The 140,902-nt window shown below is 49.1% G+C and overlaps 4 protein-coding genes, 2 long non-coding RNA genes and 1 pseudogene across 25 annotated transcripts; 3 read left to right on the forward strand and 4 right to left on the reverse strand.

Annotated features, from left to right (window-relative positions):
• Positions 1-2,440: 2,440 nt before the first annotated feature.
• On the reverse strand, positions 2,441-100,999 carry LOC114018225 (zinc finger protein 227-like). 14 transcript variants are annotated; one of them, XM_043549431.1, is made up of 6 exons: positions 100,699-100,847; positions 100,255-100,354; positions 98,889-99,018; positions 90,135-90,251; positions 3,312-4,686; positions 2,441-2,752 (listed from the first exon to the last, which is right to left on the reverse strand). In XM_043549431.1, the coding sequence occupies exons 2-5, from the start codon at positions 100,282-100,284 to the stop codon at positions 3,320-3,322; spliced, it is 1,644 nt and encodes a 547-aa protein (XP_043405366.1). In that variant the 5' UTR covers positions 100,285-100,354; positions 100,699-100,847; the 3' UTR covers positions 2,441-2,752; positions 3,312-3,319. The 14 variants fall into 14 exon arrangements, with proteins under 14 accessions (XP_043405366.1, XP_043405368.1, XP_043405367.1 ...); XM_043549433.1 differs by lacking the exon at positions 90,135-90,251 and adding an exon at positions 12,852-12,968 and having other exon boundaries at positions 2,441-4,683; XM_043549432.1 differs by lacking the exon at positions 90,135-90,251 and adding an exon at positions 12,852-12,968 and having other exon boundaries at positions 2,441-4,686.
• LOC102944361 (zinc finger protein 135-like) lies at positions 20,780-30,917 on the reverse strand. 4 transcript variants are annotated; one of them, XM_043549429.1, is made up of 4 exons: positions 30,761-30,917; positions 30,109-30,235; positions 29,061-29,177; positions 20,780-24,994 (listed from the first exon to the last, which is right to left on the reverse strand). In XM_043549429.1, exons 1-4 carry the CDS (start codon positions 30,782-30,784, stop codon positions 23,505-23,507), a joined length of 1,758 nt encoding a protein of 585 aa, XP_043405364.1. In that variant the 5' UTR covers positions 30,785-30,917; the 3' UTR covers positions 20,780-23,504. The 4 variants fall into 4 exon arrangements, with proteins under 4 accessions (XP_043405364.1, XP_037755117.1, XP_037755119.1 ...); XM_037899189.2 differs by having other exon boundaries at positions 20,780-24,997; XM_037899191.2 differs by having other exon boundaries at positions 30,109-30,238; positions 30,761-30,906.
• On the forward strand, positions 32,115-45,281 carry LOC122466325. Its single transcript, XR_006291742.1, has 2 exons — positions 32,115-32,558; positions 44,718-45,281. It is a non-coding gene; the product is annotated as an uncharacterized LOC122466325 (long non-coding RNA).
• Positions 50,742-55,866, reverse strand: LOC119566268 (annotated as a pseudogene).
• LOC122466318 (zinc finger protein 239-like) lies at positions 58,279-67,401 on the reverse strand. 4 transcript variants are annotated; one of them, XM_043549443.1, is made up of 4 exons: positions 67,161-67,401; positions 66,509-66,635; positions 64,884-65,000; positions 58,279-60,879 (listed from the first exon to the last, which is right to left on the reverse strand). In XM_043549443.1, the coding sequence occupies exons 1-4, from the start codon at positions 67,182-67,184 to the stop codon at positions 59,708-59,710; spliced, it is 1,440 nt and encodes a 479-aa protein (XP_043405378.1). In that variant the 5' UTR covers positions 67,185-67,401; the 3' UTR covers positions 58,279-59,707. The 4 variants fall into 4 exon arrangements, with proteins under 4 accessions (XP_043405378.1, XP_043405377.1, XP_043405380.1 ...); XM_043549442.1 differs by having other exon boundaries at positions 58,279-60,882; positions 67,161-67,400; XM_043549445.1 differs by lacking the exon at positions 67,161-67,401 and adding an exon at positions 62,642-63,166 and having other exon boundaries at positions 58,824-60,882; positions 66,509-66,527.
• A 42-nt stretch (positions 101,000-101,041) lies between the features above and the next one.
• On the forward strand, positions 101,042-115,622 carry LOC119566375. Its single transcript, XR_005225377.2, has 4 exons — positions 101,042-101,179; positions 101,576-101,618; positions 111,824-111,943; positions 112,779-115,622. It is a non-coding gene; the product is annotated as an uncharacterized LOC119566375 (long non-coding RNA).
• Positions 115,623-120,426: 4,804 nt separating this feature from the next.
• On the forward strand, positions 120,427-129,025 carry LOC114021944. The gene is made up of 6 exons (XM_027832276.3): positions 120,427-120,993; positions 122,337-122,408; positions 122,864-122,938; positions 123,579-123,932; positions 125,233-125,475; positions 127,115-129,025. The coding sequence occupies exons 1-6, from the start codon at positions 120,738-120,740 to the stop codon at positions 127,369-127,371; spliced, it is 1,257 nt and encodes a 418-aa protein (XP_027688077.2). The 5' UTR covers positions 120,427-120,737; the 3' UTR covers positions 127,372-129,025.
• Positions 129,026-140,902: the final 11,877 nt, after the last annotated feature.

Here is a 140,902-nt window from a genome sequence, read left to right on the forward strand (position 1 = left end):
TGCCTTCTGGTACGCCTGCCTCAGCTCCTTTCTCTTCGCTCAGCACTGCTGCCTCCTCCCGCCCCGTAACCGGACTTTTGGTTCGGGCACCATTTAGGGTTGCCAGATCCCAAAAACCAGACACCCAGAAACCCTAAATGGCACCCGGACACAAAAGCCAAAACCTGGACAGGTGGCAACCCTACCAGTCATACAATAAGTACACACTGTGGAACAGGCCCCTCCTTTCATCTCATTAAAAGCTGGGGCATTCCTGGGGGGTCAGATCACTCCTTGCCCAGTTTGGCAGTGTGAAGCCCAGTGTTTTCATTTAAAGGCACAGCAAGACATTACACACTGAAGAGCTGTTTTTAAAGGCAGTGTGGTTCAGTGGGCTGAGCTATGGGCTGGGATCCAGGAGACCAGAGTTCCATTCCCAGCTCTGCTGCTGGCCTGTTGACTGACCTTGGGTGAGGCTCTCTGTGCCTTGGTTTCCCCATTTGTATAATGGGGATTGAGGCACTAAGTGGCTTTGTGGCACTAAGTGGCTGTACATCGCAAAGCTGGCCCCCATCTTCAAGTATTTCAATAGAATAATATATTTCAAGTACAACCAAATTAAACAACCCTCCTACCCCAAGTGTTGTGAGGGATTTTTTCCTTCTCCAGCCCCAAAGCACAGGTCAGAGTGGGCTGTGTCAATCCAATCAAGGTGCTATTGTGTAAGCGGTGGGACGATCAAAGCATCAGACAGACTTTCATGGAAGGGAGAAAGCAGCCACTGCCCAAAGGAAATGAAGCCCACACTGTGCAGCCGGCTACTGCTGCCTTCAGCCCACCTTTGCACATCTGGTGCAATGGCTGCTGCCCTGCAAGAGGCATTGTGCTGTTTGACTCTCCTCTGAGAACATCCACAACCATTTCGCCGTGTGCATAAGCTGTTTTTACAACAGAGAATTCATCTCTTCACTGCAGTGTGAGCTGTCGGGGGGAGGGGAGGGGAGGGGAAGAGATGGCAACTTAAAGCTCTTCTTCACAGACACATGGTAAAATAAAAACAAACTTCCTTCCCTACTTTTAACCATGCATGCACAATTCATAACTTCTGAAGCATCCTGGTGGATTCTTCATCTCTGGCAATTTTAAAATCAAGACTGGGTTTTTTAAAAAAAAAGGAAAGTTCTGCTGTAGTTCAAACAGGCATTAACTCAGGGAACTTCTTTGGCCTGTGTTATACAGGAGCTCAGGCTGAATGTGGTCTCCTGTATAGACCTGGGGAAATTGTGCACCACTGCACAGGCGCAGAATTCATGTCCCCAGCAGACTTTTTTTTCCCTTGGCAGAAAATACATTTTGCCAGCGAGGCGCTGCAGTTACACCTTTCTCCCACCAGGAGCTGTTATGGTGCCAGAACAGAGGGCAGCTAGCTCAGAGCTGTAGCAGAAGTGGCATTCCTCACAGCAAACTGCCCAAAAGGGCCAGGTGAGGAAGCAGGCAATATGGGGGGGGGGGCAGACAGAGCAGGGCACATAGGGCTGCTGCGGGGATCACATAGGCTGGGGTTCAGAAGGGCTGGTGGGGGGGGAAGACTGGGGTGAGGGTCTAAGTGGGAGTGGGGGTGCAGGACCACACAGGGACAGGGGCTACACAGGGGCAGGTGTGGCTGAGTGGGAGTGCAGGGATAGGGGAAGGAAGGTGCAGGGACACACAGGAATGGGGCAGATGTGCCTAACTGAATGGGAGAGGCTAGGGAGTCAGCCAGGGAAGTATGGGGGAGGCTCCCCAACTCTCTAACAATCCCCGCCCCCCCAAATCTGTTACATACTTCTCCCACCCACACCCAACAACCCTCCTGCTTCACTCCCAGGCTACTTCCAGCAATTACTTCCCTCTCTCTCAGCTCCTCTGTTACTCCTGACTCCCCCAAGCCTTTGTACTACTGCTGAGGGGTGCAGGAAATAGGTTTCTGTATTATAGTTTACATGAATTCTTACTCAGAGTTCTGTGTTACTATGCCTCGTAAAGAATCTATTTGTCAAAAAACACTTTCTGAATCTTTTTTTTTGTTCCCTCCATTGCTACAGACATACTTGCTGACAGGAATTTTGAAATTAATTACCAAAATAACTGAAACTAGGGTTCATGCATCTGATGAAGTGAGCTGTAGCTCACGAAAGCTTATGCTCAAATAAATGTGTTAGTCTCTAAGGTGCCACAAGTCCTCCTTTTCTTTTTGCAGATACAGACTAACATGGCTGCTACTCTGAAACCAGTGTGATTACATTGTGTTATTTTGACAAATTAAATATGCAAAATTTTAAAATATTGTTTGCAGAATTTTTAGGCGCAGAATTCCCCCAGGAGCAATGGGAAACTCTCTCTGTGCACCTGCCAGTCACACAGTTCATCAGGCCTCATGGTCAGTTAGGGCCTGGAACACTTTGATTGGTTGCACTTTACATTGGCTTTTCCACCTGCCGTGTGAATGCATCAGCTTTTTTAATAGCAAAGAAACACCTGGTTAGACAGACCTTTGTTACACATTAGGGACGTAGTTCTTCTTCATCACATTTCTATTTAAAGTAGACAGCATGTGCAGTTCCTGAGTCTTCTTTCAATCACACACACTGAGCTGTCCTGCCCGGCCCCGCCCCTCAGCCCAATTCATGCTGAAGGAGGACTGCAAATCCCACCTCTAGATGTCACCCAAGAGTCACCCGCTGGCTGGAACAGAGCTAGGTGTGGGGGGGGGAAGTTCCTGGCTGGGTCCCATGTAGACGGGAGGAGAGAGAGAGAGAGAAGGGGTTATCCTGGCTACATCCCAGTGAAATGAGTGAGTGAGTGTAGGACAGAAAGAGAGACATGGCTGGATCCCACCTACATGAGGGGGAGGGCTCCCTAATGCAGTAGGCTGTGATCATCTGCTCTAAACTCCCTCCACCTGTCTGCTCTTCCCCACACTTGTTCAGCCAAATCCCCTCCCCTGCCCCCCAGTCTCTCTGCTGGGCATCATGGGGACAGGACCACTCCCTGGTCTGCATCTGCTGGCGCTGTGTCAGGCCCACGGGCTGCCAGAAGCCCCTCAGGCCCTGGTGGTGGCAGAGGGGCACCGGTGTGCATGACCGGGTGCCGGGTGAGGTTGGCCAATCTAGCAAAGTGCTTGCCCCAGTCAGCACAGCTGTACTGCTGCTCTCGGCTGTGAAAGAACCGATGTGATAGCAAGGAGGCGGCCCGTGCAAAGCTCTTGCTGCAGCCAGCGCGTCGGAATATCCTCCCCTCAGTGTGCGTGCACTGGTGCTGGGTGGGTGGATTGGTTTTTTTCATGTTCTTACCAGAATCATCACAGTGGTTCGGCTGCTCCCCGATGTGTGCGCTGGTGTGTTCTCAGGGTTGAACTCTGTGCAAAATCCTTGCCACAGTCAGTGCAGCGATATGGCCGCTCCCCGGTGTGTGTGCGCTGGTGTATTCTCAGGGTTGATGTCTCCGCAAAGCTCCTCCCGCAGTCAGCACAGCGATGCGGCCGCTCCCCAGTGTGCATGCGCTGGTGTCTGTTCAGCTCTGAGCGCCGTGCAAAGCCCTTGTCGCAGTCAACACAGCAGTACGGCCACTCCCCGGTGTGCGTGCGCTGGTGCAGTGTCAGTGTGGTGGCACTGCAGAATCCCTTACCACAGTGGGCACAACGGTGCGGCCGCTCCCCGGAGTGCGTGCGCTGGTGTGTTCTCAGGCTTGAGCCGTCTGCAAAGCCCTTGCCGCAGTCAGTGCAGTGGTACGGCCGCTCCCCAGTGTGTGCGCGCTGGTGTATTCTCATGGCTGAGCTCTGTGCAAAGCCCTTGCCGCAGTGAGCACAGTGGTATGGCCGCTCCCCGGTGTGCGTGCGCTGATGTATTCTCAGCTTTGAGCTCTCTGCAAAGCCCTTGCCGCAGTCAGCACAGCGATGCGGCCGCTCCCCGGTGTGCGCGCGCTGGTGACTTCTCAGGTGTGAGCTCCGTGCAAAGGCCTTGCCGCAGTCAGCACAGCGATGTGGCCGCTCCCCAGTGTGCGTGCGCTGGTGTATTCTTAGGGTTGAGCTCTGTGCAAAGCCCTTGCCGCAGTCAGCACAGTGGTATGGCCGCTCCCCGGTGTGCGTGCGCTGATGTATTCTCAGCTTTGAGCTCTCTGCAAAGCCTTTCCCGCAGTCAGCACAGCGATGCGGCTGCTCCCCGGTGTGCGTGCGCCGGTGCAGTGTCAGTGTGGAGGCACTGCAGAATCCCTTACCACAGTGCGCACAACGGTGCGGCCGCTCCCCAGAGTGCGTGCGCTGGTGTATTCTCAGCTTTGAGCTCTCTGCAAAGGCTTTGCCGCAGTCAGCACAGCGATGCGGCCGCTCCCCGGTGTGTGCGCGCTGGTGTCTTCTCAGGTGTGAGCGCCATGCAAAGGCCTTGCCGCAGTCAGAGCAGCGGTGCAGCCGCTCCCTGGTGTGCGTGCACTGGTGCTGGTTCAGCGCGGATGGGTTGCTGAACCTCTTGGCGCAGTCGATGCAGTGGTGGGGACGCTGGCCCATGGGGAGTCTCTGGTGTGTAGCAAGGTCTGGTCTCTGGCTGAGTTTACCCCGGGGATGGACTGCGTCCTGTGCATGGATCCCTCTGTGGGATGTGGAATCCTGCTTCCCTGCCGCGCTTTCCCCACATTCAGACTGTGTCCACGTCCCCACCAGGATCCCGAGCCCTGCTGGAGAGAGCTCACGGTTAAGGCTACAGGTTTGTCAAGGATGGAAAATGTCACAGATGGAGCGATTTCACCATTTGTCTGTGACTGTTTTTTGGATGGGTGCCTCACCCTGCAATGGCGGCTTCTGTCTCACAGAACGCCTCTCTCTGGGTACTGAGACCTGGTCTGCAGGGTTACAGCACCACTCAGATTTGCCCCCGCCCCCCAGTGATAATGATAGGGGAGGCAAGCCAAACTACAGTGAATGGCCTTGCCACCCAGATCCTCTCTAGCCCGCACCAACCCCTCTGCACCAGGCTGCGGTCAGGTTTGCAGCACTGGGGGAGGTGCTGGGTGGGTGCCCCATGGCGAGGAGGAGGGCAGGTTTTGTTAAAAATCAAGGAGCAGTCACAGGAAGTTTAGTGACTTGTGACTTTTACTAAATTTTCTGTAATTTTTTATACAAAATGCCATGACAAATCTGCAGCCTGACTCAGGGTGGTTCTACCCTATGTTGTTTGCAGCGCCTAGCGCCTGCTCCCTCGTGTGCCATGCACCTCTTGGGTTTTCTTTGATGATTAAACTGTAGCTTGCCCAGGATACAGACACTGCCTGGCACAACAGGGCCCTTATCCAGAACTAGGTGCTCTAAGTGCTAACAAATAGGGTCCAGGGTTTGTTTCAAATTGATTTTGGTTATATTTCAATCAGAGGTGTCTATTTACATGTGGCTGGTTCTTCACATTCTCCTGTTTTATACCATGAGGCCTGTTCCACAGTGTTTGCGCTGTTTTAACCATATTGGTTCAAAACTAGCTCATGTGGATGCAGTGAGACCGGTCTAAAGCTGCTTAGAACTACGCAGTTTATTCCTGCGGGGGAGCGAGTCCTTTTCAAGGAATTCCTTCGAAAGCAGTCATTGACTCTCTGCCTGACGTTTCACTCTTTGTGCAAAACTAAAACTAAACTAAAACCCTCAAAAGGGTAGGGGTTTTTTTGGGGGTGGGAAGTGGGTTGAGGGGATGACAAGTCACTCAGGGTTTGTGTGATGCAATCAGAAAACCATGTCTTGTTTTACAACCCAATCAGTGACACTGCTGAGCTGGAAGGAGTGAATGGCTGCTACCTGGCAGGCCTTTGAGCTACAGACAGCCACAGACTGCATTCAAGCTGAGGGCTGGGCTAAGCATGGACACTGAAGCAATGTAAGTAAGAATGATTTCGTGCCACTTAGAGAGCAGGAAGAGAGGGGATGTGACAATGGCCATTCCACCCCCACTCCCTCACACCCAGCCTATACACCAGGGTACTCCAAGCTGTGGCCTGAAGGACGATTTCATCTGGCTACCAAACATGCCCAGCAGCAGCTGCCTGGAACGTGGGGCAGTTTTAGAGCGTTACAGTGAAGCGCTGGAAGTGCCGGAGACCTGCTCTACAAAATGGCATCCTCCGCGTGGTGTTACCTCACACTCATCACACGTGACTGATCCTGCCCTGCCCTGAGTCACGCCCATCTTTCTCCTTGTTCGCTGGGGCAGGTTTCTCCAGCCTGAGAGGTCATGTGTGAAGTGAAGCAGCAGAGAGGGGGTGAGGTGGAAACCTCGAGAGGACAGCGCCTTCTCTGCCAAGGGCCAGTGACTCTGGGATGCTCTCCCAGGCTGCAAGGAGGTTTTTGTCCCCATCTGAAGTATTTCTGGATCCAGGTGCCAAGGGCCTTAGGGCACCAGCACGTACAGCCTGAGTCAGGAGGGGCAGGCATGAAGCCCATTTGAAAAATCTCTTGGGCACCCCGGCTTGGTATGATTTTCTGAGATGTGGGAAGCCTAGAAGGTGGTGTTGCGGTCTATGGACCGGCAGGCGTGTCTTTCTAGCCAGGTGCTTGTCTGACCCCCAGTGCCAGACCCACTGACACACACAGATGGATTTTATCCTCATAGCCCCAGTGCCCTTTCCATTACACAGCTGGGGAACCTGAGGCATGCTGGAGCTGTAGTGACTCGCTTCTAGAACTGAACCAAGATCTTCTGAATCCTACTGCAACGTCCTACCCACTAGGTAAATGCGGCTCCCATATGCTCCCCCACCACAGAGACCTCTCTCTTTCCCTCAGCATCCCTCAAATCTTCCCCCTCCACACATTGTCCCATATCACTATCCCACCCTCTTCCAACTTCATCACCTCCCCATCTCCGATCCACTTCTCCTTCACAGCTTTGAGGTCCCATCATTTTTAGGTCCCATCCTAGGTCACAGATATCCAATGAGTAGGAAAGAGAGGAAGTATGATAATAAGACTCCCTGGCTTAACCAGGAGATCTTCAATGACCTGAAACTCAAAAAAAAAGAGTTTCTACTTCTGTCATAAATATAAAGGGAGGGGTAAACACCTTTAAAATCCCTCCTGGCCAGAGGAAAAAACATTTCACCTGTAAAGGGTTAAGAAGCTAGGATAATCTCGCTGGCACCTGACCAAAATGACCAATGAGGAGACAAGATACTTTCAAAGCTGGAGGGGGGGAGAAACAAAGGTTCTCGTGGTCTGTGTGATGCTTTTGCCGGGAACAGAACAGGAATGGAGTCTTAGAACTTAGTAAGTAATCTAACTAGATATGCGTTAGATTCTGTTTTGTTTAAATGGCTGATAAAATAAGCTCTGCTGAATGGAATGGATATTCCTGTTTTTGTGTCTTTTTGTAACTTAAGGTTTTGCCTAGAGGGATTCTCTATGTTTGGAATCTGATTACCCTGTAAGGTATTTACTATCCTGATTTTACAGAGATGATTCTTTTAGTTTTTCTTCTATTAAAATTCTTCTTTTAAGAATCTGATTGCTTTTTCATTGTTCTTAAGATCCAAGGGCTTGGGTCTGTGTTCACCTATGCAAATTGGTGACGATTTTTATCAAGCCTTCCCCAGGAAACGGGGGGGGGAAAGACGTTTCCAGGCGGGCTCTTTCCCTGTTATATATATTTGTTAGACGCTTGGTGGTGGCAGCAATAAAGTCCAAGGGCAAAAGGTAAAATAATTGGTACCTTGGGGAAGTTTTAACCTAAGCTGGTAAAAATAAGCTTAGGGGGTTTTCATGCAGGTCCCCACATCTGTACCCTAGAGTTCAGAGTGGGGAAGGAACTTTGACAACTTCTTGTATGACTAAGTCAAGTTACAAAGGATGAATATTTAAAAACAAACAAACAAAAAAGCACCGCAAGCATGTAGGGACAAAATTAGAAAAGCCAAGGCAAAACAAAAAGCTAAACTAGCTAGGGATATAAAGAGGAACAAGAAAGCATTTTATAAATACAAGGGAAACAAGAGGAAGACGAAGGGCAGGCTAGGCCCATAACTAAATGAAGAGGGAGAGACAATAAGAGAAAAAGCAGCAATGGCCAAACTGTTAAATGCCTCTTTTGTTTCATTTTCACCAAAAAAAGTTAGCAGTAATCAGTCAACTAACATAGTGAACACCAGTGTCAATGGGGTAGGATCTGAGCCTAAAATAGGAAAGGAAAATAGTTATGAATTACTTGGGCCTGGTCCACAGTACATGATTATGTTGAATTTAAACGCGTTAGGTTGAATTAAAACGAAATCCATCCACACAACGAACCCCGGTTTGTCGACTTAAAGGGCTCTTAAAATCAATTTCTGTACTCCTCCCTGGCAAGGGGAGTAGTGGTAAAATCAACATCACTGGTTCAAATTTGGGGTACTGTGGACACAATTCCACAGTATTGGCCTCCAAGAGCTATCCCAGAATGCTCCACTGTGACCGCTCTGGACAACAGTTTCAACTCAGATGCACTAGCCAGGTAGTCAGGAAAAGCCCCGGGAACTTTTGAATTTCATTTCCTGTTTGAGCAGCATGGTGAGCTCATCAGTGACCATGCACAGCTCACCAGCACAAACAGGTGACCATGCAGTCCCAGATGCGCAAATGAGCTCCAGCTCCGGGAGGTACTGGACTGGATCTCATCGCAGTATGGGGAGAAGAATCTGTGCAGGCAGACCTCTGTTCAAAAATCAGAACGCCAACATATATGAGAAAATCTCCCAGGGCATGACGGACAGAGGCTACTCCACGGATACACAGCACTGCCCTGTGAAAATTACGGAGCTCAGGCAAGCCTACCATAGGACAAAAGAGGCGAACGGTCACTTGAGGTCACAGCCCCATACATGCCGCAACTATGATGAGATGCACGCAAATCTGGGGAGGGGATGCTATCACTACCCCACCACTGTCCGTGGACACCTGCAAGGGGGGTCTCACAGAGCAGGGAGGATGATTTTGTGGAGGAGGAAGAGGGCAGTGCACAGGCAGCAAGCGGTGAATCCATTCCCCCCGGCAGCCAGGAACTGTTCATCACCCTGGAGCCAATACCCTCCACCCCCTCCCAAGGCGGGCTCCGGCACTATGATGCCAGAGAAGGCACTTCTGGTGTACCTTTGTAAATATGAGACAGGGTTTAAAAGAAAGTGTGTTTAATGATTCCTTTGCCCTGAAGAATTGGGATGCATTCGTGGCCAGTAATGCTACTGGAAAAGTCCGCTCACGCTGGGCTGTTCGCGTTTGGCTTAAAGGGCTCAGCCCTGATCAGAGCCACGTGGTGGTGGTGGTGGAGGGGGGTCGTGTTGCGCATCGGCACAGAAACCGCAGGCTCTCCTTTTAAATGTACCATGAATTGCATGTTTCACTGAGAAAGAGTCTCCCCTTTGGTATCTTTTAAAATTCTACTCTCCCTTTTTCTCCTCCCGCAGGTGCAAATGTTTCCATGCTCCCCCTATCATCTCCGTCCCAGAGGCTGTCCCAGATTAGAAAGCGAAAAAAGATGCATTCAGGACAACATGTGTTCAGAGCTTAGGCAGTCCTCCCGCACTGACAGAGCCCAGCTGAATGCACGGAAACAAACAATGGCAGAGTCCCGGAAAGCGTTCAATGAATGCGATGAGAGGAGGGAGGCGCGCGATGAGAGCAGGCAGGACGCCATGCTCAAGCTAATGAGGGAGCAAACTGCTCCGCTGTCTGGGGGATCTGATGCGGGAAAGGCAGCAAGAGCACGCCCAGCTGTGCTCTTCTAATCGCCCTGGTGTCTGGCTGCGTGAAACTGGCCACCAGGCGATTTGCCTCGACCTCCCACCCCGCCATAAACGTATCCCCCTTACTCTCACAGATAATGTGGAGCACACGGCAAGAAGCAATAACAATGGGAATACTGGTTTCGCCAAGGTCTAACCGAGTCAGTAAACTGCGCCAGCGAGTTTTTAAACGTCCAAATGCACATTCTACCACCATTCTGCACTTGCTCAGCCTATAGTTGAACGGCTCCTGACTACTGTCCGGGGTGCCTGTGTATGGCTTCATGAGCCATGGCATTAAGGGGTAGGCTGGGTCCCCGAGGATAACGATAGGCATTTCAACATCCCCAACAGTAATTTTCTGGGCTGGGAAGTAAGTTCCTTCCTGCAGCTGTTCAAACAGACCAGAGTTCCTGAAGACACAAACGTCATGCATCTTTCCCAGCCATCCCATGTCGATGTCGGTGAAACGTCCTTTGTGATCCACCAGTGCTTGCAGTACCATTGAGAAGTACCCCTTGCGATTTACGTAGTGGCTGCCCTGGTGGTCTGGTGCCAAGATAGTGTTATGCGTTCTGTCTATTTTCCCACCATAGTTAGGGAACCCCATCGCAGCAAAGCCATCCACAATGACCTGCATGTTTCCCAGAGTCACTACCCTTGATAGCAGCAGGTCAGTGATTGCACTGGCTACTTGCATCACAGCAGCCCCCACAGTAGATTTGCCCACTCCAAATTGATTCCCGACTGACGGGTAGCTGTCAGGCGTTGCAAGCTTCCACAGGGCTATCGCCACTCGTTTCTCAACTGTGAGGGCTGCTCTCATTTTGGTATCTTTGCACTTCAGGGCAGGGGATAGCAAGTCACAAAGTTCAAGGAAAGTGGCATTACACATGCAAAAATTTCACAGCCACTGGGAATCATCCCATACCTGCAACACTATACAGTCCCACCAGTCTGCTTGTTTCCCAGGCCCAGAATCAGCGTTCCACGGCATGAACCTGGCCCAACAGCACCATGATCTCCCAATTGCCACATCCTGTGCTTCCAGGAACATCTGAGTCCATGTCCTCATCACTATCGTCATTGCACTGTCATTGCTTCCTCGCCCGGTTTTGCAGATTCTGCACATACTGCAGGATAATGTGCGAGGTGTTTACAATGGTCACAACTGCAGCGGTGAACTGAACAGGCTCCATGCTTGCCGTGCTATGGCGTCTGCCCAGGTAATCCAGGAAAAAAGGCGCAAAACAATTGTTTGCTGTTGCTTTCACGGAGGGAGGGGAGAATGATGACATGTACCCAAAACCACCTTGCTCAGCCTATAGCTGAAATGCTCCTTACTACTGTCCAGGCTTCATGAGCCACGGGAGCAAGGGGTAGGCGCGATCGCGTTGTGCTGCCGTCTGGGAGAGCAGCCTGAGGCAGAAGCCTCCAGCTCACAGGAGAGCAGAGTTGCAGGAGAAGTGGTGGAGCCGTACACCATTTACGAGGACAGCTATCAATCCTATTGCACCGTCTGCTGCAGAAAAAAGGCGCGAAACAATTGTCTGCCATTGCTTTCACGGAGGGAGGGGCGACTGACGACATGCACCCAAAACCACCCGCAACAATGTTTTTGCCCCATCAGGCATTGGGAGCTTAACCCAGAATTCTAATGGGCGGCAGAGACTGCGGGAACTGTGGGATAGCTAGCCAAAGTGCACCGCTCCAAGAGTCAATGCTAGCCATGGTACTGTGGATGCCCTCCACCAACTTAACGTGCTTAGTGGGGGCTGGCAGATGCGTGGAGTGAGCAGGCAGACACCGCTCAGCTCTGCTGCACTGCCGGGGCCCCGGGCCATTGTAAGTTGCCGGGGGGGGATGGAGGGGGGGGGGAACACACCCGGTGGGGGTGGCAGGTGGGGCCTAGGGAGAGACCCGGCCCCAAAACTGCTGGAGCCCCACAGGCCACATAGTTTGAGACCCCCTGACCTAGAAGGAAATAAAGTAATAAGTAACAGTCTGCATGGATTTGTCAAGAACAAATTATGTCTAACCAACTTAATATTCTTATGAACAATTTAAAGTTGGGTGGGGTTGCAAGCACATTAAAGGACAGGATTAGAATTTAAAGTGATCTTGACAAACTGGAGAAATGGTCAGAATTGAAATGACAGCTTAGGAAGGAGTACTGCAGAAATCCATCTGGGGTTACAGTGGATCACAAATTAAATATGAGTCAATGTAATACTGTTGAAAAGAAAAAAAGCAAATATCATTCTGGGATGTATTAGCAGGAGTGTTGCAAGCAAGATGTGAGAAGTAATTCTTCTACTCCTCTCAGCACGGGTAAGGTCTCAACTGGACTACTGTGTCCAGTTCTGGGCCCCACACTTCAGAAAGGATGTAGACAAACTGGACGGGGTCAGAGGAGAGCAATGAGAATGATTAAAGATCTAGAAAACATGACCTACGAGGAAAGATTGAAAAAATTGGATTTGTTTAGCCTGGCAAAGGAAAGACTGAGGGGGGCTTAACAAGATTCTTTAAGTACATAAAAGGTTGTTACAAAGTAGAGGGTGATAAATTGTTCTCCTTATTCACTGAGGCCAGGACAAGAAGTAATGGGCTTAAATTGCAGCAGGGTAGATTTAGGGTAGATATTAGGAAAAACTTCCAAACTCTAAGTGTAGTTAAGCACTGGAACAAATTACCTGGGATGGTTGTGGAATCTCCATCATGGGAGGCTTTTAAGAACAGATTAGACAAACACCTGGACTAGATAATACGTAGTCCTGTCTCTAGTAGAGAGGACTGGACTAGATGACCTACTGAGGTCCCTTCTAGTCCTACATTTCTATAATTTCTAGGATTCATAGATATCAATCATTGTGCCCATCCAGCCTGGCTTCCTGCCTATCCCAGCCAGGGAAACTCCCCCAGTGATTCCTGCCTCCAGCCCAGTAACTCCTTCCCCTCCAAAATAAATACTGGCCCCTAATTCCCAGCCTCCATTTGTCCCCTTCAGTTCCCAGGCAGTGGATTTCACTCTGCCTTTGCCTTCTACATTAAGGAGCCGTGCACTAGCAGGTGCGTAAATCAGAAGGGATTGGATTATTACGACTCACCTCGGAATGGGCTCTCTGGCCTGGAGCTTTCCCTGGAGTCCTCAGCATCCCGAATCCAGAGCTCTGCCTCCCCAACCTCTATCTGGTGGATTAAGTCTGGTGTGGAACCTGAATAGCCTGTTTGGGGGGAATTAATCAGTTTTATTACTAAAGTTTTGCGGGTAGGGACTCATTTATATGTCGGTGCAGCCCAGCACAGTAGGGCTCCGATCTCGGTCGGTGTTTGTCTGTGCAGCACTCGGTGCGATGAGGCCCCAATCTCAGACACTGCTTGAGAGGAAAGCGCAAGAGATCTCAAGCAGGAGAATAAAGAAATTAAACTTCCTTAGAGGAGATTTCGTCCCGTCTCCCGCCAGGCAAGTTGAGTTCGTACTCTGAAGCAGCAACGTCTATGATCCTTCTCAATTTGCTTTGGGACTGAGTCCTGGCAGGTGTCACTGTTATACAGACCTACCATTTTTTTGCTTAGCATGCAAGAATTGTTCAAATGTACAGTTAAGATTATGATGTTCATTCTTTCTGGGGAGGTGGGGAGCTGTTTTCTTCCTGCCTTATTAGTCTTATTTGCTCATATGCTGTTTGCAACCACCCCTGTGCCAGGACTGAGGTAGGTAAACAAGTTACACTAAGACTAGCCCCAGGCTCTGTAGCCCTGAGTTCTTCAACAGGAAGCCGGACTGAAAGAGGCTGTCATTTGACACTACTCAGCCATCAGGTGGCACATGCCAGGGGTGGCATCAAGGGAACACAGACATTTGACAGCTATGAGTAGAGATAAATTGGTCCTTACCCAAGGAAACGAGGGCCCGGTAATTCCTCAGCATCTGGTCCCGGTACAGCTGCTTCTCTGGCCGGGACAAGAGCTCCCACTCCTCCCGGCTGAAATACAGAGCCACGTCCTCAAACGCCACCCGCAGCTGCTGGCACAAGCGTTACACACTCAGCACCCTCCGCTCCAGCCCCAGCCCGGGGCCTCGCCAGGGGAAGGGGCCGCGCCCGGCTCCGCGTGTCCGCCCGGCCCGGGGCCCCCAGCGCTCCGGCTGCGGCAGCCCCCAGCCCCGGGGTCACTAGCGCGGGAGGGACCCGGCCCCGGCCCCCCTCGGCCCCAGCCGGGACCAGCCAGTGCCCGGCCGGGGAGTCCCCGCCCCGCGTCCTACCTGCGCCGGCCCCGCTGCAGCCATCGCCGGGCTCGGCTCCGGCTCCGGCTCCAGCCCCGGCCGCTTCCTCCGCCCGGGCAGCGACCTCCTGCCCCGCGGCTGGTGCCTCCCCGGGGCCGCCTCCCGCCCGCTCCCCGGCCGGCCCCGCGCCTGCGCCGCCAGCTCCAGCAGCCGGGGGGGGGCCCCAGCGCAGCGACCTTCCTGCCCAGCCCCCGGACGCCTGGGTCCCGAGTCCGGCCGCTGGGGGCGCTCGCGGCACCTGGTCCCAGGGCGATAGGAGCCCGTAACGGGGCAGCCCGGTCCCCGCCCCTGACATGTGCGTGGGGCCCCCTTGTGCTGTGGGGACCTGGGAGCACGGACTCCCTCGGCTCTGGGAGGGGAGCGGGGACTAGTGGGTACAAGAGGGCCTCGGCCAGGCTGTGCAGCGTGGGAGTGTCACAGTAACACACGGGTCGGGCTCTGGTTGCTGCTTGGCTGCCTGAGGTTGGTGTGTGCATTTGAGGAGATCAACCCCCAGGCTGTGTGTGGGTCTGAGTGGTACAGGAAGGCTGTGTAACGTGAGTGTTTTACAGATCACAACGTGACTGTGGAGTGTGTGTGTGTCACAGTAAGACAAAAAGAAAAGGAGGACTTGTGGCACCTTAGAGACTAACCAATTTATTTGAGCATAAGCTTTCGTGAGCTACAGCTCACTTCATCGGATGCTGTAGCTCATGAAAGCTTATGCTCAAATAAATTGGTTAGTCTCTAAGGTGCCACAAGTCCTCCTTTTCTTTTTAAGAACGTCTGAGGAACAGTTGGGGGGCGGCGGGGGGTGGGGGGGAGAATAATCAAGGGGAAATAGTTTCACTTAGTATAATGACTCAACCACTCCCAGTCTCTATTCAGACCTAAGTTAATTGTATCCAATTTGCAAATTAATTCCAATTCAGCAGTCTCTGGTTGGAGTCAAAAAAAAATTTTTTCCTAGGGTGCCACAAGTACTCCTTTTCTTTTTGCGTATACAGACTAACACGGCTGCTACTCTGAAACAATAAGACAAGGCTCTGGATGTGTGGTGTGTTTGTTGTTAGGCTGTGTGATGTTGGTGTGTGTGTTACTTACAGGGGATGACAGCCTGGGGTGTGATCCCCTGTAATGTGTGTGTTAAACGACAACTGTGTGTGAGTTAGAGGAGGGCAGTGTGTTCATGAGCGTTACAGGAGCTCACACGTGGCTGTAGTGTGTATGTGTGTTTCAGGAGTTCACACCCATATCACTGCCCAGTGCCATGGGGAGGGCAGGTGCCCCATACAGATGGCGTGTTCTGGCCTCGGTGCTGGTGCTGAAGCAGCTGCCCCTGCCCCCCGCTCATTGTGCCGGGCCCTGCACACCTCAGGTGCCACCCCTGCTGGTCACAACAAATGGTCCAAGGTGAAGCACATCAAGGGCCCGCGGGAAGCCAAGCACAACCCGCTCTTCCAGAAGCTTGTCATGCTCCTGCACTTTGCCCACAAAGTTATGGGGAGGAAGGGATGGATCCTGTGTCTGTGTGACACAACCCCAGCCAGAGGGAGTGATGAAGAGCCCTGCCAGCTTCCCAGATAACAGCTAACCACGGCTGAAGAGGGGAAGGGCCCTGGAACAGGTAGTTTGGGGCAGGGAGGGTCACCAGGGGCCTCAGGACTCCGGGGTCCCATCTCCGCTCTGCAAGGGGATGGTGGGTTATAGCAGAGGGCTCAGAGTCAGGACACCTTGATTCTATCCCAGGCTCAGGGAGGGGAGTGGATCGTGGTGGGTTGAAGCAGAGGGGGCTCGGAGTCAGCATTGCCCTCGAGTGGGGTCCCAGCTGTATCTTCCTTGTGACGCTCCATCTCTGTGCACTGCAGCAGGGGGACCCAACCTTGATTTCAACACCAACCTGGCAAACATCACTGAGCAATGCCAGAGCATGGTCTTGACGAAAGCATCCACTGAGGTGGCCATCAAGGGAAGGGTTCGTAGCTGCGTCCTGTCAGCCGGGCTCATGGGCTGCAGCCTTTTTGAATTCTCTAGGTCAGGCCCGACCTTGCCGAGGTGTTACAGGTGTCACCCTGGATGCGGCAGGTACGTGGATGGGATGGATGAGGATGCGCTGTCTTTCAGGATTTGCTGACTCGTGATCTGAGGACCGTGCTAACGCCACTGCGATCGGCTGCCTCTGTGGTGGACAGCATTGTGGTGACGTCACGCAGTTCCTTTTAACGGTTCTGTGACGGGAAGACCTGAGGTAAACTGTCAGTTACAGAACCAGTTCAGAGTGGCCTGTTAGCTGCCCTTTCCCGCCAAAGTTCAAAAAGGTGCAAAACCACCACCACCCAGCTGAAACAAGATGGAGTCTTGTTGCTTGTGGCAAAGAGATGCCATATTAAATGTCTGACTCCATATTGGATAATCACCATTTTAGTGATTATGAGGGGATAACATTATAAAACCTCATTAAAAACACTATAAAATTACAAGATACAAATATATTAAAACTCTTAACAGGGGGCGTTCGCAGCCTTGAATGAAGGCGAGAGGCTGGGGTTGTAGTTATGGTGCTGGGCTGGACTACAGGACTCGTGGTTTCTATTCCTAGTTCTGCCACTTGGTCCCTCTCTGACCTTGAGCAAATCACTCAGATCAATGGTTCTCAACCAGGGGTACAGATACCCCTGGGGGTATGCTGAGGGGGTACACCAGGCAGTACACCATCTCATCTAGAGAGTGGCCTAGTTTTACAACAGGATACAAAAAGCACTCGCAAAGTCAGTACAAACTAAACTTTCATACTGACAATGACTTGTTTATACCACTCTATATACTATACACTGAAATACAAGTACAATATTTATATTGCAGTTGATTCATAATTACATGATAAAAATGAGGAAGTAAGCATTTTGTCAGTACTAGTGTGCTGGGAAACTTTTGTATTTTTATGTCTGATTTCGTAAGCAAGTGGTTTTTAAGTGAGGTGAAACTTTGGCATACGCAAAAGAAATCACACTGCTGAAAGGGGTACAGTAGTCCGGAAAGGTTGAGAGCCACTGGCTATTCCCTATGACTTAAGTCAGACTGGATCAGAGCGGAGGCCTCATTTGTTTGGTCAGTAATCTAATCTAACATAGTTCAAGTAGGCACTAGACAGCATTTTATTTTTATTATTCTTGTAACCATTTCTGACTGTTATGCCTCATTGCTGTACTCACTTAAAATCTCTCTTTGTCATTAATAAACTTCATTCATGGTTTCATCAATTCTGAAGCACTTAAAGAAGAGGAAAGTGATCAGGAACAGTCAGCATGGATTCACCAAGGGCAAGTTATGCCTGACTAACCTAATTGCCTTCTGTGACAAGATAACTGGCTCTGTGGATCAGGGGAAAGCAGTGGACATGTTATTCCTTGACTTTAGCAAAACTTTTGATACAGTCTCCCACAGTATTCTTGCCAGCAAGTTAAAGAAGTATGGGCTGGATGAATGGACTATAAGGTGGCTAGAAAGCTGACTAGATTGTCAGGCTCAACGGGTAGTGATCAATGGCTCCATGTCTAGTTGGCAGCCGATATCGAGCGGAGTGCCCCAAGGGTCGGTCCTGGGGCCGGTTTTGTTCAATATCTTCATTAATGATCTGGAGGAGGGCGTGGATTGCACCCTCAGCAAGTCTGCAGATGACACTAAACTGGGAGGGGTGGTGGATACCCTGGAGGGTAGGGATGGGATACAGAGGGCCCTAGACAAATTAGAGGATTGGGCCAAAAGAAATCTGATGAGGTTCAACAAGGATAAGTGCAGAGTCCTGCATTTAGGACGGAAGAATCCCATGCGCTGCTACAGAAGAGGGACCGAATAGTTAGGCAGCAGTTCTGCAGAAAAGGACCTGGGGGTTACAATGGACGAGAAGCTGGATACAGGTCAACAGTGTGCCCTTGTTGCTAAGAAGGCTAACGGCATTTGGGGTTGTATAAGTAGGAGCATTTCCAGCAGATCGAGGAACTTGATCATTCCCCTCTATTCGGCATTGGTGAGGTCTCATCTGGAGTACTTTGTCCAGTTTTGGGCTCCACACCGCAAGAAGGATGTGGATAAATTGGAAAGAGTCCAGCGGAGGGCAACAAAAATGATTAGGGGGCTGGAGGAGAGGCTGAGGGAACTGGGATTGTTTAGTCTGCAGAAGAGAAGAATGAGTCAGGATTTGATAGCTGCTTTTAACTAGCTGAAAGGGGGTTCCAAAGAGGATGGATCTAGACTGTTCTCAGTGGTAGCAGATGAGAGTACAAGGAGTAACGGTCTCAAGTTGCAGTGCGGGAGGTTAGGCTGGATATTAGGAAAAACTTTTTCACTAGGAGGGTGATGAAGCACTGGAATGGGTTACCTAGGGAGGTGGTGGGATCTCCTTCCTTAGAGGTTTTTAAGGTCAGGCTTGACAAAGCCCTGGCTGGGATGATTTAGTTGGGGATTGGTCCTGCTTTGAGCAGGAGGTTGGACTAGATGACCTCCTGAGGTCTCTTCCAACCCTGATATTCTATAATTCTATGGACGGACTCCTAGGAAAACCAATAGGTCTTTTAAGATTCTAATGTTCCCCCCTGACTTCCAAGCCAGCTGTCCCCCCACATCATGGAGACCTGGGTCCCCACACATCCCGCCCTGTGAGGGGGCTGCATAGAGCGCCAGAATAGCTAGGGACAGCCCTGCCAGTCACCTCTGCACCTCATACATTTTAGTGGCCCAGAGGATGTTAACTCACATACGAAGCAGTTAGCTTAACACAACCATGTTGTCAGTTTATTATCCAGTATGTGAATATGGTTCATTAACCGATATGTAAATATGCAAAATGATTTTTTTCTACATATCCATTGGAGCTGGCATGGAGGTGACTTCTCTAGCTCAGCTTCACCGTTGCAGTGACTGGTTCTAGAGACGCAGAGGGAGTTCATTCAGGTTTTTCACTGAAGGTGCTGTGACAGCCAGACACCTGTTCTCTGCATGGATTTCTCAGTGGTTGCCCAAGACCGGACTAGAACAGACAGAGTTAATAGGGTGCTTGTCAGCAACCAACTCAAGTTGTTACCCAGCAGGTGGTGTTCTCCCTGATGCTGGTGCACTCACATCTCCTTCATGCAGACATTTTGACTTGAGGAAGCGACGTACTGAACAACATGGGACATTTTATACCATTTCTGTTAGACGGCGCTGCCGCTTAAATGGTTAACCCTTTAAATGACATATTTTACTTGTTTAAACAGTTAACTTTTAAAACTGTATTTACATCCCTAGCAGAAATTTCCATCTAGAAGTTCGAACAATCTCTATGGAAAGTCTCTTTCCACTCCTGGATGGCTCCGTCCTTGGAGAGTAGTTCATCCCAGAGACATATACAGGGATTTGACTCATTTGCGTAGTCTGTGGGCATGGCTAACAGGAGAGAACAGTTGAGGAAAGAACACGAACAGCTCTACGCACCTCTGTGCCAGGGCTTGATTTTGCCGTACCCGTCAATGATTACATGAGTGATGTCACTTCATATGCGAGACTCACAGAGGAATTCTGCACCACCTGCGCAAGCACAAAATTCATGTGCTCCACATATTATTTTTCACTCCAAAATAATTGATTTTATTCTGCAATTACACCTTTTTCCTACTAGGGACTGCTGTGGCACCAGAAGAGAGGGCAGCTGGCTTACGGCTGGAGCAGCCAGCCCCTGAGGGGGAGGGGGTCAGAGGATCCTTCACAGTGGGGTCTGGTGTGGAGGCAAGGAGTATGGGGGAGATGGACAGAACGGAGCATACAGGGCTCTTGGGGTCTCACTGGAGCTAGTGAGGTAACAGTGATCCAGGGGTGGAATGCAAGTGGGGATGCAGAGACACATAGGAGTGGAAGGGGGGGGGCAGGGACATACAAGGATGGGGGGGATGTAGGGACACATGAGGAGAGAGGGCAGATGTGCCTTACTCAATGGGAGAGGCGAAGGGTGAGCCACAGTTCCATACGGGAGGTTCTGCAACTCTCTATCAATCACTCTTCCCCTCTCCCCCCAAATTCCCCTCTTCCATACTTCTCCCACCCACACCCAACAACTCTCAAAGTTCACTCCAGGCTCCTTCCCAGTAATGACTTCCCTCTCCCTCAGCTCCTTCATTACCCCTGGCTCTCCCAAGCCTTTGCACTGCTTCTGAGGGGTGCGGGAAATACATTTCTATATTGTAGTTTACATGAATTATTACTCAAAGTTCTCTGTTAAAAGGTCTAGTAATGAATCTCTTTGTGAAAAATCACTTTCTCAATCTTTTTTTGTTTGTATTGTTACGAACATAGATGCTGATAGGTGGCTTGAAATAAATTATCAAAATAATTTAAACTACTGTGATTATTGTGAGGGGTTGGTATCACAGAACCCACTTTGGGGCTGCCACCTGATGTGCCAAGACTACTTCTGCCCCTGCTTTCTCCGCCAGCTCAGGATGTCAGCATCCTGTCTTACTGAGCCACACACGCCAGTCTGCGCCAACACAGACCCAGGGCCTGAAACACGTGCCTCAAAGCTGCAGGCTTAAATGAAAGCCAGTTGAGAAGTGTTCCTGCCTTTGACACTCAGATACCCAACTCCCAATGGGGTCCAAACCCCAAATGAATCCATTTTACCCTGTATAAAGCTTAAATAGGGTAAACTCATAGATTGTTCGCCCTCTATAACACTGATAGAGAGCTATGCACAGCTGTTTGCCCCCTCTTCCCCCAGGTACTAAGACGTACTCCAGGTTAATTAAGAAGTAAAAAGTGATTTTAATAAGTACAGAAAGTAGGATTTAAGTGGTTCCAAGTAGTAACCGACAGAACAAAGTGAATTACCAAATAAAATAAAATAAAACATGCAAATCCATCTCTAATACAGTGATAAAAACTGAATATAGATAAAAACCCTACCTGTAAGCTTCCTTGTACAGACTGGACTCCTTCTAGCTTGGGTCTGGCAGTCACTCACACCCCCTATAGTTATTGTCCCTTGTTCCAGTTTCTTTCAGGTATCCTTGGGGGTGGAGAGGCTCTCTCTTTAGCCAGCTGAACACAAAATGGAGGGGTCTCCCAGGGGTTTAAATAGACTTTCTCTTGTGGGTGGACATCCTCCCTCCCTCCCCCTGTGTAGAATCCAGCTCCAAGATGGAGTTTTGGAGTCACATGGGCAATGTTAGAGATCTTATTTCTTCACTCTCCCACTTCCCTGGTTCTTCTCGCATGAACAGAGAGCAACAATACCCGAAGTCCGAAGGTGCAAACAATTAGATGTTTATTGGGGTGAACTTCCAGCAAGCTTAAATCTAAGTTCCTTTTTCCTTATTTTCGAATCCCAACTTACTTCCTGTTTGCCCCTAATTTATATAGTAATATTCTTAGCTATACCTCAACCAATCATTCTACTGAAATTTAACTAACCAATCCTAACACATTGTAACATGATTAGCTAACCAATTATATCCCACCACCTTAATTAGTTTACACCCAGCAAAATTAATTATACAGCAGACAGAAACAATCACAGAACCAGACAGAGACCATGCCAATAAACAATAGCAAAGTGGGAACTATAATGACAAAACAATACAGAAGTGAGGATTTCACAACTACATCTATAAAGACATAAGAATTTCCCAGCTGTGTCTATTGGGAAGTGAGTTCTTACCAGACAGAAAACTAAAAACCTAAATTTCCTTTTACATCTTCTAGGCACTTTCCTTTCTCTGATAGACACTATCAAGACAGGATTGTATTCCTAACAGCCCAATAGCACCTTATTTCAATGTGACTAGTTTGGAATGTGAGGATGTGACCAGTCGCTTCCCAGCTTATGGCTGCCTCTGTCACTTAGCCAAAGGCCTTCGCCTAAGAACAGGGCCTCAGACTGTCACAGTAAGAGAAGGACCTTACACTGCCAGACAGTGATTTTGATTCTTTCTTTCTTTTATGCCTCTAGAACTAGCCAAGTGATAAGAATACACCTAAATTCTTAAAGTACAGGCCTTTGCAGACAGGCCTGAATATCTATATCCTAACAGGCAAGTCACATGTCCCTGCAAGACTGAGTTCCTTAGCAGTCACACCACATTCCTGGGAAAGCTCAGAAGTGGATTGGCGTCTCCCAAATCACTGTTGGCTTAAGTGGTTCTTGATTGGGCACTTACTGGGATTAAACTTCTCTCAGAAAACTGACAAAATACTTTTACCAAGGCTACCCGGAAATCAAGCATGTACACAGCCAATATTCATAACTTCAACTACAAAAATGACACATGCATATAAATAGGAGGAATAGATTCAATAGATCATAACCTTTACAGAGATATGATACATGGCACATGTACCATAAAACACATTCCAGTTATGTCATATAGACATTTACAAGCATATCCCCATAAAGCCTTATGGGGTGCCCTGTCACAATTATATTGTGTTATTTTGACAAATAAAATATGCAGAATTTTAAAATATGGGGTGCAGAATTTTTTTTTGACATAGAATTCCCCAAGGAGTAATGCAAAACTCTCTGTGTGCACCCGCCAGTCACACAGTTCATCAGGCCTCACGGTCAGTCAAGCCTTAGTACATTTGGGCTGGTTTATCTTAAAGATTTACACTTCACATTGGCTTCTGAATGCAGCAGCTTCTTTAATAGCAAAGAAACACCAGGTTAGACAGACCTTTGTTACACATTAGGTACATAGTTCTGTATCGCATTTCTATTTAAAGTAGACGGCATGAGCAGTTCCTGAGTCTTCTTTCAATCTCACGCACTGAGCTGTCCTGCCCCTCAGCTCAATCCATGCTGAGACAGGACTGCAAATCCCTCCCTGTATATGTCACCCAAGAGTCACCCGCTGGCTGAAACGGAGGTAGCTGTGGGGGAAAGTCCCTGACTCAGTCCCATCTAGATGGAGGAGGGGTAGGGAAGGATTGTCCTGGCTGCCGCACAGCTATATGTGTTGGGGGGAGTTTGATAGAGATAGACCTGGCTGGATCCCTCCTAGACGGATCTCCTTTCCTAATGGAGAAGGCTGTGACCATCTACTCTAAAATCCCCCCACCTGGCTGTTCTTCCCCACACTGCTAGTTAAGTCCCATTCCCTGCCCCACACAGTCTCTGCTGGGCATGATGGGGACAGGACCACCCCCTGGTCTGATTCTGCTGGCACTGTGCCAGGCCTGCCAGCAGCCCGTCGGGCCCTGGTGGTGGCAGAGGGGTATTAGGGAGTCAACTGGGGACAGGTGAGCAAAGCATTTGCCACAGTCAGCACACCTGTAGAGCCGCTCCCCACTGTGAATGCGCTGGTGTATTCTCAGGTATTAGCTCTGTACAAAGCTCTTTCTACAGACAGTGCACTGGAATGGCCATTCCCCGGTGTGTGCACTGATGTATTCAGAGATCTGAGCTGTGTGCAAAGCCCTTTCCGCAGTCAGTCCAGCATTACAGCTGCTCCCCGGTGCGTGTGGGTCAGCTTGTTGGCACTGCTGAACTTCTTACCTCAGTTGGCACAGCGGTAGAGCTGCTCCCCGGTGTGTGTGTGCGAAGATGTTTGGTCAGCGTACTGGCATTGCTGAAGCTTTTCTTGCAAACATCACAGTGGTAGGGCCGCTCCCCTGTGTGTGTGCGCTGGTGTGTTTTCAGGGTCGAGCTCTTTGCAAAACTCTTGCCGCAGTCGTTGCAGCAGTACGGCCGCTCCCTTGTGTGTGTGCGCTGGTGTGTTCTCAGGTTTGAGCTGTGGGCAAAGCCCTTGCCGCAGTCGGTGCAGTGGAGCGGCCACTCCCCGGTGTGCGTGCGCTGGTGTCTTCTCAGGTTTGCGCTCTCTGCAAAGCTCTTGCCACAGTCAGCGCAGTGGTGTGGCCGCTCCCCGGTGTGCCTGCGCTGGTGTATTCTCAGGTGTGAGCTCTGTGCAAAACACTTACCGCAGTCGGTGCAGCGGTGCAGCCACTTCCGGGTATCTATGCCCTGGTGCCTTCTCAGGGTTGAGATCCGATGAAAGCCCTTGCCGCAGTCAGCACAGTGGTGCGGCCGCTCCCCAGTGTGCGTGCGCTGGTGTGCTCTCAGGTGTGAGCTCTCCGCAAAGCTCTTGCCGCAGTCGGTGCAGCGATATGGCCGCTCCCCAGTGTGTGTGCGCTGGTGTCTTCTCAGCTTTGAGCTCGTTGAAAAGCCCTTGCCACAGTCGGTGCAGCGATACAGCCGCTCCCCGGTGTGCGTGCGCTGGTGACTTCTCAAGCTTGAGCTCGCTGCAAAGCTCTTGCCGCAGTCAGTGCAGCAGTGCAGCCGCTCCCCGGTGTGTGTGAGCTGGTGCATTCTCAAGCTTGAGTTCTGGGCAAAACCCTTGCCGCAGTCAGTACAGCTGTATGGCAGTTCCCCAGTGTGCGTGCGCCGGTGTCTTTTCAGGTGCGAAAATTGTGCAAAGCCCTTTCCGCAGTCAGCACAGTGGTGCGGCCGCTCTCGAGTGTGTGCACGCTGGTGTGTTCTCAGGTGTGAGCTCTCTGCAAAGCTCTTGCCGCAGTCAGTGCAGCGATATGGCCGCTCCCCAGTGTGTGTGCGCTGGTGTGTTCTCAGGGCTGAGCTCTTTGCAAAACTCTTGCCACAGTCAGCACAACAATACGGCCGCTCTCCGGTGTGTGCGCGCTGGTGTATTTTCAGGATCGAGGACCATCTGAATCTTCTGCCGCAGTCAGCACAGCAATACGGCTGCTCCCCGGTGGGCACGCACCGGTGCTGCGTCAGTGCGGAGGGGTTGCTGAACCTCTTGCCGCAGTCGATACAGCGATGGGGACACCGGCCCATGGGGAGTCTCTGGTGCGTAGCCAGGTCCGGTCTCTGCCTGAGTCTGCCCCGGGGATGGACTGTGTCCTGTGCATGGATCCCTCTGTGGGCTGTGGGATTCTGCGTTCCTGCCGTGCTCTCTCCACATTCAGACTGTGTCCTCGTTCCTCCCAGGATCCTGAGCCCTGCTGGAGAGAGCAGAGGGAATTCCAGTGTTAGCTCACGGTTAGGGCTGCAGGTATGTCAAGGACAGGAAAATGTCACGGATGGAGCAATTTCCCCATTTCTGACTGTTTTTGGGACGGGTTCCTCACCCTGCAATGACCACTCCTGTCCCACAGGGCTGGACTCAACATCTCACACCGGGCACTGAGACCTGGCCTGCGGAGTTACAGCGCTACTCAGACTTGCCCCCACCCCTTTGTCACGATGGTCGGGGAGGCAGGTGAAATTTCAGTGACTGGCCTTGGCATCCATATGTTCTCTACCCCACACCAACCCCTCTGCACCAGGCTGGGGTTAAGGTTGCAGTGCTAGAAGAAGGGTGCTTCTTTGGGCAGCAAGTTCCCCCTGGGCAGGGCGAGGAGGAGGGTAGGTGCTGTAAATTGGAGGGGGAGGGGGTAGTACACCCAGCCAGTCAGTTACCTATAAAAATCCTTAGTAGCTGTTCTCTTTGCTTTACCTGTAAAGGGTTAAGGAGTCTCACTGCAATGCTTAGGTAAGAGGAAACGAGAGTGGACCTGGCCAAAAGAGTCAATGGGAAGGCTAGAACTTTTTAAAATAGAGAAAAAACTTCCCCTTTGTCTCTCTGTTGTTCTCTTGGCTGGAGAGACAGGGCAGCAGCTATGCTGTAAGAAGCTTGGGGCCCATAGGCACCAACTTCTGCTGGCCCCGGTGGGTCCTTGACCCACTTTTGGCCCTGCCCTGACTCCACCCCTGCCCTGCCCACCCCCATTCCAACCCCTTCCCACAAAGTCCCCGCCCCGGCCCCACCTCTTCCCCTGAGTGCGACATATTCCCGCTCCTCCCCACTCCATCCCAGAGCTCGTTACCCACCAAAACAGCTGTTTTGCAGTGGCAAACAGTGGGAGGAGAAGCGGGGACACGGTGAGCTCAGGGGAGGGGAGCTTGGCTGCCAGTGGGTGCAGAGCACCCCCCAATTTTTCCCCGCAGGTGCTCCAGCCCCAGAGCACCCACAGAATCAACGCCTATGTTGGGGCCAGGTGTGAAAATCATCAATAGCCATACCGAAACTTTCTCATTTGGAACTACAGCTACATAAGTAGAACAGGAATGTTTAGACAGACGTGATCAGGTTTCTCTCTTTACTTTGGGCTTGTGGATTCGACTGCTAACACAGGTGCTTTCGTTTTGTTTTTGTAACCGCTAAGCTGGATCCCAAGAAAGCCATTCCTGGTGTTTAACCCTTGCAGTAGCTTTTTTTTCATATCTATATCTAACAGCAGCCTAAGTTTCCAAACGTTGTCTTGCCTTTTTTTTTTCCCCAATAAAATGTACCTTTTTTTAAAAAGAACAGGATGGGATTTCTGTGTCTTAAGAGGTCCGTACACACGTTTTTCTATTACCTGGTGGCAACAGCCGATTTCTTTTTCTTTTCCTTTTCTCAGCTCTTCCCCATAGGGAGGCTGAAACAGTCTGGGGGTGCCCCACAGGAAGGAATTCCCAAGTGCGCCGTCCTGGGCTCTCAGAGGGGTTCTGCACTTGGGGGGTGGCAGCATTTACCAACCCAAGACCAGGGGAATCGCTAACCTTGGGAGTTTAATACAAGCCTGGAGTGGCAAGTATTAAGGTTTAAAGTCCTTCCAGGCCCCCACCTTCTGCACTCAAAGTGCCAGAGCAGGGAATGAGCCTTGACAGCAGGGTTTATTAAAAATCCTGGAGCAGTCACAGTAAATTTACAGACCTGTGATTTTACTAAATTTACTGTAACTGCTCCATAATTTCTGATACAAAACGCTCTAACAAATCTGCAGCCTGACTCAGGGTGGTTCTACCCTATAGTGTTTGTGCAGCACCTAGCGCCTGCTCCCACAGGGGCTATGCATGTCTTGGGTCTTGGTTTAAGCTTCAATTGTAGCCTGCCCAGGATACAGGCAGCGCCTGGCACAATAGGACCCTGGTTTTGTTTTCAAACTGATTTTGTCTTTATTTCAATCAGAGGGGTTTATTTATGTGGTATTGGTTCTTCACTTTCTCCTGTTTTGTAGGATGAGGCCTGTTCCTCAGTATTTTTGCTGTTATAATTATATTGGTTTGAAAATAGTTTAGTTGAGGGGCTACAATCCCTTCATGTGGGTGCAGTGAGACCAGTTTAAAGCTGCTTAGAAAAATGTAGCTTATTCCTGTGGGGGAGCAAGTCCTTTTCTAGGAATTCCTTTTGAAGAAATCATTTACTCTCGGCCTGAGGTTTCAGTCTTTGTGCAAAACTAAAACTAAACTAAAATCCTCAAGAAGATGAGGGTTTTGGGGGGTGTCTGTGTGTGAAGGATTTGAGGGGATGACCAGTCACTCAGGGTTTGTGTGATGTAACCTGGAAAACATGTCCGTATTGTGTCACAACCCGCTCCCTGGCACTGCTGAGCTGGAAGGGGTGAATGGCTGCCACCCAGCCTTTGGTCTACAGACAGTCACAGACACGTTAGGGCTGAGGGGTGTGCTAAGCACTGACACTGAAGCAATGTAAGTGACAAAGGTTTCATGCCACAAAGAGCAAGAGGAGAAGGGATGGGCCAAAGGCCATACCACCACCCTCTCTCTCACAGCCAGCCCATACACCAGGGTACTCCAAGTCATGGCCCGCAGGACAATTTAATTTGGCCCCTAAATGTGTCCACTCCCCCCACAGCAGCTGCCTGGCCCGCGGGGCAGTTTTAGAGCATTACAGCAAAGCACTGCAAGTGCTAGAGATCTGTTCTACACAATGGCGCCTCTGCATGGCGTCACCTTACACTAGTCGTATGTGACTGACCCTGCCCGGCGTCATTCCCAGCTTTCTCCTTGCTCGCTGGGGCAGGTTTCTCCAGTCTGAGAGGTCACATGCGAAGTGAAGTGGCAGAGAAGGGGTGGGGTGGGAACCTGGAGAGGACAGCGTTTTCTCGGCCAAGGGCCAGTGACTCTGGGATGCTCTTGCAGGGGGCAGAGCCATGAAAAGCCATTTGAAAAATCTCTAGGGCGCCCCTTACCTTGGTATGATTTTCTGAGGCGTGGGAAGCCTAGAAGGTGTTGTGGTCTATGGCTGGACAGGTTTGTCTTTCTACCCAGGTGCTTGTTTACTCCCCAGCAGCCTGCTCACACAGTCTCTATTTTTCTTTCCCCTCCTCCTCCCCACCAGTCTACGTACCCCATCTCCTCAGAATGAGGGCAGGGAGACAGGGCTCAGGAGAGCTTTCAGTGAATGTCTGACTATAGACTGATTACACACACACACACACACTCACTCACTCACTGGCTCTTTCACACTCACCTCCGAACACATAGTTGTAATACTGTTGTTACTTCTTGCTACTTCCTATAATGCACATATATTCTCTGAAATTTTATTCTTCCTAAATGTGTTACTTTAGTGTTTTGACTGGTCTACGCATTTCATGATTTTTATTTCTCTTGCACTTAAATTTAATTAAATTTAATTAGCAAGTTCCAAAATACCTAAGGTCTCCTGGCTGGGGTAAATATCCCTATGGTAACTTTTAAAAAAAGTATATGTAGATTTTTTTGTGTCTACTGGTGGTACACATAACTCGATGTACATAACAAAATTTATTCTGCAGATGGATGGAAAAAATGAGAGGGAGCATTGCTCACAGCCCCAGTGTCCTTTCTATTAAATAGCTGGGGTAGCCGAGACATGGTGGAACTGCAGCGACTCTTCAAAAAAGAGTCGTACAAGAAATGGAAAGCAGGTTAAATTTCAAAAATGAGTATTAAAAAACACCACAAGCCTCTAGGGAGAAAATGAGAAAGGCCAAGGCAAAAAACAAAACTAAACTAGCAATATAAAGGAAAAAAACAAAGCGTTTTATAAATACACGGTGAGGGAGAATCCATCGCGGGAGCTCTCCCAATGGTTTATTCCCCCTCCCAGATAAACACTGGCCCCTAATTCCCAGCTTCAATTTGTCTCTCTTCAGCTCCCAGCCAGTGAATCTCGCTCTGCCTTTGCCTTCTACATCAAGGAGACCTTCGCTAGCAGGTGTGTAAATCAGAAGGGACTGGATTATTATGACTCACCTGAGGAGGGGCTCTCAGGCCCAGAGTTTACCCTGGAGCCCTCAGCATCCCGGATCCAGAGCTCTGCCTCCCCTACCTCGATCCGGTGGATTAAGTCCGGTTTGGAACCTGAAGAACCTGTTTTGGAGGAAAGTTTTATTACTAAAGTTTTGGGGGCAGGGTCTCGTATATGTTTGTGTAGCACCTGGCATGACATCTTGCATGCTGCTTCATGGGAAAGCACAAGAGTTTCCAAGCAGGAGAATAAAGAAATAAACCTTCCTTAGAGGAGATTCCTTCCCATCTTCCGCCAGGCAAGTTCAGTTCATACTGAATCAGCAACGCCTAGAACCCTTCTCACTTTGCAGTGGGGGCTGAGTTTAAATCCTTGCTGAAGTAACTCTAGATGTTCCACAGAAATATCCCTTTCTGCTAATACCTTGCCTCTACGCGATCTTGTGGCCACTACGTTCCATAGGACAACTGTGTGACATGGATTTTCTTTTAACCCACACTTTGGAATAAGGCAACTTTGCTCCTTGCCGACTTACAGCTGTTGAAACCTTTCAGGCGTGTCATTAAGGCAAAGCGGCCACAATGTGTCGTGGCAGGTGTGACCCGGTGTCACCGTTACACAGACATTCCAGTTCTTTTGCATTGTTCAGTTGTACAGTTGTTGAATTTACTATGTTCATTCTTTTGGGGAAGGTGGGGAGCTGTTGCAGAAGCAGTGTTTTCCCCCTGCCTTATTTGTCTGACTAGAATGAGTTCCTGAGGCAGAGTTGCTGCCCTTAACCTCTGGCTGGGATTCCGGGAAGAGATGGTTGCTCATCGGCTCTTTCCTACTATCAGGGATGTGCCACGACTGAGGCAGGTAATTCAAATAAACCAGTTACACCAAGATTAGCCCCAGGCTCTGTAGCCCTGAGTTCTCCTCCAACAGCGAGCTGACCTGAAAGGGGCTGGCATTTGCCACCACTCAGTGACAGGGTGCCACATGGCAGCCAAAGGCTCGAGGGAACCCAAATGTTTTACAGATGTGAATAAATGAAGGGAAATCGGTCCTTACCCAAGGAAACGAGGGCCTGGTAATTCCTCAGCATCTGGTTCCGGTACAGCTGCTTCTCTGGCTGGGACAAGAGCTCCCACTCCTCCCGGCTGAAATACAGAGCCACGTCCTCAAACGCCACCCGCAGCTGCTGGCACAAGCGTTACACACTCAGCACCCTCCGCTCCAGCCCCAGCCCGGGCTCTCAGCAGGGGACGCGGGTTCTAGGGCAGCGGCCCCCGGGGAACCCCCAGCCCAGCAGCTGTGACCCAGGGACACCCCCCCGCACAGCCCCCCGGGGACTCGGGCCCTGCTGGCCGGGGACAGGAGTCGCCCTCGGCTCCCCACGGGGCTCTGGGGCGGGGCGCTGGGAAGGGCCCGAATCCCAGGGCAGGGACCAGGCTCCTTCCCCGGCCGGAGTCCCCGCCTCCGCCCCAGGCCTGTGCTCGGCCCCGCTCCCGGCCCCGGCTCGGCCGCCTCGGGGCTCCTCGGCCCGGCTCCGCGTGTCCGCCCGGCCCGGGGCCCCCAGCGCCGCTCCCCGGCCCCAGCGCTCCGGCTGCGGCAGCCCCCAGCCCCGGGGTCACTAGCGCGGGAGGGACCCGGCCCCGGCCCCCCTCGGCCCCAGCCGGGACCAGCCAGTGCCCGGCCGGGGAGTCCCCGCCCCGCGTCCTACCTGCGCCGGCCCCGCTGCAGCCATCGCCGGGCTCGGCTCCGGCCCCGGCCGCTTCCTCCGCCCGGGGAGCGACCTCCCGCCCCGGGGCTGGTGCCTCCCCGGCGCCGCCTCCCGCCCGGCCCCGCGCCTGCGCCGCCAGCTCCAGCAGCCGGGGGAGGCCCCAGCGCAGCGACCCTCCGGCCCAGCCCCCCGCCCCCGGACGCCTGGGTCCCGAGTCCGGCCGCTGGGGGCGCCCGCGGCACGTGGTCCCCGGGCGGCAGGAGCCCGTAACGGGGCAGATCGGTCCCCGCCCCTGGGCTGTGCGCGGGGCCCCGCTGTGCCGTGCAGAGCTGGGAGCCCGGAGCCCGGACTCCTGGGTTCTCTCCCGGCTCTGGGAGGGGAGCGGGGACTAGTGGGTACAAGAGGGCCTCGGCCAGGCTGTGCAGCGTGGGAGTGTCACAGTAACACACGGGTCGGGCTCTGGTTGTTGCTTGGCTGCCTGAGGTTGGTGTGTGCATTTGAGGAGATCAACCCCCAGGCTGTGTGTGGGTCTGAGTGGTACAGGAAGGCTGTGTAACCTGAGTTTTTTATAGATCACAACGTGACTGTGGAGTGTGTGTATGTCACAGTAAGACAAGGCTCTGGATGTGTGCTGTGTTTGTTGCTAGGCTGTGTGATGTTGGTGTGTGTGTTACTTACAGGGGATGACAGCCTGGGGTGTGATCCCCTGTAATGTGTGTGTTAGACGACAACTGTGTGTGAGTTAGAGGAGGGCGGTGTGTTCATGAGCGTTACAGGAGCTCACACGTGGCTGTAGTGTGTATGTGTGTTTCAGGAGTTCACACCCATATCACTGCCCAGTGCCATGGGGAGGGCAGGTGCCCCATACAGATGGCGTGTTCTGGCCTCGGTGCTGGCGCTGAAGCAGCTGCCCCTGCCCCCCGCTCATTGTGCCGGGCCCTGCACACCTCAGGTGCCACCCCCGCCGGTGACAACATCAAGGGCCCACGGGACGCCAAGCACAACCCGCTCTTCCAGAAGGTTGTCATGCTCCTGCACTTTGCCTGCAAAGTTATGGGGAGGAAGGGATGGATCCTGTGTCTGTGTGACACAACCCCAGCCAGAGGGAGTGATGCAGAGCCCTGCCAGCTTCCCAGATAACAGCTAACCATGGCTGAAGAGGGGAAGGGCCCTGGAACAGGTAGTTTGGGGCAGGGAGGGTCACCAGGGGCCTCCGGACTCCGGGGTCCCATCTCCGCTCTGCAAGGGGATGGTGGGTTATAGCAGAGGGCTCAGTGTCAGGACACCTTGATTCTATCCCAGGCACAGGGAGGGGAGTGGATCGTGGTGGGTTGAAGCAGAGGGGGCTCGGAGTCAGCATTGCCCTCGAGTGGGGTCCCAGCTGTATCTCCCTTGTGACGCTCCATCTCTGCATTGCAGCAGGGGGACCCAACCCTGATTTCAACACCAACCTGCAAACATCACTGAGCTATGCCAGAGCATGGTCTTGACGAAAGCATCCACTGAGGTGGCCATCAAGGGAAGGGTTCATAGCTGCGTCCTGTCAGCCGGGCTCATGGGCTGCAGCCTTTTTGAATTCTCTAGGTCAGGCCCGACCTTGCCGAGGTGTTACAGGTGTCACCCTGGATGCGGCAGGTACGTGGATGGGATGGATGAGGATGCGCTGTCTTTCAGGATTTGCTGACTCGTGATCTGAGGACCGTGCTAACGCCACTGCGATCGGCTGCCTCTGTGACGGACAGCATTGTGGTGATGTCACGCAGTTCCTTTCACCGGTTCTGTGACAGGAAGACCTGAGGTAAACTGTCAGTTACAGAACCAGTTCAGAGTGGCCTGTTAGCTGCCCTTTCCCGCCAAAGTTCAAAAAGGGTGCAAAACCACCACCCCCCAGCTGAAACAAGATGGAGTCTTGTTGCTTGTGGCAAAGAGATGCCATATTAAATGTCTGACTCCATCTTGGATAATCACCATTTTAGTGATTATGAGGGGATAAAATCAGAACACCTCATTAAAAACACTATAAAATTACAAGATACAAATATATTAAAACTCTTAACAGGGGGCGTTCGCAGCCTTGAATGAAGGAGAGAGGCTGGGCTTGTAGTTATGGTGCTGGGCTGGACTACAGGACTCGTGGTTTCTATTCCTAGTTCTGCCACTTGGTCCTTTTCTGACCTTGAGCAAATCACTCAGGTCAATGGTTCTCAACCAGGGGTACAGATACCCCTGGGGGTATGCTGAGGGGGTACACCAGGCAGTACACCATCTCATCTAGAGAGTGGCCTAGTTTTACAACAGGATACAAAAAGCACTCGCAAAGTCAGTACAAACTAAACTTTCATACTGACAATGACTTGTTTATACCACTCTATATACTATACACTGAAATATAAGTACAATATTTATATTGCAGTTGATTCATAATTATATGATAAAAATGACGAAGTAAGCATTTTGTCAGTACTAGTGTGCTGGGAGACTTTTGTATTTTTATGTCTGATTTCGTAAGCAAGTGGTTTTTAAGTGAGGTGAAACTTTGGCATACGCAAAAGAAATCACACTGCTGAAACGGGTACAGTAGTCCGGAAAGGTTGAGAGCCACTGGCTATTCCCTGTGACTTAAGTCAGACTGGATCAGAGCAGAGGCCTCATTTGTTTGGTCAGTAATCTAATCTAACATAGGTTTCAGAGTAAGAGCCGTGTTAGTCTGTATTTGCAAAAAGAAAAGGAGTACTTGTGGCACCTTAGAGACTAACCAATTTATTTGAGCATAAGTTTCGTGAGCTACAGCTCTCTTCATTGGATGCATACTGTGGAAAGTGTAGAAGATCTTTTTATACACACAAAGCATGAAAAAATACCTCCCCCCACCCCACTCTCCTGCTGGTAATAGCTTATCTAAAGTGATCACTCTCCTTACAATGTGTATGATAATCAAGGTGGGCCATTTCCAGCACAAATCCAGGGTTTAACAAGAACGTCTGGAGGGGGTGCGGGGGTAGGAAAAAACAAGGGGAAATAGGTTACCTTGCATAATGACTTAGCCACTCCCAGTCTCTATTCAAGCCTAAGTTAATTGTATCCAATTTGGAAATGAATTCCAATTCAGCAGTCTCTCGCTGGAGTCTGGTTTTGAAGTTTTTTTGTTGTAATATCGCAACTTTCATGTCTGTAATCGCGTGACCAGAGAGATTGAAGTGTTCTCCGACTGGTTTATGAATGTTATAATTCTTGACATCTGATTTGTGTCCACTTATTCTTTTACGTAGAGACTGTCCAGTTTTACCAATGTACATGGCAGAGGGGCATTGCTGGCAGATGATGGCATATATCACATTGGTGGATGTGCAGGTGAACGAGCCTCTGATAGTGTGGCTGATGTTATTAGGCCCTATGATGGTGTCCCCTGAATAGATATGTGGGCACAGTTGGCAACGGGCTTTGTTGCAAGGATAGGTTCCTGGGTTAGTGGTTCTGTTGTGTGGTATGTGGTTGCTGGTGAGTATTTGCTTCAGGGTGGGGGGCTGTCTGTAGGCAAGGACTGGCCTGTCTCCCAAGATTTGTGAGAGTGTTGGGTTATCCTTCAGGATAGGTTGTAGTAGATCCTTAATAATGCGTTGGAGGGGTTTTAGTTGGGGGCTGAAGGTGACGGCTAGCGGCGTTCTGTTATTTTCTTTGTTAGGCCTGTCCTGTAGTAGGTGACTTCTGGGAACTCTTCTGGCTCTATCAATCTGTTTCTTCACTTCCGCAGGTGGGTATTGTAGTTGTAAGAATGCTTGATAGAGATCTTGTAGGTGTTTGTCTCTGTCTGAGAGGTTGGAGCAAATGCGGTTGTATCGCAGAGCTTGGCTGTAGACAATGGATCGTGTGGTGTGGCCAGGGTGAAAGCTGGAGGCATGTAGGTAGGAATAGCGGTCAGTAGGTTTCCAGTATAGGGTGGTGTTTATGTGACCATCGTTTATTAGCACTGTAGTGTCCAGGAAGTGGATCTCTTGTGTGGACTGGACCAGGCTGAGGTTGATGGTGGGATGGAAATGGTTGAAATCATGGTGGAATTCCTCAAGGGCTTCTTTTCCATGGGTCCAGATAGAGACTGGGAGTGGCTAAGTCATTATGCAAGGTAACCTAATTCCCCTTGTTTTTTCCTACCCCCCCGCCCCCCAGACGTTCTTCTTACACCCTGGATTTGTGCTAGAAATGGCCCACCTTGATTATCATACACATTGTAAGGAGAGTGGTCACTTTAGGTAAGCTATTACCAGCAGGAGAGTGGGGTGGGGGGAGGTATTTTTTCATGCTTTGTGTGTATAAAAAGATCTTCTACACTTTCCGCAGTATGCATCCGATGAAGTGAGCTGTAGCTCACGAAAGCTTATGCTCAAATAAATTGGTTAGTCTCTAAGGTGCCACAAGTACTCCTTTTCTTTTTAATGTAACATAGTTCAAATAGGCACTAGACAGCATTTTATTTTTATTGTAACCATTTCTGACTGTTATGCCTCATTGCTGTACTCACTTAAAATCTCTCTTTGTCACTAATAAACTTCATTCATGGTTTCATCAATTCTGAAGCACTTAAAGGAGAGGAAAGTGATCAGGAAAGGTCAGCATGGATTCACCAAGGGCAAGTTATGCCTGACTAACCTAATTGCCTTCTGTGACAAGATAACTGGCTCTGTGGATCAGGGGAAAGCAGTGGACCTGTTATTCCTTGACTTTAGCAAAGCTTTTGATACAGTCTCCCAAAGTATTCTTGCCAGCAAGTTAAAGAAGTATGGGCTGGATGAATGGACTATAAGGTGGCTAGAAAGCTGACTAGATTGTCAGGCTCAACGGGTAGTGATCAATGGCTCCATGTCTAGTTGGCAGCCGATATCGAGCGGAGTGCCCCAAGGGTCGGTCCTGGGGCCGGTTTTGTTCAATATCTTCATTAATGATCTGGAGGAGGGCGTGGATTGCACCCTCAGCAAGTTTGCAGATGAGACTAAACTGGGAGGGGTGGTGGATACCCTGGAGGGTAGGGATGGGATACAGAGGGCCCTAGACAAATTAGAGGATTGGGCCAAAAGAAATCTGATGAGGTTCAACAAGGATAAGTGCAGAGTCCTGCACTTAGGACGGAAGAATCCCATGCGCTGCTACAGACGAGGGACCGAATAGTTAGGCAGCAGTTCTGCAGAAAAGGACCTAAGGGTTACAATGGACGAGAAGCTGGATACGAGTCAACAGTGTGCCCTTGTTGCTAAGAAGGCTAAAGGCATTTGGGGTTGTATAAATAGGGGCATTTCCAGCAGATCGATGGATGTGATCATTCCCCTCTATTCGGCATTGGTGAGGTCTCCTCTGGAGTACTTTGTCCAGTTTTGGGCCCCGCACCGCAAGAAGGATGTGGATAAATTGGAGAGAGTCCAGCGAAGGGCAACAAAAATGATTAGGGGTCTGGAACACATGACTTATGAGGAAAGGCTGAGGGAACTGGGATTGTTTAGTCTGCAGAAGAGAAGAATGAGTCGGGATTTGATAGCTGCTTTTAACTAGCTGAAAGGGGGTTCCAAAGAGGATGGATCTAGACTGTTCTCAGTGGTAGCAGATGAGAGTACAAGGAGTAACGGTCTCAAGTTGCAGAGCAGGAGGTTAGGTTGGATATTAGGAAAAACTTTTTCACTGGGAGGGTGATGAAGCACTAGAATGGGTTACCTAGGGAGGTGATGGGATCTCCTTCCTTAGAGGTTTTTAAGGTCAGGCTTGACAAAGTCGTGGCTGGGATGAGTTAGTTGGGGATTGGTCCTGCTTTGAGCAGGAGGTTGGACTAGATGACCTCCTGAGGTCTCTTCCAACCCTGATATTCTATAATTCTATGGATGGACTCCTAGGAAAACCAATAGGTCTTTTAAGATTCTAATGTTCCCCCCCTGACTTCCAAGCCAGCTGTCCCCCCACATCATGGAGACCTGGGTCCCCACACACCCCGCCCTGTGAGCGGGCTGCATAGGGCCCCAGAATAGCTAGGGACGGCCCTGCCAGTCGCCTCTGCACCTCATACATTTTAGTCGCCCAAAGGATGTTAACTCACATACGAAGCAGTTAGCTTAACACAACCATGTTGTCAGTTTATTATCCAGTATGTAAATATGGTTCATTAACCAATATGTAAATATGCAAAATGATTTTTTTTCTACATATCCATTGGAGCTGGCATGGAGGTGACTTCTCTAGCTCAGCTTCACCGTTGCAGTGACTGGTTCTAGAGACGGAGAGGGAGTTCATTCAGGTTTTTCACTCAAGGTGCTGGGACAGCCAGACACCTGTTCTCTGCATGGATTTCTCAGTGGTTGCCCAAGACCGGACTAGAACAGACAGAGTTAATAGGGTGCTTGTCAGCAACCAACTCAAGTTATTACCCAGCAGGTGGTGTTCTCCCTGATGCTGTCCACTCACATCTCCTTCATGCAGACATTTTGACTTGAGGAAGCGACATACTGAACAACATGGTACATTTTATACCATTTCTGTTAAATGGCGCTGCCGCTTAAATGGTTAATCGTTTAAATGACATAGAATCATAGAATATCAGGGTAGGAAGGGACCTCAGGAGGTCATCTAGTCCAACCCCCTGCTCACAGCAGGACCAATCCCCAATCAAATCATCCCAGCCAAGGCTTTGTCAAGCCTGACCTTAAAAACTTCCAAGGAAGGAGATTCTACCACCTCCCTAGGTAACGCATTCCAGTGTTTCACCACCCTCCTAGTGAAAAAGTTTTTCCTAATATCCAACCTAAACCTCCCCCACTGCAACTTGAGACCATTACTCCTTGTCTTGTCCTCTTCTACCACTGAGAATAGTCTAGAACCATCCTCTCTGGAACCACCTCTCAGGTAGTTGAAAGTAGCTACCAAATCCCCCCTCATTCTTCTCTTCTGCAGACTAAACAATCCCAGTTCCCTCAGGCTTTCCTCATAAGTCATGTGTTCCAGACCCCTAATCATTTTTGTTGCCCTTCGCTGGACTCTCTCCAATTTATCCACATCCTTCTTGTAGTGTGGGGCCCAAAACTGGACACAGTACTCCAGATGAGGCCTCACCAATGTCGAATAGAGGGGAACGATCACGTCCCTCGATCTGCTCACTATGCCCCTACTTATACATCCCAAAATGCCATTGGCCTTCTTGGCAACAAGGCCCAAAATGCCATTGGCCTTCTTGGCAACAAGGGCACACTGCTGACTCATATCCAGCTTCCCGTCCACTGTCACCCCTAGGTCCTTTTCTGCAGAACTGCTGCCTAGCCATTCGGTCCCTAGTCTGTAGCGGTGCATTGGGTTCTTCCGTCCTAAGTGCAGGACCCTGCACTTATCCTTATTGAACCTCATCAGGTTTCTTTTGGCCCAATCCTCCAATTTGTCTAGGTCCCTCTGTATCCTATCTCTGCCCTCCAGCGTATCTACCACTCCTCCCCGTTTAGTATCATCCGCAAATTTGCTGAGAGTGCAATCCACACCATCCTCCAGATCATTTATGAAGATATTGAATAAAACCGGCCCCAGGACCGACCCCTGGGGCACTCCACTTGACACCGGCTGCCAACTAGACATGGAGCCATTGATCACTACCCGTTGAGCCCGACAATCTAGCCAACTTTCTACCCACCTTATAGTGCATTCATCCAGCCCATACTTCTTTAACTTGCTGACAAGAATACTGTGGGAGACCGTGTCAAAAGCTTTGCTAAAGTCAAGAAACAATACATCCACTGCTTTCCCTTCATCCACAGAATCAGTAATCTCATCATAGAAGGCTATTAGATTAGTCAGGCATGACCTACCCTTGGTGAATCCATGCTGACTGTTCCTGATCGCTTTCCTCTCCTCTAAGTGCTTCAGGATTGATTCCTTAAGGACCTGCTCCATGATTTTTCCGGGGACTGAGGTGAGGCTGACTGGCCTGTAGTTCCCAGGATCCTCCTCCTTCCCTTTTTTAAAGATTGGCACTACATTAGCCTTTTTCCAGTCGTCCGGGACTTCCCCCGTTCGCCACGAGTTTTCAAAGATAATGGCCAATGGCTCTGCAATCACATCCGCCAATTCCTTTAGCACTCTTGGATGCAACTCGTCCGGCCCCATGGACTTGTGCACGTCCAGCTTTTCTAAATAGTCCCTAACCACCTCTTCCTCCACAGAGGGCTGGCCATCTACTCCCCATGTTGCGATGCCCAGCGCAGCAGTCTGGGAGCTGTCCTTGTTAGTGAAGACAGAGGCAAAAAAAGCATTGAGTACATCAGCTTTTTCCACATCCTCTGTCACTAGGTTGCCTCCCTCATTCAGTAAGGGGCCCACACTTTCCTTGGCTTTCTTCTTGTTGCCAACATACCTGAAGAAACCCTTCTTGTTACTCTTGACATCTCTTGCTAGCTGCAGCTCCAGGTGCGATTTGGCCCTCCTGATTTCATTCCTACATGACCGAGCAATATTTTTATACTCTTCCCTGGTCATATGTCCAACCTTCCACTTCTTGTAAGCTTCTTTTTTATGTTTAAGATCCGCTAGGATTTCACCGTTAAGCCAAGCTGGTCGCCTGCCATATTTACTATTCTTTCGACTCATCGGGAGGGTTTGTCCCTGTAACCTCAACAGGGATTCCTTGAAATACAGCCAGCTCTTCTGGACTCATTTCCCCTTCATGTTAGTCCCCCAGGGGATCCTACCCATCCGCTCCCTGAGGGAGTCGAAGTCTGCTTTCCTGAAGTCCAGGGTCCGTATCCTGCTGCTTACTTTTCTTCCCTGCGTCAGGATCCTGAACTCAACCAACTCATGGTCACTGCCTCCCAGATTCCCGTCCACTTTTGCTTCCCCTACTAATTTTTCCCTGTTTGTGAGCAGCAGGTCAAGAAAAGCTCCCCCCCAGTTGGCTCATCTAGCACTTGCACCAGGAAATTGTCCCCTACGCTTTCCAAAAACTTCCTGGATTGTCTATGCACCGCTGTATTGCTCTCCCAGCAAATATCAGGAAAATTAAAGTCACCCATGAGAACCAGGGCGTGCGATCTAGTAGCTTCTGCGAGTTGCCAGAAGAAAGCCTCATCCACCTCATCCCCCTGGTCCGGTGGTCTATAGCAGACTCCCACCACTACATCACTCTTGTTACTCACGCTTCTAAACTTAATCCATAGACACTCAGGTTTTTCTGCAGTTTCGTATCGGAGCTCTGAGCAGTCATACTGCTCCCTTACATACAGTGCTACTCCCCCACATTTTCTGCCCTACCTGTCTTTCCTGAACAGTTTATAACCATCCATGACAGTACTCCAGTCATGTGAGTTATCCCACCAAGTCTCTGTTATTCCAATCACGTCATAATTCCCTGACATCACCAGGACCTCCAGTTCTCCCTGCTTGTTTCCAAGGCTTTGTGCATTCGTATATAAGCACTTGAGATAACCTGCTGATCGCCCCTCATTCTCAGTATGAGGCAGGAGCCCTCCCCTCACAGACGTTCCTGCCTGTGCTTCCTCCCGGTATCCCGTTTTCCCACTTACCTCAGGGCTTTGGTCTCCTTCCCCCGGTGAACCTAGTTTAAAGCCCTCCTCACTAGGTTAGCCAGCCTGCTCGCAAAGATGCTCTTCCCTCTCTTCGTAAGATGGAGCCCGTCTCTGCCTAGCACTCCTCCTTCATGGAACACCATCCCATGGTCAAAGAATCCAAAGCCTTCTCTCCGACACCACCTGCGTAGCCATTCGTTGACTTCCACGATTCGACGGTCCCTGCCCCGACCTTTTCCTTCCACGGGGAGGATGGACGAGAACACCACTTGCGCCTCAAACTCCTTTATCCTTCTTCGCAGAGCCACGTAGTCCGCAGTGATCCGCTCAAGGTCATTCTTGGCAGTATCATTGGTGCCCACGTGGAGAAGCAGGAAGGGGTAGCGATCCGAGGGCTTGATGAGTCTCGGCAGTCTCTCCGTCACATTGCGAATCTTAGCCCCTGGCAAGCAGCAGACTTCTCGGTTTTCCCGGTCAGGGCGGCAGATAGATGACTCAGTCCCCCGGAGGAAAGAGTCCCCGACCACCACCACCCGCCTCCTTCTCTTGGGAGTGGTGGTCGTGGAACCCTCCATCTCAGGACAGTGCATCTCATGCCTTCCAACCAGCAGAGTCTCTTTCTGCTCCCTTCCCTCATACGTATCATCTGGGCCACTCTCCGCATTAGCACCTGTGGAGAGAACATGAAAGCGGTTAGTTACCTGTGTCCGCGTTGCTGAAACCCGGACATTCCCCCTTCTTCTTCTGGAGGTCACATGTTGCCAAGCTTCTTCACTGGCCTCTTGGCTCCGCTGTGCAACCTGCTCTAAATCTTTAGAGCTTTGTGCCCGTAGAAGCATATCCTGACTTTTGTCCAGGAAATCCTCAGATTCTCATATGCAACGCAGGGTCGCTATCTGTTCCTCCAGACCTTCAATCTTCTCTTCCAATATGGAGACCAGCTTGCACTTTGTACAGACAAAGTCGCTTCTATCCTGTGGAAGAAAGACAAACATGGCACATCCAGTGCAGGTCACAACAGCTGAACCCCCCCCTTCCATATCACCTTCCTACTATGAGCTTCCTCAGAGAAGTTGGCAAGATGTAAGCCTCACTGGGCTCACTCCAGGCGAACTCCCAGGCAAACTCCTGCTGTGTGCTGCTCTGCTGTCCCCCGCTGCTCAGCTGGTTCGCCGCCACTTATTTTACTTGTTTAAACGGTTAACTTTTAAAACAGTATTTACATCCTGTAGGGAGCCAGGGTGGCTCCCCTCCGAACCAGAGGGTAAAGAGCCACCCTCTGGGCCTGAGTGGGCGGGGCCAGGCCAAGCTTCCGCCAATCCCCGGAAGGGGAGGGGTGGGACAGGAAGTACAAAGGGCGGGGCCCTCTGCCCAGTGAAGAGAGCACCGGGGAGGGAGACAGACACAGGTGGCCGGCTGCTCCCTCGCGATCCTGCTGCTGACCCAGGCGAAGCCCTGGGCAAGGAGGAGCCTGACCGGGGGGAAGGCCTGTGGCAACCAGGGCTGCCGGCCGCTGAATGCCTGGAGGAACCGGGGCTGCCGGCCACTGAATACCCGGAGGAACCGGGGCTGCCCGCAGCGGATTACCCGGAGGAGATGGAGGGACTGGAGATGCCCGCAGTGGAATACCCGGAGGAGATGGAGGGACCGGAGCGACCCGCCTGAGAGAGACCGGGTAGGAAGTAGCCCAGGGGCCCAACTACACCTTGGGGTGGGTGTGTTTGGTCAGCGGAGGCGGATTGCCCGCTGACCCAGCGGCGGGACCTTCGCCTCCCGCCACTGTCAGGGCCCTGGGCTGGAACGCAGTGGAGTTGGGTGGGCCTGCGTTCCCCTACCCCGGCGCTCCCCTGCCCGAGGGGCGTGCTATTGACTCCGGCCGGCGCACCTTCCCGCTAATTCCCCAACGCCCGGGAGGTGGGGCCAAGGCCTGCTACAAAGACCATTGCTCTCCATCACCCCTTGGGGCTCGGAGGACCGACCGACACCCGTCACACATCCCTAGCAGAAATTTCCATCTAGAAGTTTGAACAATCTCTATGGAAAGTCTCTTTCCACTCCTGGATGGCTCCGTCCTTGGAGAGTAGTTCATCCCAGAGACATATACAGGGATTTGACTCATTTGCGTAGTCTGTGGGCGTGGCTAACAGGAGAGAACAGTTGAGGAAAGAACACGAACAGCTCTACGCACCTCTGTGCCAGGGCTTGATTTTGCCGTACCCATCAATGATTACATGAGTGATGTCACTTCATATGCGATACTCACGGAGGAATTCTGCACCACTACGCAAGCACAAAATTCATGTGCTCCACATATTATTTTTCACTCCAAAATAATTGCTTTTATTCTGCAATTACACCTTTTTCCTACTAGGGACTGCTGTGGCACCAGAAGAGAGGGCAGCTGGCTTACAGCTGGAGCAGTCAGCCCCTGAGGGGGAGGGGGTCAGAGGATCCTTCACAGTGGGGTCAGGTGTGGAGGCAAGGAGTATGGGGGAGATGGACAGAATGGAGCATACAGGGCTCCTGGGGTCTCACTGGAGCTAGTGAGGTAACAGTGATCCAGGAGTGGAATGCAAGTGGGGATGCAGGGACACATAGGAGTGGAAGGGGGGGCAGGGACACACGAGGACGGGGGGATGCAGGGACACATGGGGAGAGAGGGCAGATGTGCCTTACTCAATGGGAGAGGCCAAGGGTGAGCCAGGGTTCCATACGGGAGGCTCTGCAACTCTCTATCAATCACTCTTCCCCCTCCCCCCAAATCCCCCTCTTCCATACTTCTCCCACCCACACCCAACAACTCTCAAAGTTCACTCCAGGCTCCTTCCCAGTAATTACTTCCCTCTCCCTCCGCTCCTTCATTACCCCTGGCTCTCCCAAGCCTTTGCACTGCTTCTGAGGGGTGCGGGAAATACATTTCTATATTGTAGTTTACATGAATTATTACTCAAAGTTCTGTGTTAAAAGGTCTAGTAACGAATCTCTTTGTGAAAAATCACTTTCTCAATCTTTTTTTGTTTGTATTGTTACGAACATAGATGCTGATAGGTGGCTTGAAATAAATTATCAAAATAATTGAAACTACTGTGATTATTGTGTGGGGTTGGTATCACAGAACCCCCTTTGGGGCTGCCACCTGATGTGCCAAGACTACTTCTGCCCCTGCTTTCTCCGCCAGCTTAGGATGTCAGCATCCTGTCTTACTGAGCCACACATGCCAGTCTGCGCCAGCACAGACCCAGGGCCTGAAACACATGCCTCAAAGCTGCAGGCTTAAATGAAAGCCAGTTGAGAAGTGTTCCTGCCTTTGACACTCAGATACCCAAGTCCCAATGGGGTCCAAACCCTAAATAAATCCGTTTTACCTTGTATAAAGCGTAAACAGGGAAAACTCATAGATTGTTCGCCCTCTATAACACTGATAGAGAGATATGCACAGCTGTTTGCCTCCCGGTACTAAGATGACTCCAGGTTAATTAAGAAGTAAAAAGTGATTTTAATAAGTACAGAAAGTAGGATTTAAGTGGTTCCAAGTAGTAACCGACAGAACAAAGTGAATTACCAAATAAAATAAAACAAAACATGCAAATCTATTTCTAATACAGTGATAAAAACTGAATACAGATAAAAACCTTGCCAGTAAGCTTCCTTGTACAGACTAGACTCCTTCTAGCATGCGTCTAGCAGTCACTCACACCCCCTATAGTTATTGTCCCTTGTTCCAGTTTCTTTCAGGTATCCTTGGGGGTGGAGAGGCTATCCCTTAAGCCAGCTGAAGACAAAATGGAGGGGTCTCCCAGGGGTTTAAATAGACTTTCTCCTGTGGGTGGACACCCCTCCCTCCCCCATCATAGAATGATAGAATATCAGGGTTGGAAGGGACCTCAGGAGGTCATCTAGTCCAACCCCCTGCTCAAAGCAGGACCGATGTAGAATCCAGTTGCAAAATGGAGTTTTGGAGTCACATGTCCCTGCAAGACTGAGTTCCTTACCAGCCAAGCCACATTCCTGGGAAAGCTCAGATGTGGATTGGTGTCTCCAAGTTCATTGTTGGCTTAATTGGTTCTTGATTGGTCACTTACTGAGAATAGTCTTTGCTTAGGCAGCTGACCAACTGCTTCACTGAGGCTATTTAAAATTAATTAAGTACATAGCCAGTATTCATAACTTTGAACACAAAAATGACACATGCATACAAATAGGATGAATATATTCAGTAGATCAGAACCTTTACAGAGATATGTTACATGGCATATGTAGCATAAAACATATTCCACTTATGTCATAAATCCATTTATAATCATATCCCCTTAAAGCCTCTCGGGGTGCACCCATCACAACCACATAGTTGCTGCAGTCCAAATTGATCCCACAGCTGCCCCTAGGTTTTTACCATTCTGCTTTTCATACTCGGTTTATAGGTGCAACGAATCCTGCCAAGAATGCTCACTTCTCTGAAGCTCCATCATGGAACCCCAGGGATTGTATCCCACCTTGGTGAGAGCCCTCTCCAGCCGGGAGAGGTCCTCACCTCCCCTTGGAAAGAGGCAGAAGGGTCCCGTCCCTCTTTGCTGCCTCCCCCATGGCTCTGGTATTGGGGTTACTAGCCTCCCGTGATGCCAGCTGACCAGGCAGCTGGACTACCGTGTCCGTGCTTCCTAATGCCCGTACGTCCGGTCTAGAACCCACCACGGATGCCAGCGCCCACGACTGCGGGACTCCCAAGTCTGCAGCTGCACCCTTCTGTTTCCTGAATATGTTGTTACACTCCTGCACAGTCTATTAGTACAGTATGCTGAGGGGGTACACCAGGGGTACACCATCTCATCTAGACAGTGGTCTAGTTTTACAACAGGCTACATAAAAAGCACTCGCAAAGTCAGTACAAACTAAACTTTCATACTGACAATGACTAGTTTATACCGCTCTATAATACACTGAAATATAAGTACAATATGTATATTGAAGTTGATTTATTTTATCATTATGTGGTAAAAATGAGAAAATAAGCATTGTTAGGATAAAGATATTCAGGCCTGTCTGCAAAGGCCTGTACTTTAAGAATTTAGGTGTATTCTTATCACTTGGCTAGTTCTAGAGGTATAAAAGAAAGAATCAAAATCACTGTCTGCTGGTGTAAGGGCCTTCTCTTACTGTGGCAGTTTGAGGCCCTGTTCTTAGGCTAAGGCCTTTGGCTAAGCAGCAGAGGCAGCCATAAGCTACGAAGTGAACAGTCACATCCTCACATTCCAAACCAGTCACATTGAAATAAGGTGCTATTGGGCTGTTAGGCACTATCAGGACAGGATTGTATTCCTATCACCTCCAGAGAAAGGGAAGTGCCTAGAAAATGTAAAAGGAAACTTAGTTTGATAGCATCCTGTCCGGCAAGAACTCACTTATCAATAGCTGGGATGTGAAATCCTCACTTCTGTATTGTTTTGTCATTATAGTTCCCACTTTGCTATTGTTTGTCTGTATAATCTCTCTGGTTCTGTGATTGTTCCTGTCTGCTGTATAATGAATTTTGCTGGGTGTAAACTAATTAAGGTGGTGGGATATAATTGGTTACATAATCATGTTACAATATGTTAGGATTGGTTAGTTAAATTTCAGGAAAATGATTGGTTAAGGTATAGCTAAGCAGAACTCAAGTTTTACTATATAATCTGTAGTCAATGAGGAAGTGAGTGGGTGGGTGTGGGTGATGGGAACAGGGAATGGGGGTAAGGAAATTGGAATCATGTTTGGCTAAGGGCAGGAATGGGAACAAGGACACAGGTGTAAGGCGCTGTGGTGTCAGAGCTGGGAAGGAGGATGCTAAGGAAGGAAACTGGAATCATGCTTGCTGGAAGTTCACCCCAATAAACATCGAATTGTTTGCACCTTTGGACTTCGGGTATTGTTGCTCTCTGTTCATGCGAGAAGGACCAGGGAAGTAAGTGGGTGAAGGAATAAGCCCCCTAACAAGCATTTTCTCAGTACTAGTGTGATGGGACACTTTTGTATTTTTATGTCTGATTTTTCTAAGGGTATCGTTTTAAAGTGAGGTAAAACTTGGGCATATTCACGTTTTTAAGTGAGGTGAAACTTGTGCTATTAACGTTACAAAGTTTAAGAGGGTCACTTTCTAGTGACAAATCAGACTGCTGAAAGGGGTACAGTAGTCTGGAAAGGTTGAGAACCACTGATGGGTCATTACCTGTCAAGCAGCCATTCTTTGGCAAGAAAAGGAGGGCAGGGACAAATAGATCTTCATTTTAGCAAAGAAATACCATGAAGTCTCCTTCCTTAACCAGTCCACCTGTCTCTTGGTCTTACCTGCAAATGCTTTCCAAAGAGGAACAGAAAGTATAAAAAGGAGGGGCAAACACCCCAAGACACCACTCTTCCCTCCCCCTGCCCATCTCATTCTCTGCATCTGAGAAGACAAAGGAAACAGCGATTGGACTCTAGAGGAGGGGTCCTGACCTAAATTGATTGGTCAGTAATCTAATCTAATATAGCTCAAGTAGGCACAAGACAGTGTTTTATTTTTATTATTCTTGTAACCATTTCTGACTGTTATGCCTCATTGCTTGTACTCACTTAAAATCTCTCTTTGTCATTAAGAAACTTGATTCATGGTTTCATCTAACCCAGTGTGTTTAAATAAAGTGTCAGAGTAACTTTGTTTATGGAAATAAGCTGGTGTATGTTATTCCCTTTAAAGGAATAACAAGTTTAGCATTTCTCGACTGCCTGGGAGAGGGTTGGACATGACAGAACATACATTTCTGAGGGGAAATCTGGGATTGGGGGTGTGTTGGGGTCACACTGCGATAATCCAGGCTGGTGAGAACAGTGGTGGTGTGGCTGGCTGACTGCAGAAGGAAGCTTGAGCAAATCTGGGGGTGGGGGGAGCCCGCAGGAAGCTGGACGGGCCAGGGGTAATGTGGGGATGGCTGGGGAGCCTGCGGGAGGCATCATGGGCCAGAATGGATAGCTGGGGAGATGGGAGGATGCAGCAGGGAACCAGGATGATGGGGATGTGTATGGGGAAGACAGAAGGGGTAAGAGGGGATTGCCAGAGCCTGGGGGCGGGGGAGGGGAAGGAGTGGGACCAAGGCAATGGGGAGGTGGGTGAGGAGGCAGTGGGGGCCAGGGCAATGGGAAGATGAGGGGAATACAAGTGTAGTTCCCCTGAAACTGACAATATTTTATTTCATTTTTTCTTAAGGCCCTCACCCGGCAGAGTACATGAATGTACTTAAATCCAAGCACTTGAGCGGTTCCATTGATTTCAGTGGGACTGCTCACATGCTTATAATTGACCATATGCTTAAGAGCTTGCTGGATTAGGGCCTTAATGCTAGAATATATTATAAGGAGTAATAATTAAGAACTGGAAAGTCACACAATTCAACTTTGTAACATTAATAGCACAAGTGGATCAGTTGTGAAGCTTTGATCCAAATTCAAGCTCCTAATCTTCAGATCCAAACCCAAGTCACTTCACAAGAGTGTTGGGATTTGAGTTCTGAAATGGGCCACCATAAAAAGAAACCTGAGCTGTGAAGTTGAAATCTGCACATACATCTGATTTTCCTCATGTTTCTGAGTGGTCTGGATTCTGTGTCCTAGTTTGGGGTCCATCTCTAGTTAAAAGTGAACTGTAAAGAGAAAATGGAATTGTAGGCAAGCTCAGACAGGTGACTGGAACGTCCCTGCTCACTGGACTGGGCACAGGAGATTGAGCACAGAAATCTGTTTTAATTAACGTTCCAAAAATTCTTTCAAACCCCTCCCCTGCTGCCATGATACCTGTGTTTCCAGCTTTGCTACTGACGCCCCATATTCAGCATTCTGTGATACTATAGATACCAGGAGAGAGACGTCATAGTCCCCAGAAGGGTTAGCATGAGATTTCTGATACTTGTGATGCCCAGGAGAGCCAAGCTTTCCTTGTAAATCCAGCAGAGAGAGCAGATTCAAATGCAGAGGGGAAATAATTGTATATGGTTAAATTAGAACTGATTCCTGACATAATTATTGGGTGCTGATATTATCACAAGAGCTCCAGAAGACCATATCAAAGGTTTAGTTTGCAAATATCTCTGTTCTTCAAATTGATACACTATATCAGTGCAACCCAGAGCTGCTTCATGTGTAGCTCTCTTTTCGAACAGTCTCTGTCTGCTATTACATAGTTTCGTAAAACATGATGGTGACACTATGCCCCATATTCTTCATAGCAATATTGTTATTACATGATTATAGCATAACTGAGATGTATTTTATGCAAGATGGGTTATGTGAGGTCTCACTGGAAAGGTTATGATTACTGGATATGATTATCCTATTTGTAATCATGTCTCATTTTGGTATCTGAAGTTAGGAATACTGATTATGAATCAATTACAAGTGGGTTTTCACCTGGGGAATGCCCACCAGACAATGCAATCAGTCTGGATGGGCTACGAGGAAAAACAATAGGTCTTTTAAGATTCCAATATCCCACCTTCTTGGAAAGCCTTCCAGTGGACCCAGCAAACAGACTTTGAGTTGTGGCTGCAGGGTCATGTGATCACGTCGCCAGATACCGAACTCCATGATAAAATTAGTACTTTTCCACTGACTGGGGATGGACTCATACTGGAAATCAAGGGATTCCGGCCACATGTGAAACCTATTTAAGGCAGGGGAGCGACCTAATCAGTGTTTGTTTTTCACTGAATCCCTGCCCAAGATGCTGTGAGAAATTGATGCTGATAACTAGTTTCTTTAGCGTATTGAGTTTATCTTGCATGTTTGTTTTAGTTGATAGGTAATCTGTTTTGATCTGTTTGCTCTCTCTTATAATCACTAAAATCGATCTTTTGTAGTTAATAAACTTGGTTTTGTTTTTGCTAAAACCAGTTTCTGAAATTTATAACTGATGGGCAAAAGCTGTACGTATCTTCCTCCACACTGAGGAAGGAGGCGAATTTCATGAGCTTATGCCGTAGAGTTCTCTATGCAGTGCACGACGATGTAAGTTTGGGTTTACACTCCAGAGGAGTTGTGCTCTTGAGTGCTGAGCAATTCCTTAGTTGAAGCCTTCCCACGCAGTGCTGGTTTCAGTGTCGGTGTCTCTCTGCAGCTGGGTGTGGCCGTACCTGTGTGTGCTGAAGGAGGCTGGAGGGCCTGGCTCAGCAGGACAGGGTAAGGGAGCCCAGGCTGGTGGAGCAGGCAGGCTCAGTGGTACCCAAAGTATATCAGGTGGCACCCTGAAGGGTGGGGGCGGCAACCAGACACAATGACATCAAAAGTAGGTCTAGAAATGAAAACTCCTTTGTCGCTTGAGTACCTGCCCTGAACCTGCAGCACACCACCAGAGACTTTACATTGTCCTCCCCGCACTGCCAGCCGTTACCAGTCACCTCTGCACATCAGACGTTTTAGTCGCCCAGAGGGTGTTAACTCAGGTATGAAGCAGTTCGATTAACACAACCACGCTGTCAATTCATTAACCAGTGTGTAAATATGGTTCATTAACCAATATACAGCAAAATGACTTTTTTTTTTTTTACATATCTGTTGGAGCTGGCATGGAGGTGACTTCTCTAGCTCAGCTTCACCGTTGCAGTGGCTGGTTCTAGAGACGGAGAGGGAGTTCATTCCGGCGATTCACTCAATGTGCTGTGCCAGCCAGACGCCTGTTCTCTGGGTGGATTTCTCAGCGGTTGTCCAAGATCAGACTTTACAGGAGGGAGTTAGTAGGGTGCTTGTCAGCAACCAGACTAAAGGTGTTACCCAGCAGACGGTGTCCTCTATGGCCAGGCGATGCTGGTCCCACTCACGTTTCCTTCGTACAGACATTTTGACTTGAGGAAGCGACGTGCTGAACAACATGGGACACTTTATACCATTTCTGTTGGATGGTGCAGCCTGGTCATGCTGCTGGGCAAAGCTGGCCTGGGCCAATCAGGAAATGACCCATACTCATGGCAGAATCCTGGAACATCCAACCAGGATATGAGTTGTGTCCATTCTCACTATCCAAGGAGACAATGAGGCTATCACAATCCAGGGTGTAACCCAAACTAGTGAGGAGAGGTGGGGGGGCATGTCACTGCCTGCCCTGTAACCTGGGGTGCCCAGTAATGATTTGCTGCTGTAGCTCCCAACCTGGACCACTCACAAACAGCCTCCAGCATCCGGTCGTACCCCGAGTGTCTGTGTGTAGCTGCTGCCTGCCAGCCATGCTCAGCTCACACTCTGGCTTTCACGGCCTTGGTTATTACTGCAGGGTGATCCCAACACACACCGTCCCAGATTTCCCCCAGAAATGTGTGGCCTGTATTGTCCAGCCTTCTCCTGGACAGTCCTGATAGAATAGGTCCATTGCCCCTCTAAGGGGGATCAATATACAGTCATTTTTCCCACCCCAAATGGAGCTGCCCACACAGTTCACTTCATTTCAATTAAAGAAGAAAACAAATTTATTTAATCACAAAGGTAGATTTCAAGTGAGTACAAGTGATGTGGCATCAAAGTCAGAAATGGTTTCAAGAAAAATAAAAATAAAAACACTTTCTAGTACTAAACCGAACAAACTAGACGTGGTGCAAAGTGAAGTCCCTTGCCACAGGTTTCCAGTAGCACTGCTGACCAAGTTTCCAGTTCAGGATCAGTTCCTGAGGTCCAAGGGCTGCTTTTTTTTTTTTTTTTTCCTTTTTGTCCTTTTAGGTGATAAGGAGAGATGAACAGGGAGAAATAACAAGAGGTGTTTCTGCCCCTCTCTTTTATAGTTCAATCACCCTTTGAAATGCAGACTTTTCTCAAAGCAACCCCTAAATAAAGTTCTCAGCTGAGCGGGAAGACGTGAACATGGTGGGAAAGAGGTTTCATGCTCGGCTAGAGGTGTTAACTTCTCCTTTGTTTTTGAGAAACACTTTTACCCACTCCCGAGACGTGTCTGGTCAACACACTTCAGTTGCAATTTCAGCTTCTGTTCCTAATTTTTTAATACAAAGTTGCTGCATACATTTCACTATGATAATACTGGCTAGTAAGTTCTAAGTTTTCAAATGATACCTATCATGTAAGGCATAATTTGTACAAAGATTATTATAGCAGTGTGTAGGGTTTGAATACAGGGGTATATTCCATCCCAGAGGCCTCTTGAGACTTTGGAAAACTCCAGTATCCCCGTGTAAAACACTTTGTGCCATCCCAGTTGGTGTCAGACCTGTGGGGTCATGGAGTGAACCTCAGCTCCAGTCAGTAACCTACCTCCACAAGCTACTTTCCATGGGCTCCCTGCCCTGTGCTCCTTTGGCCAGCTTTGCATGACTCCATGCTCCTTCCATCAGCACTCTGAGCTGTGTGCAGAAATTAGGGATGTAAAAGGTAAAGTGGTTAACCGGTAAGCATAGTCTTACCAGTTAGCCGCCTTAACCGTTAAGCGAGCCGGAGCGAGCCGGAGCGAGCCCAGCCGGAACGGCACCAGCCAGCCAGAGCAGGCCCATAAATGCCATATTTTAATTGTTTAAACCAGCAGTGTCCAATACGTTCACCACTAGCCGCATGTGGCAAATTAGCCACAATTCAATAGGCTATGCATGAGCAATGCGTTGGTGTATTGAAGACAGCAGCACTGGAAGACAGGTTGCGGGCTTCGATATACAGCTTAACGTGGCTAGGCTACAGTAATTTTGTGTTAGTAGTACCTGTTAATGATTTGAAAGGTCGTCTGTAACATGTTTTTAAATCCTTTTTTATAATGTGGTGAGTAAGAAACATTCAAAACCAAAAGTGTGGCTAGCATCGAATTTCAAACCACAAGTGCGGCTAGCATCGAATTGCTATTGGACACCGCTGGTTTAAACAGTTAACTTTTAAAATTGTATTTACATCCCTAGCAGAAATTTCCATCTCGAAGTTCGAACAGTCTCTATGGAAAGTCTCTTTCCACTCCTGGGTGGCTCCGTCCTTGGAGAGTAGTTCATCCCAGAGACATATACAGGGATTTGACTCATTTGTGTAGTCTGTGGGCATGGCTAACAGGAGAGAACAGTTGAGGAAAGAACACAAACAGCTCTATGCACCTCTGTGCCAGGGCTTGATTTTTCCCTACCCGTCAATGATTACATGTGTGATGTCACTTCATATGCGAGACTCACGGAGGAATTCTGCACCACCTGCGCAAGCACAAACTTCATGTGCCCCACAAGTTATTTGTCACCCCAGAATAATTGATTTGGATGGAGCAGCGCTGCAATTACACCTTTCCCCCCTGGGGACTGTTATGGCACCAGAAGAGAGGGCAACTGGCTTACAGCGGGAGCAGCCAGCCACAGAGAGGGAGGGGGTCAGAGGTGCATCACAGTGCTCTGCCCGTGGGATCAGGTGTGGAGACAAGGAGTATGGGGGAGATGGACAGAATGGGACACACAGGGTTCCTGGGAAAGGCTGTGACCACCTACTCTAAGATCGCCCCACCTGGCTGCTCTTCCCCACACTGCTCAGTTAAGTCCCATTCCCAAACTCCACACAGTCTCTGCTGGGCATCCTGGGGACAGGACCACCCCCTGGTCTGATTCTGCTGGCACTGTGCCAGGCCCGCCAGCAGCCCCTCGGGATCTGGTGGTGGCAGAGCGGTGTTAGTGAGTCAACTGGGGCCAGGTGAGGTTGCCCAAGTGAGCAAAGCATTTGCCACAGTCAGCACACCTGTACAGCCGCTCCCCGCCATGAATGCACTGGTGTATTCCCAGGTATTAGCTTGTTGCCACGACTGAACTTCTTACCCCAGTCAGCACAGCGGTACAGCTGCTTCCCGGTGTGTGTGCGCGAAGATGTCTGGTCAGCGTACTGGCATTGCCGAAGCTTTTCTTGCAGTCGTCACAGTGGTAGGGCCGCTCCCCTGTGTGCGTGCGCTGGTGTGTTTTCAGGGTTGAGCTCTGGGAAAAGCCCTTGCTGCAGTCAGTGCAGTGGTGAGGCCGTTCCCCGGTGTGTGCGCTGGTGTCTTCTCAGCTTTGAGCTCTGTGAAAAACTCTTGCCACAGTCGGTGCAGCGGTGCAGCCACTTCCTCGTATGCGTGCGCTGGTGCATTCCTAGGTGTGTGACCCGTGCAAAGCCCTTGCCGCAGTCAGCACAGCAATACGGCCGCTCCCCAGTGTGTGCGTGCTGGTGTATTCTCAGGCTTGAGCTCTCTGCAAAACTCTTGCCACAGATGGTACAGTTGTATGGCAGTTCCCCAGTGTGTGTGAGCTGGTGTCTTTTCAGGTGTGCCAACTGTGCAAAGCCCTTCCTGCAGTCAGCACAGCGGTGTGGCCGCTCCCCAGTGTGCGTGCTGGTGTGTTGAAGAACAGGCTGACCCAGGGGCGGATTTGAGTAGATGGGCTTCTTTATTGCGGTACTTGTTCCCCTGGACCCAATTGTCCAGTAAGCACTGGATTAGTTACATCATACTCTTTTTATTTACATTAGCATGTAAATTCCTACATTTATTACAACACCCCCAAAACCCTTATGGAGTAATATGAACGCCCACACAATCCTAGAATCATAGAATATCAGGGTTGGAAGGGACCTCAGGAGGTCACCTAAAGGGGTGTCTGTGTGTGTGTGCGTGTGTGTGTGTATTATCCCAGAGAGATCGCAGGCCTTCCTTTTAAATGGCCAACCCACCAGGCATTGCTTGGCATGGGAAAGGGGGGCACCGCAGTTCAAAAGCATTGTAATGAATTCAGAAGAAGCAGAACCCCGCATTCCCCTAGGGCTTACCATGGCTGCCTGCAAGCTGAATGCTGTTGCCCAGCTGCGTGTGATGCAGTCACACCAACCTGACAGGCACTCAGTATAAAAGGCAAAATGAGACTTTGTACAGAAAGAACATGTGCTAGGTACCTTCTCTGATGTGCAGTGCACCCTGCTGTGCTCTTCTAATCGCACTGGTGTCTGGCTGCGCAAAATTGGCGGCCAGGCGATTTGGCTCGACCTCCCACCCCACCATAAACATCTCCCCCTTACTCTCACAGATATTGTGGAGCACACAGCAAGCAGCAATTACAATTGGAATATTGGTTTCGCTGAGATCTAACCTAGTCAGTAAACTGCGCCAGCGTGCTTTTAAACGGCCAAATGCACATCATGAGCTCCCACAGTGAACGGGAATCAGAGCTGCCTGACCTGCTGTGTGCAAATGAAAAGAAACAACACGAGATTACTTATGGCTTTCACGGAGCAGTTACACAGTGGACAGTCACATTTAGGCTCTGGAAACAAGCAGTGAGTGGTGGGATCGCATTGTTATGTAGGTCTGGGATAATGAGGTGTGGCTGCAGAACTTTTGTATGCAGAAAACCACCGTCATGGACTCATGTGCAGAGCTCACCCCAGACTTGTGGCACAAGGACACCAAAATGCGAGCTGCCCGCTCGGTGGAGAAGCATGTGGTGATCGCAGTGTGGAAGCTGGTGACTCCAGCCTGCTACCGCTCAGTTGCGAATCAGTTTGGAGTTGGAAAGTCCATCACTGGGGCCGCGTTAATGCATGTGTGCAGGGCTATTAATTGCATCTTGCTAGGCAGGACTGTGACACTTTGCAATGTGTATGAAATATTGGATGATTTTTGCAGCAATGGTATTCCCTAATTGTGGTGGAGCGATAGATGGCATGCATATTCCAATTTTGGACCCGGACCATCTTGCGATGGAGTACATCAACAGAAAGGGGTACTTCTCTATGGTATTGTGGGCACTTGTGAATTATCATCTGTGTTTCGCTTACATCAACCCAGGGTAGTCCAGAAAAGTGCATGACTCACGCATCTTCAGGAACACTGGCCTGTACAGAAAGCTGCAAGCAGGGACTTTCTTTCCTGACCAGAAGAGTCCAGTGGGGGATGTTGAAATGCCCATAGCGATGCTGGGTGACCCAGCCTACCGCTTACTTTCATGGTGATGTTTTCAGCAGATCAGGGATCAGTGAAGACATCTAGGAACAATATTGTAAATTCTGCCCCCATTTTCCACAGGTGGGGATCATTGAGGCTGATATCTCACTCCTGAGTGTAAGCAAGAATACAAGGGTGCATCTTTCCCCATGCACGCGCAGGTTCAGACCTGGTCCCTATGCCGTGTCCCTGTGTGCCACTTTGGTCCCTTCACAAGTGATTGCCGAGTGGTGCGGGAAAGTTTCCTACAATGGGGGAAGGAACAAAGTAGCTCTGCCAAAGTTTCCTAGAGATCTCTCTGGAGGATTCCTGTGAAATCCCAGTGTGCATTAACACACTGTTCCACCCCACTGCTTAGCTGCCCTGGGGAATGTGAAGCACACGCAAACACAGCTAGTCTTGTACATTTCTATCTCTTCACCCACTTCCACAATACACATAGGAAAGAACAGCTCTACCTTGTATAACCGAGCATCATGAACTTCAAAATGAACTCCATGGTTTTCTTTTCCTGTGTCATGTGGGCCACAAATGGACTTCTGAGACTGTCTAGACCCCTCTGGAGTGGAGAGGAATTCCTGACTTGCCACGCCACCGGACAAGCCGGCCATGGGCTCCCCAACATCCTCCAACTCGACCTCCTTGTCCATGACTTCGTCCTCAGGCTCGAGCCCCCATCCACTGCCTCCAGCCCCGCCAAAGTATCCATGGGGCTCTTGGCAGTGCAGGTGCGGTAACTGCCAAGGATGGCGTCCAACTCCTTACAGAAGCAGCAGGTCTTAGTTGCAACACCAGACCACATGTTTCCTTCCCTTGCCTTCTGATACTCAGCTCCTTTACGTTTGCTCAGCACTGCTGCCTTCTCCTGTCCTGTAACCAAAAGGTTCGGGCACCATTTAGGGTTACCAGGTCCCAAAAACAAGACACCCGGCAACCCTAAATGGCACCCGGACACAGAAGCCAAAACCTGGACCGGTGGCAACCCTACCAGTCATACAATAAGCACATACTGTGGAACTGCCCCCTCCTTTCATCTCATTAAAAGCTGGGGGGTTCTGGATGGTCAGATCTCTCCTTGCCCAGTTTGGCACTGACATTTGGGAGGTGGGGGGCTGTTACTCTTTCATGCTGTACGAAGGGGTGTGTGAAGCCCAGTGTTTTCATTCAAAGATACAGCAAGACATTACACACTGAAGAGCTGTTTTTAAAGGCAGTGTGGTTCAGTGGGCTGAGCTATGGGCTGGGAGCCAGGAGACCAGAGTTGCATTCCCAGCTCGCTACTGGTCTGGTCTGCTACCTTGGGTGAGGCTCTCTGTGCCTTGGTTTCCCCATCTGTAAAATGGGGATTGAGGCACTAAGCTGCTTTGTAATGCACTTTAAGATGTACAGAGGCCCCATCTTTAAATTATCTCAAGACAATAATATATTTCAACTAAAACCAAGGCAAACAACTCTCCCTCCTCCAAACTCCATATGTTGTGAGGCATTGTTTTCCTTCTCCAGCCCCAAAGCACAGGTCAGAGTGGGCTGTGTCAATCCAACCAAGGAGCTATTGTGTAAGGGGTGGAGCCATCAATGCATCAGACAGATTTTCATGGAAGGAAAAAAGCAGCTGGTGCCCTAGGGGGATGAAGCCCACACTCTGCAGCCAGCTACTGCTGCCTTCAGCCCACCTTTGCACATCTGGCGCAATGGCTGCTCCCCTGCAAGAGGCATTGTGCTGTCTGACTCTCCTCTGAGAATGTCCACAACCATTTCCCTCCCCTGTGTGTATAAATTGATTTTACAAAAGAGAATTCATTTGCCGTGTGAACTGTCAGAGGGGGAAATGGCAACTTCAGGCTCTTCTAAACAGGCAGATGGTAGAATAAAACCAAACCTCTTTCCCTACTTTTAACCATGCATGTACAATTTATCATTTCCGAAGCATCCTGGTGGATTCTCCATCTCTGGCAATTTTTAAGTCAAGTTTAGATTTTAAAAAAAATCAAAGCTCTGCTCTAGTTCAAACAGGTATTAACTCAGGGAAGTTCTTTGGCCTGTGTTATACAGGAGCTCAGGCTGAATGATCACAGTGGTCTCCTGTATAGGCCTGGGGAAATTGTGCACCATTGCACAGGCGCAGAATTCATGTCCCCCGCAGATTTTTTTTTTCCTCTGCAGAAAATACATTTTGCCAGAGAGGCGCTGCAGTTACACCTATTGCCCACCAGGAGATATTGTGGTGCCAGAATAGAGGATAGCCAACTCACAGCCATAGCAGAAGTGGCATTCCTCACAGCAACCTGTGAGGAAACATGCAAGATGGGGGGCGGGGGGGGGGACAGACAGAGCAGGGCACACAGGACTTCTGCAAGGTCACATAGACTGGGGTTCAGAAGGGCTGGGGGGAAGACATCCAATAACCCTCCTGCTTCACTCCCAGGTTCCTTCCCGGCAATTACTTCCCTTTCCCTAAGCTCCTCCATTACCCCTGAGTCCCCCAAGCCTTTGCACTGCTTCTGAGGGGCGTGGGAAATAAGGTTCTGTATGGTAGTTTACATGAATTCTTACTCAAAGTTCTGTGTTAATATGCCTCGTAAAGAATCTATTCGTCAAAACACACTAACGGAATCTTTTTTCAGAGTAGCAGCTGTGTTAGTCTGTATCCGCAAAAAGAAAAGGACGACTTGTGGCACCGTAGAGACTAACAAATTTATGAGAGCATAAGCTTTCGTGGGCTACAGCTCACTTTATGCTTATGCTCAAATAATTTGTGGGTCTCTAAGGTGCCACAAGTACTGAATCTTTTTTGTATTGTTACAGACATACTTGCTGACAGGGATTTTGAAATAAATTCTCAAAATAATTGAAACCAGTGTGATTATATTGTGTTATTTTGACAAATAGAATATGCAGAGTTTTAAAATTTTGTTTGGAGAATTTTTAGGCGCAGAATTCCCCCAGGAGTAATGGGAAACTCTCTCTGTGCACCTGCCAGTCACACAGTTCATCAGGCCTCATGGGCAGTTGGGCCCGAGAACATTTTGATTGGTTACACTGTTTACATTGGCTTCTCCACATGCTGTGTGAATGCATCAGCTTCTTTAATAGGAAAGAAACACTGGGTTAGACAGACCTCTGTTACAGATTAGGTACATAATTCTTCTTTGTTACATTTCTATTTAGAATAGAAGGCATGAGCAGTTCCTGAGTCTTTTTTCAATCACACTCACTAGGTCAGAGGTGGGCAAACTACAGCCTGTGGGCCACATCTGGCCTGCGAGACTGTCCTGCCTGGCCCTTGAGCCCCCGGTCAGGTAGGCTAGTCTCCGGCCCCTCCCCCGCTGCCCCCCTTCCCCCGCAGCCACGCCGCTGCATGGGCAGCGTGGCTGGCTCCGGCCGGGGGGTCCGGCTGCTAGTCCTGCCGCTCTGAGCAGCATGGTAAGGGGGCAGGGAGCAGGGGGGTTGGATGGGGCGGAGGTTTGGGGGGGGGCAGTCAGGGAGAGAGGGGGTTGGATGGGGCAGAGGTTCTGGGGGCGGTCAGGGGATGGGGAACGGCAGGGGGGGGGGGTGGACAGGCATGGGAGTCCTGGGGAGCCTGTCAGGGGCTCGGGGTGTGGGTGGAATCAGTGCAGTCAGGGGACAGGGAGCAGCGGGGGTTGGATAGGGGTTGGAGTCCCCGGAGGAGGCGGTCAGGGGACAAGGAGCAGGGGGCGTTGGATGGGTCGGGGGTTCTGAGAGGGGCCCTCAGGGGTGGGGGCCCGGCTGTTTAGGGAGGCACAGCCTTCCCTACCCAGCCCTCCATACAGCTTCACACCCCAATGTGGCTCTCAGGCCAAAAAGTTTGCCCACCCCTGCACTAGGTTGTCCTGCCCCTCAGCCCAATCCATGCTGAGACAGGACTGCAAATCCCACCTCTAGATGTCATCCAAGAGTAATCCTCTGGCTGGAACCAAGGTAGACGTGTGGGGGAAGTTCCTAGCTTCGTCCCATTGAGACGCGGGGAGGGGGAGAGGGTGAGTGAGTGTGGGACAGAAAGAGAGAGACCTGGCTGGATCCCACCTAATGCAGTAGGCTGTGACCATCTGCTCTAAATACACTCCACCTGTCTGCTCTTCCACACACTGCTAAGCCAAGTCCCCTTCCCTGTCCCCCTCCCTCGCATCTCTCTGCTGGGCATCCTGGGGACAGGACTATGTCCTGACCTGCATCTGCTGGAGCTGTGTCAGGCCCACTGACTGCCAGAAGCCCTTGAGGCCCTGCAGGTGGCAGAAGGGCATTGGGGTGCATGACCGGGTGCTGAGAGGTTGGCCAATCTAGCAAAGTGCTTGCCCCAGCCAGCACAGCTGTATGGCCGCTCTCGGCTGTGAATGAACCGATGTGATAGCAAGGAGGAGGCCCGTGCAAAGCTCCTGCTTCAGCCAATGCACCGGAATGTCCTCCCCGGCAGTGTGCGTGCCCTGGTGCTTGATCAGTGCATTGGTTTTGTTGAAGTTTTTACTAGAATCATTACAATGGTGCGGCTGCTCCCTGATGCGTGCGCTGGTGTGTTCTCAGGCTTGAGCTCTGTACAAAGCCCTTCCCGCAGTCAGCGCAGCGGTACGGCCGCTCTCCGGTGTGCGTGCGCTGGTGTCTGCTCAGGTTTGAGCTCCGTGCAAAACTCTTCCCGCAGTCAGCACAGTGGTGTGGCTGCACCCCGGTGTGCGTGCGCTGGTGTGTTCTCAGGTTTGAGCTATGTGCAAAGCTCTTCCCACAGTCAGCACAGCAGTGCGGCCGCTCCCCGGTGTGCGTGCGCTGGTGTATTCTCAGCTTTGAGCTCTCTGCAAAGCTTTTCCCACAGTCAGCACAGCGGTGCGGCCGCTCCCCGGTGTGCGTGCGCTGGTGTATTCTCAGCTTTGAGCTCTCTGCAAAGCTTTTCCCACAGTGAGCACAGCGGTGCGGCCGCTCCCCGGTGTGCGTGCGCTGGTGCAGTGTCAGTGTGTTGGCACTACCGAACTTTTTACCACAGTTGGCACAGCAGTACCGCCGCTCCCCAGTGTGCGTGCGCTGGTGCGTTCTCAGGTTTGAGCTCCGTGAAAACTTCTTCCCACAGTCAGCACAGCGATGCGGCCGCTCCCCAGTGTGCGTGCGCTGGTGCGTTCTCAGGTTTGAGCTCTGTGCAAAGCTCTTCCCACAGTCAGCACAGCGGTGCGGTCGCTCCCCGGTGTGTGTGCGCTGGTGCAGCGTCAGTGTGTTGGCACTACTAAACCCCTTACCACAGTTGGCACAGTGGTATGGCCACTCCCCAGTGTGCGTGCACTGATGTAGTCTCAGGTGTGAGCTCTGTGCAAAGCCCTTCCCGCAGTCAGCACAGCGGTGTGGTCGCTCCCCGGTGTGCGTGCGCTGGTGTGCTCTCAGGTTTGAGCTCTGTGCAAAGCTCTTCCCGCAGTCAGAGCAGTGGTGCGGCCGCTCCCCAGTGTGCGTAAACCAGTGTGTTCTCAGGATTGAGGACTGCCTGAAGCTCTTGCCACAGTCAGCACAGCGATAGGGACACTGGCCCATGGGGAGTCTCTTGCTGAGTTTATTCGGGGGACGGACTGCGTCCTGTGCATGGATCCTTTTGTGGGCAGTGGGATCCTGCGTTCCTGCTGTGCTCTCCCCACACTCAGACGGTGTCCTCGGTCCCCCCAGTATCCCGAGCCCTGCTGGAGAGAGCAGAGGTAATCCCAGTCTTAGCTCATAGTTAAGGCTACAGATTTGTCAAGGAAGGAAAAATTTCAAGGATGGAGCGATTTCCCCATTTGTCTGTGACTGTTTTTTGGATGGGTGCCTCACCCAGCAATGGTGGCTCCTGTCCCACAGGGCTGGACCCAAAGCCTCGCTCTGGGTACTGAGACCTGGCCTGCGGGCTTACAGTGCCGCTCAGATTTGCCCCCGCCCCCAGTCATGATGGTGGGGGAGGTGGGGCAAACTTCAGTGAATGGACTTGCCACTCATATCTTCTCCAGCCTGCCTCAACGCCTCTGCATCAGCCTGTGGTTAGGGTTGCAGTATTGGAAGGTTCCTGGGCAGGGCGAGGAGGAGGGCAGGTTTTGTGAAAAATCATGGAGCAGTCACAGTAAATTTAGTGACCTAAATTTTACTAAATTTACTACAACTGCTCCGTAATTTCCGATGGGAAATGCTGACACAAATCTGCAGCCTGACTCAGGGTGGTTCTACCCTATGCTGTTTGTGCAGCACCTAGCACCTGCTCCCACGTGCGCCATGCACCTCTTGGGTCTTGTTCGATGCTTAAATTGTAGCCTGCCCAGGATACAGGCAGCGTCTGGCACAATGGAGCCCTCACCCAGAACAAGGGGCTCTAAGTGCTAACACACAGGATCCGGGTTTTGTTTTCACTGATTTTGGTTTTATTTCCATCAGAGGGGTTTATTTACATGTTGCTGGTTCTGTACTGTCTCTTGTTTTACAGCATGTCTCTTGTTCCCCAGTATTTGCTCTGTTTAAACGATATTGGTTTGAAACCAGTTTAGGATCTACAATCCCCTCGTTGACATATTGAGACCGGTATAAAGCTGCTCACATCAGCGTAGCTTATTCCTGTGCAGGAGTGAGTCCTTTTCAAGGAATTCCTTCTAAAGATGTCATCTACCCTGAGCCTCTTTCACTCTTTGTGCAAAACTAAACTAAAACCTCAAGAGGGCTGGGGGGAGGTTTGAGGGGATGACCACTCAGTCAGGGTTTGTGTGATGTAACCTAAAAAACAGGTCTGTATTGTGTCACAAGCCAATCAGTGACACTGCTGAGCTGGAAGGGGTGAATGGCTGCCACCCAGCAGGCCCTTGATCTACAGACAGTCACAGACCATGTTAAGGCTGAGGGCTGTGCTAAGCATTGACACTGAAGCAATGTAAGTGACAATGATTTTGTGCCACTGAGAGAGCAGGAGGAAAGGGGGATGTGACAAAGGCCATCCCACCCCCTCTCCCTCATACCCAGCCCATACACCAGGATACTCCAAGTCGTGCTACACAGGATAATTTCCTCTGGCTCCCATGTGCGTTTGTGCCCCGAGCAGCAGCTGCCTGGCACACGGGGCAGTTTTAGAGCATTACAGTGATAAGTGATTACTGTATAAGCTTTATCCAGGGTAAAATTGATTTATTTGGGGTTTGGGCCCCATTGGGAGTTGGGCATCTGAGTGTTAAAGACAGGAACACTTCTTAAGCTGCTTTCAGTTTAAGCCGACAGCTGTTAGGGGGCATGGTTAAGACCTGGGTCTGGGTTTGCAGCAGGCTAGCGGGTCTGGCTCAAACCAGGCAGGGCACTGATGTCCCAAGCTGCCAGGGCAGGGAAAGCAGGTTCAGAAGTAGCCTTGGCACATCAGTTGGCAACCCCAAGGGGGTTTCTGTGATCCAACCCATCACATCCATCACCCCACATCTCTTCCAAGTTCATCACCTCCCCATCTCTGATCCATTTCTGTCACAGCTTTGAGGCCCCATCATTTTTAGGTCCCATCGTAGGTCACAGATATCCAATGAGTAGGAAAGATGGGAAGTATGATAGTAAGACCCCCTGGCTGAACCAGGAGATCTTCAATGACCGGAAACTCAAAAAAGAGTCATACAAGAAGTGGAAACTAGGTCAAATTACAAAGGATGAATATTAAAAAAACAACAACAAACAAAAAACCAAACCTACAAGCATGTAGGAACAAAATTAGAAAGGCCAAGGCAAAAAAGCGAATTAAACTAGGCAGTAATATAAAGGGAAAAAACAAAGCATTTTACAAATACATGGGAAGGCAGAGGAAAACAAGGACAGCCTAGGCCCATTCCTAAATGGAGGGAAAGAGAATAAGAGAAAACGCAGCAATGGCCGAACAGTTAAACACCTCTTTTGTTTCAGTTTTCACCAAAAAAGTTGGCTGTGATCGGCTGACTAATATAGTCAACATCAGTGTCAATGGGGTAGGATCTGCACCTAAAATAGGCAAGGAAAATAGTTATGAATTACTTAGACAAGTTAGAGGTCTTCAAGTTGGCAGGGACTGATGAAATACATCCTAGAATACTTAAGGAACTGGGTGACGAGATCTCTGAGCCATTAGGGATTATCTCTAAGAATGTGTGGAGGATGGTTGAGAGACCTGAGGATGGGAAAAGGGCAAATATAGTACCTAGGTACAGAAACGGGATAAGGACAACTCAGGGAGTTATAGACCAAGTAATCAAACATTCTATTTGTGAGCACCTAGAAGAACATAAAGTAATAACTAGCAGTCAGCATGGATTTGTCAATAACAAATTATGTCAAACTAACCTAACATCCTTCTTTGACGGGTAACAAGCTTTGGACTGGGCGGACGCAGTAGATGTCACACCTCAAATTTAGTGAGGCTTTTGATACTGTCTTACATGACCTTCCCATAAATAAACTAGAGAAATATAGCCAAGGCAAAGCTACTGTAAGGTGGGTTCCCAACTGCTTGGAAAACTGCACTGAGAGAGTGGTTCTTATCGTTCTCTAATGAGCTGAAAGGGTATCTTGAGTGGCATCCCAAAGGGATCTGTCCTGGGTCCGGTTCTATTCCGTATCTTCATTAATGATTTAGACAATGGCATGGAGAGTGCACTCATAAAGTTTATGGATGATTCAAAGCTGGGGAGGGGTTGCAAGCCCTTTAGAGGACAGGACTAGAATTTAAAATGATCTTGACAAAATGGAGAAATGGTCGGAATTGAAATGATTGCCTAGGAAGGAGTACTGCAGAAAACCATCGGAGGTTATAGTGGATCACAAACTAAGTGAGTCAACAAAGTGAATCCTCAACTGGAATACTGTGTCCAGTTCTGGGCCCCACACTTCAGAAACGATGTGGATAAGCTGGAGAGGATCAGAAGAGAGCAACAAGAATTATTAAAGGTCTAGAAAACATGACCTACGAGGTAAGATTGAAAAAAATTGGGTTTGTTTAGTCTGGAGAAGGGAAGACGGCCAGGGGCGGGGGAGGGGGAGAAAGGGTTTGATAACAATCTTCAAGAACATAAAAGGTTGTTACAAAGAGGAGGGTGATAAATTGTTGTTCTTATCCACTGTGGCCAGGACAAGAAGTAATGGGCTTAAATTGCAGCAAGGGAGATTTAGGTTGGACATAAGGAAAAACTTCCAAACTGTAAGGGTAGTTAAGCACTGGAACAAATTACCTGGAGAGGTTGTGAAATCTCCATCATGGGAAGTTTTTAAGACCATGTCAGGCATGGACTCGATAATACTTAGTCCTGCTTCAGCGCAGGGGACTGACTGGACTAGATGACTTACTGAGGTGCCTTCTAATTCTGTGTTTCTAGGATTTCCAGGATTCATAGATATCAAGGCCAGACAGGCTCATTGTGCCCATCCAGCCTGGCTTCCCGTCTATTGCAGCCAAAGAATCTCTCCCCCGTGATTCCTACCTCCTGGTTGAAGAAGAACAAAGCTTTGAGAAAGTCACACTCCATTTCCACTGACAGACTTCCAGTGAGGAGCTCTCCCAGTGGTTCATTCCCCTCCCAGATAAACACTGGCCCCTAATTCCCAGTCTTCATTTGTCCCCTTCTGCTCCCAGCCAGTGGATCTCACTTGGCCTTTGCCTTCTACATTAAGGAGCTCTCCACTAGCAGGTATGTAAATCAGAAGGGACTGGGTTATGATGACTCACCTTGGGAGGGGCTCTCAGGCCTTGAGCTTTCCCTGGAGTCCTCGGCATCCTGGATCCAGAGCTCTGCCTCCCCTACCTTAATTCTGTGGATTAAATCTGGTGTGGAACCTGAATAGCCTGTTTGGGGGGAAAGAATCAGTTTTATTACTAAAGTTTTGGGGACAGGGACTCATTTATATGTTGGTGCAGACCAAAGAATGGCCCTACTGGGTCAGACCAAAGCCCAGTGTCCTGGCTTCTGACAGTGGCCAGTGCCAGGTGCCCCAGAGGGAATGAACAGAACAGGTAATCATCAAGTGATCCATTTCCTGGATTCCCATTCACAGCTTCTGGCAAACAGAGGCGAGGGACACCATCCCTGCCCATCCTGGCTAATAGCCATTGACAGACCTATCCTCCATGAATGTATCTGCTTCTTTTTTGAACCCCGTTATAGTCTTGGCCTTCACAACAGTCTCTGACAAGGACTTCCACAGGCTGACTGTGCAGTGTGTGAAGAAATACTTCCTTTTATTTCTTTTAAACCTGCTGCCTATTCATTTGATTTCGTGACCCCTAGTTCTTGTGTTATGAGAAGTAGTAAACAATACTTCCTTACCTACTTTCTCTGCACCAGTCATGATTTTATAGACCTCAGTCTCCCCTTAGCTGTCTCTTTTCCAAGCTGAAAAGTCCCAGTCTTATTAATCTCTGCTCATACGGAAGCCGTTTCATACCCCTAATAATTTTTGTTGCCTTTTACTGATCCTTTTCCAATACTAATATATCCTTTTTGAGATAGGGCGACCACATCTGCATATAGTATTGAAGATATGGGCGTCCCACGGATTTATATAGTGGTAAAATGATATTTTCTGTCTTATTATCTACCCCTTTCTTAATGATTCCCAACATTCTGTTTGCTTTTTTGACTGCCACTGCACATTGAGTGGATGTTTTCAGAGAACTATCCACCATGACTCCGAGTTCTCTTTCTTGAGTGCTAACAGCTAAACAGCACAACAGGACCCCGATCTCAGTCAAGGTGTGTCTGCACAGCACCTGGCATGATGGGGGATCTCGGATGCTGCTTGAGAGGAAAGCGCAGGAGATCCCAAGAGGAGAATAATGAAATAAACCTTCCTTAGAGGAAATTTCTTCCATCTCCCACAAGGCAAGTTCAGTTCATACTCTGAAGCAGCAATGTCTATGACCCGTCTCAATTTGCTTTGGGGACTTAGACACGGCAGGTGTCACTGGGTGTCACCGTTTCACAGACTTATCAGTTCTTTTGCTTAGGATGCAAGTATTGGTCAACTGCACGGTCGTTAAGTTTGTGATGTTCGTTCTTTTTGGGGAGGTGGGGAGCTGTTACAAGGAGAAGAAGAGTTTTCTCCCTGCCTTATTTGCTCCTGTGCTGTTTGTAACCAGCCCTGTAACACGACTGAGGTGAGGTAGGTAATGCAAGTAAATAAGTTACACTAAGATTAGCCCCAGGCTCTGTAGCCCTGAGTTCTTCAACAAGAAGCCGAACTGAAAGAGGGTGTCATTTGCCACTACTCAGCCATAGGGTGGCACATGCCAGGGGTGGCATCAAGGGAACCCAGACATTTGACAGCTATGAGTAGAGATAAATTGGTCCTTACCCAAGGAAACGAGGGCCCGGTAATTCCTCAGCATCTGGTCCCGGTACAGCTGCTTCTCTGGCCGGGATAAGAGCTCCCACTCCTCCCGGCTGAAATACAGAGCCACGTCCTCAAACGCCACCCGCAGCTGCTGGCACAAGCGTTACACACTCAGCACCCTCCGCTCCAGCCCCAGCCCGGGCTCTCAGCAGGGGACATGGGTTCTAGGGCAGCGGCTCCCGGGGAACCCCCAGCCCAGCAGCTGTGACCCAGGGAGACCCCCCCGCACAGCCCCCCGGGGACTCGGGCCCTGCTGGCCGGGGACAGGAGTCGCCCTCGGCTCCCCACGGGGCTCTGGGGCGGGTCGCTGGGAAGGGCCCGAATCCCAGGGCAGGGACCAGGCTCCTCCCCCGGCCGGAGTCCCCGCCTCCGCCCCAGGCCTGTGCTCGGCCCCGCTCCCGGCCCCGGCTCGGCCGCCTCGGGGCTCCTCGGCCCGGCTCCGCGTGTCCGCCCGGCCCGGGGCCCCCAGCGCCGCTCCCCGGCCCCAGCGCTCCGGCTGCGGCAGCCCCCAGCCCCGGGGTCACTAGCGCGGGAGGGACCCGGCCCCGGCCCCCCTCGGCCCCAGCCGGGACCAGCCAGTGCCCGGCCGGGGAGTCCCCGCCCCGCGTCCTACCTGCGCCGGCCCCGCTTCAGCCATCGCCGGGCTCGGCTCCGGCCCCGGCCGCTTCCTCCGCCCGGGCAGCGATCTCCCGCCCCGCGGCTGGTGCCTCCCCGGGCCGCCTCCCGCCCAGCCCCGCGCCTGCGCCGCCAGCTCCAGCAGCCGGGCGGGGGATTTCCCGTTTCACCCGGCGGAGCCAGCAGTCCCTGCGGTGGGGATCAGGGTCGTTGTGTTAATGTGCGTAGGCCAGGCGCACACCGTGTGAACCCTGCAGCTGCACGTGAAACATCTATAAATGCGCCTTGGGCTCGGTCCCTTCCAAAGAGGACCAGATCAACGCGCATGAAGGAACAGTGAATGTGCACCAGGTCGCGGATCGACAGTCTGCGCCCCGCAAGCTCGTTGAGGCCGGAGCACGTCGTAGCTTGCCACGAATCTACTGACCTAGGCAGCTGCTTAACTTGCTCAGGCTTGGAGCAGCTGGTGGGTCTTGCACAAGAATAAAGCTGGGGCAAGAAGTGGCATGGCCAGCGGAGAACAGGCAAGAGCTCAGGGAGGTGGTGACCCAAGAGATATTTGCAAAAAGAAAAGGAGGACTTGTGGCACCTTAGAGACTAACCAATTTATTTGAGCATAAGGTTTCGTGAGCTACAGCTCACTTCATCGGATGCATACTGTGGAAAATACAGAAGATGTTTTTATACACAGAAACCATGAAAAAATGTATTTTCCACAGTATGCAGCCGATGAAGTGAGCTGTAGCTCACGAAACCTTATGCTCAAATAAATTGGTTAGTCTCTAAGGTGCCACAAGTCCTCCTTTTCTTTTTGCGAATACAGACTAACACGCTGTTACTCTGAAACAAGACATATTTGGTCAGTCACTGCGACGGCCCCAGACAGCCCATGTCCTCACGCCAGAGCCATTTGCAAAGTGGAAGGGGTGGTGGCGGCGGCGGCATGAGCCTTGTGATATTTGGGTGATATTCCTTAGATTCCCAGCTCCTAGAATTGTTTATGCCAAAATCTTCACTTGTCTTTTTAAAAAAGGATAAGGCTTGAGAGAAAATCCTGGAAATCAGCCCCCTACTGGCTATGAAACAATAAGGCAAATACAATCTATTTTGTAAGGTCTCATGGTTTTTCACCGGCCTTGATTTTTTGAGGCTTGGCTCACTATTTTCGGGCATGCACCGTGGGCAATGCTGTGCTAGTTACTGTTGATGGAAGGACTCATTTACTCTGCTTTTGTTTTAGTTCACAGGTTCATTTTTAAAGGCAAATAAAACCTTTGAAAATAGTGTGAGGCTGGAAGGGGCCATTTTGCCCATCCCTTCTGGCCTCCTTTGTAACCCAGGACAAGTAACACGCCCACGCCCACGCAATTCCTGCCTCCAGCCCAGTATCTTGTGATTGTTCTACAGCTGAGCTCATTGTCAGATAACAGAAACTGCCAGAGCAGGGGTGAAATGTTCAAAAATGACATAGGGTCCTAAATCCCATTGGCTTTCACGGAGACTCAGGCACCTCAGGGGTTTGTCACTTTTGAAAATGGGAATTGGGTGTTAAGGGCTTTCCCTTTGCCAGGTTCTTGTCACACAGACAGAAAGCAGAAGACCAGAAGTCCGAAATGCAGGCAACGCCATGTTTATTGGGGTTAATTAGGCAAGCATATCCATAGCTCTGACACCACAGGGCCTTTTCCCAGTGTTCCTGTTCCCACCTTCTCCTCCTTAACAAGCCCAAATATACCTTAAGCGCACGCCTCTGGTCCCACCCCTTACAATGTAAGGTCATGTTCCATTTTGGAGGGTCTTGGGCCTGGGGGCTTTGGTACCACCTCTTTTATACCCTGTGGGAAGGGTAGGCAGTGAGGTTATGCTTTGGTCAGGGATAGGCATTTCTTTGGCTTTTTAGTGTCTCTTATACCTTCCACCCCCTCACCCATCCTGAGTGGTTGCTTGACCTTGGCTTGAGAGGGGAGCCAGGCAGCCTTCCAGTGTATGCTCATATATACAATACTGGCAGAGGATGGCATCCGTCAGAGTCCTCCCCACATTACTCTAACAGCCAGAGACATGAGTGTGTGCTCCATGTTCTTCACCCGGGGCATCAGGACTCCCAGCTCCTGGCGTTCCTCCCACCATGTCCAGTGGCAGCCGATATCCTTCTCCAGTCATCGTGTAGCATTGTGGGCATGAGTCCAGAGCGAAGCAAAGTCTCCCCTATCTCTTCCAAATTCACCTTCCAAGGAGCCGCTCAAGCAGGTGGCGATTTGTTGGTTGGAGGGAGTCCTGGCAATTCGCTTCTTGATGACATCCTACATAGCACTTTCTGCAATGTTTTTCACCATGGCATCCAGGCATGTCAGGAGGCATGAGTCATCCCTGCAACATTGCACAGGTCACCTATATGAGGGATGTTGGCACTGCTTTGTGGTTAGCAGGCTTTGTGGTTAACACTCTGGAGTGGCCACTGGAAACCAGCTTTCTTATCCTAACCCCCTGCGTGAAGCTGGGAAAGTCATTTTAGCCATTTTTCAGAGGCTACCGCTAGTGGTTCAGGGGCAAGTTTTCCCAAAATGCCTACTTTTAGTATATAGGCTTGTTTGTTAGCCTGAGACAGAGGTTTCAGTTTGATATTCTTATATACTAATATGTAAGAACAAAGAAAGACACTGTGTGTCAAGGTTCCTCCCCCACTCTGAACTCTAGGGTACAGATGTGGGGACCTGCATGAAAAACCTCCTAAGCTTATCTTTACCAGCTTAGGGCAAAACTTCCCCAAGGTACAAAATATTCCACCCTTTGTCCTTGGATTGGCCGCTACCACCACCAAACAAATACTGGTTACTGGGGAAGAGCTGTTTGGACACGTCTTTCCCCCCAAAAATACTTCCCAAAACCTTGCACCCCACTTCCTGGACAAGGTTTGATAAAAAGCCTCACCAATTTGCCTAGGTGACTACAGACCCAGACCCTTGGATCTTAAGAACAATGAACAATCCTCCCAACACTTGCACCCCCCTTTCCTGGGAAATGTTGGATAACAAGCCTCACCAATTTGCATAGGTGACCACAGACCCAAACCCTTGGATCTGAGAACAATGAAAAAGCATTCAGTTTTCTTACAAGAAGACTTTTAATAAAAATAGAAGTAAATAGAGATAAAGAAATTCCCCCTGTAAAATCAGGATGGTAGATACCTTACAGGGTAATTAGATTCAAAACATAGAGAACCCCTCTAGGCAAAACCTTAAGTTACAAAAAAGATACACAGACAGAAATAGTTATTCTATTCAGCACAATTCTTTTCTCAGCCATTTAAAGAAATCATAATCTAACACGTACCTAGCTAGATTACTTACTAAAAGTTCTAAGGCTTCATTCCTGGTCTATCCCCGGCAAAGACAGAATAAAGACACACATACCCTTTGTTTCTCTCCCTCCTCCCAGCTTTTGAAAGTATCTTGTCTCCTCATTGGTCATTTTGGTCAGGTGCCAGCGAGGTTACCTTTAGCTTCTTAACCCTTTACAGGTGAGAGGAGATTTCCTCTGGCCAGGAGGGATTTTAAAGGGGTTTACCCTTCCCTTTATATTTATGACACTGTGTGTTGTATGTCCTACAACCAGATGGGGCTTTTAGCAAAATGAGAGAAGATAAGAGATAGAGCTAACGTGTTGCTGGGTACAGATGGTTGGCACCAGCTGTACAACACAAGAGTGCTTTCACTTAAAGCTTCTACTTTATTTAGTTACAAGCACATACAAACACAACAGGTTATAGAGCACCCCAAATCAATTGTTACCCCAAAGGTCTGGAGTGGTCAACAGCAGCCTTCCGGTGACCTGCCTACCGTCTGCTGCTGCTGACTGTAGCAAGTCGAGAGTCACCGTCGTGGCGCCTCCTGCTAGTTGCTCCTGGGAATTAGCTCAACTCCAGCCCTGGAGTGCCCTTTGTGGGTAGTGACTTGCCTGCTCTTGCCTTCTCCACCATCTGGGACCCACGTTGCTCCTCAGCTTGCAGCATCCTCTTCAGAGCACAACCCTCTGGCTGTGTCTCCAACTAGGTCTCCCCCTCTCCATGGGAATCAGCTGTCCTCAGTTTTGCCCCATGCCGAACTGCGGCCCCTTAGTCTAACCCATCTCACAGGTGCAAGCTGCAGTCCTTCTAGCTGGCCACTCCCTCTAGCAGCCAGTCGGGCAAAGGGGGGTGGGGGACCAGGCCCACCCACTACTCTGGGCCCCAGCCCAAGGACCCTTGACTGGCAGCTGCTTGCTGCCTTCCTCCACTCTCCTTTACTGCCTTCATTCCCTGGGTCACTTTCCCATACCCCTTGCACCCACTCAGCCCTTGTATCTAGGCCTGCAGTCTGGCAGGGGTCAGCCAGAGCTCCTGCTCTATCCAGGGTACTGCTCCTTCTACCAGGAGCCAGTCCTCTTCCCTTGCTGGTCAGGGGGAGACTGATCTCTCATCTGATTAGCAGCCCTTTTATAGGGCCCAGGCTGGCCCTGATTGCCTGCCCACAGGCCCTTTCTGATTGGCTGCCCATCTGTGCAGACTTTCTGGCCTGCTTTAACCCTTCTCTCCCCCGAGTGGGGCAGCCTCCTCACTACACTGACTTTAAGATGGGTTCACAGCAGAGTCCACCCAACTGAGACCTTTTCACCTTTTTATGCTAGTAAGTATCACATCGCTTGTCAATCACCAATAACCGCTAAGCAAGCAGTTTATTAAACAAGTTTCAAGCCGTTAGTTATGTTGTTGCAAATATGTTGCTGCAAAGTCTGCAATATTGTAGATCCAGACAAACACACCAGAAGTCAGATATAGATAGATGCCCTGTCTTTCAAAACCTTTACTTCAGCAGTTTGAAAGAAGACAGGATGGTGCCGGATCATGCTCAAGTCTCGTGGTCACTCCCTTGCCCCTCCTGCCTAGTTATGCTAAGGCTGCTACAAACGCCTTGCAGCTGCTTTTAACAATAAGCATAATAATCAATATTCCAGTTACTGGCAGTGGCCTAGGTACTTTGCTGGGCTGTTAAAATCGTCCCTTACACCAACAGCCTGTCTACAGCCCCATGCTGACTTTCCCCAGCCTTGTTCACAAACACCAAGGTGCCCCCAACACACTCCTAGTCCTGAATTTTCCCCATACAGTGCGCTCTGTAATGTCCAGCTCTCTCCTGGACAGTTCAGAGAACTAATAATGTTTGCTTTTTCCTGTAAAGCTCCCAAAGCACATCGTATCTAACTTATCTGGGGAAAATGCACCCTTCCCTTTAAAACACAGCACGGACTTCATTTATAGTGAACTTAAATTTATTAACAAAATATATACAAGGTTATGTGAGCTCAAGGATAAGGAATGAAGATAGAAAGAGTTACAAGTAAAACCAAACCAAACATGCTTCAAACAGTCTAAAACTTAATCTAGCAGGCTTTGTTCAAGATGGTTTCTCTCACCAGTCATCCTTCAGCCCAGCCATGGCTGATTTCCTTTAGTCATGATCTTCCACAAAAGTGAAAGATCTTTGCCTAAGCTGGCTTCTTACCTATATTCAGTTCCAGACTTCAACCCTCCCGGTGTTGAAGGACCCATCTTTCTCAGCTTGCAAGAGCTCTGCCCCTTTGAGTTTGTCTAGCAATGAATGCCAAAAGGTAGCTTCTGTCCTTGCTTATATCTTTCAAAGTTCAATGAACTTGTTTCAAGAAGCAGGATGACCTCATACTGTTCTTCCCTTCCTGTGAGCTTCCCATTCCTCTGTATGTAAATGGAGCTTCATTGTTTTCTTTCCACCATGTTTAATTTACACAGGAGACACCTGTCTGGGAGAGAACCCGTTTCTCCCTATTTGGCCACAGACTTTAAAACATAGTATTGTTAAGTACCCACATTTCCTCATATAGTGTTAATACAGACATTTCATAATGATATTAATCACCAGGGTGTCATTAGCTTTCAGGTTTCAGAGTAGCAGCCTTGTTAGTCTGTATTCGCAAAAAGAAAAGGAGGACTTGTGGCACCTTAGAGACTAACCGATTTATTTGAGCATAAGCTTTCGTGAGCTACAGCTCACTTCATCAGATGAAGAAAAGAAAAGACCTCACTCTGTACACTTTTATAATACAGTAGCATTTCAGTTGATTCAATTGCTCATCACTTGAGGTTGAGCCCATATCTTTATAGTCCTGTCAATCTTTTAAATGGGTTCTGCTGAGGGTCACTCCTCAAAGTCAAGTTTATTCAAGCTGTGAGGAAGGCGACATGGAGTCTGGTGGGGAAGAAAGCTCCATGCTCTTTCTTCCCTCACTTGTACTTGCTGAAATGCAAACTGTTCTGTTACCTGCCATCTCCTCCCCCTGCTGCCTTGATGGTCCTCTTTATGGCTTAGATGTAAACTGTGGTAAACACACATTCCTCACTTTAGGACAGACCTGTGTAACAACTCCCTCGACATACCTGGCTTACTCACACTTTAGTGATAATTCCACCATATTCCATAACTCTGAATACCCACTGCGTGCATACCTCACACAAGAACATTACTGATCAGGTTGTTATTCATTATCAAATGATACCTCCCAAGGCCTATTTTGTGCAAAGACTATTACACTGGTGTGTAGGGTGTGAATAGAGGGGTACTTATGCTTAATGTCACAGTGTCCTGGTACAAAATAGGAGCAGCCAGACTCTCTTATCTGGGACGTTGGGCAGGAGGAGGCCACATCTATCTACATCCCTTGAAGATGGAATCCATGGTTAACTGGCCTATATGCCAAACTAAAAAGCAAATCCAGTTTTTTATAGGCTTGGCTAATTACTACTGCAGATGTGTAAGTGGTTCAGTGAGATTGTGGCTGCTATCACAGGCTAGCATTAAAAACCAAAACCCAGTGAAGTAGCATGAAAAGAAAGGCTTTGACAAGGTAAAAATGATCCTGTCAGGAAAGTCCATTGTGACCAGTCCAGAGATTATAGGTGAATGCAGGAGTGGGTGGGTGAGATTCAGTGCCTACAACGTACCATTCCATTACGCAAGGTTTTTTATCACACTCTTCTTACAAAGACAAACTTTGGTTCTATCCTAGTCTGGGTGGGTGATTTTGCTACCAGAAAGGGACTATGGATCCTTCAATATAGATTCTTCTTCCACTCAAGCTCATCTGCTAATGGACTCACAGGACTTCTTGTTTAGTTGAACTGACACCAATTCTCAGTCGAATTTAGAAATTTAGTCAAATTACTTCATTATCCAGAAATGTCAATTCATTTCAGAAGGACAATGCCGGGGGATACTCAGAGCCAAGCTTGTACAGGCAGAAGACTACTCCACGTTAAAACCAAAACCTAACATGTAGGGAATGATTTTGAAGCTATTCTACTTTCTCTAGAATTTAACCAGTTCTTACGCCACCATAACCATACATTTAAATAGTAGTAAAAATCTTTATCTCACAAGCTAATTCAAAGCTCCTTCCCCTCTGTCTAAGAAGCTGTCAATTTTCTTGACCACAAAAATCTGTAGGATTTCTAAGATGAACCCTTTGAAACATTCAGACGTGGTCAACACCAAAAACTTAGATATAAAAGTTTCACACCCTGCACAACTTAGTTAGGTCCCACTGTAAATGCAGCTAAGTCAATGGAAGAATTCTTCCATCTACCTTGCCACCGCCTCTCAAAGGGCTGGAGTTACTACAGAGACAGGAAAACCCCTTCCATGGCGGTGGTAAGTACAATGCTACGCTTTGCTACTGTAGCACTTGTAGAGTAGACATGCGCTCAGGGTTTCTTGCAGTAACTTTTGCTATGGGGAAGCTGTTTCCTGTTCTAAATAGAACATTGTCTGCTACGCTAACAGAGGCTAAGACAGAAGGAAAGTCACCTCCCTCAGTGACGTTAGCTACATTGACAGAAGCACTCTAGTTAGCGTAATGAGTTTCTCCAGCCTCAGTGATCTCAAGTGAGGCTTGGTCAACGTTGGAAAGTTATGTTGATAGAGCTACATCGGTCAGGGGTATGAAAAAAAAGAACATATCCCTGACCAACACAGCTATTCCGACAAAATCCCTGTATAGACCCAGCTACCTCAGTGGAAGAGTACTTTTGTCGGGAAAGCTAACATCAGAGAGGTCTACAGTTAAAAATTAGGGCTGTCGATGAATCGCAGTTAACTCACATAATTAACTAAAAAAAAATGAATTGCAATTAACTGCACATTTAAACAATACAATCCCAATTAAAATTTATTAAATATTTTTGGACGTTTTTCTACATTTTAAAATATATAGACTTCAATTACAATACAGAATACAAAGTGTACAGTGCTCACTTTATATTATTTTTTATTACAAATATTTGCACTGTAAAAATGATAAAAGAAATCATTTTTCAATTCACCTCATACAAGTACTGTAGTGCAATCTTTGTTGTGAAAGTGAAACTTACAAATGTAGATTTTTTTTTTGTTACATAACTGCATTTGAAAACAAAATAATGTAAACCTTAGAGCCTACAAGTCCAATCAGACCTACTTCTCGTTCAGCCAACTGCTAAGACAAACAAGTTTGTTTACATTTACAGGAGATAATGCTGCCCACTTCTTATTTACAATGTCGCCTGAAAGTGAGAACAGGCGTTCTCATGGCACTTTTGTAGCCAGCATTGCAAGGTAGTTACATGCCACATATGCTAAACATTCGTATGCCCCTTCATGCCTGGTTCTTTTAGTCACATGCTTCCACTGACCACTTTCCTCACCCAGTCTCCCCTCAGAATTCCTCAGTCCTGCTTCCATCTGCAAGGCTGAGCTTTTCCCTTCAGATACCTCATGTCTTTGCTCCATAATCTGCTCAAACCCCTTCCTAAACTCAACCAACTTTCCACCTGCATCTCCAAACCTCGGATCTTTTCTTCCATCAGCTCTATCAGATGGCATTTCATGCTGACAAAACTCTTACCAGGGCAACAAAGGTGTGACAAGATTATGACTATCAACAGATGGCTTAGGCAGTGGTGCTATAAGGAGAGCTTTGGGATGTACGGCCACTGTGAGGCATTCATGGGCAGAGGACAGTTCTCTCGGGATGGACTTCATCTGAGTAGGGAAGGAAATAGACTTCTAGGATGGAGGCTGGCACAACTGATTAAGAGAGCTTTAAACTAGAAATTTGGGGGAGATGGTTGGGAGATGTCCAGGTCATCTCCATGCCGGATTTTAGCATTGAGAGGGAAGAAAATGAAGTAAGAAAGGATTCAGCCATGAGTAGGAGAATGTATATGAGGAGGAAGGGCAGTGTGGATACCAGTCTAATAAGTTATACTGGCTGTAGAATGACCGTGCCTAATAGGGTACAGAATGTGAGCGAGGCCAAACAGCAAAAATTAAGATGTTTGTACACCAATGCGAGGAGCCTAGGTAACAAAATGGAGGAACTAGAGCTACTGGTGCAGGAAGTGAAACCAGATATTATAGGGATAACAGAAACATGGTGGAACAGTAGTCATGACTGGACTACAGGTATTGAAGGGTATGTGCTGTTTAGGAAAGACCGAAATAAAGGTAAAGGTGGTGTAGCAGCATTGTATATCAATGATGAGGTAGAATGTAAAGAAATAAGAAGCGATGGAATGGATAAGACAGAGTCCGTCTGGGCAAAAATTACCCTGGGGAAGAAAACTATTAGAGCCTCCCCTGGGATAGTGCTTGGGGTGTGCTATAGACCACCGGGATCTAATTTGGATATGGATAGAGCCCTTTTTAATGTTTTTAATAAAGTAAATACTAATGGAAACTGCATGATCATGGGAGACTTTAACTTCCCAGATATAGACTGGAGGACGAGTGCTAGTAATAATAATAGGGCTCAGATGCGATAGCTGATGGATTCCTTCATCAAGTAATTGCAGAAAGGACTAGAGGGGATGCCATTTTAGATTTGGTTTTGGTGAGTAGTGAGGACCTCATAGAAGAAATGGTTGTAGGGGATAATCTTGGTTCAAGTGATCATGAGCTAATTCAGTTCAAACTGAACGGAAGGATTAACAAAAATAAATCTGCAACTAGGGTTTTTGATTTCAAAAGGGCTGACTTTCAAAAATTAAGGAAATTAGTTAGGGAAGTGGATTGGACTGAAGAATTTATGGATCTAAAGGCAGGCCTGGGATTACTTTAAATCAAAGCTGCAGAAGCTATCAGAAGCCTGCATCCCAAGAAAGGGGAAAAAATTCATAGGCAGGAGTTGTAGACCAAGCTGGATGAACAAGCATCTCAGAGAGGTGATTAAGAAAAAGCAGAAAGCATACAGGGAGTGGAAGATGGGAGGGATCAGCAAGGAAAGCTACCTTATTGAGGTCAGAACATGTAGAGATTAATTGAGACAGGCTAAAAGTCAAGTAGAGTTGGACCTTCCAAAGGGAATTAAAACCAATAGTAAAAGGTTCTATAGCCATATAAATAAGAAGAAAACAAAGAAAGAAGAAGTGGGACCGCTAAACACTGAGGATGGAGTGGAGGTCAAGGATAATCTAGGCATGGCCCAATATCTAAACGAATACTTTGCCTCAGTCTTTAATAAGGCTAAAGAGGATCTTAGGGATAATGGTAGCATGACAAATGGGAATGAGGATATGGAGGTAGATATTACCAAATCTGAGGTACAAGCGAAACTCAAATAGCTTAATGGGCAAATCATTAAGGGGCAAACCATCCCGATGTGTAGAATGAATAGTAAATATGGCAGGCGGCCAGCTTGGCTTAACAGTGAAATTCTTGCTGATCTTAAACACAAAAAAGAAGCTTAAAAGAAGTGGAAGATTGGACAAATGACCAGGGATGAGTATAAAAATATTGCTCGGGGATGCAGGAGTGAAATCAGGAAGGCCAAATCACACCTGGAGTTGCAGCTAGCAAGAGATGTTCACAGTAACAAGAAGGGTTTCTTCAGGTATGTTAGCAACAAGAAGAAAGTCAAGGAAAGTGTGGGCCCCTTACTGAATGAGGGAGGGAACCTAGTGACAGAGGATGTGGAAAAAGCTAATATACTCAATGCTTTTTTTGCCTCTGTCTTCACAAACAAGGTCAGCTCCCAGACTACTGCACTGGGCAGCACAGCATGGGGAGGAGGTGACCAGCCCTCTGTGGAGAAAGAAGTGGTTCGGGACTATTTAGAAAAGCTGGACATGCACAAGTCCATGGCCGGATGCGTTGCATCCAAGAGTGCTAAAGGAATTGGCAGATGTGATTGCAGAGCCATTGGCCATTATCTTTGAAAACTCATGGCAATCCGGGGAAGTCCCGGACGACTGGAAAAAGGCTAATTAGTGCCCATCTTTAAAAAAGGGAAGAAAGAGGATCCTGGTAACTACAGGCCAGTCAGCCTCACCTCGGTCCCCAGAAAAATCATGGAGCTGGTCCTCAAGGAATCATTCTGAAGCACTTAGATGAGAGGAAAGTGATCAGGAACAGTCAGCATGGATTCACCAAGGGCAAGTCATGCCTGACAAATCTAATTGCCTTCTATGATGAGATAACTGGTTCTGTGGATGCAGGGAAAGCAGTGGACGTGGTGTTCCTTGACTTTAGCAAAGCTTTTGACACTGTCTCCCACAGTATTCTTGTCAGCAAGTTAAAGAAGTATGGGCTGGATGAATGCACTATAAGGTGGGTAGAAAATTGGCTAGATTGTCGGGCTCAACGGGTAGTGATCAATGGCTCCATGTCTAGTTGGCAGCCAGTATCAAGCGGAGTGCCCCAAGGGTCAGTCCTGGGGCTGATTTTGTTCAATATCTTCATTAATGATCTGAAGGATGGTGTGGATTGCACCCTCAGCAAGTTTGCAGACAACACTAAACTGGGAGGAGTGGTAGATACGCTGGAGGGTAGGGATAGGATACAGAGGGACCTAGACAAATTGGAGGATTGGGCCAAAAGAAGTCTGATGAGGTTCAAAAAGGACAAGTGCAGAGTCCTGCACTTAGGACGGAAGAATCCAATGCAGCGCTACAGACTAGGGACCGAATGGCTAGGCAGCAGTTCTGCAGAAAAGGACCTAGGGGTTACAGTGGACGAGAAGCTGGATATGAGTCAACAGTGTAGCCAAGAAGGCCAATGGCATTTTGGGATGTATAAGTAGGGGCATTGCCAGCAGATCGAGGGACATGATCATTCCCCTCTATTCGACATTGATGAGGCCTCATCTGGAGTGCTGTGTCCAGTTTTGGGCCCCACACTAGAAGAAGGATGTGGAAAAATTGGAGAGAGTCCAGCGGAGGGCAACAAAAATGATTAGGGGACTGGAACACATGACTTACGAGGAGAGGCTGAGGAAGCTGGGATTGTTTAGTCTACAGAAGAGAAGAATGAGGGGAGATTTGATAGCTGCTTTCAGCTACCTGAAAGGTGGTTCCAAAGAGGATGGATCTAGACTATTCTCAGTGGTAGTGGATGACAGGACAAGGAGTAATGGTCTCAAGTTGCAGTGGGGGAGATTTAGGTTGGATATTAGGAAAAACTTTTTCACTAGGAGGGTGGTGAAACACTGAAATGCGTTACCTAGTGAGGTGGTGGAATCTCCTTCCTTAGAAGTTTTTAAGGTCAGGCTTGACAAAGCCCTGGCTGGGATGATTTAATTGGGGATTGGTCCTGCTTTGAGCAGGGGGTTGGACTAGATGACCTCCTGAGGTCCCTTCCAACCCTGATATTCTATGATTCTATGATTCTAATGGGACTAAATCGGGAGGCCCAGACAATCTTCATCCAAGAATATTAAAGGAATTGGCACCCAAAATTGCAAGCCCATTACCAAGAATTTTTAATGAATCTGTAAACTCAGGGGTTGTACCGTATGATTGGAGAATTGCTAACATAGTTCCTATTTTTAAGAAAGGGAAAAAAAGTGATCCGGGTAACTACAGGCCTGTTAGTTTGACATCTGTAGTATGCAAGGTCTTGGAAAAAATTTTGAAGGAGAAAGTAGTTAAGGACATTGAGGTCAATGGTAAATGGGACAAAATACAACATGGTTTTACAAAAGATAGATCGTGCCAAACCAACCTGATCTCCTTCTTTGAGAAAGTAACAGATTTTTTAGACAAAGGAAACGCAGTGGATCTAATTTACCTAGATTTCAGTAAGGCGTTTGATACCGTGCCACATGGGGCATTATTAGATAAATTGGAAAAGATGGGGATCAGTATGAAAATTGAAAGGTGGATAAGGAATTGGTTAAAGGGGAGACTACAACGGGTCCTACTGAAAGGTGAACTGTCAGGCTGGAGGGAGGTTACTAGTGGAGTTCCTCAGGGATCGGTTTTGGGACCAATCTTATTTAATCTTTTTATTACTGACCTCAGCACAAAAAGTGGGAGTGTGCTAATAAAGCTTGCAGATGATACAAAGCTGGGAGGTATTGCCAATTTAGAGAAGGACTGGGATATCATACAGGAAGATCTGGATGATCTTGTAAACTGGAGTAATAGTAATAGGATGAAATTTAATAGTGAGAAATGTAAAGTCATGCATTTAGGGATTAATAACAAGAATTTTAGTTATAAAGCTGGGGACGCATCAATTAGAAGTAACGGAGGAGGAGAAGGACCTTGGAGTATTGGTTGATCATAGGATGCATCCGATGAAGTGAGCTGTAGCTCACGAAAGCTTATGCTCAAATAAATTTGTTAGTCTCTAAGGTGCCACAAGTACTCCTTTTCTTTTTGCGAATACAGACTAACACGGCTGCTACTCTGAAACCTGTCTTATGAAAGGAGACTGAAGGAGCTTGGCTTGTTTAGCCTAACTAAAAGAAGGTTGAGGGGAGATATGATTGCTCTCTATAAATATATCAGAGGGATAAATACCGGAGAGGGAGAGGAATTATTTAAGCTCAGTACCAATGTGGACACAAGAGCAAATGGATATAAACTGGTCATTGGGAAGTTTAGACTTGAAATTAGACAAAGGTTTCTAACCATCAGAGGAGGGAAGTTTTGGAATAGCCTTCCAAGGGAAGCAGTGGGGGCAAAAGATCTATCTGGTTTTAAGATTAAACTCGATAAGTTTATGGAGGAGATGGTATGATGGGATAACATGGTTTTGGTAATTAATTGATCTTTAAATATTCATGGTAAATAGGCCTAATGGCCTGTGATGGGATGTTAGATGGGGTGGGATCTGAGTTACCCAGGAAAGAATTTTCTGTAGTATCTGGCTGGTGAATCTTGCCCATATGCTCAGGGTTTAGCTGATCGCCATATTTGGGCTCAGGAAGGAATTTTCCTCCAGGGCAGATTGGAAGAGGCCCTGGAGGTTTTTCGCCTTCCTCTGTAGCATGGGGCACGGGTCTCTTGCTGGAGGATTCTCTGCTCCTTGAAGTCTTTAAACCACGATTTGAGGATTTCAATAGCTCAGACATAGGTGAGAGGTTTTTCGCAGGAGTGGGTGGGTGAGATTCTGTGGCCTGCATTGTACAGGAGGTCGGACTAGATGATCATAATGGTTCCTTCTGACCTTAGTATCTATGAATCTGTGCTTCGGCCACCATTCCAGAGGACATGCTTCCATGCTGATGATGCTCATTAAAAAGATAATGCATTAATTAAAATTTGTGACTGAACTCCTTGGGCAGGGGGAGAATTGTATGTCTCCTATTTTGTTTTACCTACATTCTGCCATATATTTCATGTTATAGAAATATCGGATGATGACCCAGGACATGTTGTTCATTTAAAGAACGCTTTCACTGCAGATTTGACAAAACGCAAAGAAGGTACCAAAGTGAGATTTCTAAAGATAGATACTCGACCCAAGGTTTAAGAACCTGAAGAGCCTTCCAAAATCTGAGAGGGACGATGTGTGGAGCATGCTTTCAGATGTCTTAAAAGAGCAACACTGTGGAAACTACAGAAACCGAACCACCAAAAAGAAAATCAACCTGCTGGTGGCATCTGACTCAGATGATGAAAATGAACATGCGTTGGTCCACACTGTTTTGGATCATTATTGAGCAGAACCCATCATCAGGATGCACGCATGTCCTCTGGAATGGTGGTTGAAGCATGAAGGGATCTATGGCACGTAAATATCTGCAATGCTGGCTACTGAACGTCTGTTCTCACTTTCAGGTGACATTGTAAATAAGAAGCGGGCAGCATTATCTCCTGAAAATGTAAACAAACTTGTTTGTCTGAGCAATTGGCTGAACAAGAAGTAGGACTGAGTGGACTTGTAGGCTCTAAAGTTTTACATTGTTTTATTTTTAAATGCATTTTTATGCATAATTCTAAATTTGTAAATTCAACTTTCATGATAAAGAGATTGCACTACAGTACTTGTAATGTGAGAATTGAAAAATACTATTTCTTTTGTTTTTTTACAGTGCAAATATTTGTAATAAAAAATAAATCTGAAGTACGTTTTGTATTCTGGGTTGTAACTGAAATCAATATATTTGAAAATGTAGAAAACATCCAAAAATATTTAAATAAATCATATTCTATTATTAACAGCACGATTCATCACACGATTAATCACAATTAATTTTTGTAATCTCACGATTAAATTTTTTAATCATTTGACAGCCCTATTAAAGATCAAATCGATGGAATAAGCCCTTTCGTCTATGTTGCAAAACCCTACACTATGGTGCTATGACTGCAAAGCCATAGATGCGCCGCAGTAGCATGCATATGCTCAAAATTCGGGGAGCAGGTGTTCCTACCCCAGCAGAAAAACATCTTCTGTCAGCATACACTCCATCTATACTAGGTAACCATGCTGGAATAGCTCCATCAACATAGGCTCCATAGTGTAGACCTAGCCTGTTAGTGATTAGTGTAACTTCTAGACAACTCGTGACTAGTGAAATACAAATACACATCACAGATTTTAGTCGTCCAGAGGGTTTTAACCCTGGTATGAAGCATTTAGTTTAAACACAACCAAGACATCAATTGGGTAAACAAGACATGGATATTTCACTAGGAGGGTGGTGAAGCACATTACCTAGGGAGGTGGTGGAATCTCCATCCTTAGAGGTTTTTAAGGCCCGGCTTGACAAAGCCTTGGCTGGGATGATTTAATTGGGGTCGGTCCTGCTTTGAGCAGGGGGTTGGACTAGATGACCTGAGGTCTCTTCCAACCCTAATCTTCTATGATTCTATGACCCTGTTCAGGCAAGAGCTAAAACTACCAGTGACTGAAACAGGTTCCCCCGTCTCCCTCTAACCTGCCACCACCATCGCACTGCCAAGGAGCAGGAGCCAGAGCCCTCGGGCCTGTGACAGGAAGGTACAATATAGTGCAGGTACAATAGAGGTTTGATCCCTGCTGGGGGTCCATGTTTCATAGCCCCAACTCTGCTCTTCCACTCCTGCGGGGACGGGGAAGGGGAAGTCTGCCCAGGTCTAGTGTGGAGGGTGGGGACACAGCTCCTCAGGCAGCCATGTGTCTCCTCCACATATCAGCCCCTAGGTCAGGGGTGGGCAAACTATGGCCCGTGGGCCACATCCAGCCCCCGGGACCTTCCTGCCTGACTCCTGAGCTCCCGGCCAGGGAGGCTACCCCTACCCTCTCCCCCACAGCCTTAGCTCGCTGCACCGCCAGCGCTCTGGCCCGCTGCTCCTGGGCAGCGCGGGCGGTGTGTCTGGCTCCAGCGGGGCCTGAGCTCCTGCCGCTCTGAGCGGCAAGGTAAGGGGGCGGGGCTGTGAGCTCCGGCGGGCCACGCAGTCGCCAGACACGCTGCTCTGAGTGACATGGTAAGGGGGCCGAGGGGCTGGATAAGGGGCAGAGGTTCTGGGGGGGGGCGGTCAGGGGACGGAGAACAGGGGGGTGGATAGGCATGGGAGTCCCGGGGGACTGTCAGGGGGCGGGGGTGTGAATAGGGGTTGGGGCAGTCAGGGGACAGTGAGCAGGGGGGTTGGGGTCCTGGGGGGGGGCAGTTAGGGTGGGGGTCTCTTGAGGGGGCCATCAGGGGACAAGGACCAGGGGGGTTTGGATGGGTCAGGGATTCTGAGGGGGGCAGTCAGGGGGTGGGAAGTGGGAGGAGGCGGATAGGGGGCGGGGCCAGGCTGTTTGGGGAGGCACAGCCTTGCCTACCCAGCCCTCCATACAATTTTGCAACCCCGATGTGGCACTCAGGCCAAAAAGTTTGTCCACCCCTGTTCTATGATAAACGTCATTTTGCTACATATATAAGTTGGAGTTGGCATGGAGGTGACTTCTCCAGCTCAGCTTCACCACTGCGATGGCTGGATCTAGAGACGGAGACGGAGTTCATTCAGGTGATTCACTCAAGGTGCTGTGACAGCCAGACGCCTGTTCTCTGGGTGGATTTCTCAGTAGTGCTTGTCAGCGACCAGATTTCACTTGTTACCCAGCACGGGGCGCTCAACCTGGCCAGGCAAGTATGCTCCCACTCACCATCACTGTCATGCAGATGTTTCTGTTTTAGGGAGCGGGACATTTTATACCTTTTCTGATGGGCAAAGCTAATGTGGTCCAATGAGGAAGTGATCCGGACTCATGGCAAAACTTGGAATGTCCAGCCAGGATACGAGTTATGTCCCTTCTCATTGTCCAATGTGAAAACAAGGCCTCTTGCAACTTTGGAAAACTCCAGTGTCTTTGTGTAAAACACCTTGTGCCATCTCCACTTAGGTCAGACATGCTGGGCCATGCATTGAACATCTGCTGGCTCAGCTCCAGTCAGTAACCTATTTCTGCAAGTTACTTTCCGCGGGCCCCCTGCGGTATGCTCCTTTGGCCCACTGTGCATGACTCCATGCTCTTTCCATCTTAGCTGTCTGCAGCAATCTCCAGCAATGTTCTGGAAGTTAGAATAAAGTCTCTATGGAAAGTCTCTTCCCCCTCCTGGATCGCTCTGTCCTTGGGTAGTAGTTCATTACAAAGCCATATAGAGTCATTTGATTCACTTGCTTGGTCCACCAGCAAGAGGAGAGAACAGTTAGTGAAATAACACAAGAGAGCTCTATGCACCTCCGTACCAGGACTTATTTCCTAAACCTCAGTGACAAGGTCAGTAGGATCACTTCACATGTGACACTCTCTGGGCACCTGCCAGTCACACAGTTCATCAGGCCTCATGGTCAGTTAGGCCTTCGAGAACACTTTGGTTCGTTCACTTTAAAGGTTTACACTTCACATTAAGAAAAGGAGGACTTGTGGCACCTTAGAGACGAACAAATTTATTTGAGCATAAGCTTTCATGAGCTACAGCATCCGATGAAGTGAGCTGTAGCTCACGAAAGCTTATGCTCAAATAAATTGGTTAGTCTCTAAGGTGCCACAAGTCCCCCTTTTCTTTTTGTGAATACAGACTAACACGGCTGCTACTCTGAAACATTTCACATTGGCTTCTCCACATGCCAACTGAATGGATCCGCTTCTTTAATATCCAATATAGTTAGACAGACCTTTGTTAAAGATTTGTTACATATTTCTTATTGATCACATTTCTATTTAAAACAGACAGCATGAGCAGTTCCCGAGTCTTCTTCCAATCACATGGACCAGGCTGTCCCGCCCTGTCCCTCAGACCAATCCACGCTGAGATGGGACGGCAAATCCCACCTCTGGAGTGTCCTGGCTGGAGCTGATGGTTGTGGGGCAGACGTGGGCAAACTACGTCCCGCAGGCCACATCCGGCCCGTGGAACCATCATGCCTGGCCCCTGAGCTCCCGGTCGGGGCGGCTAGCCCCGGCCCCTCCCCTGCTATCCCTCCTCCCCCGCAGCTTCAGCACGCCGCCTGCGCTCTGGCCCGCCACTCCTGCCGGGAAGCCCAGGGCCATGGCTGCAAGCTCTTGCTGCTCTGAGGAGCTTGGTAAGGGGGCAGACAGGGAGCAGGGAGGCGGAGGTTCGGGGGGGGCGGTGAGGGGACTGGGAACAGGGGGGTGGGGGGAGGTTGGATAGGTGTGGGAGTCCCGGGGGGGGGCCTGTCAGGGGCCAGGGGTGTGGATAGGGATTGGGGCACTCAGGGCACAGGGAGCAGGGGGTGGTTGGATAGGGGGTAGGGTCCCGGGGGGGGGGGGGGCGGTTAGAGACGGGGGGCCCTAGGAGGGAGCGGTCAGGGGACAAGGAGCAGGGGGGCATCTTGGATGGGTCAGGGGTTCTGAGGGGGGTGGGAAGGGGCAGACAGGGGGCCAGGCTGTTTGGGGAGGCAAAGCCTTCCCTACCGGGCCCTCCATACAGTTTCCCAACCCCGATGTGGCCCTCAGGCCAAAAAGTTTGCCCACCCCTCTTGTGGGGGGGAGTTCCTGGCTGGGTCCCCGTTAGAGGTGTGTGTGTGTGTGTGTAAGAGAGAGAGACAGAGAGAGAAGGGTGGGTCCTGGCTAGATGGCAGGGCAGGGAGCGTCCTGGCTGGATCCCAGCTAGATGGGGTGGGAGGGTCACACTAATGGAGTAGGACATGACCAATTGCTCTGAAGGCACAATAAGCTCATGGGCATCTCCACAATCCAGCTGTCAACCCTTTCCCCACAGTGCTCAGCCAAATTCCCTTCCTTGCCCCGACATGGACTCTCCACTGGGCATCATGAAGACAGGACCACAGCCTGGTCTGCATCTGCTGGAGCTGTGCCAAGCCCCCTGGCCCCCGGAAGCCCCTCAGGGCCGGGTGGTGGTAGAGAGGTATTAGCATGCGTGGCTAGGTGCCTGGTAAGGTTTGCCTGTTGGCTGAAGTCCTTGCCGCAGTCGGCGCAGCGGTACGGCTGCACCCCGGTGTGCGTGCGCCGGTGCTTGGTCAGGGTGCTGGCGTTGCCGAAGCCCTTGCCGCAGTCGGTGCATCGGAACGGCCGCTCCCCGGTGTGCGTGCGCCAGTGCTGGGTCAGGGTGCTGGCGTTGCCGAAGCTCTTGCCGCAGTCGGTGCATCGGAACGGCCGCTCCCCGGTGTGCGAGCGCCGGTGCTGGGTCAGCGTGCTGGCGTTGCTGAAGCCTTTCCCGCAGTCGGCGCAGCGGTACGGCCGCTCCCCGGTGTGCGTGCGCTGGTGCTGGGTCAGCGTCCAGGCGTTGCCGAAGCTCTTGCCGCAGTCGGCGCAGAGGTACGGCCGCTCCCCGGTGTGCGTGCGCCGGTGCCGGCTCAGCGAGGCGGCGTCGCTGAAGTTCTTGCCGCAGTCGGCGCAGCGGTACGGCCACTCCTTGGTGTGCGTGCGCCGGTGCCGGTGCAGCGACTTGGCCCAGCAGAAGCTCTGGCCGCAGTCGGCGCAGCGGTACCGTTGCTCCCCGGTGTGCGTGTGCTGATGTGCTGTCAGGTGGGAGAGCTGAGCGAAGTCCTTGCCGCAGTCGGCGCAGCAGTAGGGCCGCTCCCCGGTGTGCGTGCGCCAGTGCTGGGTCAGGGCGGAGGCTCGGATGAAGCCCTTGCCGCAGTCGGCGCAGCGGTACGGCCGCTCCCCGCTGTGCGTGCGCCGGTGCTGGGTCAGGGCCGAGGCGTTGCTGAACCTCTTGCTGCAGTCGACGCAGCGGTGGGATTGCTGCCCCATGGCAAGCCTCTGGTGTGGAGCCAGGTCCGGTCTCGGGCTGAGTCCATCCCCACGCTCGGCACGAGGATTGACTCCATCCTGTCCATGGCTCCCCCCGTGGGCCGCGGGATCCTGCTTTCCTCCCACACTCTCCCCACATTCAGACTGTGTACTCGTTCCTCCCCGGATCCTGTGCCCTGCTGGAGAGAGCAGAGGGAATCCTGGTGTTGGCTCACGGTTAAGTTTGCAGGTTTGTTAAAGTGAGAATAATCTCATCGATAGCTCGATTTTCCCATTTATCTGTGACTTGTCTGTAACTCACTGCACAGTAGTGATTCCTGTCCCATGGGGCTGGGCCCGAAGCCCTGCACCAGGTGGTGTAACCTGGCATCCAGGGCCAAAGTGCCCACTCACATTTGCCCCTCTGTCCCACCCAGGACAGATCAAACCTGAGCCCCACAGGATAGGAGCTGTTGCTGTGTGGTGAGGGCAGGGAACCAGGACAAGCCCTATAGCCAGGAGAGCTTCAGGGACTAACACTGTGGGGTGAGCACGGGGCGGGTTCACTCTCGAGTCTCCCCCCAACCCCCAGCCTCTCCACACCAGGCCAGGATTAGGGTCACGGTGCTGGGTGGAGGGTGCTGCTGTGAATGGTCAGTGCCCATTGGATACAAAATGCTGTGACAAATCTGCAGCCTGACTTATGGTGGTTCTACCCTTACTTGTTTATGCAGCACCTAGCACCAGCTCCCACATGAGCCACGCACCTCTGGGGTCTCATTTTATGCTTGAATTGTAGAGTGCCCAGGAAACGGGCAGCGACTGGCACAACGCGGCCCTGATCCAGGACAAGGGCCCCTACATGGTAATGCAGTACAAACAAGGTCTGGTTTTTCTTTTCAAACTGATTTTGTTTTTATTTCAATCAGAGGATTTTATGTTGTTGGCTCTTCACTTTCCACCCGTTTTGTAGCATGAGGCCTCCTCCCCCGTTTGGTACTGTTTTAACTATACCACTTTGAAACCGGTTTAGTTAAAGGGCTACAACCCTCTAATGTGGACACAGTTAGACCGGTATAAAGGTATGTAGAACAACATAGCTTATTCCTGTGGGGGAGTGACTCCTTTTCAAGGAACTCCTTCTAAAGAAGTCATTCAGCCTCGACCTGATGTTTCATTCCTTGTGCAAAACTAAATTGGAAGTTTGTTTTTTCTTGCAGGTGTGGGGGAGGGAACACATTACTCAGGATTTATGGTGATGTAACCTGAAACCACTTTTGTATTATTTTACAAGCCAATCAATGGATATTGTTAAATGGGAAGGTGTTCACGGCTCCTACACAGCGGGCCTGTGATCTACAGACAAGCACAGGCCTCATTTAGGCTGATGGGCGAGCTAAGCATTAGCACTGAAGCAATGTTAGTTTGAAGTGACAAAGGGTTTGTGCCATGGAGGGAGCAGGAAGAGAGGGGGATGAGAGAAAGATTGTCCCACTGCGCTCCCTCACGTAGATCCTAGACCTGGGGTCAACGCCACTGTGCCCTTCCCATATTGCTGGGGGTCCTGGTTAAATGGCAGGGGGAAATGGCTCAAAACTCTTGCCCTAGAATAAGTCCTATCTGCAAGGAAGCCTAGAAGAGAGCTTTGTGGACTATGGACCAGCAGGCCTGTCTCCCCCCCCCCCGCCCCGGCTCTGTAGAGTCTGATCCCGACACACACAAATTAATGTTATCCTCATGGCTCCACGGCCCTCTCCATTACACAGAGGGTGAAACTGGTGCACAGGGAGCGCTGTAGTGAGGCGCTTTAGGAATTGAATCAAGAACTTATGAATCCACATTTTACTTTAATGATTCAATGGAGCGTGTGAACTAACCATCATGATTCTGTGTATTGTTTGTTGTGCTTTTGCAGATGTGGCCTTCAGGGAAACCCTTACACACCAGCAGAGCACCTCTGTGTAAACACAGCTCCCCATGTCCTTCCCCCATGAGAGCTCTCGCTTTCCCTCAGCGCCCCTCAAATCCCCCCCACAAACTGTTCCATACCACTATCCCACCCCTCATCCCATCTCATCCCCTCCCCATCTCCAATTCATGTCCCTTTCACTGCTTTGAGGCCCCATCTCTCTAAGGTCCCATCCCGGGTCATAGATATCAAGCCCATAGAAGCCCACTGTGCCCATCCAGCCCAGCCTCCGGCCTCACCCAGGCCAGAGAATCTCCCCCAGGATTCCTGCCTCTGGCCCAGTAACTCCTGGCTGGGCTAGAGCGGAGCTTTGAGAGAGAGACGCCCCATCTCCACTGACAGACTCCCAGGGATGGAGAATCCATCCCGTCCCTAGGCGAGCTGTAACAGTGGTGAATTCAAACACTGGCCCCTAATTCCCAGCCTCAATTGGTCTCCCTTCAGCTCCCAGCCAGTGGATCTCGCTCTGCCTTTGCCTTCTACATTAAGGAGCCCTCCACTAGCAGCTGGGGAAATCAGAAGGGATTGGATTATTATGACTCACCTGAGGAGGGGCTCTCAGGCCCTGAGTTTTCCCTGGAGCCCTCGGCATCCCAGATCCAGAGCTCTGCCTCCCCTACCTCGATCCGGTGGATTAAGTCTGGTATGGAACCTGAATAGCCTGTTTGAGGGGAAAGAATCAGTTTTATTACTAAGGTCTTGTCTACACTACACAGATTTGTTGACAAAACAGTGGAGGTGTACATACTACAATGCAACATTTGGTGACAAAAACTGTTTTGGTGATCAAATAAAACCACCTCCATGAGAGGCATGGAGCTTTTTGAGGCAAAGTATCAGTGTAGACACTGTGCTTGATTATGTCGCTATAAAGGGCCTCCAGGAGGTGCCCCACAATGCCCCTCCTGCCCGCTCTGGTCAGCAGTTTGAACTCCGCTGCCCTGCAGCCAGGTACACAGGCATCCACCCCTCCGTCTTAAAGCCCCGCAAATTTTTGAAATTCCACTTCCTGTTTTGTCGGCATGGAGAGCTCACATCGCATTTTCCCAGCTGATCACAGCGGCTCCACATGGCAAACGCTCTCCAGCTTGGACCCTGCGGAGGTGTTGGATCTGCTCAGTATATAGGGAGAGGAGGCTGTCCAGTCCCCGCTGTGCTCCAGCTGTAGGAAGTTCGATACCAACAGGCACATTTCTCATGGCTTGTGTGAAAAGGGCTATGATAGAGACATGCTGCAGTGCAGAGCGAAGATAAAGGAACTGAGGCAGGAGTACCAGAAGGCAAGGGATGCAAACTGTCGCTCTGGTGCTGAACTAAAGACCTGCCACTTCTGTAAGGAGCTGGATGCCATCCTTGGCAGTGACCCCACTTCCACTGCCAAGAGCCCTGCGGACACTTCAGCAGGGCTGGAGTCAGTGTACCTAACCCAGAGGATGAGATCACGGACGAGGAGGTGGAGATGGCAGTCTCCAGGTGGGGTGGTGAGTGCGGACCTCTTTTCTACTCTGGAGGTGTCTACCCAGTCCCACCAGTCCCTCTATGGGGAGCAGAAAGCAGGAGAGGAGACCGCTGGTAAGTGACTTTCTTGAGTTGATGCTTCTCGTTTATATGATTTCCAGCTTTCCTTCGCTTTGTGTAGTGTGAAAGTGGGTGAAGGGTTAGAAATCTACAAGACTTACTGTGTTTCTGTGCACTGCACATTCCCCTGTGCAGCTAAGCAGTGTGGCGGAACAGTGTGTTGATGCACACTGGGATTTCACGGGAATCTTCCAGAGAGATCTCTAGGAAACTTTCCTGGAGGTACTTGCCAATCCTTTGCCAAAGGTTCCTTGGCAGAGCTGCTTTTGTTCCTTCCCCCATTGTAGGAAACCTTCCCGTGCCACTCGGCAATCCCTTGTGCAGGGACCAAAGTGGCACACAGGTGAGCAGCATAGGGAACAGGTCTGAACCCACAAGCATGCAGCAGATGCACCCTTGCATCCTTGCTTACACTCAGGAGTGAGATGTCAGCTTCAATGATCCCCGCCGGTGGAAAAGGGTGGGAGAATTTACAACATTGTTCCTAGTCACCTGCACCGTGACCCTTGAATCACCACCATCGCTTTTTTGCCGAGCTGGAACACCCCTCCCACCTCCCCCCCCCCCCACACACACACACTGGGCTGAACTCATCATGCTTAGGAGGTGTTTGTTCACAAAGATGTCTGCCTGCCTAGGGTCAGTGAGAAACTGCTTGGGATGCTACAAGAGGTGTATTTTACTGTAATGATTCAATGGGGTGTGTGAACTAACAAACAATCATGATTCTGTGTATTGTGTCTTGTGCTTCTGCAGATGTGGCCTTCAGGGGAACCCTTACACACCAGCAGAGCGCCTCTCCCAGATAAGAAAGCTGTGACGGGTTTGGGCCCTTTGGGGTGTCACCCCAGGTGCTGGGATGCCAATGAATCAGCCTATTCTGCCAGCCTGGGTGCCCTTTACCTGGCCTTGCTGGGTTAGGCTCACAAGCCTCTTCCAGCCAAGCACACAGGAAGGTCCACACCCAACTGCACAGAGAGACACAGATCCACTTTGGAAAGGTTCAGCCTTCAGGGCTTGCCCCAGCACTCTGGGGCCCACTCCCTTTAAGGGGTACAAACTCAAAGGTTTTATGAAATTTTCCCCCTCCCTCAATGTGGAGGGAGTTATGCACAACCTCTTGCCCCCACCCCCACTTAGAAATTACATAAACTGGGTTATATTATAAACAAGAAATAAGTTTATTAACTACAAAAGGTGAATTTTAAGTAAATATAAGAGATGACAGACAGAACAAAGCAGGTTACTGACCAAATAAAGCAAAATACGCAAGCTAAGCTCAATATACTTAAGAAACAGGTTATAAAATGTAAATTCTCACCATAAATGTTATTTTAGGCAGGTTGCAAAGTTTCTGTGGTTCAGAGTTCCAGTTCTATTCCTTTTCAGACTGTACCCCTGTCTCCCCCCTTGCCTTCCCTTCAGGTGGCTTTAGCAGTCTTCTTGGGCAGACAGACCATGGAGAGGAGTCTTGTTTGCCTTCCTCCCCACCCTTAAATAGGATTTACATAAGGCGGGAATCCTTTGTTTCCCAAACTTGCCCCCTCCCCCACCTTCCAGTGGAAAGTTACAAGAAGTCCCAGGTAATGTTTAGTATCAGGTGACAAGACCACCTGACTCTGTAATATCACAACATCCATGAGTCAGTGGCAGTATGGAGCATCCGCAGGAAGGCCAAGCTTTTCACAGTCCATTGTCCTCACTGATGGTCATCATCCCTGTCTGACTTTTCCATTGTTGTACCTGAACTGTTAGCAGTGGGCGTCACCCAAAGTAGCATAGTTGAAATACAGATACATAGTCAATATTCCTAACTTCAGATACAGAAATGATACAGGCATTCAAACTGAATAATCGCATTCAGTAAATTATAACCTTTCCAAGGATATCTTACAAGACCTATCACAGTTATGTCATATTCATATCAGAAGCATATTTTCATAAAGAATATGGAGTGAAACGTCACAAAAGTGACCAAGACGGAGCAAAGAGGATATGTTCCAGGAGATGCTACAGTTCTCTGACACAGAAAAAAGGGAATGCAGGGAGTAGATAGAAATGGAAAGGCGGGACAGAAAAGAATATCAGGAGATTGTTCAAAAGGCCACTGAGTGGATGATAAAAGTAATGAAGAGGCAACCAGAGATGCTGAAGTCCCTAATCATGCTCCATTCTGAACAGATGGATGCTCGACTCCCACTGCAGCCGCTTCGGAACTGTTTTCCTTGCCCTCCCCAAACTCCTCCCACACATTCCTTTCAACTTTCTGGGACTTCTCGGTTTCTTCTTCACTCCAGTCCTTTGGACAGCTTCCAAAATGATACTGGATTTATGCACAGCTATGACAATCTGCCCTTCACTGTACCTCCCTTCCCACCAAGCCTTTGTGTGTGTTTAATAAAAACAAAACCTCTGAAAGATAACTAATATTTATTTGCGTACTACAGATTGTGATAGCAGCTAGCAGTAAAACATATATAGGCAGTTTAGTCATTTTCTTACTGAAAACCTAGTCTACGAACCATCGCAAGTGTTTCGTAACGAAACTTGATTTAATGAAGCAGGGCAGATCGCTACATAGAAATATACATCGCTGGTTCTCATTCTCAAAAGGTTGCCTCAAAGCCTCCCTGATTCGAACTACGTCCTCTCAAACTGTGCCTCTCTAATAGCCCTGGCATCAGGCTGCTCAAAATCAGCAGCCAGGCGATCTGCCTCTGTGCCCCACCCCTGAGCAAACCTTTCACTCTTAGCTTCACAACTATTATGCAATGTACAGCGGGAGGCTATGACCATGGGAATATTATATATTAATATTCCTTTAATCTGCCAAACGCACACTCCACGATCTGCCTGCACCTATTCAGCCTATTGTTGAACCACTTCTTGCTGCTGTCCAGGTTTCCTGTGTAAGGCTTCATGAGCCATGGGAGTAACGGATAGGCTGGGTCTCCCAGGATCACTATGGGCATTTCAACATCCCCCACTGGACTCTTCTGGTCTGGAAAGAAAGTCTCTGCTTGCAGCTTTCTGTACAGGCCAGTGTTCCTGAAGATGCATGTGTCATGCACTTTTCTGGACCACCCCACACTAATGTCAGTGAAACGCCCACAACACCATGGAGAATTAGCCCTTTCTATTGACATATTCTGTGGCAATGTGGTCCAGTGCCAAAATTGGGCTACACATGCCATCTGTCGCCCCTCCGCAGTTAGGGAAACCCATTTCCGCAAAGCCATCCACTATTTCACGCACATTGCCAAGAGACATGGTCCTTCGTAGCAGGATGTGATTAATGGCCCTGCACACTTGTGCTAACACAGCCCCAGTGGTCAACTTCCCCACTCTGAACTGATTCGTGACCAACTGGTAGCAGTCAGGAGTCGCCAGCTTCCTAAATGCAATCGCCAGGTGCTTCTCCACCAAGAGGGCAGCTCTCATTTTGATGTCCATGCGACGCGGGGCTGGGGTGAGCTCCACACAAAGTCCCAGGAAGGTGGCTTTCCGCATCCAAAAGTTCTGCGGCCACTGCTCATCATCCCAGACCTGCATAACGATGCGATTGCACAACTCAGTGCTGGTTTCCCTAGCCCAGAAGTGATGGTCCACCATGTGCAGCTGCTCCATGAATGCCAGAAGTAATCTGGTGTTGTTTCTATCCACGGCCCACAGCAGGTCAGGCAGCTCTGACTCATGTTCAGATAGGAACCTCATGTTTAAGTGCACTGCAAATCTGCGATGTGTTAATGACAGAACAGTGTGGGATGCATCCTTTCACACACAGATGGTGGGTGCACAGCAAACAAGGGCCGTTGTAAAATGCAGTGAAAGGCACTCGGAAGAGCACAGAATGCTGGGACGGAAAACAATGCATCATGGGATGTTGAGTCCACACCCATGATGCGCTGCGATCCACTCCGCCAGCCCACAAGGTGGCGAGTGGCACCGTGGGATAGCTACCCACAATGCACTGCTCTTACCGTGAATGCCAGAGCACCAACTGTGGATGCATTCTGCCGACAGAGGGAGCACAGCGTGAACACGCAATAGTGATGTTATTACAGCATTTTTTGGTCGTCGACATAACTTTTGTCGTCATAGTACTGTAGTGTAGACACGGCCTAAGCTTTTGGGGGCAGAGAGCTACATTTATAATATGCCTGTGCAGCACCCGGCACAACAGGGACCTGATCTCTGGCACTGCATGCGCAGCGAGTGGCGCAATAGGGCCCTAATCTCGGTCACTGATTTACAGGAAAGTGAACAAGATCCCAAGCAGGACAATAACGGAATAAACCTTCCTTAGGAGAGATTTCATCCCATACCCCTCCAGGTGAGTTTAGGTCATACTCTGAAGCAGCAAGGTCTATAATCCTTCTGAATTTGCAAGAGATAAAGATTTTAAAAATAAGCATTAGGATAAAACTAAATGTTCCAGAGAAAAATTCCGTCTTTGTCTCAGTGCTATCTAGCACAGTGTGTTCCGCAGGACAACTGTGTGACACAGATTTCCTTTTACCCATTGAAATATCATTGAACATCCCTTTGTCCTCAGATTAGGAGACAGGGTGAACAGAAAGTCCCCCCCTACCTTCTCTCTCCTGGCCATAATTTCACGTACCCAATTGTCTCCTGAAAAAATTTTCAGGAAGGAAGTGTTTGCTTCTTTGCCGTCTTATTGCTGTTTTCAACAGCTCTTTGCAGCATGTCATTAAGAGACCGGCCATAATGTGTTATGCAGGTATCATTAGGTAACACTACCACATAGACCTGCATGGTTTTTTGCTTAGGGTGCAAGCACTGTTCAGCTGCATGGTTGTTAAATTTATGATGTATCTTCTTTTCCAGAGGAGTGGGCTGGGGGGAGTGGGAGGCTGTGCAAGCAGCAGGAGTTTTTTTGCAGGGTCTGAAGCCTTTTTCTGCAGCCATATTAGGAGAGCAGCAGCCAGGAGCCCAAAAAGCAGGAAGTCACCTTCTCACATTCCATCTAAATTACATTAAAACAATGTAATACCAGGCTGTTAAGAAGGAGACCTTATCCTAATAGCACCCACCATCATCAGATACAGAAACAGATCTTGAGATGGTTAAAGAAAACTTTGTTTGATAGCATTCTGTCTGGTAAGGAATCACTTATCAACAGTTGTGGGTGTGAAATTGCTACTTTGTTTTACCTTTACAGTCCCTGCTTCTCTATTGTTTATCTGTATGGTTTCTGTCTGGTTCTTTGATTGTTTCTGTCTGTTGCATAATTAATTTTATATTTAAATCAACTAAGGTGGTGGGGTATGACTGGGTAAAGAATGGTTTCGCAATATGTTAAGATCAGTCAAAGATTATTTTGCAGTACTTTAAAATGATTGGTAAAAGGTACAGCAAAGCAGGACTCAAGTTTCACTATATAAACTGGGGTCCAAAAGGAAGTTCTTTGGAACCAGCTCCAGAACACAGCCCAAAGATCAGAGCTGCCAGACCTCAACACCCCCAGAAGCTGGAGTCCCTGGCCAACCTGATCCTGAGTGGCCAGCAGGAAAAGTTCGTCTGCCTTATTGGGAGTGGTGAGCATTGTATGCTTAGCGTGAGCCTTCCATTTTGGTGACTGTTAATAAACAGAGGTTAAGGATATAAGGCATAAGGTTCTTTCACTAGTAAAAAAACACCCACAAATGCGCAGAGTGTAAAGTTACACCCTGAGCCCTAGGAACTGGGTAAGGGTAGGTGCCCTAGAGTGTGTGGGTAACATTTTCTCCATGCCTTGAGCAGAGCTGCTGCCATCAGTGGCTGGGCTGGGATTCCTGGAAGAGGTTGTTGCTCATGGGCTGTTTGCTACCACCGCTGTGCCAGGACTGAGGGACATAATATGCAAGTAAACAAGTTACACTAAAATTAACCCCAGGCTCTATGGACCTGAGCTCTCCTCCAACAGGAAGCGGACCTGAAAGATGCTGACTACGGTTGTAGATTAAATCGCAGTAAACTTACGCAATTAACTCCAAAAAATTATTTGCAATTAATCGCAGTTTTAATTGCACTGTTAAACAACAGAAACCCAATTGACATTTATTAAATATTTTTGGATGTTTTTCTACATTTTAAAATATATTGACTTCAATTACAGCACAGAATACAAAATGTACAGTGTTCACTTTATATTATTTTTTATTATAAATATATATATTTTTTTATCATTTTTACAATGCAATGTTTCAATTCACCTCATACAAGTACTGTAGTGCAATCTCTGTTGTGAAAGTGAAAATTTTCAAATGTAGATGTTTGTTACATAACTGCACTCAAAAACAAAATAACGTTAGAGCGTAAAAGTCCAATCAGTCCTACTTCTTGTTCAGCCAACTGCTAAGACAAACAAGTTTGTTTACATTTACGGGAGATAAAGCTGCCTGCTTCTTATTTACAGTGTCACCTGAAAGTGAGAACAGACGTTCACATGGCACTTTTGTAGCCGGCATTGTAAGGTATTTACATGCCAAATATGCTAAACATTCGTATGCCCCTTCATGCTTTGGCCACCATTCCAGATGACATGCTTCCATGCTGATGATGCTCATTAAAAAAAAAAAAAAAAAGCATTAATTAAATTTGTGACTGAACTCCTGGGGGGGGGGGGGGGGGGCGGGGAGGGAGAGAGAGAATTGTATGTCTTCTATACTGTTTTACATACATTCTGCCATATATTTCATGTTATAGCAGTCTCGGATGATGATCCAGCATGTTGTTCGTTTTAAGCACACTTTCACTGCAGATTTGTTAAAACACAAAAAAAGGTACCAATGTGAGATTTCTAACGGTAGCTACAGCACGCGACCCAAGGTTTAAGAATCGGAAATGCCTCCCAAAATCTGAGAGGGACGGGGTATGAAGCATGCTTTCAGAAGTCTTAAAAGAGCAACATATTATGCGGAAGCTACAGAACCCGAATCACCAAAAAAGAAAATCAACCTTCTGCTGAGATATCTGACTCAGATGATGAAAACGAAAATGTGTCGGTCTGCACTGCTCTGGATCATTATCAAGCAGAACCCATCATCAGCATGGACGCATGTCCTCTGGAATGGTGGTTGAAGCATGAAAGGACATATGAATCTTTAGTGCATCTGGAATGTAAATACCTTGCGACACCGGCTACAACAGTGCCATGCAAACGCCTGTTCTCACTTTCAGGGGATATTGTAAACAAGAAGCAGGCAGCATTATCTCCTGCAAATGTAAACAAACTTGTTTGTCTGAGCGATTGGCTGAACAAGAAGTAGGACTGAGTGGACTTGTAGGCTCTAAAGTTTTACATTGTTTTATTCTTGAATGCAGTTTTTTTGTACATAATTCTACATTAGTAAGTTCAACTTTCATGATAAAGAGATTGCACTACAATACTTGTAGGAGGTGAATTGAAAAATACTATTTCTTTTGTTTTTTTACACTGCAAATATTTGTAATAAAAAATATAAAGTGAACACTGTACATTTTGTATTCTGTGTTGTAACTGAAATCAGTATATCTGAAAACGTAGAAAACATCCAAAAATATTTATATGGTATTCTATTATTAACAGTGCGATTAATCACGATTTTTTTAATTGCTTGATAGCCCTAGTACTGACATTTGCCACCACTTGGCCACTCAGTGGCACATGGCAGCTGAGGCTTCAAGGGAACCCAGACGTTTCACAGCTGCGAATAAAAGAGGGGAAATTGGTCCTTACCCAGGGAAACAAGGGCCCGGTAATTCCTCAGCATCTGGTCCCGATACAGCTGCTTCTCTGGCTGGGATAAGAGCTCCCACTCCTCCCGGGTGAAATACAGAGCAACGTCCTCAAACGCCACCTGGAGCTGCTGGCACAAGCGTTATACACTCAGCACCCTCCGCTCCAGCCCCAGCCCAGGCTCTCAGTAGGGGATGCTGTTTCTAGGGGAGTGACTCCCAGGGAACCCCCAGCCCAGCAGCTGTGACCCAGGGAGACTCCCCGCCCCGCTCAGCTCCCCAGGGACTCGGAGCCCTGCTGAGGGGACAGGAATTGCCTTTGGCTTCACAGGAGCAGGGGTGAAAGTAAGTCTAGGGACTTACCAGTATGGGGCTGGGCTGGGGCCGGCTCTGGCCCCCAGAATGGGCGGGGCCCCAGGAGGAAGGGGCGGAGCTGGGGAGGTCAGAGCCAGCCCCGGCCCACCCTGTACCGGCAAGTGCCTCCTTCCCCCTCCCCGGGGTAGCACCGGCAGCTGGGGGCTCTGGCAGCGGTTTAAAGGGCCCCTGGGCCCTTTAAATTGTCCCCAGAGCCTGCCGGAGCCCTGGGGAAGTGGCTCGGCCACGGCAACCACCCTGGGCCCTTTAAATCACCGCCCCAGCCCTGCCGCTGCTACCCCAGGGCTCTGGCAGGCTCCGGGGACAATTTAAAGGGCCCAGGACTCCGGCAGCGGGGCTCTGGTAGCAATTTAAAGGGATGGGGGCTCCAGCCGCTGTAGGCCCTTTAAATTGCACCTGGGGAAGCCGATCCACCCCGGTACGGCGCACCGGCTCTTCCCGGTACACCGTACCGGGGTGTGCCAGCTTACTTTCATCTCTGCCCAGGGGGTTCTGAGTCAGGGCCCTGGGAAGGGCCTGAATCCCAGGGCAAGAAACAGGAGTCCGCACCTCTGCCACAGGCCTGTGCTCAGCCCCACTCCCGCCCCTGGCTCGGTCACCTCAGGGCTCCTTTGCCAGGCCAGGGCGCTAAGGGTAAAGGGACGGCACCCATCTCCACATGTCCGCCTGGCCAGGGCCCTCCCCTCCCTAGTCCCAGGGACGGTCCTGGCTTTTTGTGGGCGGGTCCTGGGGCCCCAAAGCCTCTCCCCGGCTCCAGCTGCTGCAGCCCTGGGCCCCCGGGCTGCGGTGGTGCAAAGCAGGACCCCAGGCCCTGCCTGGCCACGCTGAGCCACTCCCGACCCTGGGGCAGCGCTTGGCCCGGGTCAGCACCACCCCCCGGGGAGCTGCTGCAGCCCCCAGCCCCGGGGTCACTAGCGCGGGAGGGACCCGGGTCCCGGCCCCCCTTGGGACCAGCCAGTGCCTGGTCGGGGAGTCCCCGCCCCGCGTCCTACCTGCGCCGGCCCCGCTGCAGCCATCGCCATGGTCTGGGGCTATTGGGGTCTGGGGCAAGGCGAGGTCCTTGGTAGCAGGGAAGGGACAGACAGGGCGTATCTGGAGAGAGGAGAAAAGGGGCCAAGTCAGTTCCCAGGGAATCCCCCGAGGAGAGCGGGACCCCGTTATTCTGGGCCTGGGGCAGGTGTGACATTCTCAGTAACATCCCAGGGAGGGAGGGGGCTGGGATTACACCCCCCCCCCCGTCACTGCCCTACTACGGGCGTCGGAATGAAGCCCCAGGTTAGCTCAGTTGCAGACCCCCCCCCCTTCGTTGGCACTGGCTGGTGGGGGGTCACCAGCCCCCTTCGGCTCCGAACCCCCCTCCCCCGGCGGCCGCTTTCCCCGGGCAGCGATTTCCTGCCTCCGCGGCTGTTTCTCCCCCTCCCCTGCGCCCCGCTCACCGACCGACCCCCAGGCTGCAGCGGGGACCCGCCCTGTGCACGGGCCGGGCTGGGGACCCAGGTGTCCGGCCTGGCACGGGAAGGCTCCTTGGCCCCGCCTGCTCCAGGGCGGATTTAGCGCCCCAGCCAGTAACCCGCCCCGCCCCGCCCCGCGCCGCGCAGACCTGTGCGGGCCGGAGCCTGTCCCCGCTGGGCGGGGGGCAGGAGCCGCCCGGCCCCCCTTCTCCAAGGGGCTCCCTGGGGCTGGAAACGGGGCCGCGCGGGGCAGTAGCGGGCCCGGGAGTCCGGGCGCGGCGACACGTGGGTCAGGTACAATCCCCGCCCCGGGCTAGCGCGGAAGCGAGCGGAGGCTGGAGGGGGCCCGCGCCGCCAGCTCCGGCGACAGGCAGCCTCCGTCTCCCACTTGCGTGCGTGGACAGGGCCTGGACCAAAACAATCCGCAGCGGAATTACAGCCGTACACATGGCTTCGTTATGCAAAGGTCGGTTCCGTTCCGAATGTCCTTGCCTGGAGACACCCCCAGGTTCACCCCCAGGACCATTGCACACGAACCCCCCCCCCCCATACAATCTTCAGCCAGCGATTCTAATGTCTAATGTTGGGTGACCCTATCTCCCTCTGCTGAAAATGCGGCGACCCCCGGCAGCCTGGTGGCAGTGCTATCCCAGAAGAAGCTCACCCACACTGAGCTGGTAGAAGGGGTGAGAAAGGTCCATGAGAAATCATGCTTTTCCCATCAGAAAAAGCTCACGCTCAGTGAGGTGGGGTGCAGCGGTCACCCGTAGTGGGGTGATGTACAATGAGAAGCGGGGGGCGTTGGGGCAGTTTAAAACCCAGGGTCCTGTATACCCTAAAAACAGCATTTATCCTCTTGCAGAGTGATCATTACTTTGGGGTCTTGGATGTGAAGAATGTGTGGGGTAAGATATTTCTGTGACCTTTGCTGCATGACCCTAACCCTAACAATAGCCAGGTTTGCCCCCAGAGCTGCAGACTCTGTCTGAGCACACAGTGATTTACCCGCCCAAACCTCTGTTACTCACACACGCTAGGGGCACCCCCTTTACCCGTTCCTAGGGTTCAGGCATAACCTTATATGCTGCGGGTTTGCAGGATCTTTTACCAGTGAAAGAGCCTTACACAGCAATATCCTTATCCTCTTTATTAACAATCAACAAAACCAGAATGCTCCCGCTAAGCATACAATGGTCACCACTCCCAATAAAGCAGACAAATTTTTCCTGCTGGCCTCTCAGGATTCGGTTACTTGGGGACTCCAGGTTCTGCATGGTGTTATTGGCAGGGTGTGGAGGTCTGGCAGCTCTGATCTTGGGGCTGTGTCCTGTAGCGGATTCCAAATAATTACCTTTTGGACCCCAGTTTATATAGTGAAACGTGAGTCCTGCTTAGCTGTACCTTCACCAATCATTTTACTAACCACTCCTAACATAGTATAACAAAATTCTCTAACCAGTCATACCCCTCCACCTTCATTGATTTACACCTAGCAAAATTAATTATGTAATAGACAGAAACAGTCAAAGAACCAGACAGATCATACAGATAAACAATAGAGAAGTGGGGACCATAAAGATCAAACAAAGAAATGAGGATTTCACAACCACAACTATTGATAAGTGGTTTCTTGCCAGACAGAATGCTACCAAATTGAGTTGTCTTTAGCCATCTGAAGATCGGTTTATCTGGTGATGGTGGGTGCTATTAGAACAGGATTGCCTTTTTAACAGCCTGATATTACTTTTTTAATGTAATTTAGATGGAAGGCGAGGATGTGACTTCCTGCTTCTTAGCTAATGGCTGCTGCTCTTCTAATATGGTGCCGACAAAGGCTTTGGGCCTTGCAATATGGCTACAGGAAAAGGCCTTATCCTTACAAGTGTACGGAGGGTGCTAGAGATACAGCACTGATAGGGGGTTCTGCAGGTCCCCATTGTGCTTAGAGACACAGAGGGCCTTCACAAACTGTAGACTCACTGGCCAAGCGCCTCCTGCTGGTCATCTTGGGAATTAGCTCTTAAGCCTCAGAGCACCCTCTGCTGGCCAGTGTCTCACCCACCTCAGGCCCCATGTCCCTCCCAGACCCCAGTGCCCCATACCCTGGGGTGCTGCCCCACCACAGTGCCCTCAGACTCTGGGTCTCCCCTCCCAGGGGAACCCCCAACCCTCTAAGCCCACCTTGCCTCAGTGGCTACTGCCAGTCATCATCTAGCCCCTTTTCCCTGGGGCAGACTGCAGTCTATAGTGGCCACTCAACATTGGCAAGGGGATAGGACCTGCTGCCTTTGCCTATCCCCAGGCTGCCCCTCTGTAGCCCTAGAACCTTTCATAGGTCTTCCACAAGGCCTGCAGCCTTGGGGTTTACTAGGCTGGAGCTCCCTTTGCCCTTCCCCAGCACTGCTCCACTTTGGGTACCTTGCTCCCAGGCAGCTAGCCCTTCCCACTCCAGGGCTAGAGTGAAGCTCCTTCAGCTCATGGCCCCACAGCCCTTTTATCAGGGCCAGCTGGGCCCTGATTGAGCTGGCCACACCTGTGGTCAGCTACTCCCTCAACTGCTCTCACTACTTTTATCCCAGCCACAGCCCTCTCCAGGGCTGCTTTTAACCCCTGTTCTGCTGGAGTGGGGCAGCCGCTCCACTATACAACCCAAAGCAAAGCCAGTCCAAGATGCTGTGTGACAGGTGTCGGTACTACATGGAAAAAGACCACCCTTGCAAAGGCCGGGACTGTAAGCTGTGTGATGTTCAGGGATCGTAGAAATCCGTTTGCCGCAGAAAAATGCAGAATTTGCATGTTGACAGAGAATCTTTAAATTTGTGGAAAAATAAAAACATATATTCACTAAATGTTACTGAAAGTACCAGTGTCAGTTATTCAGTGTGCACGACCTCCCTATCCTGCTTGATCTTTGAATGCTCTTTACATTTACATCGCATACTCCAATAAACTGCTTCCAGCATAGAGAGGTTATTCAAAGACATATAGGGGTTCATGTTTTAATGCATCTCAGATTTCACTTCAGCCTCCAGACGTGAGTAAGTAAAGTTATGAAAAGATGCCAAAAACCCTTCCTTAGATATTTTTAAGGTCAGGCTTCACAAAGCCCTGGCTGGGATGATTTAGTTGGGGATTGGTCCTGCTTTGAGCAGGGGGTTGGACTAGATGACCTCCTGAGGTCCCTTCCAACCCTGATATTCTATTCTATAGGGAAACTAGAGTTCAGCGTTTCATTTTAATCGCTGAAAAATGCGGATTTTTTTGTTTTTTTATGAGAAATTCTGTAGTTTTTTATCACGGAAAACTAGGATCTCTGGTGATGCTGAAGACTGTGATGATCTAAACTAGCAGTTCTCAACACGCGAGCCTCAGGCAGCCCAATTAGCACATAGCTGCAGTCCAACTGTGTGCTAAAAAAAATGCAAAATTTGCTGCTCTGGTCTGGCAGGGGGCAGGGCTGGCTGAGGGGAAGACAGCATCTTGCCTCCTGCACCAGCGCTTCTGCCAGCAGGGGGCTGATGAGTGCCGCAGTGGGGTAGGGGGCAGGAGAGTGGGTCTGTGGGTAAGTTTTTTGGGGGGGCTCTGAGAACTAGGGGTTTGCCCCAGGTTTTAGGTGGGCCTCCGCTCCTGACCCCCTTCTTGAGTCCTGGCTGCCAGCCCCACCAGGTGCTAGGCTTCTGGCTGGTGCTGGGGGTCCTAGCTGCTGCCTGGCCCCGTGGGTCCAGGTCCCCGCTGCTGCCCAGCTCCACTCCTGGCCCCACTCTGGGCAGGGGCGCTGGGCATAAGGGACTGTGAATGGTTTTAGGGTGGGGGGACATTGTGGTTCTCAACCTGCGGCCCACAATGATAAACAGGTTGAGAACCACTGGTCAAGACAGACATCTGTGTTTCATGGTCAACAACTCAACATCAGTGCAACCAAGGCATCAGAAAAGTACATTGTGTATGTTGTGTGCAGGGGACCCCTGACCAGATCCCTGGTTACATTTTTGCAAAGCAAGATCTGCTGGTAATTAACAGGTGTGGAACGTGTGCAGCCTTTGCTAGGCCCTTTCTGGCTAAGCTCTTTTGGAACTACACCTTCCTCGCTCCCTGTGGCGAAGGCGATGACAGATACATTATCCTGAGGGAGCTCTTGAAGGAGAAGATGGGATGTAGATCTGGTCGCACATGAAGGCAAAGTCCTGATTGTGAAGGTGAAGGGCTTGGATGTTTGTTTTATTGACTCTTTCCACTTCTTACCTATGAAGCTCAGCCAACTAATGCAGGCCCTGGGCTTGGCCTGGGACAAAGGGTATTTTCCTCATTCATTTAACACTTTAAAAGTGAAGACTAGGTCGGGGCCATGGCAGACTACAGTGCTGATTGCATGATGCCCGACAGTTTCTGTGAGAGGGAAGGTGTAGATTTACACAGAGACCATGTCAAGGTGAACCTGGCTAAAAGGCAAATTGCAGAATTGTTTCTGAACTGGCTGTGGGGAAAGTTCGGACAGAGATCAAACCTGCCCAACACCACCCTCGTGAGAGACACAGACCAGCTCCAGGAGTACCTGTTTTCCCCAGTATATAAGGTTCCTTCCTGTGAGTTTATCAACAGTGAAACAGCCTGTCTGGGCTGGAAGTTCATGGTCCCTTCCGGCCCTGCATTTCTATGATTTCCACTGAAACTTTCCAGAACATTTAGCCTGAGGCAGGCGCCTGGCATGAAGCATTTCAGCCCGAATGGCTCAAGTCTGAAAAAGCCATAAGCAACTGAAGGCAGAGTCTTAAAGTGAATGCATCAGGCAACTTTAACTAGGCATCATTCTACCTAGGATGTGTCCCTCTTGTTTACAGCTGGCCAGCAGTAACACCTAGGGGCTGATGTGTGGAAGAGCCGTGTCCCTGCCCTCCACACTAGACCTGGGTAGACTTCCCCCCCGCCCACCCAGGAGTGGAAGAGCGGAGTGGGGGCTATGACACATGGACCCCTGCAGGGATCCAACCCCAAACGTGCAGCCCTATATTGTACCTTCCTGTCACAGGCCTGAGGGCTCTGGCTCCTACTCCTTGGCAGTGTGATGGTGGTGGTGGGTTAGAGGGAGACGGGGGAACCTGTTTCAGTCACTGGCAGTTTTAGCTCTTGCCTGAACTGCTCCTAGGAGCTGAAATGCCCCGATTTGGCAAGAGAGACACTGGACCTGAGAGCTCAACCCCTGCTTCTAGCCGCAGCCAGCCGGACCCACCCCCACAGGGGCAGCCAGAGCTGGGAGCAGCCCAGCCAGAGCATCCACCCAGCTGATGGCAGGAAGCAGCCATTTGCCCCCTCCTAGTCTTTGGCAAGCAACTGCCAGCACTGGGGCCCAGCAACCCGGCCACAGCTCCCTTCCACCCAGCCCAGGACAAGGAGAACAGCGGCAGAGCCTCAAGAACCCATGAAACATCCCCAGACACCAGCCTCAGGGGAGGTCAGAGCCAGCTGGGAGCAGCACCAAGATCCAGAGCTGTCTAAAGCCAGAAGGCACCATTATGATCACCCAGGAAGTTCTCCTGGCTCCATGCTGCAGCCTCATCGGGCTTAAGGTCTGGTGACCTCTCCTCCCTGCAAATAAAGCTGTGTATATTCAAATATGGAAACTGAAGCATTAAGTCACTTGTGCATAGTCTCCAGCTTTCTGAGCATCCCGCTGGTCTTAGACTGGCAGTGTCACAGACTCTCATGATTTGTTTGTGAGTTTTATGAAGGTTGGTGTTTTTTTCCTAAAGCCCCAACTCCCAGAGTCAGGGGATTATGCTAGAACTTCCGCTGTCATTTAAAAAAGAAGGTCCATCCCTAGCCCTCATGCTTGGGAAGAAGAGTCAGAAAATGTAGCCCTCCGCAAAGGCTCAAACCGTGGATGGGAAGTAAAGAGATTTAAAAAATATAATAAATTTGGCAATCTCATGATTTGTTAAGCCAGTATCACGGATCTCTTGGGGGCCTGACACATGCTTTTTGTTTGTTGAATTTGGGGCTGGCAATACAAGAATTTGGTGGCCGTGTGAATTTGGAGATATTGAATTTGGGAGTGGTGGCATTGTGCAGCGTTGGGTGGCTATGACTTTGGAATTGGTGGCACCATGAATCTGGCGATACAGTATATTTGACCCTGTGAATCTGGGGTTTCTACAGTGTTTAGTTTGTAATGAAAGAGGTGCCGGGGCTCGAGCAATTTATTTTACTTTCATAACTGACAAGGAGAGGCCAGAGGTGCCGGGTCTATGAACTGCCAAGCCTGGAGGTGCCGGGGCTCATCTCTGGCAAGCCTCGGCACAAATTAAGCACTGAGTTTCTACTTTCATAAATTTTAAGTCCAGAAGGGACAGTAATATAACGTCGATAGCACTCATCACCATGCGTTTTTGGACAGGTTTCCATGCGCCCTTTGGGGCTTATGTCCCGCCCTCCCACCCTGTTTCTGTTGGCGCCGAAGTTTGGCGCCGTCGGCCATTTTGAAAAAAAATTGTGTGCGTTTGAATGGGGGAAGTGTGGTGCTTGGATACATTGAGAGAAGTTTAAAGCTTGGGTGAGGTTTATTGAAAAAAGGGGATTGTGTAAGGAGAGCTGTTGTTAAAGGGCAGGTTATTAAAGAAAAGAGAGATGATGGTATGCTAGAAAAGAATAGAAAATGTGATACATTGAGAGCAAAAGGTTGAAAGATTAGCGTGAGAGACGTTTGGGTGAGGTTTATTGAAAAAAGGTGATTGAATAAGGAGAACTGTTGGTAAAGGGCAAGTTATTAAAGAATAGAGTGTTACTGAACACATGCAGAGCGAAACAGCCTACCCCACCGATTGCCGGTAGTGGAAGGATAGCTGTTCTGGGTGGCGCTCCTAGGGAGCTAGCCCCTCCTTTTGGCGGGCCGATCAGGATCAGCAGTTCTTCTACAGCTCGGTCACAGAATGCACTTGTGGAACCAATCCTGTAGTCCCAAGATTTAGAGAGGATCTCTACCTTACATTAAAAGCTATAAAAACAGGATTAAAAAGGAAATTTAGGAAGCACATGATAAAAAAGGGAATAAAAAAAGCATTAAACAATATTAAAAACTAAGGCAAAACCTGTTTAGTAAGCACATGGCCAAAAACTGGCTGAAAAACCATTAAAAGCTAGGCTTAAAAAGGAAATTTACTAAGCACATGGCCAAAAACTGGCTAAGAAAAAATAAAACTAGGTTTAAAAAGGAAATTTAGTAAGGCAAAGCCTGTTTAGTAAGCATATGATAAAAAAAGCATTAAACAATATTAGAAACTAAGGCAAAACCTGTTTAGTAAGCACATGGCCAAAAATGGCTTAAAAAAAACCATTAAAAGCTATAAAAACAGGTTTTAAAAGGCAATTTAGTAAGCACATGATAAAAAAGTGAATAAAAATGCATCCAGTAACAGGATAGGTTAGGAAAAAAAGAAAGGTTAAAAAAACAGGGCAAGAAAAGGGAATTTAGTAAGCACATAATAAAAAAGTGAATAAAAAAGCATTCAGTAACGGGGAAAATACGAGAGCACATGGGTGAATTGGAGAGAGAAAGAGAGCTGTACCTTTCCTAAAAAACAGAGCAAGAAAAGGGGGAAAATGGAGAGCACATGGTTGCAGAGCCTGTTTAGTAAGCACATGATAAAAAAGTGAATAAAAAAGCATCCAATAACAGGGGAGGTTAAAAGAAAGAACAGGGGGAAGATAGAGAGCATATGCTTGAATCAAAGAGAGAGAAAGGATCTTTATCTTACATTAAAAGCTATAAAAACAGGATTAAAAAGGAAATTTACTAAGCACACGATAAAAAAGTGAATAAAAAAGCATTAAACAATTTTAAAAACCTGTTTAGTAAGCACATGGCCAAAAACTGTCTAAAAACATTAAAAGCTAGGCTTAAAAAGGAAATTTACTAAGCACATAATAAAATAGTGAATAAAAAAGCACTCAGTATCAGGGGAGATTAAAAGCAAGAACAGGGGGAAGATAGAGAGCACATGACTGAATTGAAGAGAGAGAGATTTTTACCTTGCGTGTCTTTCTGTAAAATGAGGCAGCTGCACATTTTAGAAACTTTCAGCCTTGTTATCCTCACCTTTGGATTGGGCCAATCAGAGGTTGTTCTACAACGGCATTATAGAGCTTATTTTCCTGAACCAATTTTATAGGCCCAAGATTTCCCCCCCCACCTTTTAACAGCCTTATTCTTATCTAAAGAAACAGATTCCCCCCCAGCATTTTTCCTGCCATGTAGTTTTTTAGAAGTGGGTTTTCACAAAAGTTAGAACCATGCACTTTTAGTAACAAACAATTTTAAAAAGTTTTTTCCTAGGTTTTTTTTTTTTTTTTTTTTAGTAAGCCCAATATAAAACAACAGGCTTTTGTAGCTGGTAGCTGTGATTAGAAAGAAGGCTGCTTTTTTACCTGCTTTTTAACAGACACAAATTAGTTACATTAAGTTTTGTAATGGAATAAAGCTCTGCTTTATATTGACTTGAAAAGACACAGCCCTTTATTTACAGGGGTGTTTCAATAAAAGAGAGCAGGCAGAATTACCCCAGGTTTAAAACCCCAGGTTTTTAGTAACAGACAGTTTAAATTTCCCTTATTTAGTTAACCCCTGGATCAGAGAGAAGAAGCTTGTTTTTTTTACTTTTTAACAAAGAGAGATGAAAGTCTTGTACAGGAATAAACCCTCGAAAAGATACACTCCTTTATTTAGTCCCATGGGCATAAGTGTTTTAATAAAAGGTAAGCCTGCAGAAACAGTTCAGGAATTAAAAACACAAAAAAGTTTTAGACTAACATGGTCAGTAAGAACAATGGGAAAAAAGAAGCCATTGTGATCAGAAATAAGAAAGCCCAAGGCCTGCTTTTAAAACAAAATGATACCAAAGACTTGTACTAAAAAGAACAGTAACTTTAACTGTAAATAAGCTTACTATATAAAATAAAAACTTTTTAACCATTAAAGTTTAAAGAAGCTAAAGTATGTAGCCCAGGATCCCTTTTTTTTTTTTTTTTTTTTTTTTTTTTAAGAGGCCGCCTGCTTTACTCTTATCTAAACAAACAGGGCCCTGTAACAAAAGGTGACTGGCAAACACTATAAACGATTTAAAAATGAGTTTACTTGTAAAGTAATGCCTAAAATCCGCTCTTTTCTAACTTATTAAATAAACACTTTAAAAGAAAAACCCACCTAAAGACACATCCCTTTACTTACAGGGGTGTTTCAATAAAAAAGCATTCCAGAGCCTAAACCTGAGTAAGAAAAAGTTTTTAGTAAGAACCACTTAAAACAGCCTTTTGAAGGTAGTGATTAAAAAAGAAGACCCCTTTAAAAAACAGGCTATTTGAAGACACATTCCTTCATTTAGCCCCCCCTTGTCATAAGTGTTTTAATAAAAGATAAGCCTGCAAAAACAGTTCAGGGTTTAAAAACACAAAAACCTGATTATAAAAGTGACAAAAAAGATTGACAGAGCCAGAAGAGTACCCAGAAGTCACCTACTACAGGACAGGCCCAACAAAGAAAATAACAGAACGCCAATAGCCATCACCTTCAGCCCCCAACTAAAACCTCTCCAATGCATTATCAAGGATCTACAACCTATCCTGAAGGACGACCCATCACTCTCACAAATCTTGGGAGTCAGGCCAGTCCTTGCCTACAGACAGCCCCCCAACCTGAAGCAAATCCTCACCAGCAACCACACACCACACCACAGAACCACTAATCCAGGAACCTATCCTTGCAACAAAGCCCGTTGCCAACTGTGTCCACATATCTATTCAGAGGACACCATCATAGGGCCTAATCACATCAGCCACACTATCAGAGGCTCGTTCACCTGCAATGTGATATACGCCATCATGTGCCAGCAATGCCCCTCTGCCACGTACATTGGCCAAACTGGACAGTCTCTACGTAAAAGAATAAATGGACACAAATCAGACATCAAGAATTATAACATTCATAAACCAGTCGGAGAACACTTCAATCTCTCTGGTCACTCGATTTCTGACTTCAAAGTGACTATTCTTCAACAAAAAAACTTCGAAAACAGACTCCAACGAGAGACTGCTGAATTGGAATTAATTTGCAAATTGGATGCAATTAACTTAGGCTTGAATAGAGACTGGGAGTGGTTGAGTCGTTATACTAAGTGAAACTATTTCCCCTTGTTTATTCCCCCCCCCCTTCCTCAGACATTCTTGTTAACTCCTGGAAATGGCCCACCTTGATTATCACTTCAAAAGGTTTTCTCTCCCCCCACCCCACTCTCCTGCTGGTAATAGCTCATCTTAAGTGATCACTTAAGTGATCACTCTCCATACAATGTATATTTTTTCATGGTCTGTGTGTATATAAAATCTCCTCACTGTACTTTCCACTTTATGCATCCGATGAAGTGAGCTGTAGCTCACGAAAGCTTATGCTCAAATAAATTGGTTAGTCTCTAAGGTGCCACAAGTACTCCTTTTCTTTTTGCGAATACAGACTAACACGGCTGCTACTCTGAAACCTGTCAAAAAAGTTTTAGGCTACCGTGGCTATTTTTTAGTAAGCCCAATGTGAAAAAACCAGGCTGTTAGCAAAAGCAGCCTCTGTAATCAGATAAGAAGGCCCAAGGCCTGCTTTTAAAACAAAATGATACCAAAGATTTGTACTAAAAAGAACAGTAACTTTAACTGTAAATAAGCTTACTATATAAAATAAAAACTTTTTAACCATTAAAGCTAAAGAATGTAGCCCAGGATTCCTGGCTTTTTTTTTTTCTTTAGAGGCTGCTTGCTCTGCTCTTATCTAAACAAACAGGACCCTGTAACAAATGCTGACCAACACATACCATAAACAATTGAATAAATTGAATTAAAGAATAAAGGCTGTAGCTTTTAAAGACTTTTGGTTACAGATATGTTAATGGGCATATTACCATTTACAGTGTCTTTTTATTAACTGTTTAAAGACACTTACTATAGAAAATAAGAACTTTTTAACCATTAAAGTTTAAAGAAGCTAAAGTATGTAGCCCCTTTCTTCCCCCGTACTCCCTCCTCTCCATCTTTTTTCCTAGAACAAATGACCCTTACACACCCTGGTTTTAAATTTTAGGGGGCCCCAAGCCCTTTTTTCAACAGGTTTAAACCTATAAATAAGGACAGAAAACTGGACAAGGCTGTTAAAGAAACACCGCTGATACAAGACTTTGGCATCATGGGAAGCAACGACATGGTAAGAAAAATGACTGTGGTGCGTGTTACCCTTGTTTTATACCTGTGTTGTGCTTAGTTAAAAGTTTATTATATATATATATATATATAATTTTAAATAGGACAAGGCCTTTTTTCTTGATATACCAGATTCTGCACGAGAAGTTTTAAATTTTGGTAAGCTGCTTACACATTTATGGTTTATTTTTAAAAGAAATGGTTTTAAGGAGTTTAAGATTTTTTAAAATTTATAACAAGATGGAAGTCAAAACCAACAGACAGGTTTTCCTGAGATTACAGAAGACGGTATGATTTGTTTTTAAATATGTGTTTGAAATAACGGCTGTTAAAATAGTGTACATTTTTTCTAGGGGTTTGCTGTTATTAGTAAAAAAAGAAACCCCAAGCGGCAAAAAAACCCCAACTTGCCGCCGAATGGGGAATCCTGCCCGCTGAACACAGGCCCGCTGGTGCCTGGAGCCGGCCCTGCCTTTGCCCCAAAGGTTTTACTGTAAAAAGAAAAGGAGGACTTTTGGCACCTTAGAGACTAACAAATTCATTTGAGCATAAGGTCTAAGGTGCCACAAAATCCTCCTGTTCTTTTTGCGGATACAGACTAACAGGGCTGCTACTCTGAACCCTGTAAAAATGTTTTGCGGGCCGTTGTTGAGAATTTTGGAGCTATCCTACCGCCGTGTGGCATAAGAGGGGATAGCACTTTCGTATTTTACATTATATTTAGTGTGACAGGTTGGGTTATGTGAAATGTATATATGTAGGGGGTATGTTTGTGGCTGTTAGTAAAAAGAACATACAGGTTTATGTGCTAAAAACATTTTGTTTATGTGTATTGACAGACTTATCAAGTGTTATCCCTGAAGAAGAAACGTTGAAGGGGACCAAGAAATTTCCCTCTGAATCAGCGACAGCTGGAAGCAAGGGTATTAGACACTTCGATTTGGAGCAGCCCAGCACATCCAATTCCACTGTTACACAGAACCAACTGTCTTTAAAGAGGGCCAAAAAATCTACCACTGAAACAGCAGCGGTTGGGAGCAAGGGGGTTAGACCCCCCCGATTTTGAACCGCCCTGCACCACCAGGGCCAAAAGATCTACCTCTGCAGCTTCCAGGGACACTGGTTAAGCGATCCAAAGGGATTAAAACCCCTAGTTCTCAACAACCCCAAGCCTTTACAGCCCCGAAGGAACCAGCTTTAAAAAGGGTAAAGGCAAACAATCCTGTAGCAGCCGCTGTGTCGAGCGGTGGGTTTGAGCAGAGTCAAGAGGCCAGCCCCCCGGCTTCTGGGCAAAGCAGAACCTCTGCTACAAATAAGAACCGCCCCGTAGGCCTTGCAGCATCAGTTGTTGTTTGTAATGAGCTGTTTAGTGTTTGTACGTCTCCTAAGCGTTTAATAGATAAAAAGTTTTCGAAGCTAATTCTTGAGGTGTTTCAAAAGCAAAATGCTCCAGAAGAAAGGGTGGTTTGGGACCAAAAGATAACAGAGACCCGTGCACTGCTTGAAAAGTTGGAAAGCATGTTAAAGGGGGAAGGGAGGGTGAGACTAAACCTGAAACCTAAAAACATAAAGAGGGGTTGGAGGAAAAAATGGAAGAGATCTAAAAAATTGAGGAGGCTTTTGGCGAAAAAACTTAAAAAAGCCAGAGTTATTTTAAGAAAACAATCCCCCAACCAAGAAAGGGAAATAGACATAGACTCCCCGACCCCCTCTTCTGAAGGTCCAGATTCTCCCGCTCCTAATATACCACCTCCGGTGTATTTGGAACATGTAAGACACTGGATAAGACCCTGAAGAGAGTTTAACGCTTATGAATATTTTCAAGAATTTTGTTTCGCTAATTTGGGCAGAGTAATGGGGTTTACAGAGGCCATGGCGGCCGTTGACACCGCTATTCAAAATTTGCTAGGTGATATTAATAATCAGGTGGGCCCTGAAGATTTTGTACAGCTAAGCTTAGATGCCCCGGGGCTAAATCACCCTCTCTTTTCTTTACAGAAGCCTTGGGAAGATTTAAACACCGTAGATTTTTTAAATAACATCATTACGGTGTTGCAAAGTAACGCTGAGATTGTGGGGTCTGGAACTCTAAGGCTGGTTGTTACAATTATTAGAAACAGGGCTGGTGGAGGTGGGGTTGTAAGACCCTTGAAAACTATCACATACAGTAAAATCATCGGGAAAAAAAGAAAACATTTAATTGATTTAAATAACCAAGGTAACAATCTGTGTTTTGCTGGGTCTTTTATCAGATGAAAAACTTACAGATGCCCAACTGTTAGAAGGGGCCGGACATTTCCATCAGGAGTTGGGGTTTTCGGACCAAAAACCGATTAGCTTTACAGACATGAGCTCTTTTGAAGAGCGCTTAGGCGCGGCTATTACCGTTATGTATCATGAAAATGGAAATTGGCGCTTTTTTTACAACAGCTGGTGTACAACGCCCCAAAACTGTTTTTGTTCTGTTACATGACAAACATTATTGTGGCATCCTAAATATTAAAGCCTTTATAGGCGCGCCGTATTTGTGCAGTTGCTGTTACGCCACGTGCAGCCACAAACATCAGCACGCCTGTAAAAATCACTGTCATGTGTGTAATAGCGCTGAGTGCCTTGAAGTGGCCACTGAAAAAAAGAGATGCCCCAGTTGCAAGCTATTTTGCAGGTCTGAGGCCTGTTTAGAAAGGCACAGCGCTCTGGCAAAAGATCGTAAAGTTGATTGTAAAAACAAAAGTCTTTGTGATAAGTGCGGCTTCTACGAGGTTAAAAATCACAGGTGTAAAAGCAAAAAATGTCCCCAGTGCTATCAGAAGACCGACAACATAGAGGGTCACGAATGTTCTATGCGTAATATTTGGTCTCCAGAAGTGGGGAAGGATTATGTGTTTTATGATTTTGAATGCATGCAAGAAATGGGGGTACACGTGCCAAAGTCTGTTTATGCCTTGCACCTAGATAAAGAAACCAGCTGGGAATTTAAGGGTAAGAATGCATTGAGTTTGTTCAAACCTTTGCAGACAAACGTTTTAAGGGATACACATTTATCACTCATAACGCTAAAGGTTACGATTGTTATTTTATCCTTAGACAGTTGATTAAAGAAAAAAATGGCCTTCAGCCCCATAACGCAAGGGGGGAAACTAATGTGCGTAACGGTGGTGGACTTAGTCATCAGATTTATAGGTTCTTTAAATTTTCTTCTCATGAAACTTAAGAAGTTACCCAAAGCTATGGGGTTTGAGGAAGTCAAGGGGTACTTTCCACAATTTTTTAACACAGTTGAAAATCAGAACTATGTAGGGCCTATGCCCGGGATAAAGTACTTTGGAGTAGAATACATGATGCCTGAAGAAAAAAGGAATTTCTGAACTGGTACCAACACAATCGCCAGAACAAATTCGATCTCCAGAAAGAACTGCGCTATTATTGTCAAAAAGATGTTGAAATTTTGCAAGAGGCTTGCGACCGGTTCAGAAATGAAGTCATAAAAATGACAGAGAAGCAGATTGTTAAAAGCCCAGGACAGGATGATGAGGAGGTAGTCACTGAGTGTATAGACCCCTTTCAGTACCATACGTTAGCCTCGATTTGCATGGCCATGTACCGGTTTAATTTTTTTAAAACCGCGAATGATAGCCCTTCTGCCATTCTGCTGTTGCAAACCGAATCTCCGCTTTTAGGTTTCCAGTTTTAATCAGAGAATAATGATCGGCACACTTCTGGTCCGGGGTCAGATCAAAAGCGTACTGCATATAGCCCTGGGCAAATTCACCACGGTCAATCAAGAGCGAGCGGTCTTTTACATATTTCTCAGTCGCCTGCACCAGCTGCATGTACTCCCTCACACAGTTTCCATTCTCAAAATCGGATTGTAGGGGTTTCGCCGGCACCTGTTCGCCATCCACATACAAGGCCACAAAATTAATGTTATAGTGTTTAAAGTTAAAAGGGTTTTTTATGTAGCTGCCACTGAAGGCATCGTTATCTATAAAACCGATTACAAGCTGCTTGGGTAACTGTCCCAAAAAGAGGTTTTCCTGGTTACTGACATGACTGCTGGCTGGAATGCTAAAAACCTTGATGCCCACCCTGTCTACCAGGTACTTAGCATTGGCGGTCATTAGAGCTTCAGCGTGTCCCAAACGGACCCCCGGGGTCATTTTTACCCGTTTTACAAACAGGGACACTGAAATAATGTGAAGTTTATAATTCTGATCAGCATCCCCTCTCAGGAGGCAAAAGACATCTTTGCTACGCATCAGTTTAATTTTCAAATCCACGCTGTTCAGCAATCGTTTTTCTTGACAAAACAAATCGCTGTGTAGAGGCCCCAACAGATCCAGCTTCCTGCTGCCTTCCGTTAGTCTGGCCCTGTGCACAAACCCCTCATTAGTCGTGTTGACCAAAGGGGTGCTTTCGTGGGTCCCTGCCGTGTCTTTATGAAACCCTCCTGTCGAAAACTGCGTAGCGAGGGTGTCATGGCTGTAGTTTAAAATCAGCTCTATCAAGGCTCTGTAAGGGTAACCATTGTTGCTCTGACTGATGAGATGGTCAGCTAGAGTAACATCCAGCTGGTTAAAAAGGGTGGCAATGGGGTAGTTTGTTAGGGCAATCCTGGCGTCGTCACCAATGTCTGACCCGTCTTCTTTTACCACCTTGCAGCACACGTACAGCAGCGTGTTGTTAAGGTCTAAGTAATGATCCCCGGGCCCCGAAATAAAAAATTCTAGAGGGGCATTCACCGTTAAAGCAGCCAAAGGTGGCACCTCTACATAAAAGCTATTCTTGATACTGGTTTGTGTGGGGGCTGTTTGAAATAAATCCAGTTCCTATTTGGTGCATTCGTCAGAGCCACAATGAATAAAAGCCATTTTAAAATATATCCCTTTTACCATGGGCGACGCGCCGCTTCCTCTTCTTAGGGCGGCTTTTAGGTTTATGGCTAAGACGTCTTTTGACAGCTTTTTTTTTTAAAGGGCCTAGGAGGCCCTTTCAACGGCTGGCGCAACGCTGGTCTTTTTCTCCTCATCACCACTAAACCGGAACCTTCCTGTGGCGCGTGCGCTCCTATTTTGTTTATAACGGCGCTCGACACGTGGTTCACTATGTCCCTGGTTATGTTTTTTGAGGCTGTTTTCATGTGGGGTTTAATAATTTCAAATCCTCTTCTCAAAAGCGGCATGGCTTTTCTAAAAAGACTGCAAAATATCCCTCCTAAACCGGCCCCGTACATAACAGGTAATCCTTGTGTCAAGGTTCCTCCCCCACTCTGAACGCTAGGGTACAGATGTGGGGACCTGCACAAAAACCTCCTAAGCTTATCTTTACCAGCTTAGGTCAAAACTTCCCCAAGGTACAAAATATTCCACCCTTTGTCCTTGGATTGGCCGCTACCACCACCAAACAAATACTGGTTACTGGGGAAGAGCTGTTTGGAAACGTCTTTCCCCCCCAATACTTCCCAAAACCTTGCACCCCACTTCCTGGACAAGGTTTGATAAAAAGCTTCACCAATTTGCATAGGTGACCACAGACCCAAACCCTTGGATCTGAGAACAATGAAAAAGCATTCAGTTTTCTTACAAGAAGACTTTTAAAAGAAATAGGAGCAAATAGAAGTAAAGAAATCCCCTCTGTAAAATCAGGATGGTAGATACCTTACAGGGTAATTAGATTCAAAACATAGAGAATCCCTCTAGGCAAAACCTTAAGTTACAAAAAAGATACACAGACAGAAATAGTTATTCTATTCAGCACAATTCTTTTCTCAGCCATTTAAAGAAATCATAATCTAACACATACCTAGCTAGATTACTTACTAAAAGTTCTAAGACTCCATTCCTGGTCTATCCCCAGCAAAAGCGGCATATAGACAGACAGAGACCCTTTGTTTCTCTCCCTCCTCCCAGCTTTTGAAAGTATCTTGTCTCCTCATTGGTCATTTTGGTCAGGTGCCAGCGAGGTTACCTTTAGCTTCTTAACCCTTTACAGGTGAGAGGAGTTTTCCTCTGGCCAGGAGGGATTTTAAAGGGGTTTACCCTTCCCTTTATATTTATGACACCTTGAAATCCCAGTAAGGCATAACCAGCCTGGGCCTTGTAGTAATTTCTATACAAAATGGGGTCCCCGTAGTTTTTTATTGTCACCATTCTTCAACTTTCCTGGGGCGCAAATGCAGTTTAACAATCACCTTCCCAAAACTAAATGAAACGGGTTTATTCTGATCCGTCTTTATTTCAATAGTAATGGTACCAAATAATGAAATTACAGCAGAGAGCGCTGGGAATGCTCCCACGTCACGCAGGGGAAGAAAGCAAGCATTAATGCCCCAAGCTCTAACCCACTTTCATCCTCACACACACACAGGACCCAGACTGGCCAAGTCTGGGTGTAACGTCAGAAGAAGAAGAAGAAAGGTGGGGGAGGTGGACGGGAGTGCTGTCCTGGGCACAGGCCGTCCAAGGATCTGCTGTGCTCTCCCAGTTACTCCAGCTCTCAAGAGGGTTTTAAGTCCTGGCTCCTCGGGGGGTGGGGGGCGGTGTTCTGTTCGGGGACCTCTGCTCCTGGTGCCCTCTGTGCCAGTCCAAGCCAGCTGTTCGTGGGCTCTTCGGCTTCCCAAAACACCTTGGCTTCAGGGACGCAAGGCTTGGCTCCGTCTCGCCGGCGTTTTCCACCTCTGCCGTCTTAGACTTTGTTTTCTTCTGTGCTGGCCTTGCTGTCTTGCAGATCTGTGCAGTTGGAATCTTCGTTCTCACGGCTGCTCGAGCACCTGCAAGCCCCTGTCTTTCTAGGCCATCAGCCAAGTCTCGGCTGTGAACAGTGTCCTTGGGCGGGGGCCAGCATCTTTATCTTCGCACTGAGCTAGCGCTCCAGGGTTGAGTTAACTTGTTCTCTGCTCTCTTTTTCCTCTCCCCCCCTCGGCCTCTCGTGATCTACAAAGGAAACTTCCACTCGCACACCTTTGACCCTCCCCAAAATGCTTTGCGATGCTTGCAACAGCATTAGCAATATACAGTGCTGATCTGCCTTCCCAGGGGACTCCCCGAGGGAGGGGGCCATTCGGTTGTGACACTAGCGGCCAGTTGGGGTGTGCGGGCCACCACCCAGGGGGTGGTGGCGGCCAGGTAGGGGGACCTGGGCCCTCCCTGCTCCATCGGGTCCCAGCACTGAGCCCTGTCAGGGTATGTCTACGCTTACTGTGGATCGACGCTGCAGCGATCGAGCCACTGGGGGTCGATTTAGCAGGTCTACCCACAAAATCAACTGCAGACCGCTCTCCTGTCAACTTCAGTACTCCACCGTAATGAGAAGTGTAAGGTAAGTTGATGGGAGAGTTTCTCCTGTTGACCCAGTGCGGTGTAGACACTGCAATAAGTCGACCTAAGCTACATCGACTCCACCTACGTTATTCACGAAGCTGAAGTTGCATAACTTAGGTTGACTTAACCCTGTAGAGCAGACCTGCCCTTAGTGTCGAGTGTGTCCGCCACTGGGTCAGCACGGATCCGCCAGCAACACGCGGACCATCATCAGGACAATGGCTAGTCCCCCACGCCCAGGGCTACTTCCTACTATGTTACTCCTGGTGGTGGTGTGCACGTCTTTGGGGTCTCCAGGTTCCTCAGCTGGTGCAACTCCCTGTAGCTCAGACCTCCCTGGGGCATCCATAGGTGGCTGGGCATCTGCTAGGGTCTCAGCGCCTCTGACTTCTGCAGTCCAGGGCTCCCGTGGTTCCTGTGCCGGAGCCGGCAAGGGGCATCCTTCCTCTCTGGTGGTGAGCTGCGCCCTCTTACACTGGTGCTCATAGGCGCCGACTCTGTGGGTGCGGCGGGGCTGGAGCACCCATGGGGAAAAATTAGTGGGTGCTCTGCACCCACCAGCAGCCAAGCTCCCTGCGCCCCCACCCCCTCCTCGCCTCCTCCTCCCCCGAGTGTGCCGTGTCCCTGCTCCTCCCCCTCCCAGCGATTCCCACCCACCGCCTAACAGCTGTTTGGCGGCACTTAGGACTTTCTGGGAGGGAGGGTGAAGAGTGGGGACGCGGTGCGCTCTGGGGAGGAGGCGGTAAAGAGGCGGGGCAGGGGCAGGGACTTGGGGGAAGGGGGTGGAATTGGGGTGGGGCAGGGTCGGGGCCGGGGGGTGGGGGGGGGTCGAGCCCCTGTGGGTCAGAGGGGAAGTTGGTGCCTATGCTGGCGCTACACCTGAACCATGCCCAGTAGGAATGTGGGGGCGGGGCTTCCTCCGCCCACATTGAGGAGTTAACCCTTCCCTGTCCAGTGCGGGGTGAGTTCACACCGTCACAGGTGACCGTACGTCCCGTTTTGGCCGGGACAGTCCCTTATTTAAGCCCTGTCCTGGCCGTCCCGACTGTTTTTTGGCCACAGTCGATCAGTTGGCAAGAGCAAATGGGACAAATGGCCACTTTTGTCAACAAAAGGGGTAGCTGGACACGGGGGGGGGTCAGGCAGGGCTCAGGCAAGCAGCGACGCCAGCCCCATGCGGAGAGTGGGATGTGCTCGGGCGAGCCGGGGGCGGGGCGAGCGGCTCAGGCCAGTCAAGTATGGGGGGGGGGCCTCGGGCTAGCCCCACACGGGGTGTCCCATTTCCCCTCGGAGAGCCCCGAGCCCAGCCCGGCCCTGCCCCCGCGGACAGCCCCGCCCTCGGTCCCTGCCTGGGAGTGACGAGCGGGAAATGCCCGCGGGGTGGGGCGAAGGGACCTGGGCCGGGAGGCCGATGTGGAAACCGCTTCCCAGAAGGGCCGGGAGGCGGCGGGCAGGGCCGGCACCGGCACCGGCACCGGCATGGAGGAGCTGCTGAAGCGGCTGGAGAAGAAGGGCGAGCGGGAGCTGCAGCGCTTCAGCAAGAGGGTGCAGAAGTGCCTGGTGAGGGAGGGGGAGAAGCTCATGGCCGAGAACAAGCCGGAGGGAGGGGCCGAGCCGGCCGCGGAGGTTAACGACCGGAGGGACAGCGCCGAGCACGGCGGGCTGGAGGCGGCCGTGAAGGCGCTGATAGACCCGGACCGCATCAGAGACCTGGCAGGGGCACTCGGCACAGACGGTACAGAGAGATGGGGGAATCCCCACTGCTGCTCCCCACCCGGCCCCCTTATTTCTGGGCACGACTAAATCCCCCCCTCCCCGGGGTCTCTGGGAGCGGGAAACAACCCCCAATCTGCCTTTCTTTCCCGTCTTTTCCAGACTGGGATTCCACCCCTGCTTTCACTTTCATTCTCTTCTCATACCAGCCCCCCTCCCCTCCTGCCCTGCTGCTCCCCTGCTCCTTTCCGGCCACATCCTGAGCTGGTGGGACCATTTACACCTGGGAAGAATCTGCTCCCCACCCCCACCTCATGTGTAAAAAGCAAGAGAGGATTGTTGATCCATTGGCAAAAACCCCTGCAGCCCCCCCCCAAAACCCACACACAAACTGTTATTCCTTTAACATCATTTTGCCAAGCAAAACTAACTCAGCCCCTGGGACCTGCAGCACCCCCCCACCTCAAACCAGCTGAGCGCTCACCAGCTCACACTGATTGTTCACTCGTTGGAGGCAAGGAGGCTCTTTTTGTTCTGGGTTTTGTACAGTGCCTGGCACAATGGGGGCTTGGTCCGTGGCTGGGCCTCCCCCGTGCAAACATGCCAACAGTCATGAATGTATTGCGAGAGATGTAATTTCTAGGTAAAATTAAGCCTCGCTCATGATCTCGCGGTAGAATTCTGTTTTCAGCCCCAAGTGGCTGGGCTCCCGTTCTCAGCCCTGCAAGGAGGGACTCCTGGACAGCCCCTCTTCATGGGGCCGAGAGTGCTCTGTGGGGTGTTTTAGGTCAAGTAAGTGAGAGAATCTCTCCACCCAAACTGCAGGTTAACAAAGTTGTTTGTTTTTAGATGGGAAATTTCCTTAGTTTTTTTTTATTAATCATGAATCATTCCATGTGCTCCATGACAGGTGTCCAACACAGGCCTTGCAGACTGCACCAGAATGAACCCTATTCCTTCCCAGTGGACTCCTTTCCACTGCCATATCTGTCCTCCTTCCATCCCGTTCCCTGGACCAGACACCGCCCCCCCCCCCCCCGGCCCCATTTGTAGTAGGTCTGGGCAGCGTTCACTTGAAAGAAAATGTGATAGTTCGAACAAGGTCAAGGAGCAAATCTAACTGAGGGGCAGAAGCATCTGCTTTAGCCCTCTGGACCCCTGTTTCTCTGCCATTATGGATCCTTCTCCCTTTGCCCCTGACTCTCCCCCACGCCGATCTCTCTCTCACACTCCTGTTCTGGCCTCGAAGAACTACGTTTGTCCTCAGTGTGTATGTGTGGGGAGGAGGGAGTGTGTGGGGAGGAGGTGAGCCGTGCTTTGAGCTGACCACAGGTCCGAGACTGATTTCCCCCCTTTTTTCTCCAGTGCCCCCTGGATCTGCAGCCACTGCTGTGCAGAGCGAGCCCCTTCCCGCTCGTGCCCCAGCCGGAGCCGCCGGTGAGTGGGGTGCAGATCAAGACGTGCGTGAGAGGCTCTGAAAGGAGGATTCCTTCCCCCCAGCCTGGGACAGATCATTCCCTTTCCAAATCCCAGGCTTGGAGACATCTGAGGCAGCTTTGGCTCAGGGCTCTTCCCCAGCCCCCTAGATTTTTGTGGGGAACTATCACCCCCATTTCTTCCTGCCATGCACTGGTGGCAAACGGCAGAGTGCCCCCCTCCTCATCTGTGCCCTTCGCTGGCTCCTGTAGAAAGAGGCCAGGTGAAGATTTTTTTCCTATCTAGTGAACTGAGATGTAATGTAAGTGCCTTCAGGCAGGGAGCTCAGTGTCTGGTAGCACCATGGCAAGTGTTGGGGGGATAAGGCTCCCCATGAGTGGTCTCCGCCCTTTCCAGCTCTGAGCCGCGACTCGCTCTGTAGCATTCACGCTTCCTCTCTGTCTCATTTGCTCCAGAGTCCCCTCCCACTGTGATTCCTGACTCTGAGCAGCTGGAAATTCTCCCTTTGGACAATGCAGAGGGACACACAGGTCAGTAGCTCCTTTGTTGCAGTGCTTACGTTCTCCTGGAGTCCACCAGGCCCATTCCCCCATCCCATTTGGGGCTCAAGGCTTCAGGGCTTGGGGTTTCAGTTCCACAGGAGGTGCCTGGGCTTGTGGCTTTGGGCTTCAACCGCGGGGCCCCATGGACCCCCTGAAACCAGCTTGAGGCCCCCCAGAGAGCCGGGATCCCAGACTGAGAGCCAACAGCATCAGGCTGGAGTCAAGGGAAAATATTTACTGGAGCTCCCCTCCGGACAGCTGAATTTAAGCCCTGCCTTTGTGGATTCAGCAGGTACTGTGTGGGGCTGAGCAGAGAGGGCTGGGTCCCCTTCTCCGCCCAACAGAGATCCGTGTTGGAGTCCAGAGATGCCAAGCCCTCCTGGAATGTAATGATGGCACATAGGAACTGCCCTGATGGGCCCATCTACCCTGGTATCCTGCCCCCTCCACGCCACTCTGGATCAAATCATTGGGCCAGTCTAAACTGTATCTTGCCCCTTCCCTACAACCCCAAATCAGATCAATGGACCCAACACCAATAGTGGCCATTAGCAGACGCTACAGATGGAAGCCCCACTCCGGGGCAAGATTTCTCCTTCCCTCTCTTTCTATCCATTTGACTTCTCAGTTGTCCTGCGGCGCCCAGAGGTGTCAGAAATATTCCAGTCTCAGCCACTGGTGGAGGGCAGCCACGTGGCCTTCAGCTGCTTCATCGCAGGGTACTTCCCCCAGGAGCTAACTGTGACCTGGCTCAGGAGGGAGAGTGGAGAGAGTGTGGCCACGCCCATCAAGGACTCCGCTGATTATGCCATCATCCCCAAGGAGACCTGTGCCAAAGACAGGGAGACCTACCAGCAGATGGTGACGCTCTCCTTCACCCCATCGGTGCAGAGAGACCAAGGGGCAGAGTTCATCTGCCAGGTGGAACATGTGACCCTGCAGACCCCCATTGAGAGGAGCACTGGGACACTGGAGATCAAAGGTCAGTCTGAGTTTAAAGGTGGAGAGCGATTGCCCATGGGTTGTTTGGGGCTTCCCTTCTCCTAATGTGTGTATCTGTCTCCAGCCCTAGATCCTAGTACGCTGGTCTGTCTTCCCAGGCCCTAGCCAGCCAGCCAAAACCTGAAATATTTCAATTTGGGTATAACTTACGGGAGTTACAGTGCACTTGCCTCATCCCCATTCTCCTAGACCCCAGCTTGCTGGTCTGGATCATACATCAGGCGCCAGTCACTGTAGCGCTTAGTAGCTTTAGTACCTGACCCTGGAAATAAATAAGTCACTCATCGTTGAGCTCCTATTGCTGGCAGCTGTGAGCAATCACAGTCCCTTCACTGAGGTTTCTCCCAGCAGCAAGTGCTGCGCCAGGTGATACCCCAGTGAGGTTTTGCAGGATGAGGCCCTGTATCTGTGGTTTCCTCCCACTCTAGCCCTGAACTGGGATCGGCTCTTTGAGAACACCCCCAACCCCCCCACCCCTGTCACTTTCTCCAGATTCACCTGCCACAGAACCCTGACTCCATGCAGCTGGATGATGCAGAGGGTCACACAGCTCCCTTGGTGGATTCAGCAGACACCCATGTGGAGCTGAGCAGAGAGGGCTGGTTTCCCTTCCCCTCCCCAACAGAGATCCATAATGGGGTCCAGAGAGCCCTCAAGCTCTCCTGGAATAAAATGAAGGGACATAGGAACTGCTGCTCCAGATCCAACCAATGGGCCCATCTAGCCTGGTATCTCGGCTTCTTCCTGCTGCCCTGAATCAGACCCATGGGTCCATCTAGCTCAGTATCCCACCTCTCCCTGCTGCCCTGGATCAGACCCATGGGTCCATGCTCTTCGGGGCAGGGCTCATCTTCTTGTTCTGTGAGTGTACATTGCCTAGAGCAAAGGGTCTTGGTCCATGAGTGGCGTTCCTGAGCAAAATAATTCACAATAATCTCAGGTCCTGACTTTTCCTGGGACCTTCTAAAGTGCTGCGTAGCTGGGGTGAGTCCAGAAGTCCAGACCAGGAAAAATATTGGGAAGCAAGGACCTGAAATTTTTAATTTTAAGAATACAGGCAGGGTTGGGGTCCCCCAAAGAAACGCGATGGCCGGCTTTAGCCAGGGTGCCAGGCAAGTAACAGCACAAACATGTGTTTTTGCTGAGCCTTTCACCTCTGTACCTGACGAGAAATCCAATACAAGCAGAAAGGACTGTTACTCTAACCTCCCCCTGGTGATATAGCTTCTGTAACGTCCTCTCCTGGGTCTCTAACTCTGTTGCCTGGGGTCTCTGAACAGGTATCGCTACCCCCAACGCCAAGGAAGTTGCCCCCGACACCAGGGAAGTTACTCCTGTTTCCAAGGAAGTTACTCCTGTTTCCAAAGAAGTTGCCCCCGACACCAGGGGAGTTACTCCTTTTTCCAAAGAAGTTGCCCCTGACTCCAGGGAAGTTACTGCTGTTTCCAAAGAAGTTACCCCTGACTCCAGGGAATTTAAGTCCATTTCCAGGGAAGACAGAGAAAACGCAGCTGGTGGAAAAGGTGAGTGGCAAGGTTAGCTGGGCAAGGTCTTTATATTACATTGAAGAGAGCTGAATGGAGGGTGTGGCGCAAGGTAGATGGGCCCAGGAGTGCGTGTCCAGCTCCGGGTTAGGCTGCAGCTTGGCGTCAAAGGCCAAATCAGGGTGAAGCCAGGTTCCACAGTGCCAGAGTTTTGTCAGTGGCTCTCCCTTGATTTTCTACCTGCATCTTGGGCCAGATCTAAACCCAGTGATGAAAACAGGCCCCTCCCAGTTTTAGATCTGAGTCAAATCTTGGCTGTGGATTTGAACCCAAAGCGGCTGAGGCTTAAGATTCCTTTTGGACCCAACTTTTAGAAACACCACTGTTGTTGTGAGCCAAAACTGAACCTTTGGACCCCAAGATAGCGGCATCTCAAATCCCATATCACCTTGGTTTGGAATGGAGTGGAGAGGGGTTGATGTGGATGTGAAGGAGGCCAAAGGGGATAAAGACCTGGAGAAAGCTTTTGTGGATAGAGGAAAGGGCAGATCTCAGAGACACTGAGGAGGAAGACAAGGCAAGATTTGGCACTGCCTGGATATGGGGGTGTCGAGAGAAGGACTGAGTCAAAGATGTAGCCAGGTCACAGGCTGGAGTGGCAAGGAGGATGGTGGTGCTGTCAATAGAGGCAGAGAACAGAGGGCCTCGCAGGGGAGATCTGGTTGGAGTCAAGGGAATGTGAGCTGACAGCAAGGTATCCAGGAGGAGGCTTCAGAGAGACAGGAGTGAGAGGAGCGAATGGGTTGGAGTGGGAACAAGAGCAGAGATTTGAGAGTCATAGGCATGAAGATAGCAGCCAAAGCCATGTGTACAGTTCAGAGCAGGGAGAAAAGGAGGGCACAAAGGAGGGATCCTCTCAGTGAGAAGTGGGAGCGGTGGGGAGGAGATCCACCGGATGAGTCACTGGAGCGACCAGAGTGATAGGAGGACAGTTAGCAGAGGAGGGAGTCTTGAAGCCTAAGGCAGGACAAAGTACCAAGCAGGAGGGGTATGATGGATGGTGTCTGAAGCAGTGGAGAAATCAAGGATGAGAATGGGGTTAAAGCACTGAGGCTGGGCCCAGAAGAGGGCCTTGGTGATGGTGGAAGCCAGATCAGAGGGGTGGAACCGAGGTGGAGCTGGAAAGGTGGTTGTTGGTGGCACATTGAATGAAGTTGGAGGTGAAGGGGAGACAGGGCTTAGCAGGAGGGGTTGGGGATTGGTTTTGGATGACAGGGCAAACCAGATTAATTATGCATGGGAGGGAGGTTACGGAGCAGAGAAAATCTGCCTGGTCACAGAGCAGTGAAGCCTCAGATGAGTACAGAGGGCCCTGTGGGTGGTCAATAGCGAGCGACTGAGCGCCGAGCCAGTCAAGATGGGTAGGTGATTGTGTGGCTAATTAAATAGATCGTGTGGATAACGGAATAGCGAGTAGACTGTGTGGATAATGAAGCAGCTAATAGGCTATGTGGATTATTATATAGACCATCTGGAGTAGCTAATAGACCATGCACATAATCAAATAGAATGCATGGATAACAGAGCAGCTAATACACTGTGTCGATAATCAGAGTGCAGCAGAGAGCATGAGGCAGACCATTTCTTTACTCTCTTGTGTTCCTCTTTCTCCCCTCAGAGACACACTTTGTCGACCGGCACCGAGAACAGCTCATCCAGCGAGTAACTCTGGTCGAGGGTGTCCTGGATAAGCTGCTGGGTAACGTGTTGGACTCTGAGCAATACATGACCATTACAACCGAGAAAACCAACCCAATGAAAATGCGGAAGCTGTATGAATTCATGCTGAGCTGGAACAGGTATTGCAAGGACCAGCTCTACTGGGCACTGAAGGACAAGTGCAAGTTTCTTGTTGCAGATCTGGAAGGGGAATGAAGGCAATGAACACCCTTCCCCCCCTACACACACTGCCTTTCCCTTTGCTTCCTGTGTGTGTTCCAGGGAGGGAAACCCATTTCTGGCTCTTCCCCAAGTTTCCAAAGATGTCACAACTGATTAAGACATGGGCTGCATGAAAACTTTCCCTTGAATTATTTTTCAATGAAAAATCAGGTTTTTAACAAGATAAAATATCTATTTTCTGAGAAAAAAAATTTATTGTTGAAAAACCAAACACCAAACACCCGAACCAAAAATATTTCAGCCAAAACCTGAAATGTTTCAATTTGGGTATAACTTATGGGAGGTGGAGTTCACTTGCCTCATCCCCGTTCTCATCTATGGACCGGGGCCCTCAGCTGGACTACATTTCCCATGATGCACCATGGCCAAGGATTCCCATGATGCAACTGCCTCCTCACCAAAAGGAGAGACCATGGTGCATGCTGGAGCCCAGACTACAGTAGAGAATGGGGTCATGGGGCACCCAAATTTCAACTCCCATTTGGAACTGCGGCAGCATTCCCAAATCAACATATTTTGGTTTTAGTTTATGTGTTTGTGTTTTTTTGTTTGTTTTTGCTGAAAAGTTGAACTTTTCAGTGAAAAATCTGGACACGAATGAAATCTATTGATCTGTTTTTGTTTGGGGGTTTTGTTTTGTTTTAAAACGTCAGTGGAAAAATCTTTCATTTGCCATCAGCAGAGCCCCAAACCAAACTGAAGCTCCCTCTCCGTGCCTTGCTCTCCCAGCCACTTCAGCCCCTGGCTGCTGCATTCTGTTGGCAGCTGAGTGTGAAGGGCTGGAGGCTGAACTGAACAGCTGCTGGGCTGGTGAGGACCACAAATCTGGGGGGGCGTCTCCATTTTATCCTAGTCCCTGGGAAGATAAAGCCCTGAATCCCCACAGCTACATTCTGTCCCACCACATCCCTCCCTTTGGACACAAAAAGTCCAGAGATGCCCTCCTAGAGTTTAAAGCCAGAAGGGACCATTAGATCATCCAGTCTGACCCCCTGTGTAGCCCTGGCCCTTACATTTCACCCAGTTACCCCTGCACTGTGCCCAATAACCTGCATTTGACTAATGCCTCTTCCACAATGGCAGTCGGTCAGGATTTGAAGACACCAAGAAATGGAGGATTCACCACTTCCTTTGGGCGTTTGTTCCACCCTGAGTGAGAAAAATTGGTGCCTGATTTCTAGTGTGAACTTGTCTGGCTTCAGCTCCCCAGTCCCGGGTTCCAGTTCTGTTTTTCTCCAGCGGATTGCAGAGCCTCGTACACTGCAGTGCCCTTCCCCCACGCTCTCACTTGCATTACAGACCCATTCGTCCTTTGTATCAGGGCTTCAGGCAAGGCAGTTCCACCGCTGCCAGGACGAGGCTTTGCTCTGCTTCTCCCCAGACACACACACGTCCCCCAAGCCAGAACCTGGCTGCTACCCTGGGCCTTTGCTGTCCATCTAAGCCCACCAGCATCAACCCCTCAGGGCCCTGTTGGGAGAGGGGGCTGCCTCTCAGCCAGCCTGCTGAAAGGGGAAATCACTGTAATTCTCACATTAACCCAATAGGGGCTGGTTATTGTTATTATTTTAACATAGAGCAACTTTTGTACCTTTGTATTTAAATTAAAAAGAAGGTGGTACCTGTCTGAGAGTGGGGCAGTCGCTCATTAGTGCCAGCCATGGTGGCAAGGAGGATTTTGGGAGGAGGTTGGGGGTGGAGGCGGGTGCAAGGGAGAAAGCAGCAGCTGCTGGGTGGGAGGGAGAGGGCACTTGGACTGCGATGTGCGGGGTGGAACCCTGAGCTAAACTTTCCCAGCCCCAGCTGTGTGGGAAGGGGATGAGGGCGGGGCAGAGTCAGGACTGGGTATTCGCTGTGTAAAAAACAAAACCGACCCAAATAGGGCAAAGGCTGATGCCCTTGGGGGTGTCATCAGTGCAGCTGGGAGTGTGCCTGGATCCATGGCCTTGTGCTAGCAGGCAGGAGCAGCGGAAGCTCTTAAAAGTGGGGGTCCATGGGCACCTGAACCCCCTGTAGCACCCTGACTCCCAGAGGCTCTGCCCTGCCCCTTCCCCTAAGACCCTACCCCCCACTTGCTCCTCTCCATCCCCTCCCCCCATCGCTCGGCCAGTAAAAGTGTGTGGGCCATGATCTCCTGGCCCCTCCGTTCCAGCACCCCTGTTAGGAGGGCTCGTGGTAGCCTGCTAAAACTGGCTGTGTAGCCACTGCAGCTTGCCCTGGTGTTCAGGCTGGTGTGGGGGGAGGCAGGAGGAGGGGTGTCGGCTTGGGAGCCTGAGCTTCAACCTGAGCAGCAACATCCAAGCAACGTGTCTACACAGGTATTTTGCAGCCTGCTGCCGCGAGCACTCTAGCATGAGTCTGTGGAGCTGGGTGGGGAGTCTCGCTCCCAGATGCAGTGTAAACATACCCTCAGACCCCAATGTGTGACAGGCACAGACAAGGGCATGTGTCTCTCTCCAAGGATTGGGGGACACTCGGAGGCTGGTCTCATCCGCTCTAGAGGCCTGAGGGGCAGGAGTCCAGGAGGAGAGCCTACCATGTCAGACACCGAGCTTGGGAAGGGAAAGGGAGTGAAATCCAGGCTGTGGGGGAAGGGATCCAGCCCTGGGCTTTACTTCCCTCCCTCTACCCCCCCTGTGGTTTACCTGTTAATCCGCCCTGGGGGATGGGGTTAGACCCCTGCCAACTATGGTGATCTCCCTTATACCTGTTGCCCACTGTGTAGCATGCTCACTTGGGATGTGGGAGATGCCCGTTCAGTTCCCCACTTGGCCTGATGTAGAGCCCTTGGGTCTCCCACCTCTCAGGAGCATGCCCTGGCCCCTGGCTACGGGATAGTCTGGCGTATGGCTCCCTCAGTCTCTCCTGCTGAAGCTTCTTCTTGCAGTATAACGAAATAACTAGTCATGGGCCCAAAGACTGGAACTTGGGGCTGGCACAGCCCAGGTAAGTGCCCTGCCAGGCTACAGAGTCATTTTTCTCTGACTGGCGCAGAGACTACTCAGGTATTTTATACAAAGTGGAACAGCTTCTGCAGAAGATCTTGAGAAGGAGCCAGTCTAGGACGGCCCCTAATCCAGGGCTCAGGGCACGCACTGGTACTATAAGAGCCCCCAGTTCAAGTCCCCACTCTAGTGGCTGTTTAACTGTGTATCCCGAGTGGAACTGCTCCAACAGGAGAGACCGTGCAAACGCTGTCCCAGAATACCCCCATAGGCCAGGGGTTAGGACGCTCTTCTGCACAGTGCAAAACCCAAGTTCAAGTCCTTTCTCCGGTCAAGCAGAGCAGGGAATTGAACCAGGGTCTCCCACGTCACATGTGAATATGCTAACCATGAGAATACAGCAGTAAGAGCTTACTTCCCCCCCTCCCCCACCCGTTTCATATGCCTTTCATTTCCATTGCTTTCATGTTAAAAAGTGCCCTAAAATGACCCCTTCCCCCAAACGTCATTTTGTTTACAGCTTGTTCAGTTTGGCTGCACTCGGCTCTGGTGATGAATTGGTCTGAGAGCAGAGCAGTGCTGCTGTCAGCAGGGGACGCTGGAAGCTCCCACCCACTGACCAAATGAAAGAGGAAGAGAGATGGGGTTGGGGGGAGGAAAAAAGGGGGGGGGAATGAGGGGAGCTAGAGCGAATGGAAGTGGGAGGCAGAGCCCTGCAGCGGGACTGGGATCCTGCAGCCATAATAGCAGGATCCCAGTCCCGCTGTACTTTGCTGCAGGTGGGATTGGGTGGGCCAAAAAATCCCCCCAAACCCCAACATACTGCAGTAATCTGCAGGAAAACACTTTATAACTTTTAATACTTAAATTTAAGTGAGGGATAGAAAGAGATTTGATGTCTGTTATAACAGGAGTTAAAGTATTTTTTTTACATGGTCTCACGGGGTGGGACTCACCCCTGCGGCACCTCCAGCTGGTCTCTCAGGGAATTAGCTCTTCCAGCCTCCGGAGCGCCCTCTGCAGGCTGGTGTCCCACTTGCTGCTGACCACCATGTCCCTCCTGGATCCCGGTGCCCCGTTTACCCAGGGGGCTGCCCCCTGGCGGTACTCCCACAGTCTCCCCTCCCTGTGGAACCACCATCCACTATCCCCACCTCGCCTCAGTCTTTGGCTACTGCCAGTCACCACTGAGCCCCCGCACACTGGGGCAGACTGCAGTGTATAAGCCAATCATCGCAGGCAAGGGGGCTTTGGACCTGCTGCCTCTGCCTACCCCTGGGCTGCCCCCTGCAACCCCAGTACCCCTTTTGGCCTTCCACTATGCCTGCAGCCTGGGGGGTTTCCAAGCTGGAGCTCTCCAGCTCCTCTGGCCGTCCCCCCAGCCCTGCTCCACCTTAGGTACCCAGGTACGCTCCCCAGCAGCCAGGACCTTCTCCTTCTAAAGACAGAAAGAAAGAGTCTCTGTCTACTCCTAGCCCACTGCCCTCTTATAAGGGCCAGCAGGGCCCTGGTTGGGGTGTGGCTCCTGCCAAGGCTGCTTCCCCAATCAGCCTGGGAGCTGCTTGCCCCCAGCCACAGCCCTCTCCTGGGCTGTTTTAAGCCCCACAGGGCAGGAGTGGGGTGACCACCCCGCTACACATGGTTTAAGCAAGATTTGTTTTATTCTTTTGGTGGCAAAAATTGTGACTGAATTCCATTTAAATATATTGGGGTGGGGAGGTTGTTTGCTTGTTTTGTTTTTAGTAGTATGGGGAAATCTCTCTCTCTCTGATGGGATTTGTGGGATCTAAGGTTTTTGTGGGTGGTAGTGGGATAAAAATGCAAGAAATAATGCAGGAGCAGGTGGGAGTGGGTATTGCGGGGTGGGACGGGAGCGGGATTAAAAAGTAGTCCTGCATAGGACTGTAGTGGGAGGGATGGCGGGGAGGGAGAGGCGCTGAGCGCGGGGGGTTAATGGGATGGAAAGGTGTGTTAGTAAGAGGGACGGCAAAAGCACTGGGGTTTTTTAATAGATGTTTTCAATTGTTTTTTCATAAATCAAAGGAAATGAAATAACTTTAAAAACCTCCATACTTTGAAGCAGGTATTGAAATTTGGCAAATGGGGTCACCCTAGCGCCTTTTGCTGTGCCTGTGGAAAACACCCATATTCAGCCAAGTTGTGAGCCTTGAAAAATCTCAATTCACATGTGCCCAATGGAGACTTGTTCACTGCTGCTAAATTCTCCAAAGACTGCATCTGCACCAGCTCCGAGATGTGACTGGACTGCACCACCCCACCCGAGCGATGGAACATACACGAATACAAACTGGACAATGACTGGCTAGGCAGCCATGCTGCAGAAAAGGATCTGGAGATTACATTGGATCACGAGTTGACTACAGGTCAACAATGTGATGCTGTTGCGGAAAAGGCAGATGTCATTCTGGGGCATATTAACAGCAGTGTTGTATGTAAGACATGGGAGGTAATTGTTCTGCTGTTCTCAGCGCTGGTGAGGCCTTAGTTGGAGCACTGTGTCCGGTTCTCGGTGCCATACTTTAGGAAATATGTGGACCAAACTGGAGAAAGTCCAGAGGAGAGCAACAAAAATGATCAGAGGGTTAGAAAACCTGGCCTGTGAAGCAAGATTGAAAGAACTGGACTTGGTTAGTCTAGAGTACAAAAAATGGAGGGTGGATAAGGTAACAGCCTTCAAATATATCAAAGGTTATTATAATGAGGACAGTGATCAAGTATTCTCCATGCCCACCCACGGTAGGACAAAAAGGAATCAGCTTAGTTTGGAGCAAGGGAGATTTAGGAAAAACTTTCTGACTCTGTGGATAATTACAGGTTTCAGAGTAGCAGCCGTATTAATCTGTATCCGTAAAAAGAGCAGGAGGACTTGTGGCACCTTAGAGACTAACAAATTTATTAGAGCATAAGCTTTCGTGAGCTACAGCTCACTTCATCGGATGCATACAGTGAAAAATATAGTGGGGAGATTTTATATACACAGAGAACATGAAACAATGGGTGTTACCACACTGTAACGAGAGTGATCAGGAAAGGTGAGCTATTACCAGCAGGAGAACAGGGGGTGTGAGGGGGGACACCTTTTCTAGTGATAATCAAGGTCGGCCATTTCCAGCACTTTACAAAAACAGTAGGAGGGGAAATAAACAAGGGGAAATAGTTTTACTTTGTGTAATGACACATCCACTCCCAGTCTTTATTCAAGCCTAAGTTAATTGTATCCAGTTTGCAAATTAATTCCAATTCAGCAGTCTCTCATTGGAGTCTGTTTTTGAAGTTTTTTTGTTGAAGAATCACAACTTTTAGGTCTGTAATTGAGTGACCAGAGAGATTGAAGTGTTCTCCGACTGGTTTTTGAATGTTATAATTCTTGATGTCTGATTTGTGTCCATTTATTCTTTTACGTAGAGACTGTCCAGTTTGGCCAATGTACGTGGCAGAGGGGCATTGCTGGCACATGATGGCGTATATCACATTGCAGGTGAACGAGCCTCTGATAGTGTGGCTGATGTGATTAGGCCCTATGATGGTGTCCCCTGAATAGATATGTGGGCACAGTTGGCAACAGGCTTTGCTGCAAGTATCGGTTCCTGGGTTAGTGATTCTGTTGTGTGATATGTGGTTGCTGGTGAGTATTTGCTTCAGGTTGGGGGGCTGTCTGTAAGCAAGGACTGGCCTGTCTCCCAAGATCTGTGAGAGTGATAGGTTGTCCTTCAGGATAGGTTGTAGATCCTTGATGCGTTGAAGAGGTTTTAGTTGGGGGCTGAAGGTGATGGCTAGTGGCATTCTGTTATTTTCTTTGTTGGGCCTGTCCTGTAGTAGGTGACTTCTGGGTACTCTTCTGGCTCTGTCAATCTGTTTCTTCACTTCAGCAGGTGGGTATTGTAAGAATGCTTGATAGAGATCTTGTATGTGTTTGTCTCTGTCTGAGGGGTTGGAGCAAATGCGGTTGTATCGCAGAGCTTGGCTGTAGACAATGGATCGTGTGGTGTGGTCTGGATGAAAGCTGGAAGCATGTAGGTAAGTATAGCGGTCAGTAGGTTTCTGGTATAGGGTGGTGTTTTTGTGACCATCGCTTATTAGCACTGTAGTATCCAGGAAGTGGATCTCTTGTGTGGACTGGTCCAGGCTGAGGTTGATGGTGGGATGGCAATTGTTGAAATCATGGTGGAATTCCTCAAGGGCTTCTTTTCCATGGGTCCAGATGATGAAGATGTCATCAATGTAGCGCAAGTAGAGTAGGGGCGTTAGGGGATGAGAGCTGAGGAAGTGTTGTTCTAAGTCAGCCATAAAAATGTTGGCATACTGTGGATAATTAGTTGGCGTACTGTGGATAATTAGGCACTGGAACAGGTTCCCTGAGGAGGTTGTGGAATTCCTGTAATGGAGGTTTTTAAGGACATGTTGGACAGGGATAGTCTAGGTCTTTACCCTGTCTCTGTGCCGGGGATGGACTTGATGACCTATCAAGGTCCCTTCCAGCCCTACATTTCTATGTTTCTATGCTCCAGGCCAGGGCTGCAGGGGCTGAGCCAGACTTCCTCTGCAATTACTGCTCTGGGCTGCTGCCTCCTTGGGCCCCAGAACTGAGAACAGGGTGATTGTCTCTATAGTGTTCCCAGTACCCCTGCTGCTGGTGCCCCAGCACAGGGGCTTGGGCACTGGCTTAGGCCACAAGAGACCCAGGTTCACTTGCCTGCTCCGCTATGGACTTCCTGTGTGACCTTGGCCAAATCACTTAGCCTATCTCTGCCTCAGTTGCCATAGGCACAATGGGGATAATGGCACTGGGCTGTGAGGATAAATACACTAAACATTGGGTGGGCAGTGCTTTGAGATCTCCTGATGAAAAGTGCTGTATGAGACAGGCATGAGTATCATGAAGCAACCTGACTTGGGATGCAGAGGCTGGAGGAACAGGGGGAACACTGGGGAGAGAGAGTTGCAGGACCAGAGGGTGGGGGGGATGATGGTGCGGGGAGGGGGAGGGGGATGGGGGACACAGGAACTGCTGGGGGGTCAGCAGAGGGGGAGGGAAGAGGAACGGCGGGAGGATTAGGTTCTAGGAGGTACCAATGTGGGGCAGGATAGTAGCACAGTGGGAAGGGGGCAAGGATTATAGGAGTAAGGATGGGGTGGGGTGGGGGGGCAGAGGGGTCTGTAACCACCTCACAAAGCTTTTCCCTTTCTTTATCAAAGCTCTGACATACCCATAAAAGGTGATTGCACGTTTCTTCTACCTTACAGGGCGCACAGAGTCTGTCTTTGTTTCTCTTCATCTGAAAAAGATTTTTGTTTGAGCCACAAAACAAAAGCACTTCCTGCGTCCATCCTGTCCAGCCCCGAAATATGTCAGCTCTAGGGCACAGTTGAGATAATCAGCTTCCTCTTTTTCCATTAGAACAATTTTTTTTGCCATTCCCCTTTTACATTTTTCTGCACCAGGCTTTTGAATCCCTACTTACTCAAGGGTATTTCTGTGTTAATCCTTCCATTTCTCACAGCTTTTTTAGCTGCTTTGTTGGCCATTTTGTTCCCTGTTATCCCAATAAGCACTGGGATCCAAGCTAATGCTGTCTGTATCCCCATCTGTCGTAACTCTGTTGTTAGAAATATAACTTTGTTGATTAAATCACTTCTACATATTGAGATTCCCTTTTTTTATCCCCATAACGCCTGAGATTGAATCAAAAAATATGACTGCTGCTGCTGCTGGGCATACGTCCAAGATCCAGTTTAAAGCTAGCATTATTGCTACTGGTTCAGCTGTCGTGACTGCTACATAATCAGAGATGCTTTTGGATGCACTAATTCCCAATTTTGGTATACAATACGCCATCCCTACTATTCCTGTTTTTTTTTCTTTTTTGGACCCACCTGTATATACGTAAACAGGGTCTACTGAATTCTTCCCTGACAGCTACCTGAGACGGGGAGAGACTTCAAGAGCAAACTGTATTTACATGAACACACCTACTCTGCTTAGATATCCAGCAGATAGAGCAGTGTGTTCTCAAAGTGATCAACTTTGGCTGGTGTTGGGTTACAAATCACCTTAGTACTGAATACAGCGGTAGTGAAATGCTGTTACCAATGTTGGCATTATTGTGAATAAAGGGGTGCAGAACTGTACCTAATGTGTCCCAAGTGAGGGGGGGTCACCCTCAGCTGAAAGGACCTTGTTAAGCCAGGGGCTCAAATGCCGGAGCCCTGTAGAAGTAAAAAGGGTGCGGATGGGTGTTCCAGCCAGATGTGGCCCCTTCCCTAAGAGTCCTTCCTGTACTAGTTTAACTTCTTCCCCTCCGCTCTTCAAAGAAAGGGCTAAATAGGGTTTATTAGGAGCCTCTTTGTTCTTTTAAATGCTCAATTAGAGCTGAAATTAGTTGTGGTAGGACTGTGTTTCTGCCCAGCCTCCTAAGAGCTAAAACTCACTAGAGCTGAAATCACTTGAGATGGGGCAGTGTTTCTGTGCAGCCTGCAAAGAGCTAAAAATTACTAAGAGACTAATGTGCAGAGGTCACAGGAGAGAGGCTGGTGGCAGCAGAAGGTGACTGACAATCAGCTCGTGAGGAAGCAAAGAACCGTGGCTGGTGGGATGGCCAGTGGAGAGGAACCAGGGCTGGCGGGGTAGCCAGGTGTGAGGAGCAGTGGCTGGCAGGGTGGCCAGGTGGCAGAGTGAGTGGCCAGCAGGCAGAGAGGCACAGCGAGGGGCTAGCAGGGCCCTAGAGAGAGGGGCGGCAAGCGAGTGTCCAAGCAGTGGAGTGAGCGAGGTGCCTCTTTACTCCCTCCTCCACCCAGGGTGGGAGGTGAACTCTACAGATGCACTTCTGAACTCTAGGTCTGCACTGACCAAGGACAGCAACTGTGAGTGGGGTGCAGAGAAGGGACAGGCATGTTAAAGGAACTTTTGGGTTGCCGGATTTAAGAACCTAAGGGGGAAAGAGCACTGCCCAACTTACTTGAGGGTGGGTCTTTTACTCATGGTTTATGTTTATGAACCCTGTGTGCAGTGTTTTTCCAAATTAATGCCAAGTCACTCCCCTCCTTTTATTAAAAGTTTATTTTCTACACTCAGACTCTGTGCTTGTGAGAGGGGAAGTATTCCTCTCAGAGGCACCCAGGGGTGGTGTATAATTTTCCCAGGTTACTGGGTGGGAGCTTGAGCCGGTTCTATGTTGTATTGATGGAAAAGAACCCCTAGATATTGAACCTGGCCCTGGTTGCTGCTGGCTCCACCTGGCAGAACGGTTACAATATATTTGACAAAACTGACTCCACTCCTCATCTATAGACTGGTACACTTCATTTTCAATACCTACTGTCTCTTTTTTACCCTCAAATTTATAAAATAAATCTAAATCCACATTTGGGCATGCGACTTTCCATCCCTAACTAATTTTCCCATGACTAAAAGTTTTGACTTCATTCAGGTTTTCCCTTGTCTTTCAACTCCTGCATGTGGAGTTCTAACATCGTGTGTTTGTTACGGTGCGCGATTCACCACTGCAGTGCCTCCTGCTGGCCATCCTGGGAATTAGCTCTTGGCCCTTCCAGTCTGCCTTCAGCTAGTGGTGTCACGCCTACCATCACTGCTGTCTCCACTCTTTGGACCTGCGTCGCTCCCCGAACTGCAGCGTCCTCTTCTAGGCACGGTCCTCCAGCTGCACCAGCTCCAGCCCCACCCCAGTATCTCCCCCCTGCCGGGGGACCAGCAGTCCTTAGTCCCGCCACTTGCCTCAATGGCCAGCTGCAGTCTAAGGTTCAGCCCCTCATCTCAGGGGCAAACTGCAGTCTGGTTACCAGCCACTCTCTTCATTGGCAAGTGGAGAGCGGGGTGGGGGACGGGACCCAGGCCTGCCCGCTACTCTGGGTCCCAACCCTAGGACCCAATAGCCAGCAGCCATCTACTGTGCTCTCCAACCTGCTGCCTATTTCCCTTGGGCCACTTCCCCCGTAGCCCTAGCACCCCCTCATCCCTGGCAGCAAGGCCCCAGCCTCGCAGTGGTCAGCCAGCAGCTCAGACTGCAGCCCCGGCCCTTCTTCATGCACCTAGTCCTCCATCCTTGCCTTCCAGGGAGAGACTGCCCTCTGCTCTGCAGAACAGTCCTTTATATATGGCCCTCGCTGGCCCTGATTGGCTGCTCCAGTAAGCCTTCCCTCTATTGGTGGGCTCAATAAGCCCTTTCCTAATTAGTGGGTTCTGCGCAGCCTCCTTGGTGCTGCTTTTAACCCCTTCTTCTCCCTGCGTGGGCCAACCGCCCCACTACAGTGCTATATAGTTTACCTATCAGATTCCCAACAAGCCTCATATTTTGCTTGGTACTTTCATCATTGCAGTTCCCATTAACTTTGGCCCAGAAAGTTAGGGCCAGTAGTTTCATTTGTAATGTAGCTGGCATTTCACTGGAAGCTATCTGTAGCGTGCACGGGTGTTGTAATAAATGCACTGTTCGCAATTCATAGTGCCTGGACTTGTATTAAATCTAATTTTTTAAATTCTGATTTTGATGCTGACCCAAAAGTTTGGCAGCCAAGTCAGTAACTGGTCTGATTAAAGCCCCGTAGGCCATCAGCATTGTTTTCTTATCTGCTCTCCAGCAAGACTTTTAAGCAGGTTAATCCTTCCTGCACATTGATCTTTAACATAGGGTTTTATGACCTTTCTAAAGTAATTTAGTATCAAATATTAACACTAAGAATTTGAACGTTGTAACTATATCTGTTTGTTCTACATACAGATACAGTTTACATTCCTTTGCAACTTTTTTTTTCTGTAAAGACCAGCTCTTTGGTTTTAGCAATGGAGAACACGAAGCCCCACGTATATCCCCAGCCAGAGGTCTCTCCTAACACGTTGTTGATTCTCTCTTCTGCCACCTCAGTAATCCTGCTCCTCATGCACAGAGCACAGTCATCTCTGAATAGAATGACACCTGCCCCAGCACTTATTTGTGTTGGGAGATCATTTACAGTATCATAATATTAAATAAGGTTGGGTTGATAACACTTCCCTTTGGTGTTCCATTTTTAATATTGTACATATTCAACATAACTTTCCCAACTCTGCCTGGTCCTTTTACTCAATAATTCTCTAATCTACCCCTACATTCTTCCCCTTATCCGTAGTGCACCTACTTTGTACAATAAGCCTTCCCTCCATAGCAGGTCATACGTCTTTTCAATACCTAGAAAGACAGCTGTCATGAAACCCTTGCACCTCATAGGTTTTTGTATTTCAGTTTCTAATTTAGCAATGTGAACAATGGTGCATCTGCCTCTCCCAAAACCACTCTGCACCTTATCTGTAATGCCATTGTTTTCCAAATAGGCAGCCAATCTGTCATTAACCGTTCTTGCCATAACGTGGGGGCAAGTGGTCTATAGGCATCCACTTAGGCGAACAGTTTGCCTGGTTCTCATATTGGAATTACTACTCCATGATTCAGTTTTATTGGTCTGGTATCACTCCTTTTTCCCACAGAGTGTTAAATAATTGCAAGATAACTCTCAAACTGCTGTCAGAGAGATATTTAAACGTTATGTTACATTTATTATCTTTACCTGGGGATGTATTCTTGCTGATATCAGTAGATTTCTCAAGTTCTCACAAACAAAACCATTCATTCAGTATAGTAGCCTCATGTTTACCCCAGTTACATAATGGATCGTGACTCTCCCCAATGAATTGTTTTTTAATCTGAAGGAAAACTTCTCTTGGGTTTTCATCATTATTGACCCCTCAGAGAGTGTCTGCTAAAACTTCTGCTTTCTCATTATCAGAATTTCTTACTATGTTGTTAGTCCCAATAAGACCTGGGAAGTCTTAGTCTGAATTCCAATATTTCTTCTAATTTGCCTGTATTTTTCGGATGTCTTGGTATCTTTGTTTATCTGCCCACAGTACTTTCTCCAATGCTCCTTCTTTGATTTTTTTTTTATAATTCTTTGTGCTACTGCCTGACTTCTTTAAAACTTCACTATTCATTGTATTTTTTGTTTTTTTTATTGTCTTTGTTCTTATTTTTAACTGCCATTTTGCACTCCTCATTCCACCATAGAAGTGAGTCTTTATTTTGGGGGTACTTCAGTATCCTACATATGGCTACAGTAGCGGCTGCTGTTTATCCCTCTATTACATAATCATTCAAATTCTCTGTCTCATCACTCACACAATTATTATTCACGAATTCAATACATTTACTTGTAAATAGCTCCCGGTTAGCTTTCTTAATTTTCCATGACCTTCAACCTTATCTTGCCCTTAAAAGTAGTAAAAGTACTATCGGGAAATTATCATACCCTATTCCTTCTTCCTTATATATTTTCCAGTTGCATCTACTTGCAATATCTGCTGTTATAATTCCCGGGTCTAAGCGGGAAAAACTACCCTCTGCTGCATTAAATCTAGTTAAGGTGCCATCTTTTAAAACCACTAGAGCATTTTAATCAATCTAAGCATACACCATTTTTATCACTTGTCTTACTTCCCCATGATTTATTATGACTATTTAAGTGGTAAAGAGTCCTGTGGCACCTTATAG

The sequence above is a fragment of the Chelonia mydas genome, chromosome 6 (genome assembly GCF_015237465.2).
Source record: "Chelonia mydas isolate rCheMyd1 chromosome 6, rCheMyd1.pri.v2, whole genome shotgun sequence".
NCBI classification, from domain to species: Eukaryota; Metazoa; Chordata; order Testudines; family Cheloniidae; genus Chelonia; species Chelonia mydas.

Coding starts and splice junctions, on each gene's coding strand:
- LOC102944361 (XM_037899188.2), bottom strand. CDS start 30,784: ATGGCTGCAGCGGGGCCGGCGCAG. Junction 30,239..30,760: donor CTGCAGCGGGGCCGGCGCAG/GTAGGACGCGGG, acceptor CGCTTGTGCCAG/CAGCTGCGGGTGGCGTTTGA. Junction 24,998..29,060: donor GCCTGAGAGCCCCTCCTCAG/GTGAGTCATAAT, acceptor TGCTCTCTCCAG/CAGGGCTCAGGATCCTGGGA.
- LOC122466318 (XM_043549442.1), bottom strand. CDS start 67,184: ATGGCTGAAGCGGGGCCGGCGCAG. Junction 66,636..67,160: donor CTGAAGCGGGGCCGGCGCAG/GTAGGACGCGGG, acceptor TTGTGCCAGCAG/CTGCGGGTGGCGTTTGAGGA. Junction 60,883..64,883: donor GCCTGAGAGCCCCTCCCAAG/GTGAGTCATCAT, acceptor TGCTCTCTCCAG/CAGGGCTCGGGATACTGGGG.
- LOC114018225 (XM_043549432.1), bottom strand. CDS start 100,284: ATGGCGATGGCTGCAGCGGGGCCGGCGCAG. Junction 99,019..100,254: donor CTGCAGCGGGGCCGGCGCAG/GTAGGACGCGGG, acceptor CGCTTGTGCCAG/CAGCTCCAGGTGGCGTTTGA. Junction 4,687..12,851: donor GCCAGAGAGCCCATTCCGAG/GTGAGTCGTAAT, acceptor AGCTCTCTCCAG/CAGGGCTCGGGATCCTGGTG.
- LOC114021944 (XM_027832276.3), top strand. CDS start 120,738: ATGGAGGAGCTGCTGAAGCGGCTGGAGAAGAAGGGCGAGCGGGAGCTG. Junction 122,409..122,863: donor TGCCCCAGCCGGAGCCGCCG/GTGAGTGGGGTG, acceptor CATTTGCTCCAG/AGTCCCCTCCCACTGTGATT. Junction 125,476..127,114: donor AAACGCAGCTGGTGGAAAAG/GTGAGTGGCAAG, acceptor TTCTCCCCTCAG/AGACACACTTTGTCGACCGG.